Here is a 144,179-nt window from a genome sequence, read left to right on the forward strand (position 1 = left end):
ATGGAAGTGAGGGCTCTTCTCACAGCGCTCCCTCTTCTCCCCCATTGCCTCCCCCTCAGTCAGAGCCCCACATGTTGCCTCGGATCCCGATGGCCGAGTTTGCCCTGCACAGTTGCAAGAGGAGCAGTCTTTGGTGGGGCCTTCACAGGCTCCAAAACCCAAAGGACATCCGCCAAAAGTGTCTAATCAGTCACAGCACGGAAGTAAGCAGCCTCCTGCTAACTCTGCTGAAGCTACAAGTGTTGCACTTCAGAGAAGTACTCGGAAAAAAAAGACACAATTGCAGATGCACAAAGGTCTGCACATGGGTGTATGAAAATGTTTTAATATTAAGTTTCAGTTTTATGCCGCATATAAATTTATTTCTTTGAACAACTTTTCCGTCTTGTCCATTTTTGCCTGCTACCTGGGAAGTGGCGTTATCACTTGGAGCATCTGGTGAGACCTTCAGCAGTGGGGGTTTGGGTGAGAGGAATGGTTTGGTCATTGTAGGGCTGCTTTGTGATGTTAAGAACATAAGAACATAAGAAATAGGAGCAGAGGTAGGCCATTCGGCCCTTCGAGCCTGCTCCGCCATTCAATAAGATCATGGCTGATCTTCTACCTCACTTCCACTTTCCCGCACTATCCCCATATCTCTTGATTCTTTTAATATCCAAAAATCTATCGGTCTCTGCCTTGAATATACTCAACAACTGAGCATCTACATGGGCCAATTTCCTGCGGGCCAATTTTCCATATGGGCAGAAAGCGGTCGCCGCCGGTCGGTGGGGGGTCGGTGCGTGCCCAATGGGGGGGTGGGGGTAACACAGGCGGCGCAGTGATGAGCACCGCTGGAAAAAAATTGGAGGGCAATTTATGAAATGTCGGCAACTCCGCGCCGACTCAGTGGTGAGTCCATACTGACCCGTGTCCACCTCTTTGTGATGGTCATGACTCTTACAGATAGGGGCAATTTTGGCTCAGATGATTCTGGAGACCATGGCTGGTGCGTACCGAAGGGCTCCTTCAGATCTGTCAAGGCATCTGAAGCACATCGTCATCATGCTGATTGCTTGCCCTATAACACATCTGGTAGACCTGTGGCTGTCATTATAACGCTCCTCAGCCTTATTACTTGGTCTCTTCAAGGGTGTCATGAGCCACGTCTTCAGCGGATAGCCCTTGTCCCCAAGCAGCCAGCCGGTAAGTCTGTTTGGTGGTGTGAAGAACTGAGAGAAGGTGGACCGGCGCAGCACTGGAGTGCAAGCCCTCGCGGTTCACAATCACTCCTGGGTGATGTGGGGATGCCTTGATGGTCATATGTGTTGATGCCCTGCACCTGTGGGAAGCTAGCCAGAGCCACAAAGCTGAGCACCCACTCAATAACACTGGCTTCATCAGTGGCAAAGTTCACATAAGTGGCTGATTTGACAAACGTGGCATCGGTCCCCGGAGTGAAGCAGTTTGGGCACCCAACTGTGAGATCCTGCAAATGTCTGCTGCAGATCCCTGTAAGGAGCCTGAAGTAAAGAAATTGGCTGCCATTGGTAAGGAGTGTCCACCAGGACATCTGGGCAGCAGGTCTTGTTCCAGCAAGTTACAAATGTCTGCAACGACCTGGCGCGATAGCCTGAGTCTCCTGAAGCACTGCTACTCAGTCATGTTGAGGAAACTCATCCTCTGCCTGTATGCCCTGTGTTGGGGGTGTCGCCTCTGGCACACTGCAGCCCTGTGCTGACCCCCTCTCTCCTCTGGAGCATCAAGCCCTTGAGGAGAAGGCTGCTGGTGGGGCTGCTGTTGGTGATGGTGGGGCTCATCTTGGTCTGATTCTGAGGACCAAGGTGAGACAGCTTAAGTGGCACCCATGCTGATGTAGTAGATGGCAGTGGAGATCAGAGGGTCAATCCTTCAATGTTGTGATAGTGAGTAGCAATGTGGTGAGAGTGGCTTCTGCTGTTTCAGAAATGACCTGAAAACTGCTGACACCCAAATCTGTGGACAAAATGGAGTGAGCAAGAGCCTTTCCATGAGTCAAGTAATGAGGTGTGATGTTGCAGTATTTATCTCCCAGCTCTCAATGAATGAACATGCCAATGACCACTGAGCTTCCGCTTCCCCTTCACAGGTAAGGTTCCTGAGCTGCCTGAGTCACATGCTCCTGTAGTAAAAGTCAACAGCTGGCATCAAAGGATCTCTCAACAAGCAATTATTGACTTGAATGAGGTCACCAGCCTCTGCTGACCGTGTATGTGTCGCGCCTTCAAAGCTGCCCGAGTTAAATGCGCGAGGTGGCGGGATAATGGCGGGTTCCCGACAGGCTGGCAATCTCTGTCATTTTTACTGTCGACCTGCCCCCAAAACTGCATGCTTGGCAACGGAAAAATTCCAGCCTACAACTCTTCTGGAATTGATAAATTGTTACATCTCTTATTTTTCAATGAGATTCAAAATCCGGTAGTAGGTTAAAGTAACTTTATTTCAGCAGCAGCTTCTTGGCGGAGTTCCAGCTCTTTGTTACACTGGAGCACATGTTTTAAAATGGCTGAATTTATACCGGATCGGTTTATAACAATGAACTCGCTCCCTTTGATACTATTGGCTCAATTGACTCAACAGTGTGAGTTTTTAACCCATGGTTGGCTCTCAGCCCAAAGTCCTGAGATGTCAAGTGTGATTGATGGCTTAATGCATCGTGCCATTTCACACGTATGCAATCTAACTGCTGTCTGTGTTTTCTCCCAACTTTGCAGCTTGCTTGTATTCTCTATAAATCCCCCCTTTGATTCTTTCAAAAACTGAATCATAAAACATCAGGTATCACTGGTTAAACATTCTACAAAATAATTTCATACAATTCTAATAGAGTTTCCTTCTAAAATTTGTTGATGTGTTTCGCCACATGTCCGGACTAGTAGCTTCCATACAAATTTACACCAACCCGAATTCCATCGTGGCCACAATGAAAGTCTGGTTTTAGTAGGTTAATTAACCTCATTCCAATTTAATCCAAATCAATATCTTAATTCAACCAGTAAACAACCTTCCCTTAAACATAACTTACCCCTGTGCCATGTACAAACGGTCTGCTAGGACCTGCTAGGCATCTCACCTGCGGGACAGCAGCTACAGCCGCCTGGTCGCAACAGCATTTAATCAACATAAACAAACAATATAAAAGTAAAATAATTACAATGAATGGAATTAAACCTTCCACCAATGAAGTTCCTATTGAACCTAGCCATTCAGTGGCCCCACTCCACAAAATGAATGATGGGGGTTGCTTAAGTTTTCCTACCTCCTTTTTTTATATGCTCCGCTAAATGGATAATTTCTTCAGAGCTATCTGGGATATATGTGCAACGCTCAGTTCAGATTAGGACGCAAGTACCTCCCTTTTTAGCCAGGATGTAGTCAAGAGCCATTCTATTCTGTAGCCCACTGTGCGGATTGCTACCATTTCTGCATTGATTTTAACTCGGGCCTCTGAGATATCATTGGCTACCTGTTCCACAACAGATGCCATGTTAATGGATTCCCTTGCCAGTTTGGCAGTCCAATACCAAGGGACCAGAATGGCAAAGAACCTCTCTGTTTCTGGTGATAGCTCTCTTAGGACGGCGTAGATATTCCGACAGGGACTTTATATGATACATATATGGTACAATGTAGGCTAAATAGCAGGATCCCGTCCAATTCTGGGGCAGCCAAGAGTAGGTCTTGTGGCCACACACCCAATAGCTGCCATTATAGGCAATGAATGTTAGCTGTTTCTTTGTCATCAATACTCCGGGGCCTGTCCAGGCCTTTCCATCTGTTTTATTCGGAATACCCTTTACATTAAGAACTCCCACATCGGCCCAGTTTGGACGGTTCCGTGGCTTGATTACATTATAATTCTGGGAGCAGTTACTATACCCCATATTTTGGCTGCCCATCATGTTTCTAATCAGACAGACCGATTCCCCCAGTCTTCCTACCCCCGTTGTATTAGTGATAACAAAAAATGGGGGCCGTTTGGAATTATTGTAGCACGGTTGGTACCCCCTTTCAAAGGTAGTCAGATTGTAACCTGCTGACTTCCATTTAGGTGTCCAGTCTTCTGTATCCTGAAACACATTGCCTGTTTTGTTTTGATTAATTATCCACTCAGCCATTTCTGAGATATTCAAGGGAATTGGCCTCAAGGGAATCCCTCCCTTTGAGTGAATAGGAATATGCGCACACACCCAACAACTGGAAATGTTACCTTGTTTGGCATAAACGCATGACATATGTAAAAAGGTATTTACATGTAATTCCCTGGGTACTCTACTATTTCCCTTTGGTGCAGAGGGTCAGCTAGTAAGAAGTAGGCAAATGCCTAGAATACCTACAGTCAGTAGTACAGTAAATTTATACATTTTGGCAAAAAGTAATTGTCCTTATCAGATTTCAGCTTAACAGCTGCCTGGGTGGTCAATAACACTTGATAAGGTCCCTACCACTTGGCACCCAAAGGTTCTTTATGCAACTTTTTCACAGAAACCCAGACTCCCGGGATGATGTCGTGTCCTCCTTCGGGTGGATTACCCCGAGCTGCCGATACCTGTCGGGAAACAGAACTGATAGCATTGGTTAGATTCTGACAGTATGATAACAAAGTGTCATTCATTAAGTGAACATCAGCTTTCCGTAAATCGATAGTTCCTGGCAGCGACATGGGTCTTCCTGTTATAATTTCAAATGGGCTTAGATCTGTAGTTTTGTTTGGGGTTGTCTTAATGCTACATAGCACTATTGGTAGTGCCTGGGTCCATGGTGTTCCTTCTTGGTGATATTTGGCAAGCCGTTGTTTCAGAGTTCGATTCATTCGCTCTACTTGTCCTGATGATTGTGGGTGATAAGGACAGTGTAAATCCCACGTAATGTTCAGTAACCTACAGACTTCTTGGCAGACAGCACCTGTGAAGTGGGTTCCCTGATCTGAGTCAATACTACTCGGGACTCCCCATCGGGGAATGTAATATTTACACAAGACCTTTGCAGTGTGATTGGCTGTGGCTCTTTTAGTTGGGACAGCTTCTACCCATCGAGAGAATCTGTCGACCATGACAAGAATGTTAGTGTATCCTTGGCATGGAGGGAGAGATATATAATCAACCTGCAGATGCTGGAATGGTCCGACAGGGGCAGGGGGCCTCAGTTGGCGCATTACCGTGATGGGTCCAGAATTATTTTTCTGGAAGACCACACAGCGGTCTACTACCAGCTGGGCGTGTTTTTTAAATCCCCGATCCCACCAGCTTTTCTGGAACTGTGCTGTCATCTGTTGTGAGGTCAAGTGTCCCCATGAGTGGATCTGTTGGGCTAAAAAAGGCATAAGCACTTGTGGTGCGACTGGCTTGTCGGTAACTCTTTGTCTCCAGACACCATCTTCGCATAACTTAATTCCTACCCCGATCCATGTCCATTTTTCCTCTCGGGAGCACTCGCCTTGCATTGTTTGAAGGTCTCGTGTCAGAGTCCTAAGTGCTTTCAATCTGCACATCTGTGTTGGTTCTTCTGGGGGAACACCCTGTGAGGCGGCATCTTTAGCTGCCTGGTCGGCTAGGGCATTTCCCTGTGCTTCCGTGGTATTTTCCTTGGTATGGGCTTTACACTTCAGGATGGACACTTCCTGAGGTAATTGTATGGCCTCTAGTAAGTCTTGGACTTCTTTTCCATTTCGGATAGGTGTACCAGCAGCAGTGAGGAATCCTCTTTTCTGCCATAACAGACCAAAGTCACGAGCGACTCCAAAAGCATAACGCAAATCTGTGTAGACATTAGCTGTCTGTCCTTCTGCTATTCGACATGCTTCTGACAGGGCCCATAACTCGGCCTGTGTGCTGATGTTCCTGAGGGTAAACATCCTTTTGCCACTACCTCATATAAGGTTGTAACTGCCCAACCTGCTTTTCCGGTACAATTGTCAACAAAGGAGGAACCATCTGTAAACAGGATGAGGTCTGGGTTGTGCAGAGGCTCCTCTGCTGCTAAGGCTGCTTCTTCTGTTTCTTTTAAAATCTCCTCGCAGTCATGCTCTTCACATTCTCCCCCCTCTTGCTCCCTCGATTCTGACATCGGGAGCATAGTTGCGGGATTAACCGGGCTGGCCCGGACGATATGTAGATTAGGAGCTTCCAAAACTGCTGTCCAGTGGGTCCATCTAGCTGCCGTCACCTGAGACATTCTATTCATAGACAGCAAAGCATATACGGTGTGGGGACACTTGACACTCAGCTTTTGGTCGAGGACTAGACCCGCAGTGATCATTACCGCTCGACATGTAGCTTCCATGGCCCTTAGGCAACTTCCCCATCCGAGAGCTACCGCATCCAGTTTTGCCGAATAATAGCCAATAGGTCTTTGCCGATTCCCATGTTCTTGTGTCAGTATAGCTGTCATGTATCCTTCTTTCTCATGGACAAACAGGGTAAATGGCTTACCACTGTCGGTTATTCCCAGAGCCGGTGCCGAACACAAGGCCTTTTTTCAAACTCAGGAAGGCCTCTTGCTGTTCCTTAGTGAGGGTGATGGCTTCTTTAGAGGCACGTTTCCCCTTTAATATATCATTCAATGGCTGAGCAAGCTGTGTGAAGGAGTCAATGCAATTTCTGTTAAAGTTACACAATTCCAAAAATGACCTTAGTTCCTGAATAGTGGTGGGTTTTTTAGCAGCCCGAATGGCTTCTGTTCCATCCTGGGTAAGTTCTCTCTTTCCTTGTGAAATCTTTTGTCCCAGATGTACAACCTCTTCTTGCGATATTTGTGCTTTGTCGATGCTGGCTTAATGTCCTTTCAGCCGAAGGTGGCCCAGCAAAGCTCGTAAATCTTGTTCATGCTGTTTTTCCGTGTTTGAAGCTAGCAGGATATCGTCTACATATTGGATGACTGTGGATGACAGGGGAGGTAATTCTTGCAAATGGCTTTGTAAAGCCATGTGGAATACCGTAGGGCTGTTGTGGAAACCCTGCAGTAACCGGGTCCAAGTGTACTGTTCTCCTTGGATAGTGAAAGCAAACCACTGTCGAACCTCCGGTGCTAGAAGCACTGACCAAAATCCGTTGGCCATATCTATAACCGAAAAATATTTATGTTCCGGTTTGAGGGCATTAAAAATGGCAGAGGGATCTGCGACCAAAGGAGCTTTTTGATCAATACACTGGTTAGCTTTCCTATAATCGACGGTCAAATGCCAAGTCTCATTATATTTCTGTACCGGCCACATGGGGCTATTGGAGGAGCTATGCGTTTTAATAAGCACCCCTTGTTTCTCCAATTGCTGAATAACAGGTAGGATTCCCACGATGGCAGTTGGACTGATGGGATACTGTTTAGTGAATGGAGGCTTGGTCCCGGTAAATGATGCAGGCTCCATCTGGAGTAGGCCACAATCGTTCTTATCTTTAGACCATATCGGGTGTTCCTTCAATTCTTCTTTCTTCAGAGTTCTAATTGACCATGTCACCCGACCATCCTCGAAATGCAACGATAAATCCACTTGGATTGGAACGTCCATTCCCAAAAGGGGTTGATCTACTGGACCTATCCAGACCAGCGTGGTTAGTTCATGTGGACCCAGCCCTATAAGTACCGGTGTTGTCCTTTTAAATTCCATTTTATGGCCCCCAACTCCATAGGCTGTACGTGCCCTACCATCCAACAGCAAAGAGTCTCCATATTGTAGGGGTAAGCATGTTAATTCCGCCCCTGTGTCTAAAAGACAGTCCACATCCTTATCGCCCACCCTTACAGTTATATATAGCCCATCTCCCCTTTGTTGTATTAGTGTGAGGAGGGGGGCCAGGGCGGGCTCTAATTGTTTTTTGCTATCCCAAGTAACTCTTTCTGTTGTTGTATTGCCAGTCGCTTAAATGCCTCCATGAGGTCGTTATCTTGTGACAAGCCTGGTTTGTTGGCTGAGTTGTATCCCTGACCATGTCCTCTTCCCCGGCCGCGACCTTGCTGTTTCGTTCTGCACGTCTTGGCCCAGTGACCTTCTTTCCCACAATAATGACATTTTCCGGGTAATTTTTCTAATGACTGTTTATCGGAATCTTGGGATTTCCATCCCATAGCCTGCAGGGCTCGGACTTTAGCTCCCATATCCCTGTCTAATTGGTTACATCGATCCACTAACGCTGTAAAGGTAGTTCCTCTACCTTCCCAGTCTGGTAACACTACCTTAAGCATTTTGGACAGTTCTGGCTTTAGACCTGCCACGAAAGTTGCTTTCAGGGGTCCAAACACTTGTTCATCCATTTCCTCATCTGTATGATTCATACCCGAATGTTCTAGCCACGTGCATCTAAACCGCTCGTCATACTCCAGGACCTCCTCTGTTCCTTTCTGTTGGCAGGCCGCAATTTTTCCCCAGTCTGTCTTAGCTGGACTGAAGGTTTGCAGCCAGTGTTTAATCGCATCCCATCCTGCGTTTAATTCTTGCTCATCCTGCCCCAAAGCTTCTTCTACCTTGGCGTGCAATTTTCATCCCTGTGTTTTTGGCACCATTATGGTCAAAATTTGCACTCCGTCCCAGGGATGAAGTTGATATATATTTCTTAGGCGGTCCAATTGTTCCCACGTTTTCACTCCCCCTTTCTTTGGATTGGGCAACTCTTTGGACCATTTATCAATTTTTTCTGGGTCTGCCGGATCATGAACTAAGTATTCTGCATACTCCCTTTTCTTCGTTCTTTTGTTTCCGTCCTCAGCCGCAGTCTCTTCTGATTTGACTACAATTCATTTTTTTTTTAAACGGGGCAAAACGCACCCCTATTTCTTCATCCTCCGACCCTGTATCATCAGAGGACTCAGAATCCGTATCTATTCCTTGGTCGTGTCTTCGGGTTTGAGCTTTTAATTTATCCAAACATGGGTACCCTGGGAATTGACCGATACATTTTCCTTTTCCTATTACTGTCTCTTGACCTAATGATTTTTTCCATTCGTTAATTTCATCTTTAAGATCTTTAACTTCCGCTTCCGACTTTTCAAGTTCAAGTTTTTTCTTAGTTGTTCACAAGCCGCTTGCAATTGGTCCTTTGTACTGGTCAGGTCCCTATCATGTTGGGACCGCGTCATGATTTCATTCCGCTGTTGGATCTGTCCCATAACGGCTAGGGACCATCTGGTTCATTCTTTATTTTTCATACAGGTCGTTTTTCCCCAGACGCTTTTGATCGTGTCCAAGGACCATTGTCCTTTGGAGGTACCATACTTTTGTTCAATCTTGATACAGGTTTTAGATTAGTCGAATTGTTGCTCTATGTATTCTTTCAACTGTTGGAGGATTTCGTCTATCGAAACCTCAGGTGGGGCCCGCCCACCTTTAACAGTTGTAGGCAATTCTTTGCTCTTATCTTCTGCTGCCATAGTACTGATTTCTTTACTGGGGTCTCGAATCATAGGCTTTCCAGCCGGGTCAGTGGGTCGGTGATTAATTAACTAACACACTGCCAAAGTTAGACATCTATATGGGACCTCGAGCCGACTACCAACCGGAGGGTTCGCAAACCGGAGGCTTTTGGAATCGCATAGAGGGGGGATGAATTTAAACAATTGACCGAGGACTTTTATAAAGAGGAGTCCTTACCTCAGTATGTAGGTCCGATGTCCAAAATTCAGTTTCTTCCCTCAGCGACCCTGTTCGTGACGCCAAAAATTGTTAGATCTCTTAATTTTCAATGAGATTCAAAATCCGGTAGTAGGTTAAAGTAACTTTATTTCAGCAGCACCTTCTTGACAGAGTTCCAGCTCTTTGTTACACTGGAGCACATGTTTTAAAATGGCTGAATTTATACCGGATCAGCTTATAACAATGAACTTGCTTCCTTTGATACTATTGGCTCAATTGACTAAACAGTATGAGTTGTTAACCCATGGTTGGCTCTCAGCCCAAAGTCCTGAGATGTCAAGTGTGATTGATGGCTTAATGCATCGTGCCATTTCACACGTATGCAATTTAACTGCTGTCTGTGTTTTCTCCCAACTTTGCAGCTTGCTTGTATTCTCTATCAATAATAAATCACTAGTGACAATTGTTGAATGGCATATTTTACTTAACCTTTTCATGGTTGGTATTTTGGTCCCTGTGTAGTATTGCATCACTGTTATATTAATTCACTGTGAAGAGTGGAAAATGGTAATTGTGGAAATAGTAGGGATAACATCAGAATAACCAAACTGTGAAAAGCAGTAACTGCAACTAGCATTACCACATATAGCATCGTAATAAAATCAGACTGACAATTAACTTTTAAAAAATCAACTCAATGGCTGATTTAGGCAAGAAAACTTTATGATGAACATTATCATCACGCTACCAAATTAAATGGTGAAATCCAGTAGCCTGCTTCTGACATTAACATTTCTATAAGGCAAACAGTTATAATATTTTTTAAATGGCACCAAGAATAACATTAAAGGGACATGTATGAGGGAAAGTGCTCAATTCCTAGTTCCTTCTCCTGTATGAAACAGGAATGTGACAGGGAGATTGATGGTTTCAAGGTAGTTCATTAGGACAAAGGCAAAAGAAGCATGTATTACTGTGACAAGACCCTGCATGTTGCACTACATCATGATCATCAATAGAAAGGCTGACAATGATCAGTATCTGCATTATAATCAACACAAATACTGAGGGTCAGAGGGCAAAATAATCCCCAACTACATGCTGCAGGATTGATCATGTAGCCAACTGTTTAGCTGAGAAGTTTTTCAATAAATGGAAGAGGTAATTACATAGAATATACAGCAAAGAATAGGCCATTCGGCCCAATTGATCTATGTTGGTGTTTATACTCTGCACAAGCCTCCTCCAACTCTAATTACCTGTTCCTACCCTACCCAATATTCCTCTATTCCCTTCTCCCTCATGTTTGCATCAAGCCTGCCCGTAAATGCACCAATGCTATCTGCTTCACCCATTCCATGTGACAGCAAGTTCCACATTTGCAGCACTGTCTGGGAGCAGAAATGCCTCTGAAATTCTTTATTTGATATTTTAGTGACTCCCTTATATTTATGTCCTCTTCGTAATCATTTGTAACAAAGCAAAGAAAATGGCTGCTCCTTGACAAAAATTGCAATTTTGATATTAATAATTTTCCTGTTTGTTCCAGGTCCGAAAGCAAAAGTGCATTGTCCCAACAATGAAAATGCATCAGTCTGTGACCCGACTGGCTGTGCTTGGTCTAGTCCTTTTACATTTTGTGACTGAAACGCAACAAGGTAAGGACGCAAAGTCACTCAAAATAAAGTCATGAGCAACTATCTGTGCTTATCAATGGTATTTAAAAAAAATGTATCCATGGGATGTGGGGCATCACTGGAAAGACTTTATTGCCCATCCCTAATTGCCCTTGAGAAGGTGATGGTGAGCCATCTTTTTGAACCGTAGTTAAGAGTCAAACATATTACTGTGAGTCTGGAGTCACATATAGGCCAGACCAAGTAAGGACGGCAGATTTCCTTCCCTAGAGGACATCAGTGAACCAGATAAGTTTTTACAACAATCCAGTAGCTTCATGGTCACCATTACTGATACTTGCTTTTTGTTCCAAATGTATTTAATTAACTGAATTTTAAACTCCCCAGCTGTTATGGTGGGATTTGAGCTCATGTCTCTGGATCATTAGTCCAGGCTTCTGGATTACTAGTCCATAAGAACATAAGAAACAGGAGCATGAATAGGCCACCTGGCCCCTTGAGACTGCTCCGTCCTTTAATAAGATCATGGCTGATCTGATCATGGACTTGGCTCCACTTCCCCGCCCGCTCCCCATAACCCTTTATTCCTTTTTCACTCAAAAATCTGTCCATCTCCGCTTTAAATACATTCGATGACCAAACCTCCACAGCTCTCTGGGGCAGAGAATTCCACAGATTTACAACCCTCTGAGAGAAGAAATTCCTCCTCATCTCAGTTTTAAATGTGCAGCCCCTTATTCTGAGACCATGGGATAGAACCTCCACTTCTTTTGTCTGCTTAACTCTAAGTTAATGCCTATTTTACCACTGAAATGACGTAGACCACCCAGATTTCACCCATTTTGGCACAAAATAGAAACTGACAGACTTTTTTAGAAGACTTATCGCTGAGCGTTATTTTCCCAATGGGCTTAACACCAAGAAAAAATATTACCGCCCGCTCACTTTTTTTGGGCGGTATCAGCAGAATGGACGAATTCAACGCCCATATTATCACCCAGCGTTACTTTCCTCATAGAATTAACACCGAGATTCAATATTAACGCCCGGTGACTGTTTTTTGTCGTAAAGAGCATATTTACCCAAACTAGTGGCAATGTCGATCGCCCAACGTCAATTTCACCACCACGCACACAAATCGCCCACAATATCGCTCGCTCAAAAATCCGCCTACAAAACGGAATGAATCACAGCATTATTCTACTGGCTGAACAACATCTGATAGGGTATACTGCAGAATAATTTCCATTATCGTTACTTCCCTCAATGGCTTTTTTGATGCCATTTAGTTGTTATTGATGGGATTGAAGGCCGATAAATCCCCAGGGCCTGATGGGCTGCATCCCAGAGTACTTAAGGAGGTGGCCTTGGAAATAGCGGAGGCATTGGCAGTCATTTTCCAACATTCTATAGACTCTGGATCAGTTCCTATGGAGTGGAGGGTAGCCAATGTAACCCCACTTTTTAACAAAGGAGGGAGAGAGAAAACAGGGAATTATAGACTGGTCAGCCTGACATCGGTAGTGGGTAAAATGATGGAATCAATTATTAAGGATGTCATAGCAGCGCATTTGGAAAGAGGTGACATGATAGGTCCAAGTCAACATGGATTTGTGAAAGGGAAATCATGCTTGACAAATCTTCTGAATTCTTTGAGGATGTTTCCAGTGGAGTGGACAAGGGAGAACCAGTTGATGTGGTGTATTTGGACTTTCAGAAGGCTTTTGACAAGGTCCCACACAAGAGATTAATGTGCAAAGTTAAAGCACATGGGATTGGGGGTAGTGTGCTGACGTGGATTGAGAACTGGTTGTCAGACAGGAAGCAAAGAGTAGGAGTAAATGGGTACTTTTCAGAATGGCAGGTACCGCAAGGTTCTGTGCTGGGGCCCCAGCAGTTTACATTGTACATTAATGATTTAGACAAAGGGATTAAATGTAGTATCTCCAAATTTGCGGATGACACTAAGTTGGGTGGCAGTGTGAGCTGCGAGGAGGATGCTATGAAGCTGCAGAGTGACTTGGATAGGTTAGGTGAGTGGGCAAATGCATGGCAGATGAAGTATAATGTGGATAAATGTGAAGCTATCCATTTTGGTCGTAAAAACAGAGAGACAGACTATTATCTGAATGGTGACAGATTAGGAAAAGGGGAGGTGCAACGAGACCTGGGTGTCATGGTACATCAGTCATTGAAGGTTGGCATGCAGGTACAGCAGACGGTTAAGAAAGTAAATGGCATGTTGGCCTTCATAGCGAGGGTATTTGAGTACAGGGGCAGGGAGGTGTTGCTACAGTTGTACAGGGCCTTGGCGAGACCACACCTGGAGTATTGTGTACAGCTTTGGTCTCCTAACTTGAGGAAGGACATTCTTGCTATTAAGGGAGTGCAGCGAAGGTTCACCAGACTGATTCCCGGGATGGCGGGACTGACATATCAAGAAAGACTGGATCAACTGGGCTTGTATTCACTGGAGTTCAGAAGAATGAGAGGGAATCTCATAGAAACGTTTAAAATTCTGATGGGTTTAGACAGGTTAGATGCAGGAAAAATGTTCCCAATGTTGGGGAAGTCCAGAACCAGGGGTCACAGTCTAAGGATAAGGGGTAAGCCATTTAGGACCGAGATGAGGAGAAACTTCTTCACCCAGAGAGTGGTGATCCTGTGAAATTCTCTGCCACAGAAAGTTGTTGAGGCCAATTCACTAAATATATTCAAAAAGGAGTTAGATGAAGTCCTTACTACTAGGGGGATCAAGGGGTATGGTGAGAAAGCAGGAACAGGGTACTGAAGTTGCATGTTCAGCCATGAACTCATTGAATGGCGGTGCGGGCTCGAAGGTCCGAATGGCCTACTCCTGCACCTATTTTCTATGTTTCTATGTTTCTATGGACGCCATGTTTAGATCACATGTCGCATCCTTTAAAAATCTGCTGTGCTTCAAACTCGGCGAAGTTAGGATGTACTCTGCAAGTCTTTGGAGTTGATGTGAATATCTCTGAAAACATCTTAACTACACTCTGACCAATTGGAATTGAAGAGGTGTGCTCGTCAGGACATTCCTTGTTTGTGTGCAATCGGTGGCGGACAGAGAGCTACTGCAATGGGGCCTGTCCTTTCTCACACTCTCTTGGTGACCAAATACATGCAGCAGACTCGACATTGCCGAAGGAACGCTGCACTGCATTATGTGTCCAATGTACGAAGTGACAGACTGATGAGAAGGACCAGATGTTACACCCCCCGCAAGTACAAGGAGAAGCATTCTTACCTTGACTTGCCCGACACCACCTGCCTTCCGAGACTGCGCTTCCACAAAGAGGTTATCACTGAGGTATGCCAGCTGAAAAGGGAAGACCTGCAGCCTGCCAACACCATCAGAACTGCACTGTCCGTCGAAGTTAAAGTTACTGCAGCACTGTCGTTCTATGCCTCGGGTTCTTTTCAGGCCACAGCTGGCGACTTTCTCAGCATGCCACACATCGCTGCATTAGACTGGTCACTGAAGCCCTTTACACACGCAGGAGGGACTTGATCAGCTTCCCTATGACCAGGGAGGCATAGAGTGAGAGGGCTCTAGGTTTCTCCAGAATTGCAAACTTCTCCAAGGTGCAAGGAGTAAAGACTGTATGCACATTGCGATGCAGGCACCTGTTCAGGTTGCTGAGGCTTTCAGGAACCGCAAGGGATTCCACTCCCTGAATGTCCAACTGGTTGTCGACCACCAGCAAATTATACTGGCAGTGAATGCTCAATTTCTGGGCAGCATCCATGATGTGCACATCCTGCATGAGAGCACTGTATCAGACTTGTTTAACAATGAGCCACAAGGTCAATGCTGAATGCTTGGGGACAAAGGATATGGCCTCACCACCTGGCTGATGACCACCCTGCGTGACACCCACACCGAGGCCGAGAGGCGATACAATGAGAGCTACAGAGCAACTTACAATATCGTGGAGAAAACCATTGGAGTGCTGAAGCAGTGCTTTAGATGCCTGGGCCACTCAGGAGGCGAGTTCCAATATCACCCTGAGCAGGTAGCTCAATTCATGATGGTCTGCTCCATGCTACACAACTTGGCTCTCAGGGGGGGACAAGAATTGCCTGATGAGTCTGACAGTCCACCTCACCAGAGAGAGGAAGAGGAGGACGAGGAGGTGGACGCTTACATCGGGCCAGACAATCAGGCTGACTTTGAAGCCATGCCCCCGCCCCCCCTGTAGACTGCATGAAAGAGCCCATGGTGGCATGATAGCTGCAAGAGCCTTACATCAGCAGCTCATCAATGATCGCTTTGCCTGAAAGAACATTGGTGTTATTTCAATGGCTGACACACTGCTGGGTGTGCAGGTGATACATCAATGGTGGGCATCACCTTTGATGTTAAGGAATCACAAGCGTGTAATGGTACAGCTATCTGAGCAAATGTGCTACAAGGTTTTGTTACATAAAAAACATTTAAACCGAACATTAGTCTGAAATCATCAGTATTTCTGTACAAACCAACCCTCCCCCGCCACCGCCCCCACCACCGCCCCCCTCCCCCCCCCGTGCTTCTCCTCCCCACCTCTTCCCCTTACCCTCCTGACTCCAAGCCGCCTGGCCGGGCAGGTCCTCAGGCGATGCTTCATTGGGGAGGACGCTGATGGCTGAAGCGCTGCTTGGACGGATACAGGACAGTCCCGAGGTGGGAACATGCTCCAAGCCAGAAGCAAGATGTTGCTACTGGCTCTCGTGTGGTTGGCAATGTGGGTGCATCACCTTGGGGTGCAGTGTGGCGATCCGGGGGACCACTGGGAGCCCTCTGCCACCAGTGTTCCAGGCTACCAGCTCCAGGGCCTCCTCCATCCCTTCCATGTTATATCTTATTTGTTGGACAAAAACGCGGTGCCTATTATGTTCTTGGTGCTTAGTGGGCTTTTTGCTGCTGGTGAATCTCCCTCGTGCCTCCCACAGCAACCAAACAAGCACACAGCACAGCCAGACATGCTTTCAGTGCCTCTGAGCTCCCTCTCTCTCTGTTTCCTCTTCTGCTCATGTCATGGTGACCCTTGACCTCCAGAATTGCGGGAATCAAGTGTTGCCATGCCACTGCTAAGGATGGCCACACTTTACGCCAGAAGGTCAGAAAAATTTAACGCTACCGCCCATTTGATATCGCTCGCGGTAACGCCCATTTTCAAAAATGTAAACTAGGAGCTTTGAGAATGGGTGAGAAGCCAATGATCTGAAAAACCTTTTTTAACGTCCACGTCAGAAATAACGCCCATTTTTGGGTGCTAAGCTCAAAAGTGGAAGTTCTAGCCCCATATCCCCTAGTTTTAGTTTCCCCTATGAGTGGAAATACCTCTCTGTGTCCACCTTGTCGAGCCCCCTCATTATCTTATATGTTTCGATAAGATCACCTCTCATTCTTCTGAACTCCAACGTGTATAGGCCTAACCTACTCAACCTATCTTCATAAGTCAACTCCCTCATCTCTGGAATCAACCTAGTGAACTGTCTCTGAACAGCCTTCAATGCAAGTATATCCTTCCTTAAATACAGAGGCCAAAACTGTATGGAGTTCTCTAGGTATGACCTCACCAATACGTTGTACAGTTGTAGCAAGACTGCTCTGCTTTTATACTCTATCCCCCTTGCAATAAAGGCCAACATTCCATTTGCCTTTCTGATTACTTGCTGTACCTGCATACTAATGTTTTGTGTTTCATGCACAAGGATCCCCAGGTCCCTCTGTACTGCAGCACTTTGCAATTTTTCACCATTTAAATTATAATTTGTTTTTCTATTTTTTCTGCCTAAGTGAATAACCTCACATTTTCCCACATTATACTCCATCTGCCAAATTTTTGCCCACTCATTTAGCCTGTCTATATCTCTTTGCAGATTTTTTGTGTCCTCCTCACAATTTGCTTTCCCACCCAGCTTTGTATCATCAGCAAACTTGGCTACATTACACTCGGTCCCTTCATCCAAGTCATTAATATAAATTGTAAATAGTTGAGGACCCAGCACCGATACGTGCGGTACCCCACAAGTCACTGTTTGCCAACTGGAAAAAGACCTATTTATCCCGACTCTCTGTTTTCTGTTAGTTAGCCAATCCTCTATCCATGCTCATATATTACCCCCAACCCCATGAACTTTTATCTTGTGCAGTACCTTTTATGTGACACCTTATTGAATGCCTTCTGGAAATCCAAATACACCACATCCACTGGTTCCCCCCTAAACACCCTGCTCCTAACATCCTCAAAGGACTCCAGCAAATTTGTCAAACATGATTTCCCTTTCATAAAACCATGCTGACTCTGCTTGATTCAATTATGCTTTTCCAAATATCCCACTACTGCTTCTTTAATAATGAGCTCCAGCATTTTCCCAATGACACATGTTAGGCTAACTGTTCTATAATTTCCTGCTTTTTGTCTGCCTCCTTTTTTAAATAGGGGCGTTACATTTGCGGTTTTCCAATCCGCTGGAACCGCCCCGGAATCCAAGGAATTTTGGTAGATTATAACCAATACATCCACTTTCTCTGCAGCCACGTCTTTTAACAGCCTTGGATGTAAGCCATCAGGTTCCGGGGTCTTGTCCATCTTTATTCCCATTATTTTACTGAGTACTACTTCTTTAGTGATAGTGATTGTATTAAATTCCTCCGTCCCTTGATTATCCACTATTGGAATTTTTTTAGTGTCTTCTATCGTGAAGACTGATACAAAATATTTGTTAAACGTCTCTGCCATTTCCCTCTTCTCCATTCATAATTCCCCAGTCTCATCCTCTAGAGGACCAACATTTACTTTAACCACTCTTTTCCTTTCCTATACCCTCCCTAAAATAATAGGGTCGAGGGTCTAGCGAGAAGGAGGAACTGAAGGAAATTGCTATTAGTCAGGAAATTGTGAAGGCCAATTAATCCCAGGGCCTGGTAGTCTGCATCCCAGAGTACTTAAGGAAGCAGCCCTAGAAATAATGGATGCATTGGTGGTCATTTTCCAACATTCTATACGCTCTGGATTAGTTCCTATGGATTAAAGGGTAGCTAACGTAATACCACTTTTTAAAAAAGGAGGGAGAGAGAAAACAGGGAATTATAGACCGGTTAGCCTAACATCGGTAGTGGGGAAAATGTTGGAATCAATTATTAAAGATGTAATAGCAGTGCATTTGGAAAGCAGTGACAGGATCGGTCCAAGTCAGCATGGATTTATGAAAGGGAAATCATGCTTGACGAATCTTCTAGAATTTTTTGAGGATGTAACGAGTAGAGTGGACAAGAGAGAACCAGTGGATGTGGTGTATTTGGACTTTCAAAAGGCTTCTGACAAGTTCCCACACAAGAGATTAGTGTGCAAGATTAAAGCACATGGTATTGGGGGTAATGTATTGACATGGATAGAGAACTGGGTGGCAAAGAGTAGGAATAAGCGGGTCCTTTTCAGAATGGCAGACAGTGACTCGTGGGGTACTGCAAGGTTCAGTGCTGGGACCCCAGCTATTTACAATATACTTTAATGATTTGGACAAAGGAATTGAATGTAATATCTCCAAGTTTGCAGATGACACTCAGCTGGGTGGCAATGTGAGCTGTGAGGAGGATGCTAAGAGGCTACAAGGTGACTTGGACAGGTTAGGTGAGTGGGAAAATGCATGGCAGATGCAGTATAATGTGGATAAATGTGAGGTTATCCATTTTGGGGGCAAAAACAGGAAGGCAGAATATTATTTGAATGGTGACAGATTAGGAAAAGAGGAGGTACAATGCGACCTGGGTGTCATGTACATCAGTCATTGAAAGTTGACATGCAGGTACAGAAGGCGGTGAAGAAGGCAAATGATATGTTGGCCTTCATAGCGAGAGGATTTGAGTATAGGAGCAGGGAGGTGTTACTGTAGTTGTACAGGGCCTTGGTGAGGCCATACCATGAATACTGTGTACAGTTTTGGTCTCCTAATCTGTGGAAGGACATTCTTGCTATTGAGGGAGTACAGCGAAGGTTCACCAGATTGATTCCCGGGATGGCAGGACTGACATATGAAGAAAGGTTGGATCGACTCGGCTTATATTCACTGGAATTTTGAAGAATGAGAGGGGATCTCATAGAAACATATAAAATTCTGACGGGATTGGACAGGTTAGATGCAGGAAGAATGTTCCCGATGTTGGGGAAGTCCAGAACCAGGGGTCACAGTCTAAGGATAAGGGGTAAGCCATTTAGAACCGAGATGAGGAGAAACTTCTGCACTCCAAGAATTGTGAACCTGTGGAATTCTCTACCACAGAAAGTTGTTGAGGCCAGTTTGTTAGATATATTCAAAAGGAAGTTAGATGTGACCCTAACGTCTAAAGGGATCTAGGGGTATGTAATAGAAAGCAGGAATGGGGTACTGAAGTTGCATGATCAGCCATGATCATATTGACTGGTGGTATAGGCTCGAACGGCCGAATGCCCTACTCCTGCACCTATTTTCTATGTTTCTATATTTCTATGTACCTGTAGAAACTCTTACTCCCTATCCAGTAACATAACCACTTTGCTACCATACCCCTTATCAATGGTATTGGCACGTGAAGAGCAAACATGAGGGAAGATTATGCAATATGCTTTCAGAAGTTTATTGCTGTCTGGTAGATATTACGAGATTGAAATAAACTGAGCAAAAATGTTAATGCAAAATATAGGGATCAATATTGCAAGACTTGTACATTGATGATGGAGATGCTGCAGAGAAAGGTGGTCCTTTTTTAAGCTGAGTAGCACTATGACAAAATTAATTTTTGTCTGTATTCAATTACTGATTTGAAACCCTTATTTCTAATATCAGCATGTTAAGCCCACACAGAAAGGCTTTTTCAGTTCATGACAGCAGACCAGTTGTTTGCTTGAGCTACAGAAATATAAATTGGTAATTCTATAGATAGTTCCTGATGGACAATATAATGTTTAATATATAAAATGTTTAAATGATCCAAGCTATTGTTTCATTAAATCACAAATAAGAACAACAACTTGCATTTCTAAAGCATCTTTAATGTAGGAAAGCATCCCAATGCATCCCACAGAGGCATGAGGAGAAATAGACGACAAGTCAAAGAAGGAGTTAGTCGAAGGGCTGGCCAAAAGCTTGGCAAAGGAGGTGACCACCGATGGAGTGAAGTTGGGGCGTGTTAGGGCTTGAGCAGGTTACAGAAATAGGGTGGGTGAGGCCATGGAGGGATTTAAACACAACAATGATCATTTTATATCTGAGGTATTGGGGAACCAGGATCCAATGCAGGTCAGTTGGGACAAGTATGATGGGCGAGCATGACTAAATAGGATTGGTAACGGGCAGTTTTGAATGAGCTAAAACAAGTTTCTGGAAGTTTGTGGAAAGTGGGGGCTGGAGGCCAGTCAGAAGACCATTGGGATAATCAAATCTAGAAGTGACAAAGGCTTGAGTGGGGGTTTCAGTGGCAGATAAACTGAAGTAGAGGCAAAGGCAGGCAATGTTGCAGAGTTGGATGTAGTCTCTGTGATGAAGTTGGATATTAGGGTTAAACAAGATGCAGAGGCTGCTAACAGTTTAGCCCAGCCTGCAACAGTGGCCTGAGAAGGGGATGGTGTTGGAAACGAGGGGGTAGAGTTTGTGGCAGAGGCTGAAGTTGAAGATGTGATATCTTTACAGAGACCACTAACAGCACACACTACAAGATGGCTCTTTCACAGATCTTGCCACATGACTGTTTATTGTTATTACATCAATAATTGCATTACATCAGTAGTTCGCTAGGTGGAGCTCTATGACAGAAGATATTTGGAAATGTTGGCTAGCTGGAGAAAATATAATACATTATAGATGTCAATTAACATTAAGAATTGGTTTTAGGCAGCACTTCCAGATGACTTGATTAATTGATTAGGCATGCAAGCCATTCAAGCAGTTAAGTGGATGTGATCATTTGGTGGGCTTGCGAGTGTTGCTAAACAGTTGCATAAGTCGGATGCTCCATGCCATCCAACGGGGGAGGCGCTCATCAAGCCTGCTATTCAGCCCATGCACTATGAGCCTGTGTCAGTACAGCTCAGCAGCACTCAGGCAGGTGAGGACAGAGAGATTAGGACTGGATTTAATTCCGGGGTGGATCCACCATCAGAGGTGATCAGGGTAAGACTTCCGCCTGCCGCCCTGATCCTGACATGTCTGTAACCCATTTTCTTGGGTTGATGCTCATTTAATATGCAGGGCGGTGGGATCCTCGCCATGCAGCGAGAGCTCATCCACTGCAACGCCTCAAGAAGGAAGATGTCTTAAAGAGGGCAGAAGTACTCTGAAGATTTTTCTTCCAATTTAAAAAAAAATGCTCTTACAGAGCTGTGGACCACCAACTGCAGGGATGCCCAGCACAAACCCCTCTCCCACCAACATTGACAATAGAGGGTGTGCTGCTCCTGACACAGGCTGTACCTCTACCCATCTCTTGGTGTTCCTGGGATCAGCAGTAGTTATAGAATCATAGACATTTACAGCACAGAAGGTGGCCATTTGGCCCATCGTGTCTGTGCCGGATTGAGGCAGGAAAATCAACTTGTTTATGGGCCCCGTCCCCACCTTCATTTAATTGCAATGGGTTATCAAAGGTAAGCAGCTATATTCCTTGCTGGGTAGAGCGGAGGGAGGGGATGAGGATGGTGATGGGAAAACATCTCGCATCAGGAATCTGGTTGTGGTCTCCCTATCCCATGTCATTCCATTTTCTCTGTCATATCCGAGCAGTACAGGAATAAAACAGCCATGGGTGTTTAAACAGTGCCGAAGTGGATCACAAAGCCAAAGTTGATAGTCTGTTTGAGGATCTGTGATAGTTGGGGAGATTGTGTGCAGTGATCACGGACTTAGACTAGGGCCTAGATTGTCCTCCGTAGCAGATTTACTGCCAGAGGTGCATTGGGGCATAAATTCCATTCACTGATGAGACCTTGCTGTGATCCCATTCTATTTTGTTTCCTCAAGTTCATTATCAAAACGGTACATTTTTCTGGCCTCATGCTGCATATGAAGTGGAAAGTATGGAAATCTTGGGCATATAGGAGAAGCAAAGTAGGAGGGGAAATGGCAACCTAACATTCATTGTGTCAAGTCTCTTCAGCTCCTGCAGGGCACATATAATCATGATACATTGTTAATTCTTTAGGTTATACCTTGTACTGAAAGTACTGTAGCCATTATGCTGCTCATCTACCCCTGCGTATTTCTTTTCTTGAGTGGTAGAATGGAGCAGGCTATCTCTCCTGCCTTCCTAGCGACTGGAGCTGGAATACAGTCAAGTATTGCTCAGGGCTTCACTGATCTGATTGGTGCCATTGGGCAGTTTTCTTGCTGCTCAAGACCCAGTATTAGTGACCTGGCATATGTCTTTTGCCATACTTGATGCTGCATTTCAGGGGAGCATGGGGTGAATTTCCACTGGTCTGGCTGTAACTTCTTATTTTCTACACCTTACCACACTGAATGTGAGGGAGACAAAGGGAGTGAATTTCCTGTTCTGCCACTGTGAGTTTGGACACATTGGCCCAAGCTTTCCTCCATTTTACCACTGGAGTAGTTGGAAGGGGAAATTGGGTTAATGAGGCATTCCACCAAATCCTATCCCCGAGTAACACTCATAAACATTGTTCTCCGAAAGTTATGTCAGCAGCCAGAAACACACACCCAAATATTGTCCACGCTAGGTAAACAACATTTAAACGCTGCTGCGACATCAGCTGCCCTTTCCCGCCATTTGTGCTAATGGTTTGCCCATTGCCAAGTTCAGTGGTGTATAAGAGGGGTTCAGCATTGCTAGGCAGCCACCAGCAGGTAGAACTGGATCTTTAAGTTGCAGGATGAGGTAGCTGTCATGTATTCAACTGTCATTGTAACCCATGTATAAACTTACCTAAGTTGTACACCATAAATACATTGACCACTAGGTGGTGAACTTGTGGGAGACACTCCTAACTTGGACTTTCAGGTATAAAAGGGGAAGCCCCACCCACCTCCATCACTTCAGTGCTGGAATAAAGGTTACTGGTCACAGAGTGACCTTCTCTCAAGTATGGGCCTAGTGTGCATTTGTACTGTATAGTAAGGACATATTGGCGACGAGAAACTGGGATTTAAACGACGTGAGCATGGCCACTATCAGCACAGATGAGAGGTACTGTGTTGGTGATGATTGGGACGATTTTATTGAGAGACTACAGCAAAGTTTCATTACTAAGGAATGGTTGGGACAGGATTCGGCCGACAAACACAGGGTTCATCTCCTGACGGTTTGTGGATCCAGGACGTACTCCCTGATTGAAGGACCTTCTAGTGCCAGAGAAGCCAGTGGACAAGGTTTTTGAAGAGCTCAGTAAGTTGATCGGGGAACACTTTAAACCGGCGAGCAGCATGCACATGGTGAGACACCGGTTTTACACGCACCGGCGGCGAGAAGGGCAAAGCGTTCCAGACTTCGTGGCAGACCTCCGGCGACTGGTGAGCCTATGCAAGATCCCAGATGCATGCAGAGTGGAGATGCTGTGAGACGTTTTTATTGAGGGCATCGAGCACGCTGGGGTTTTCAGGAAACTGATTGAGACCAAAGACTTGATCCTGAAAATGGCGGCTTTGCTGGCCCAGACATTTATCTCAGGGGAGGAAGAGACCAGAATGATGTTTGACAAAAATTTTGGTTTAAATGCAGCAAATGGACAGGGAGTCAACATTGTTAACGCGGGACTCGGTTCTCCAGGCAGGCAGGAGCAATCGGATATGCCCGAGCATGTAGTCGAACTCAAAGGGGGAATTCAACAGAGACAATGCTAGCTGAACAGCGAATCATGCCATCGCAATGGACAATGCGGCCAGTAATGGGGCCACCAACACCTGTCAATGGTGCACTTAAGGACAATTACAGATGCAGTCAGAGACGATCGACTAGTAATGGACCTTTAGTTTCCAACAACGGCTCATGTTGGAGGTGTGGAGGCAAACACCCAGCCTGAGCTTGCAGGTATCAGCAATACACCTGCAGAATCTGCAACGTCAGCGGTCACTTGGGGCGTATGTGCAGGAAGCCTGCAGCCAGGTTGATGTACGAGGAGGACGGACCCGATGTAAGCCCTACGAGGCCAAAAGAAAACTGGGGGAAATCGCTGGAAGCTGAAGTTCAGCGAGTTCATGTGGAGCACATATACAGTTCATACACCAGGACGCCACCAATAATGATGAAAGTGCTTCTCAATGGCATCCCAGTATCAATGGAGCTAGACATAGGGGCCAGCCAGTCCCTGATGAGTATCAAACAGTTCGACAAGTTGTGGGCATCCAAGGCCAGGAGGCCAAAATTACTGCCAATTGATGCATAGCTATGGACATATACAAAGGAGATCATTCCGGTGCTAGGCAGTGCCACGGTAGTTGTGACACACAAAGATTCGGAGAACAGATTGCCACACTGGATTGTCCCGCGGGACGGTCCCGCACTACTGGGGAGGAGTTGGTTTGCTGTCATGAACTGGAAATGGGGCGATGTCAATGCAATTTCTTCGGTGGAGCGAATACCTTGTTCACAGGTCCTGGACAAATTTGACTCATTATTTCAACCCGGCATTGGCACATTCATGGGGGCCAAGGTAGTGATTCACATAAACTCGGACGCCAGGCCAGTACACCACAAGGCCAGAGCGGTGCCATACGTGATGCGGGAAAAGATAAAAGGCGAATTGGACTGCCTGCTGAGGGAAGGCATCATCTCGCCAGTCGAATTCAGTGGCTGGGCGAGCCCGATTGTGCTCAAGGCGGGTGGGTCGGTCAGGATATGTGGTGATTACAAGGCCACCATCAATCGGGTGTCACTCCAAGACTAGTACCCGCTACCGAGAGCGGAGGACCTCTTTGCGACGCTATCCAAAATTTTTTCAAAATTGGACCTGACCTCAGCTTACATGACCCAGGAACTGGCAAGTGAGTCGAAGAAGCTGACCACCATCATGACACACACGGGGTTGTTTGAGTACAACAGATGTCCGTTCGGGATTTGCTCGGCCGCCGCTTTTCAACGGAGGCTTTCCATTTTCAACGAAAAATGGAAAGTCTCCTCAAGTCGATTCCAAGGACGGTAGTTTTTCAAGACGACATCCTCATCACGGGTTGCGATACTGAAGAACACATCCACAACCTGGAGGAGGTGCTACGCCGACTGGACCAGGTAGGGCTGTGACTGAAAAAGGCAAAGTGCGTCTTCTTAGCTCCAAAGGTAGAATTTCTGGGGATGAGGGTAGCAGCAGACGGGATCAGACGTATTGCGTCCAAAAGGGAAGCGATCCAGAGAGCACGCAGACCCCATAACACGACAGAGCTGCGTTCGTTCCTGGGGCTCCTGCACTATTTTGGTAACTTTCTTCCCAAATTGAGTACGCTGTTACACGTGCTCCTACGCAAAGGTCGCGATTGGGTCTGGGGGGACAGCCAGGAAAGGGCTTTTGATAGAGCACGCAATTTGTTATGCTCTAACAATCTGTTAACACTATATGACCCATGTAAGAAACTTTTTTTAACGTGCGATGCATCATCCTATGGGGTCGGGTGTGTGTTGCAGCATGTTAATGCCAAGGGTCAGTTACAGCCGGTAGCTTATGCCTCCAAAAGTCTGTCCCAGGCAGAAAGGGGCTACGGGATGGTAGAAAAGGAAGCGCTTGCATGTGTATATGCAGTAAAAAAAATGCACCAGTACCTGTTTGGCAGGAAATTTGAGCTGGAGACAGATCACAAACCCCTAACGTCCCTTTTGGCCGACAACAAGGCCATAAATGCAAATGCATTGGCCCGCATACAGGAGTGGGCACTCACGTTAGCCGCCTATGACTATACAATTTAGCACAGACCGGGCACTGAAAACTACGCTGATGCACTCAGCAGGCTCCCACTAGCCACTACCGAGGCAGCAACTGAGCATGCTGCTGAGATGGTCGTGGCTGTTGAAGCTTTCAAAAGCGAAGGCTTACCCGTGACAGCCCATCAGATCAAAGTCTGGATAAATAGAGACCCGCTACTATCTTTAGTCAAGAAATGTGTCCTGAATGCGGACTGGGCAGCCACGTATAGGGCATGCCCTGAGGAATTTAAACCATTTCACAGGCGCAAGGATGAACTCTCGATTCAGGCCGATTGCCTACTATGAGGAAACCGCATAGTCATGCCCCAGATGGGCAGAGAGGTGTTCATCAGAGAACTCCACAATGAGCACCCGGGCATTATCATGATGAAGGCAATTGCCAGGTCACACGTTTAGTGGCCAGGGATAGATGCAGACCTGGAACTTTGTGTTCGCAGGTGCAACACGTGTGCCAAGCTGGGTAATGCGCCCAGGGAAGTCCCCCTTAGCCCCTGGTCCTGGCCCGCCAAGCCTTGGTCACGCATCCATGTGGACTACGCAGGTCCTTTCATGGGAAAAATGTTTTTGGTTGTAGTAGACGCCTACTCCAAAAGGATCGAGTGTGACATTCTCAATTCAAGCACATTCTCTGCCACGGTAGAAAGTCTACGGCCAATGTTCGCCGCCCAAGGACTATCGGACATCTTGGTTAGCGACAATGGCCCGTGCTTTACAAGCATTGAATTCCAGGACTTCATGGCAAGAAATGGTATCAACCATGTCAGAACGGCACCGTTCAAGCCGGCCTCAAACGGCCAGGCGGAACGAGCAGTGCAGATAATAAAACAGTGGACGCTCAGAATCCAAGGGGGTTCCCTTCAAAGCCACTTATCACGCCTCCTGTTGGCCAATAAATCCCAACCACACTCGCTCACAGGGGTTCCACCCGCAGAGCTGCTAATGAAAAGGATGCTCAAAACCAGGTTATCCCTTATATACCCCACCATGAAAGAAATTGTTGAGAGCAGGTGCCAGTCACAATATGACTACCATGACAGGAATGCGAGGGCGCGATGTATTGATGTCAATGACCCTGTCTTTGTCCTCAACTATGCTGCAGGGCCCAAATGGCTCGCAGGCACTGTGATTGCCAAAGAGGGGAATAGGATTCTGGTAGTTAAACTTACCAATGGACAAATCTGCCGCAAACACGTGGATCAAACAAAAAGAAGGTTCAGCAACCCCATAGAAGAAGCAGAGGAAGAACACGATGTTGAGTTCACTCCTCCACAGGTGACCAAACACAGGAACCAAGTGGAGGAGAGCCCAGTCATTGTGGGCAGTCCGGACAGGCCTGAGGCATCGCAAACAGCAGACATTCAGGCCAGCGCCCAACAACCGGAGCCCCAACTCAGATGCTCTACAAGAGATCGTAAACCACCAGAGAGACTCAACCTGTGATCCCAATAAGGCTTTGTGGGAAGGTGATGTTATGTATTCAACTGTCATTGTAACCCATGTATATGCTGACCTAAGTTGTACACCGTGAGTACATTGACCACTAGGTGGTGAACTTGTGGGAGACACTCCTAAGCTGGACTTTTAGGTATAAAAGGGGAAGCTCCACCCACCTTCATCACTTCAGTGCTGGAATAAAGGCTACTGGTCACAGAGTGACCTTCTCTCAAGCATGGACCTCGTGTGCATTTGTACTGTATAGTACGGACATATCAGCAGCTTTATGTGTGCTATCCATTGAAGAGGAAGATATGGAAAGGGGATGTGGAAAAAAACACCCCATTGAGGGCAGAGTGAACTTTTCACTGGGCGCTTCAACTAGGTGGCAGATAAACCAATGCAACAGCCGTGGTGGCGTGATTAGCTCAGTTTGCACAGTCCTCACAAGTGAGCCGATAGATTGACATGTGAGGGGCCTTTTTAAAAGAGGGAAGTGGTGCGACAAAAATCTACTCTTTTATCTCTTCACTTATTGATTTGAATGCCTTATTTGTAAGGTCAGCACGTAAGTTGTTAAAACCTCGGCACATACAGTAATAATGAGGCTCTTTCAGTACACCAGCTGTCTGTATGGACTGCACGCGTGTAAACTGATACTTTGATAGCTAAACCCTAACGGACAACAGGAAGTTGAATATGTTCATTATTTAAATGTCCTGAGCTATCATATAAATTCACAAGCATCTTGACTGCAAATGTGTATGCCATTTTCAGCATGTTTTTCTATGCCAAATTGGCACATATTTTGTTTTTGGAAATGGGGCGTAGGATGTTGACATCAGTTTGCGCCCCAGAAGTCATGTTCCTTCAGGAGAGAAAATCTGAGTGGAATAGAATTATAGAATGGAATATAGATAAAATCTGCAGTGCTAAGACGTTAAGAAGGTAATTGCGGAGTGCTACTGCATGGTGACTGTAGGTTCTGCCAATATTGTGATGCAGAAAGAGGGAGCACGCACAGATGGACAGAGCCAGAAAAATGACATTAATATCATATCACAATTCAAGCAACTGCTTTCTGGCACATCTTATCAATGTTTGATAATACTACTAATGTTTTATCTTTGAAAAGAAAATTGAAAAATACACTACTGAGCCTTCATCAGAAAAATGTCTCTTTTGGAAAATACTATGCTTACAGTTATTACATTAGCATCTCTGGGAATTTCTGTTCTGGTTTTAATTCAGGAACGTGGAACTTCCACCTTTGGCATTCCCTCCTGTTAGCGTCAGGCAATCCTAGGCCTGGCACAACACAAGTCAGATGTGAATTCTCTCTACTCTTTTCTGATCAAATATTCCCAGGTCATCATCATAGGCAGTCCCTCAAAATTGAGGAAGACTTGTTTTCACTCCAAAAGTGAGTTTTCAGATGACTGAACAGTCCAATATGGGAATTACAGTCTCTGTCACAGGTGGGACAGAAAGTCGTTGGAGGAAAGGGTGGGTGGGGAGTCTGGTTTGCCGCACGCTCCTTCTGCTGCCTGTGCTTGTTTTCTGCATGCTCTCGGTGATGAGACTCGAGGTGCTCAGCGCCCTCCCAGATGCTCTTCCTCCACTTAGGGCGGTCTTTGGCCAAGGTCCCCCAGGTGTCACTGGGGATATTGCACTTTATCAAGGAGGCTTTGAGGGTGTCCTTGAAACGTTTCCTCTGGCCACCTGGGGCTCGCTTATCTTGTAGGAGTTCCGAGTAGAGCGCTTGCTTTGGGAGTCTTGTGTCGGGCATGCGAACAATGTGGCCCGCCCAACAAAGCTGGTCGAGCGTGGTCAGTGCTTCGATGCTGGGGATGTTGGCCTAATTGAGAACACTGACATTGGTGCACCTGTCTTTCCAGGGGATTTGCAGGATCTTGCAGAGACATCGTTGGTGGTACTTCTCCAGTGATTTGAGGTGTCTACTGTATATGGTTCACGTCTCTGAGCCATACACGAGGACTAGTATTACTACAGCCCTGTAGACCATAAGCTTCATGCCAGAGTATTAACATCAGACTAAAGTTTCCACCAGCTTGCTCAACAATGTACCTAAACCACAGAAGGGCACGCTACTGTAGCAGTGTGACTTTTCCACTTCTCATGCCGCCCATAATTAAGATATCTCAGAATAGCAATTTATTACTGAATTATGCACAGTGCCACTGAAAACTTCTGACTCATTTCACGTAGAACCCTTACACCTGACAGTCTTGGTTAGAATTGAATCCCAGACCCTGAAATGAAAGAGTCACCCAGCTGCATCATCCAGGCTGTTTTCCAGGCGAGATCCTCTGTCACAGTACAATGAATATTTAAATTTAGATATGATTGATATTTCTAAGAAATCTCTTTCAAGTTCATCATACTTACCGTAGCACTGTGACCAAAGCTTTCCACACTCAGGAGCCAACATCACTAATCCTATTTTCAGTATTTGAAAACTGGATGGCATTTGGACCTGTCAGAACATTCAAAATAACGAGAATGTTGCACTTTTTAAACACATGATTCCTGACTGGTAACAGATGTTTGAAGCAGCATGTTGCAGTAAACTGGAAATACTGTACATTTTGTTGGTTCTTTTAGGCGAAACTATGATTTATAATTTTTTATTGGATACAATGTTCAGCGTGAAATAAAATAATTTAGAAAAGTCAGTCACATTTCCTGCTCCTGCTCGCTCTCCAGTTGGGTCAGAGCAAGATAACTATTAGTTGCAACAACCCTGAAAGTGAATAGCCCACTGACGTTCAGGCCGGAATCTTCCCAGCCCTGCGAGTGCGGGTTTGAAGGCGGGCCTGCTGTCAAAATGGCCCTGATTGACAGCTGGGTGGAAGTCCGCTTTGAACCCGCCTCCATGTCAGTTTCTCAACTGTCGGGTCTGCCTGTGGATCGCAGACCCGACACCAAGCGACAGGCTAGTCAATTAAGATGCTTAAGAGGTAAGTTAAAGGTACTTAAAAGGATTTTACCCAGACACTTACCATTTTACCCAAGTTTTCAATAACTTTGCCATCCTTCAGGTTTCACGCCAGGTAAGTGTGTCAGGTTCTCAGTGACTCTCCATTGCTTTGGCCAGTTGACAGCTGCAGAAGTGGTATAAAAGCTACCATTTCATAGCTGTTCACTTTCCAATGTCAGCCTTCAGGATTTGGAAGAAACTTTTGAGCTGTATGCAGTTTGGAAGTGTTTGCAGTGAACTCTCTATTCACTGTCACCTCCTTGGAGCAACCTGTCTCAACATTGACAGATCACTTCTGTCATCTCAACCTCACCTGCCATCTACTCCAGCAGCATCAGTGACCTTGAGAACATCTCACCTTGGTATTCAGAATCCCACCACGATCAGCTCCAACACCAACATCACTAAACATACCAGCATCACCAACAACAACACTAACCTTCTCCACAATCACCAGATGCTGCACAGGACAGGGGGCATCAGCACCCAGCCAAATTGCTGCCCAGGAAGCCAGCTATGGCCTCACCATTGCCACATTTACTTCACTTGACACTGTACATCCTGGCTGCCACATGATGCACCAGGATGGCACCATACCACATCAGCACCATAAAGCATCCCTGCGGTGCCCAAGCCATTCCTTTCACACTCATCACCATTATGCAGGGTACCCTTATGTCTGATCATTCACTGCAACTGGCTAAGCCACATCCAAAGGTGCACACAAATCTGTCCAAGAACACTCAGTGTTCAAAATAAAAATGTCAGTGTTTGACAACACACTAGCAGAAACCTTACATGAACATTGGCTAAAATACCCAAGTGCCTACCTTTGTGTGTTATTCATAGAATCATAGAAATTTACAGCATGGAAGGAGGCCATTGTGTCTGTGCCGGCCAACAAAGAGCTATCCATCCTAATCCCACTTTCCAGCTCTTGGTTTATAGTCCTGTAGGTTACAGCACTTCAAGTGCACATCCAAGTACTTTTTAAATGTGGTGAGGGTTTCTGCCTCTACCACACTTTCAGGTAGTGAGTTCCAGACACCCACCACCCTCTGGCTGAAGAAATTTCCCCTCAAATCCCCTCTACACCTTCTACCAATTACTTTAAATCTATGCCCCCTGGTTGTTGATCCCTCAGCTAAGGGAAATAGATCTGTCCTATCTACTCTATCTAGGCCCCTCATAATTTTATACAACTCAATAAGGTCTCCCCTCAGCCTCCTCTGTTCCAAAAAAATAACCCCAGCCTATCCAATCTTTCCTCATAGTTAAAATTCTCCAGTCCAGGCAACATCTTCGTAAATCTCCTCTGTAACCTCTCTAGTGCTATCACATAGTTCCTGTAATGTGGTGACCAGAACTGCATGCAGTACTCTTGCTGTGGCCTAACTAGTGTTTTATACAGTTCAAGCATAACCTCCCTGCTCTTGTATTCTATGCCTTGGCTAATAAAGGCAAGTATTTCGTATGCCTTCTTAACTACCTTATCTACTGGTCTGCTACCTTCAGGGATCTGTGGACATGCATTCCAAGGTTCCATTGTTCCTCTACATTTCTCAATGTTATACCATTTAATGTGTATTCCCTTGCCTTGTTAGCCCTCCCTAAATGCATTACCTCACACTTCTCTGAAATAAATTCCATTTGCCACTGTTCTGCCCATCTGACCAGTTCATTGATATCTTCCTGCAGTCTACAGCTTTCTTCTTCATTATCAACCACACAGCTGATTTTAATATCATCTGCAAATTCTTAATCATAGCCCCCACATTCAAGTCTGAATCATTGATATTTACCATAAAAAGCAAAGGACCTAGTACTGAGCCCTGAGGAACCCCACTGGAAACAGCCTTCCAGTCACAAAAACGTCCATCAACCATTGAATGATAAGGGAGTCAAGAGTTATGAGAATGGGCAAAGTAGTGGAGTTAAGGCCAAGATCAGATCAACCATGATCTTACTGAATGGTGGAGCAGGCTCGAGGGGCCAAATGGCCTACTCCTGCTCTTATTTCTTATGTTCTTATGTTCTTATTACCCTTTGCTTCCTGACTCTGAGCCAATTTTGGATCCACTTTGCCACTTTGCCCTAGATCCCATGAGCTTTTACTTTCGTGACCAGTCTTCCATGTGGGACCTTATCAAAAACCTTGCTAACTTCCAAATACACTACATTAAACGCACTACCCTCATCAATCCTCTTTGTTAACTCCTCAAAAAATTCAGTCAAGTTAGTCAGACTGACTTGCCTTAACAAATCCATGCTGACTGTCCTTGATTAATCTATGTCTTTCTAAATGAAGATTTATCCTGTTCGTCAGAAATGTTTTCAATAATTTTCCTACCACCGAGGTTAGGCTGACTAGCCTATAATTACTCAGTCTATCCCTTTCTCCCTTTTTAAACAAAGGTACTACGTTAGCAGTCCTCCAGTCCTCTGGCACCACACCTGTAGCCAGTGAGAATTGGAAAATAATGGCCAGAGCCTCTACTATTTCCTCTTTTGCTTCTTTTAACAGCCTAGGACACATTTCATCTGGGCCTGGGGGTTTATCCACTTTCAACTTGTTAGTCGGTATGATTGGACAAGAATGAGGGTGAGTGTGAGTGGTGGTTAAGAGTGGTGGTTAGTGAGATGGGGAAGTGATAATGTAGATTGAGAGAGCGAGGGATGGGTGGAGGTACAAGGTCAGTTGGTGTAAGGACATGTAGGAGTAGGGTAGGAAATGCAGAGTGATGGGGATGGGATGAGTGGCACAGCAGGATGAGGTTGAGTGTGACTTTACAATAAGGTTTTGTGATCTACTGAAATCATTGAAAGGTTTGCGGCACTGCAGCCAGGTCCTTCTGATGACATCCCTGCTTGTGCCTTCCTGCGCAATGTGCAACCAGACTGCATTGGTGTTCTGGGGAGGTCTCTTTCGTCCATTGGAACGTAAGAAAACCTCTTTGTAAGCATCTGGAGGGAATCATGGGAGAGCCTGGGTGCAGCCGTGCACCCCTGTGCAGTACTTGTCAGTGTTTGCAGCACCTCAATGCTGTAGACCACTGACAGAACAACCGTCAAAGAAAAGTTGGCCATGGTCCCTTTAAGGAACAGACTGATGATACGTCATCAGATGATGTCATCAGATGATGTCATCAGACCTGCTTCCTATTAATTGGCTGGGAACATCGCAGGGCAGGTTTAACAAGCCCTATCAAGGGAAGATTGTGTTGAGAAGGCGGAATGGAGCCAGGAGCGCGTTCCCCACATACCACCAATGCTGGCCGCACCGGTCTGCCACTGTTGGCGAAATCGCGGTCTCATTGTCTGGTCTAGCACATGGAGAACAAGATACCAGATGATCGTCTTCACCTCAGGAGAAATACCCAAACTGCCTTCAATAGAAGAAGGAGAAGAGTTTTCAAAAAGTCATTTGGAATTCCTGCAAACTTTGCAGAAATCCAGACTATTTGACATTTACTAATTCGCTAAAATGCTTCAACAAGTATTTCAAACTGCAGTGGAACCTCTATTATTCCCTACTTCAAGTATCAGTCTTCTAAATTAATTCCTGAATTTTTATTGGAAAGCCTTGTGCAAGACTTCACCTTATTGCACAGACTATTAACAGCTACCTCATTTTGTCTGACATTAAGTAATGCCAAAGCTTTACTTAGCCTTACTCCCATACTTAGCGTATTGATAGTAAGATATGTGCAAGTCTGGTTTTCTAAACCAGAGAAGGGCACCTGCTACTGTAACATGGTTATTTATCAATTTCCATTACACAAAAGGCATCTTCTTCATTATGCCACTTAAAGGAGGAACAATTGTGCTCATTTTCCTTGCATTCTCTGAGTGGCCCTATATACACTAGTTCAGTGTTGCACGTGTTGTCAAGATCAGTTCCACATACACACAGATCCATCGGTCACCTTCATAACTCCAATGTATTAAATATATCTAATTTTCTTTTGCTTTTAAAACACAGTAGCTGAGCTGCTGCTCATAGCTGCCATCCTTGCAATATTTCTGAGGCTGCCATATGCACATGTTATTTACTATCCATTTACATCTGTTTCTTCAATTTACTAACGTGGCCTTTCGATGGCGGTGCATTTACCCAGCCATTGCAGATTGCAGTGTGGGCAGGCACAGCAGGAGGGGCGAAGGGGCGGCAAGAGTTTGTAGAAGGAAGTGACCGGGGCCCAGGAGAGGCGTGAGTCTGAGGCCCAGAACAGGCGAGGGCAGCACGAGCCAGCCCATTCTCCAGTCGTCTTGGGTGATCCATGCCACTGGACGAAGACCTAGCTCTGTCAAGCCCGTTTGGTAGCTGGTGTGCAACGGCCACCACACATTAAAAAAATCCAAGCACAGGCATCTTCTACCCTTTACGATGTAGTTTGGGATCTGAAATATTAGATCCTTCATTGAAACACCTGTGAACTCATTCCTTTTTGGCGTGGAGGGGTTTCGAGTGACTGCCTATACTGATGATGACATCTGTCTTCATCTATAGTGACATTCTTGATCCCTCTATCTCCCCTGATTTCAAATTCTAGATCTCGTTATCTCCTCTGATTTAAAACTTCTGACTCCACCATTACTTTGGATTTCAAATTCTTGACCCCACTATTGCCTTTGATTTCAAATTCTTCAGCGTATACTCCTCCATTGGTCAAGTTGCCTCTAAAAATCTAGATTTCCTTTTACACGTTAAATATTTCTTTTTGATATGTATGGCACTTGCATATTACTAATTGAATGCGAGATGGCACCCTGATGGGAATAAACATATTGTAGCAATTACACTTCTGATGTATCACTTTGTTATTCTTTGACAAAAGATTCCAGATGGTCTCGGAAATAAAAACAGCATGTTATTATTGTTATGTCTTGGATAAAGAGTCAGACTAGATACTGCAAGCTCAAAATAAGGTGGGACCATAGTCCTTTATTACAGATCTCAGAGTGCCTCGCCAGCCTGTGAGGCCTCCTTATATACAGGTGCTCCCAAGGGATTGTGGGATCCCTTGGGATTCCAGGGGATAAGCCCTCTGGTGGTTAGACAGAGTATTTACAGGTTTATATACATAACAACACTCCCCCCAAAGTCAATAGTGTAACTATTCACAATGTGAGTCAATCTAGGGCCTTCCTTTCCCTGGTTGATCGTTTCGATGCAAATGCTGGTTTTGGTGAGTCGTTTGTTGGGCCTTCGCTGGGCTGCTGTGCAGCTGGCCTTGCTGGGCTGCTGGGAGTGGTGAGTCCTACTGGGCTGCTGTGGGTGATGGTTCTGCTTCATGGTAAACCGCTGTGTTGGTTGCCACTTGTGTATGTGTTAGAGGATCGAAAAAGGTGGAGTCTATTGTGGGTTGTTCTGGATAGTCCGTAAATCTGAGTTTGGTTTGGTCCAAGTGTTTCCTGCAGTGACCACAAACACCCTACTCCCCTCTTTGGCCAACACAGTGCTAGGAAGCCACTTGGGACCTTGTCCATAGTTCAACACAAATACAGGATCATTTATCTCAATTTCGCGTGATACATTTGCACGATCATGATATGTATTCTGTTGAAGCCGCCTGCTCTCTACCTGTTCGTGTAGATCAGAGTGTACTAACCTTGTCTTTAGTGCCCTTTTCATGAGCAGTTCAGCGGGAGGGACCTCAGTTAGCGAGTGGGGTCTTGTGCGGTAACTGAGCAGGACTCGGGATAAGCGAATCTGCAGTGAGCCTTCAGTTACCCTTTTCAAGCTCTGCTTGATTGCTTGAACTGCTCTTTCTGCCTGACCATTGGATGCTGGTTTAAACGGAGCAGATGTGACATGTTTGATCCCATTTTGGGTCATGAACTCCTTGAACTCACTGGTAAAGCATGGCCCATTGTCACTTACAGGGACATCAGGCAGGCCGTGTGTGGCAAACATGGCCCTTGGCCTTTCAATGATGGCAGCAGACGTGCTTGCCGATATTATCACACATTCAATCCATTTGGAGTATGCATCTACAACCACTAAGAAAATTTTTCCCAAGAATGGGCCAGCATGGACCATGGACCATGGACCACGGTTTGGAGGGCCAGGACCATAAACTTAGTGGCGCCTCCCTGGGTACATTGCTTAACTGTGAACATGTATTACATTTGTGCACACAGGAGTCTAAGTCTGCATCGATACCGGGCCACCATACGTGGGATCTGGCTATCGCTTTCATCATTACAATACCTGGGTGGGTGCTGTGGAGATCACTGATGAAAGTATCCCTGCCCTTTTTTGGCACCATTACCCGATTACCCCATAGGAGGCAGTCTGCCTGTATAGACATTTCATCTTTGCGCTACTGGTACAGCTTTGTATCCTCCTGCATCTCTAACGGGATACTCGACCAACTCCCGTGGAGCACACAGTTTTTTACTAAGGACAGTAAGGGGTCCTGGCTCATCCAGGTTCTAACCTGTCGGGCGGTAACAGATGATTGCTCACTCTCGAATGCTTCCAGTACCATGATTAAATCTCCACCCCTGTGTTGGACAATGGTAGCCTACTGAGAGCATCGGCCATGGTTTTCTGTGCCTGGCCTGTGGCGGATGGCGTAGTTGTATGCGGATAACGTGAGAGCCCATCTCTGCATCTTATTTTCAGAAAAGAGGGATATAAACGGCTTATGGTCGGTTTCCAATTCAAATTTGAGCCCGAGCAGATATTGATGCATTTTCTTTACCCCGTAAACACACGCTAACGCTTCTTTTCCGATCATACTGCAGGCCCTCTCAGCCTTAGACAGACTTCTGGATGTATAAGCAACCGGTTGCAATTTCCCAAATTGATTAGCTTGTTGCAATACACATCTGACCCCATACGACGACGCATCACATGCTAGTACCAAACGTTTAAATGGATCGTACAACACAAGCAATTTGTTTGAACATATCATCTTCCTAGCTTTCTCAAAGGCATTTTCTTGGCTTTTACCCCATACTCATTCATCTCCTTTATGCAGTAAGGAGTGCAGGAGTTCTAACAATGTGCTAAGACCCGGTAACATGTTACCAAAATAGTACAGGAGTCCTGGAAACGACCACAGCTCCATCACGTTCTGTGATCTCGGTGCATTCTTGATTGCCTCTGTCTTTGACTCGGTGGGCCTTATGCCATCCACCATGATTCTTCTCCCCAGGAACTCCACTTCAGGCACCAGGAAAATGCAGGAAACGAGCGTTTTAGCCTGAGCCCCACACGATTAAGCTGACTAAGAAACTCCTCCAGGTTCTGCAGGTGCTCGACAATGCCCCGACCTGTAACCAAGATGTCGTCCTGGAAGACCATGGTGCATGGGACCGACTTCAACAAGCTTTCCATGTTCCTCTGGAATATCGCCGCGGCTGATCGAATCCCAAACGGGCATCTGTTGTAAATGAAGAGACCTTTGTGCGTGTTGATGCAGGTGAGGCCTTTCGATGATTCCTTCAGCTCCTGCATCATGTAGGCCGAGGTCAAGTCCAGTTTTGTGAACGTTTTCCCTCCCGTCAGTGTCACAAATAGGTATTCTGCCTTCAGTAGCTGGTATTGATCCTGCAGTGAGAAACGATTGATAATTACTTTATAATCAGCACAGATTCTGACGGTGCCGTCTCCCTTGAGGACTGGAACAATTGGACTGGCCCACTGATTGAATTTGATTGGTGAAATGATGCCTTCTCGTTGCAGCCTGTCCAGCTCGATCTCCAACCTCTCTCTCATCATGTAAGGTACCGCTCTTGTCTTGTGATGGATGGGTCGTGCCCCCGGAATCAAATGGATCTGCACTTTTGCTCCTTGGAACTTCCTGATGCCTGGTTTGAACAGCGAGGGGAACTTGTTTAGGACCTGGGCACATGAGGTGTCGTCGACGGACGAAAGCGCTTAGATGTCGCCCCAGTTCCAGTGTATCTTTCCCAGCCAGCTGCTGCCGAACAGCGTGGGGCCATCACCCAGTACCACCCAGAGTGGTAACTCGAGCACCGCTCCATCGTAGGAGACCTTTACGGTAGCACTGCCGATTATGGGAATCAGTTCCTTTGTGTACGTTCTCAATTTAGTGCAAATGGGAGTCAGGACTGGCCTTGAGGCCTTGCTGCACCACAATTTATCAAAAGTCTTTTTGCTCATTATGGACTGGCTTGCGCCTGTGTCCAGCTCCATGGACACCGGGAGTCCATTTAATTCAACCTTCAGCATTATCGGGGGACACTTTGTGGTAAATGTGTGCACTCCATATACCACTGCCTCCTCGATCTGAGGCTCTGGTTCGTCATGATCCACCGTGGATCTGTCCTCCTCTATAACATGGTGGTTTGCAGGGTTAGCAGGATTTGCAGCTCGCCTGCACATACGTTGGAGGTGTCCCAATGTTCCACAGCCCTTGCAAACGTATCCTTTGAAGCGGCATGAATGGAAACGATGATCATCCCCGCAGCGCCAACAAGGTGTTAATGGCCTTGTATTCACCACCCTTGATGGTGGACTCTGAGTCATCTGCGGACGTGCAGCTGCAGGCATGTAAGTCCTGCCCTGTACACTTCGAATCGAAAACAACATTACTTTGTTCACAGTACTAGCAACAGCACTCGTGTGCTGAGAAATTTGTTTGGTATTGTTGCTGGTGGCGATAAACGCTTGGGCTATCACTATGCCTTCACTCAAGGTTGGGGTCTCTACATTCAAAAGTTTGCGAAGTATTACTTCATGACTAATGTCAAATATAAGGAAGTCCCTGAGCATATGCTCCAAGTGTCCTTCAAATTCACAATGTTCTGCAAGGCACCTTAGCTCGGTGATGTAGCTCGCCACTTCCTGGCCTTCAGACCTCTTGTGCGTGTAGAACCGATACCTCGTCATCTGATCGCTTTCCTTCGGGTTTAGATGCTCCTGGACCAGTGTGCACAACTCATCATATGACTTGTCTGTGGGTTTCGCTGGAGCAAACAGATTTTTCATGAGGCCATACATTGGTGCCCCGCAAATGATGAGGAGGATCGCCCTTCGTTTGGCAGCGTTCGCTTCTCCTTCCAGCTCGTTGGCCATGAAGTATTGGTCTAGTCGTTCCACAAAGGTTCCCCAATTATCTCCCTCCGAGAATTTCTCCAGGATTCCCACGATTCTCTGCATTGTTGTGGTGAGGTTTGTCATTTGCATCTCATCAGTTGTTATGTCTTGAATAAAGAGTCAGACTAGACACTGCAAGCTCAATGTAAGGTGTGACCATAGTCCTTTATTACAGATCTCAGAGTGCATATCCAGTCTGTGAGGCCTCCTTATATACAGGTGCTCCCAAGAGATTGTGGGATCCCTTGGGACTCCAGGCGATAAGCCCTCTGGTGGTTAGACATGGTATTTACAAGTTTACATACATAACAATTACCTCACCAATTTGAGTGCTTATTTGGAGAGAACACTTTTGATCTCAACACTCTTAACTCCATAAAACTACTTCTGTGCAAGACTTGAATACTACATCCCTGTCAGGGAAGTTCTTCTAGAATATCACTCAGATTTCTAAATGCAATACAAAAAAAGCCTGACATCTCTTGCCTCTATCTTCGAAGCTTGCTCCATCCCAATCTTTCTTGTCTCTCTCACACTGTTTTCTCAACAATACTATAGTATTTGTTCCCTTAAATCTGTTTTCCTCCGTCCTCCCAAACTCATTGTTCTACATACAAATTATTTTTCATTTATCTTCAGTGTGTTGAAATCCAGCCTAATTGCACCACCCCCTTCCCTAAATTATTCTTTCCTAGGGTTTGGACACAGTTGAACTCCTTAGTGTCTCAATCGTCCCTTCCTCTTACAATTTATAAACTGATTTATTCAGTTTTCTTTCCTACTCTTTTCGATCTTGGTTCTGTGTATTACGATAGACCTTGGCTTACCTGGGTTCCTCAGTAATGTCTGCCACGTTTCCCTACATTACAACACTGATTACACTTCAAAGGCACATTATTGTCTGTGAAGTGCTTTGGAACAACCTGAGGACATGAAATACATTATATCAATGCAAGTCGTTTCCTTTTTAAAGTATTGTTTTGAGTTACCTGTTTTAACAAATTCATCTTTTACATTTGTCTTTCTCGTTCCAGCGCAAGAATCAGCTGACCTAATTTTCCTAATTGACGGATCAAGTAATTTGGGAAGTGCTGAATTTCAATTCATACATTCTTTCATCGTAAATTTCATTGAAGATCTTGATATTGGCCCTGACGCCATTCAAACTGGCATGGTGCAATACAGCACCACCCCCAGAACTCAGTTCTATTTAAACACGTACCCCACAAAAATAGAGGTCCTCAATGCCGTGAAAAATCTTCGACAGAAAGGTGGAGATGAAGCCAACACTGGAACGGCCCTCCAGTTTCTGATTGACAATCACTTTATTCCATCGGCCGGGAGCAGGGCAGCGGAGGGGGTTCCTCAGGTAATGGTCCTCATGACTTCAAGAAAGTCAAGTGATGATGTCAGACAGGGAGTGTTTTCAATAAAAAAGCAAGGCACATTCACGTTTGTTGTCGGGGTGGGAGACGCCGATGCAGCTGAAGCTAAACTGATAGCTACCGACCCTTCGTTTTCGATGCTCAATCCTGATTTCCAACAGATGGCTACCATACGACAAAAATTGATGTCACTGTTTTCATTGGTGGCCAAGAAACTTTTGGTTATAGAGGTGCAAGAATCTAAGTTTGAAGGTGCGTAGCTTCCAACATTTTTAAATACCTTTTGTTGTAGATTTAATAATTCTACCAATGACATTCAACAAAATGAATGACTTTCTCCCTAATCAAACAGCTTTGCTTGAACACAGAATTTCACTTTTGAGAGATGTTGGCCTTTTCAAAGATAAAGATCGGAGTGATCAGAAAGTTTGGGCTTGTCTACTCAGGGCTTTGAGCCTCGAGTTACCACCTGACCAGTTTTGGACAAGGCAGTTGGGTTTTTCAGTGAACTGTCAAGAAATTAAAAACATGTAAACTAGGTACCAAAAGCCTGTTTAATTTTTACAACTTCAATGGTTCCCACTAATATAAACAGAAAATGCTGGAAGTACTCAGTAGGCTAGACAGCATCTGTAGAGAGAGAAACAAAGTTATAGGCCCTGAAATTCTGACCTCCCCGGGTCCGTACAGAGTGAGTAAGGACCCGGAAAGGCATCGGAAAAGCCGGTTTTTGGCGCGCAATGCGCATGGACTGAAAACCAGCTTTTCCGATCTGTCAAGTTTCTGGCTTAACAGATGGCTGCATCTCAGGAACGAGGACATTCCCATGGCAGAGATTGAGCGATTTACCCATCACTCGCCCTCCGAATGTCCTTAAAACTCTTGCGCCTGGTAAAAGCAGGCACATAGTCTACTTTTATCAGTGTAAGAGTTTAAAAACATATCAAAAATATATTAAAATAAAATTTTAAAATACATATTTATGTTAAAAACCCTGCCCACTCAGGTAATTTTATTTTAAACCATAATTAAAACTTTTTATAAAAACCGGCCAAGTATTTTTTTTTCAAAAACATTTCTATCAACTTTAATTTCTATAATGAGTTTATGTGAGGTGTTTTTAATAAATGTGTTATGTAGTGTATGGGTGTTTGGGGGTGTTTCTCATTCATAGTGATAGGAGTTTCCAGGCCCACGTGACTCCTACGGACATCCCAAAGTGAACACGCTCCGTTGCGCAAGAAGAGGAGGCCTCGAGTCTGAGGTCTCTGGCAAGTGTCCGACCAAAAGGTAAGTGCGCATCTTTTGTCCTATTTTTAGTCGAATGCCCCCGGGAAGAAGAAACCGGGATTTCAAATATTTCAGGACGGTCTGTGATTCTCTCTCCACAGATGCTGCCTGGCCTGTTCAATATTTCCAGCATTTTCTGTTTATATTTCAGATTTCCAGCTTACCACTATTAGGCACACTGTCTGCTTGCCAAAAAGAGATAACCTTATTTGGGCCCAGTCAGCGATAATTCAGTAACAGGCCTCTTCTCTAACTGACAGCTGATGACAGCTATTCTTTTGATATGCTTGATGCCCTCACCTATACCTCAAACCTACGGCTGAGGTCCTGTTGAATTCCTTTCCCTTTTATTATTTAGTTAACAAAGAGATAGATGTATTGATGAACACAGATATTGCTTCTGGTTTGTATATTAATCTTGTCATGATGATTCTAGTATTAGGAGCTGTACCTTTATCTCTCTTTGGTAGACTATTAAAACATTTTTGCTGAAGATTGTATATTTTGGTGTTTAATGTGTGCTTATTTATTCAATAAATAACATAATCTACTTAAGCATTGAAGATAAATCGTAAATATACATTTTTAAATGCCTTGATATGTATTATTGTCAAGATTCATTTTAAATTTCAGCAGATTACACTCCATCCTTTTTCAACCGTTTATTGGAAAATCCTTTTGGGTATGTGCCCAAATTCCAGATATTTTCTCCCAGGTGTGAACCTCTATGCTGGGAGTGCAAATCTGTAAAATCCCTTGTTATGTGTCATGATTAGCTCTGCTTCAATGGCTACTGGTGGTAATCAATTCAAAATTCTCATATCCCTTTGCATGAAAAGAATCATTCTAACTCCCTTTATTCTGCTAGTCCAAAACCTGTTCATTTTTTAGGATTAAGAAATGAGTTAAAGCAAATGTTTCCATTATTCAACCAACTTGAAATTATTTTGCAGCGCAAGTCAGCAAGAGGGACATCATATTCCTGATCGATGGCAGCTCCAGTGTGGGAAACGCTAACTTTTTGCAAATCTGCGAATTTATCTTAAATATAATTAACAAATTTGTCATTGGACCAGATTCTGTGCAAGTTGCAGTGGTACAGTACAGTGGTGTTGCAACGACTGAATTTCACTTAAATACCCACACAACACAATCCGCTTTACAAACTGCTCTGAAAAGACTCAGACCGAGAGGTGGTTGGGCACTTAACACTGGCGCAGCTCTAGACTACGTCTTTAGAAACCACTTTACCAGAGCAGCAGGAAGTAGGAAAGAAGATGATGTTCCCCAGCTTTTGGTGCTCATCACTGGAGAAAGGTCTAGGGATGATGTCAAGCAACCTGCAGAAATCTTGAAGCGAGCTGCTGTAATGACCTTTGCCATAGGAGACAGGAATGCAGATCCAGCACAGCTAAAAGAGATTGCAATTGACCCCAGTTTAGTCTTCAATGTTGATGAATTCCAGTATCTGCCAGAGGTACAAGAACAAGTGATGACACCACTGTCAACTTTGGCTGGTGTAACCATAGTTTATGAGCACCCAACTGTTCCAGTTAAAAAAGGTATCTGAAGTATAAGCGACTACTCTGGTTGTGTTTGGATGTCTTAAACAACTATTATTGAATACAGTGGTAAGAAATTCTATAATTGTTATGCAGGAACTTTTTGGGTTAGATTTTCAGTCTGTTGCCGCCTCTGTTTTCACACCAGAGGGGCGGTAATGGTGGCGGAGAGCATTTCCGGGCGGGCGGCCCGCCGGGACATTCAATGCCGGGTTTGCGGTGGCGTGGAGCAGTCCCGCCCGGGAGAGGCGAGCCGGTGTGTAACGCCCCTGGTTGCGACATCGGATCGAAATTTGAAAGTCGCCCTATCCGTAGCACCCCACAGCGCACCTTAGTGGGACCGCCTGTGAAAGCTGGTGGTCCGAGCTGTAGCGGCCGCAGTGAGGGGAGGAATGTCTACCTAAGGTAAGTGTGATTGTTTTTAATATTTTTATTTTTATGATTCATACAGATGTGGCGTGAGCAAAGTATTGGAATGTTTCTGGTGCACTTTTTTCATTGTTTCCCCCCAGGGAAGTCTCTCTTAGGGCGCTCCGAGGCCGGCTGCTTACCTTGCGATTTTTGCCTGCCGCCCTAAAAGAGGTGTGGAACGCCTCCCTTAGCACTCCGCTCCACACTCAGGGCCCAGCTGGTGAATTTTGCGTCTGGAGACGCAAACCATTTCCCGGCGCAAAATTTACCACTCCGCCTGGGACAACATTGCAATGGAGGCGCAACTGAATTTCCACCCCATAATGTGTTAAAGCATTCAAGTACTATAGGGGAAAGTGCATTAAATATAAAGTGATTACTTATTTTTGCTTTGGTTTCCCACATTGGTTGGAATTCTCATTACCTGGGCGAGTCGGGTGCGGGCGGTCAGCGTGGCAGCTCAGAACCTCATTCTTCTTTTCATCTGGTCCTCAGAGCGACTTTCCATCCGTTAATGGCGCCTATTAAGGCAGGCCTGCATGTTACCCAGTCAAATGTGCTTCAAGGATCTCATGAGATCAGGAAAGGTGAGTGCAAAGCCACACTCAACCTCATCCTGCTGTACCTGTCACCACATTCACATCACTCTGCCTTCCCAAGCCTACTCCTGCACATCATTACTCACACCAACATACCTTGCTTGCTCACTCATCCCTCACTCTCCACCTACATACTCACATCCCCATCTGAATAGCCACCCCTCACACTCACCCTCATCCTAACGCAATCATACCAACTAACACCACACAAGGAGGCCATTTGGCATTGGCACTTTTGCACTCCCTCATAGTCACCCTCTAAAATGTAAACTACACGTTCCTTAAACTCATTCATCACTCTCACTCAAACTTCTCTTCTTTCCCTCCTTGCAGGAAAAAAGAGCCCATAATAACAGGGAGAGGGAGAGAACCGGAGGTGGCCTTCCATCCTTTGCCACTTTGACAGCAGCAGAGGAGGTCACCCTGCAGGTCTCAGGGAAGAGCAGCCGGCGGTGGGAAACAGAGAGATGGGGACATCTCAGCAACCGGTGACAGAATTACATCTCATACAGCCACATGGCATACAGCAGTCACTCATAAGAGGACTGATGTCAGAAGCCATTGAATGTTCATCATGTGCATAATGGTATCTGTACCCATTCTTGACATGACATTTCTAAATCATCTCTTTACTCGCCCACAGGTCCATCAAGTGCCCCCTCCCTAAACCCCCGCCCCCACTGTCCAGCTGGAGGAGAAAGACGATGCCTCAGAGGAACCTCCAGCCTCTGAGGGTGCACCGTCACCAGACATAAGCACTCCCAGCACCAGTGCAGATACGCACACCTCATTGGGGACTAAGCAAGATAGAGGAGTGTTATCACCTGGTGTCTCACAAGTTATAGGTGAGCAAGAGAATATGGTGGAGACAGGGACAGCAGTGAAGACTCCTCGTTGGAGGGTGCAAGACGCTCCCAGCTCTACTCAGCTGTACGCAGATGCTCAGCTTTGGGGGCCATTGAGAAAGAGGGCGATCCTGGAGGTGCAACAAGAAATGCAGGAAGCTCTGACAGGTTTTCCGCCGCAATGTCTGCAAATGCGCAGAGAATGGAGGAGTCCATCTTGAACATCAGCACCACCGTGTTGCAGGCAATGGCGATGGTAGGTTCTTCCATGGAAAGGATGGCCACCTGCATGGAGCAGCTAATGTAACACCACTTCTTAAAAACGGAGGGAGAGAGAAAACAGGGAATTATAGACTGGTTAGCTTGACATCGGTGGTGGGGAAAATGTTGGAATCAATTATTAAAGATGAAATAGCAGTGCATTTGGAAAGCAGTGACAGGATTGGTCCAAGTCAGCATGGATTTATGAAAGAGAAATCATGCTTGACAAATCTTCTAGAATTTTTTGAGGATGTAACTAGTAGAGTGGACAAGGGAGAACCAGTGGATGTGGTGTATTTGGACTTTCAAAAGGCTTTTGACAAGGTCCCACACAAGAGATTGGTGTGCAAAATTAAAGCACATGGTATTGGGGGTAATGTATTGACATGGATAGAGAACTGGTTGGCAGACAGGAAGCAGAGAGTCGGGATAAACGGGTCCTTCTCAGAATGGCAGGCAGTGACTAGTGGAGTGCCGCAGTGCTGGGACTCCAGCTATTTACAATATACATCAATGATTTAGTTGAAGGAATTGAATGTAATATCTCCAAGTTTGCAGATGACACTAAGCTGGGTGGCGGTGTGAGCTGTGAGGAGGATGCTAAGAGGCTGCAGGGTGACTTGGACAGGTTAGGTGAGTGGGCAAATGCATGGCACCTGCAGTATAATGTGGATAAATGTGACGTTATTCACTTTGGTGGCAAAAACAGGAAGACAGAATATTATCTGAATGGTGACAGATTAGGAAAAAGGGAGGTGCAATGGGACCTGGGGGTTCATGGTGCATCAGTCATTGAAGTTTGGCATGCAGGTATAGCAGGTGCTGAAGAAGGCAAATGGCATGTTGGCCTTCATTGCTAGAGGATTTCAGTATCGGAACTGGGAGGTCTTACTGCAGCTGTACAGGGCCTTGGTGAGGCCTCACCTGGAATATTGTGTTCAGTTTTGGTCTCCTAATCTGAAGAAGGATGTTCTTGCCATTGAGGGAGTACAGCGAAGGTTCACCAGACTGATTCCCGGGATGGCAGGACTGACATATGAGGAGAGACTGGGTCAACTGGGCTTGTAGCCACTGGAGTTTAGAAGAATGAGAGGGGATCTCAATAGAAACATATAAAATTCTGACGGGATTGGACAGGTTAGAGGCAGGAAGAATGTTCCTGTTGCTGGGGAGTTCCAGAACCAGGGGTCAGAGTCTAAGGATAAGGGGTAAGCCATTTAGGACCGAGATGAGGAGAAACTTATTCACTCAGAGAGTTGTTAACCTGTGGAATTCTCTACCGCAGAAAGTTGTTGAGGCCAGTTCATTAGATGGCGAGAAAGCAGGAATGGGGTACTAAAGTTGCATGTTCAGCCATGAACTCATTGACTGGCGGTGCAGGCTCGAAGGGCCGAATGGCCTACTCCTGCACCTATTTTCTATGTTTCTATGTTTCTATATTCAAAAGGGAGTTAGATATGGCCTTTACGGCCAAAGGGATCAAGGGGTATGGAGAGAAAGCAGGAAAGGGGTACTGATGTGAATGATCAGCCATGGCCTCATTGAATGGCAGTGCAGGCTCGAGGGGCCGAATGGCCTACTCCTGCACCTATTTTCTATGTTTCTATGTTTCTAATGCACCTCTCGCTTGAGCATATGCTATCTATGGAGAACAGATGGCAGAGGTTGATAGAACTTCTCTCTAGGAGCGATGTCAACATAGACCTAGGTCCTCATGGCCCCACTGCTGTGCAGCAAGGTGCTCTCCAGTTCTTTGCTAGCAGCAAAGTGCGGGTGGCTCACACTTCTCCCGAGTTGCCGTCCCCTCAGTCAGAGCCCCAGCTGCCTCCTCGGATCACGATGGCCGAGTCTTCCCCCGTTGCAGGAGGAGCAGACTTTGCCAAAAGCAAGAGGATGTCCACCAAAAGTGTCTACGCAGTCGCATAAGGGAAGTGAGCAGGCTGCCTCTACCTTGTAGAAGTACGCGTAAATAAAAAATTGCACAGAAGTAGATGCACACGGGTGTTTAAATAAGTGTTTTTGTTCAGGTTCCGTCACTGTTATGTCACACATAAAACTTATTCATCCGTTAATAACACATTAAACCATGCACCCACTCAGTAACACTGGCATCATCAGTGGCAAAGTTGATATAATTGGCTGACTTGGCATAGGTAACCTGTGTGATGCATCTGTGGGCGGCCGACTGTGAGATGTCGCAAATATCTGCTGCAGAACCCTAGAAGGAGCCTGAAATTAAGAAGTCAAGGGCGGTGGTGACTTTGACAAGCCACTGGTAAGGAGTGTCCACCAGGGCCTCTGGGCATCAAGTCTTGCTCCAGCAAGCTGCAAATGTCTGCGATTACCTGGCGTGATAGCCTGAGCCTCCTTTTGCACTGCTGCTCAGTCATGTTGAGGAAGCTCATTCGCTGCCTGTCTACAGTGCTGGGAGTATCGCCTCCAGCACAGTGCAGCCCTGCGCTGATGCCCTCAGTCATGTGGAGCATCAGGTGGTTGAGGAGAAGATTGCTGTTGCTGCTGCTGGTGCTGGGCCTCATCCTGCTTTGATGCTGAGGATCAAAGTGAGGCAATATAAATGGCACCAATGCTGATATAATAGATGGCATGTCAAGTAGACACCAGAGGAGTAATCTGTCAATGTTGTGATAGTTAGTAGCAATCAGGTGAGAGTGGCTTCCAAATTTGCAGAAAAGACTTGCAAACTGTAGACACCTAAATCAGTGGACAAAGTGCACTCAGCAAGAGCCTTTCCCTGTGGCAAGTAAGCAGGTGTCAGTATTTATTGTACTTTTCATGCTCTGCAGTAATGACCTCGATCAATGGCCATTGAACTTCCGCCTCAGCTTGACAGTTGTGCTTCCCGAGCTGCATCATTCCCGTGGTCATGCAGTTAAATTCAAAAGGCCTGGTTAAAAACACTGTTAATGGTCTGACAACAAGGTATTAATGAGCGAAATTAGGTTGCCCACCTCTGTCGTTCGGGTCTGTGCTGCATTGGCAAACAAGCCCGAGTTAAAGGCGCGAGGAGGTGCGATGATGGCGGGTTCCTGATGCACTCCCATTTATTGCAAATTGTACTCCTGACCCGCCTCCAATCCCATACGCATGGCAGCATGAAAATTCTAGCCATTGTGTTTAAGTGAATGTCAACTGCAGGCTTCCTCTCTTGAGCCCCAGAGATTGATGTTTCATTCACATCAGACTCATTAGACATTGCACTTGAAAGATAATAACAAATTGCTGCGTGACAATTATCACCAATGAATCTGCAAGTTCTGTATGGATCGTCCTGTCTGACATCAGTGGACAGGTCTGATTTCCATCTTATTCAAGAAATATCTCTCAGCACTCCAACTTCATTCTGTGTAAGTCTATTTAAAAAGAAGGAAATTCTCAGGTGTTAATTTACTGGCTCAGAGGTATCATTGCCTAGAAAATAATTTGTGCCAGTTTTCAAGCACCAAGGATTGCGAGAAATTGGCCTTTGGGTCTCATCTACAAGTGGCGAGCTGTTGGCACCTGTTGCACCTCCACAGTCATCTCACTCAACTGAAGTATCACCAACAGGATCCTCAGGTCAGTTCCCGGGAGGGAGGGGGTGGGACGAGGACAGTGGCAGCAGGGCCAATTGCAGCTAGCAGCAGCTGCCGGGGCCTCTACTGAGTGCAACATTGATCCCATGAGTTTACCTCATATCAACTTTGTTAGTTTATGTATCCTTCAGTCTCAATGTCAAGAGCTACTGCTTGCTCTAATGTTCATATCACCTTTGCTTTGTGAAACTGAGTGTGTCCTCTGCCTGGCTAAAAAAAAGGGTGTTGAATTACCCTCAGGTATAGATGAGGTCCTGGAACTTCCAATCTCTGTCATATAGTTTGTGATCTTGCTCAAGGCTTGTCTTTTTCTGTTCTGGCTCGACATGTTAGCCAACAATTCCCTTTCTATTAATCAAAGCATCAAAAAGAGATATGGGGCTAGAACCTCCACTTTTGTGCTTATCGCTAAAAATTGGGTGATATTTCCGGCGTGGACAGTAAAAAAGGGTTTTCAGATCGCTGGCTTCTCGCCCATTCTCAAAGCACCTCGTCGCCACTTTTGAAAATGGACGTTACCGCGAGCGATCTGAAATGGGCGTTAGCGTTAAATTTCTTTAACCTTCTGCCGTAAAGTGTCGCTGTTCTTAGCAATGGCATGGCAACGCTCGATTCCCGCAATTCAGGAGGTCAAGGGTCATCATGACATGCGCAGAAGAGGAGACAGAGAGAGAGGGAGCTAAGAGGTACTGAGGCATGGTGTGTGCTTGTCTGGCTATTGTGGGAGGCATGAGGGAGATTCACCAGCAGCAAAAAGCCTACTAAGCACCAAGAATATAGTTGGCACTGAGTTTTTGTCCAACAGATAAGATATAACATGGAAAGGATGGAGGAGGCCCTGGAGCTGGTAGCCAGGAACACTGGTGGCAGAGGGCTCCCAGTGGTCCCAGAGCACCGCACTGCACCCCAAGGTGCCGCACCCCCATTGCCAACCACACATGAGAGCCAGCAGCAACATCTTGCTTCTGGCTCGGAGCACATTCCCACCTCGGGACCGTCCTCTCCCATATCCATCCAAGCAGCATTTCAGCTGTCAACCCCCCGCAATGAAGCATCGCCTGCGGAGCTCCTTGTCCAGGTGGCTTGGAGTCAGGAGGGGAAGGGGAAGGGGTAGAAATGGGGAGGAGAAGCAGGGGGCGGGATGGGGGGAGAGAGGTTGATTTGTACAGAAATACTGATGATTTCAGACTAATGTTCGGTTTAAATGTTTTTTATTTAACAAAACCTTGTAGCGCATTGGCTTAGATAGCTGTACCGTTACATGCTGGCGATTCCTTAACATCAAAGGGTATAATTACACTTAACTTCAATCAACTTAAACTTTAACTGACACCAAGATGATGCCCACCATTGATGTATGACCTGCACACCCAGCAATGTGCCAGCCTTGTAAATAACACCAACGTTCTTTCAGGCAAAGTGATCATTGATGAGCTCCTGACGTAAGGCTCTTGCAACTATCATGCCACCACAGGACCTTTCATGCGGTCTACAGGGGGGCAGAGGCATGGCTTCAATGTCAGCCTGATTGTCTGGGCCGATGTCAGCATCCGCCTCCTTATCCTCTTCCTCTCTCTGGTGAGGTGGACTGTCAGACTCATCAGGCAATTCTTGTCCCCTCCTGATAGCCAAATTGTGCAGCATGGAGCACACCACCATGAATTGAGCTACCTGCTCAGGGTGGTATTGGAGCTCACCTCCTGAATGGTCCAGGCATCTAAAGCGTTGCTTCGGCACTCCAATGGTTTTCTCAATGATATTGCGAGTTGCTCTGTGGCTCTCGTTGTATCGCCTCTCAGTTTCGGTGTGGGTGTCACGCAGGGGGGTCATCAGCCAGGTGACGAGGCCATATCCTTTGTCCCTAAGCATCCAGCATTGACCTTGTGGCTAATTGTTAAACAAGTCAGATACAGTGCTCTCACGCAGGATGTGAGCATCATGGATGCTGCCCGGAAATTGAGCATTCACTGCCAGTATAATTTGCTGGTGGTCGACAACCAGTTGGATATTCAGGGAGCGGAATCCCTTGCGCTTCCTGAAAATCTCAGCTTCCTGAAAAGATGCCCGCATCGCGATGTGCGTACAGTCTATTGCTCCCTGCACCTTGGGGAAGTTTGCAATTCTGGAGAATCCTAGAGCCCTCTCGCACTGTGCCTCCCTGGTCATAGGGAAGCTGATGAAGTCTCTCCTGCTTGTGTGCAGGGCTTCAGTGAGGTGTCTAATGCAGCGATGTGTGGCATGCTGAGAAATTCCACAAATGTCTCCAGCTATGGCCTGAAAAGAACCCGAGGCATAGAATGACAGTGCCGCGGTGACTTTGACCTCGATGGACAGTGCAGTACTGATGGTGCTGGCAGGCTGCAGATCTGCCCTTATCAGCTGGCATACCTCAATGATAACCTCTTTGTGGAAGCACAGTCTCCGAAGGCAGGTGGTGGCAGGCAAGTCGAGGTAAGAATGCTTCTCCTTGTACTTGCGGGGATGTAACATCTGGTCCTCCTCATCAGTCTGTCACGTCTTACATTGGACACATAATGCAGTGGAGCATACCTTTGGTGATCTCTAGTGTGCTGCATGTAATTGGTCACCAAGAGAGGGTGAGAAAGGACAGGCCTCATTGCAGTAGCTCTCTGTTTTCCACCGATTCAAGGAAAGTCCCGACCAAGACACCTATTCAATTTGAATCGTTCACAGTATGGCCAAGATGTTCACATCTTGTAGAGATGTTCACATCAACTGCAACGACCTGCAGAGTACATACGAACTCCGACAAGATTGAAGCACAGCAGCCTTTTGAAGGATGCGACATGTGATCTAGAACATGGCGTCCATAATGCTGTGATTAGTTCCGGTTAGTTCCACTTTTTCTGGATGTTTTTTTGGGGAGCAATATTGTGGGCGATATATGTGCGAGGTGGTGAAATTAACGCTGGCCGATCTCATGGCCGCTAGTTTCGGTAAAAATGCTTTTTGCGACAAAAAAAAGTGGGTGGGCGGCATTATTGAATCTCGGCGTTAAATCAGTGTGAAATTTAACGCTGGGCAATTATTATGAGCATTGATTTCGCCCATTCTGCTGATTCCACCCCAAAAAAGTGGGCGGGCGCTATTCTATTTTCCCGGCGTTAAGCACATGGGGCAAGAAACGCTCAGTGATAAGTTTCCGAAAAATGCCCATCAGTTTCCTTCTTTGCCAAAATGGGCGATATATGGGCGTTATACATCATTTCAGAGGTAAACTGGGCATTAAGTGGGCATTAAGCATGCAAAAAAAGTGGAGGTTCTAGCCCATGGTCCCCATACCAAAACCACAATAGGACAGGAACATTTAGAAGAATGAAAATTGGGAAAGTGTTGCATTTCTGAAAGATGTCCATTTCTTCATAACTAGGAGAACAGCCATGGCACCTAGGAACAGCACAGTACTTTCTGGCTCTTGAGGCCCGATTTTAACCTGGAGTGGGAATCAGGCAGGTGAGGGAATGAGGTAAATGTTAAATCCCCCGATCTCAGCTGCATGAGGCCCGGGCCATTTTAACTCCCAGGCTTCATCTGCCTGCTCCACAAAGGGGCAGAAAGCGACAGGTGGTTGCCAGGCAAGTGTGTAATTTGGGTCGGAAGCGGGCTTTTGCCTGGACCGAAAGGATAGTTGCCAGCACTCAGGTAAGCCATTGGTTTTGGGAAGATCTTGCATTTGGGAATGGTGGTGGGGGCGATGGGCAGGGGAGGCCTAATCTTTCTTCCTGCTCTTGTCAGCACCACATGACCTCAGCTCCTCTTCCTGCTACCTTTACCTGACGGGAAAGCCACATTGTCATTAGACCCTCAGTGGCATGTTTAAAGAAGGACCCCACTGGCTTCAGGCATGTTTACTGCTCAGAAGTGCAGGTTAAAATTGAAAGTGTGGAAACGGAGCAGGACGTAGGTGGGTAAGTCTTCTGGTTGATTTTAATGGCCCTGATTCCATCAGGTGGATAGGGATAGAAATAGGCCCTAAGTTAGGAGTCAGTCCAGAACCACTGCCAGAATGCAAACTTGCCAAATACAAACTGCATGAGGTTGGGAGAATGAGAAGGTCTTTCTGAAACACCAACATACTTTAAGTCATAGCATAGCTGAACAAATTGTTTCATTGGCAATGGGTATGTAGAACAATACAAGTGGCACATGTCTACCTGACAGGAGTCTTAAGTGTTCAGAGTTTAAGAATTATCTCTGTATCTTCAGAAATAAATCCAATCAGAAATAAATCTAATATTAAGAGAACATTATGCATTTATTTTATAGAACTTACAAATATTTGACATTATGTTACAGTAACTGTGCATTTTGTTTGATACTAGTAATCAAAATGGACAAGAGAGACATTGTGTTCCTTATTGATGGTTCATATAACGTTGGAAGAAGAAATTTAGATGCTATCCGTGACTTCATCACAGGAATAATTGAGGCCTTTGACATTGGAAGTGATGGGGTGCGAGTAGGCCTGGTACAGTACAGCGATGTTGCAGAAGTCGAGTTCTTTCTAAACACCTACTCATCGAAAGACGAACTTCTCTCTCATCTAAGAAGACTCAGACTGAGAGGTGGCACAGTTCTCAAAACTGGAGAAGCACTGAACTATGTCCTTAGATACCTTTTTACCAAATATTCAGGAAGTAGGCAAGAGGAAGGTGTTCCCCAGTTTCTTGTACTTGTTACTGGTGGAAAATCGAGAGATGAAATGAAACAGCCATTAGATGCCCTGTTACAAGCTGGTGTTACAACTTTAGCCATTGGAACTGAGAATGCGATAAAACAACAGCTACAAGAGGTTAGCATGAACCCCAGTTTGGTTTTTGGTGTGAAAGAGTTCCGTTCCCTTCCAGAGATACAGCAGGAAGTGTTAATACCATTATCAACTCTGACTGGTGAGAGGAAAAATTCTGAACTGCCGACAACTCCAATTACCAAAGGTAACTGAGTTTTGAACTACTGCGCTTTGGTCAAACTGTCTTGCATTGCAATAAATTAATAGGAAAGTCTTGGCTCTAAACAATCTCCACTCCTCTCTGAACACTCCACCATCATTCAGTTCCCAACAACAATTTATTGTTATTGTTTTATCCACAGAAAAAAAGTAGTGTTAGTTATTTTGGAGAGAGTGTAAGATGGTTTTCAGCAGATCGTGGTATCACAGGATGGTGCTGACTGCAATACAGGAAGAAGCACGTTACAAAATGTTCTTATATTGGGGTATTTATATAGTAGCAGGCAGATGAAGGAGGCCATTTTGATCTTGTGTGATAGTGTAAAACAGGTGATAGTGAATTGGCCGCTCATTTTATGTCTCTCCCAATTTGTATTTCTGTTGAAGACAGTATATTCTCTATCTATTTGCTATCTCCATTTTATAATATCACACAAAGTCAAAATTACCCTTGAAGCGTCTTGCTGAGGTTCTGTCAGTCCTTTGATACATTGCCATGTGCCATTCTTCATGTGCAAGGCTGGATAGTCACTGCTGCTAGGCTACATGACTGTTGAAAGCTTCAAAGCACCTGCCCTCAACTGATGTCCACATACATAAATGTTCTACTTTGAGTCACTAGATAGTGAGCAGGAGTTTTGGCTGCTTTTTCTCAACTCTAACCCAGCATTGAGCCATCACTGTACTGGCTAAAATCAGCTAACACAGCACAGATCAGATATCGAATCTTGGACCTTCCTGGACAGTGTGGTTCAATACCATTCCATGTGGTGCATTTCCTCAATGAGCTATTGGAGTGGAAAACCAGATCTTTGCCAGTGATTAAATGGAGGGACAGTTTCTATGCCCTGGTAATCAACTAGATTAATGGCTTCTTCTGTGGTAGTGGAGGGTGTCCTAAGGTTCCTCACATGGTCCACTGAGTGTCTCCCCTTTATAAATCTGGTCGAGTCCATATGAAACAGATGGGTTCGCAGATTCTCTATATAGAAACTAAAGAACACTCAACTGATCTCTTCACATCACCATTGGTTGGTATCTTCAGACAGCATTCTTGTTGCTACTTCTGGAGTTGGTATGGTGGGAATTTGTCCTCCTGATTAATAGGCCTGTGTTTTGTAGCTGCAATCTTTGATGCTCTAAATGCCGATCTGTAAAATATAAAATATGTCAATGCTAGAATAGAACGGGTGAGATTGGATGCAGGAGGGGTACTTCCTCAGACAACTTAGCTCAAATTTAGCCTAAACTGGTCATGTAATTTCACTGCCAATAGCAGTGCAGAACAATTGAAGGGGTTGTCTACCTATCAGTTGGGTATGTGTTCAGATTTGAATGTAACATGTCTACTTGAAAAATTAATACAACTTAGCCTAATCAAGTCACTTCAAATTCAGCACAAATTCGTTTAATTTATAGAACTTATAAATATTTGTGTATTTCTTGTTTTTAGTTGTAACAGAAGCAGACAAGAGAGATATTGTATTCTTGATTGATGGATCATTTCATGTTGGAAGCACAAATTTACCTGCTATCCGTGACTTCATCATAAGAATAATTGAGACCCTTGATATTGGAAGTGACAAAGTGCGAGTAGGTCTGGTACAGTACAGCGATGTTGCAGAACCTGAGTTCTTTCTAAACACCTACTCATCGAAAGATGAACTTATCTCTGAAGTAAACAGACTCAGACTGAGAGGTGGCACCATGCTCAAGACTGGGGCAGCACTGGATTACGTCCATAAGTACATTTTTACCAAATATTCAGGAAGTAGGAAAGAGGAAGGTGTTCCCCAGTTTCTGGTACTTGTTACTGGTGGAAGATCAAGAGATGATATCAAACCGCCATCTGATGCCCTGCTACGATCTGGTGTGATGACTTTAGCCATTGGAGCTGAGAATGCAATAAAGAAACAGCTACAAGAGGCTGCTTTGGACCCCAGTTTGGTTTACAGTGTGAAGGAGTTTAATTCTCTTCCAGAGATACAAAAGGATGTGCTGTTAACATTATCGACTCTGACTGGTGTAAAGATAATTTCTGAACTGCCGACAATGAAGAATACCAAAGGTACCTGAATTTTAAACTTTGTAGTCTGATGAAAATGTTTTGCCTTGCTATAAATTAATCGGAATTGCTCGGCTGCTAACAATTTCTACTCTCTGAACATTTCTTAGTTATTCAGTTATCAAAAACAAGATTATATTACTCTTCCATCCACAAAATGTGTATTATTTTTGGAGAGATTGTAAGATTGTTTTGTCAGATCATGGTATCACACCATGGTCCTTACTAAAATGCATGCAAAAGGCAGGTTACAAATGTTACATTGGGGATTTTATATAACAGCTGTTTTTAAATGTGTTCAATTTTCTCCTCTTCAGTCCTGTTGATTGCAGAGCAGATTCAGTGATCTCAGTTAAATTGATCAATGCTTTACGGTGAGATTATGCACTGCTGAGTTGAATGAGGTCAGCTCATGAATACATCTTGAACATGCTTTGTGCCTGCTTTTCACATGCATAGGGGCTGCTATGATTATCATAGAATATCCCGAGAGCAGTAGCTCTTAAAGTGCTACTGCTCTCACTTCAAGGCAGCTATTTTTCTGGCTCCAGAAAATCTATTAAATCAGCAATGGAACACGGGTATGGAAAAATGGCCAGCAAGCTTTAATATTTTGAAGCTTTAATATTCTGATGCAACAGATATAACAGAGGAAAGTAGCCAGACTTGGGTTTGAGGGAACTGTTCGTTGCAATACAGATGCAACAAGCAGTGCAGGAGGTGTACCAGCCAGTCAGTGCTGCTCCATATTTGCTGACATGTGGGCAGATGAAGAACATTTTCTCCAGGCTGAGGAAAAGTGCCAAGATAAGTCTGGCCACAATCTGCCAGTCAAGCACTGCGCTGCACTCCAAACATGATGGAGCATCGGCAAATGAGCATGGGACGCAATGACACAATCTTTCAGATATTTTACACCTAGAATCATAGAATCACACTACACAGAAGAAAGGGCATTTGTGCCTGTGCCAGCTCTTTAAACGATCTATCCAATTAATCCCACTCACCTGCTCTTTCCTCACAGCCTTGCAATTTTTTCCTTTGCAAATATATATCCAATTTCCCTTTTGAAAGTTACTATTGAATCTGCTTCCATCATCCTTTCAGGTAAATTGTAACAACTCGTTGTGTAAAAAAAAATCTCCTCATCTCCCCTCTGGTTTTTTTGCCAATTACCTTAAACCTGTGTTCTCTGGTTACTGACCCTCCTGTCAGTGGAAACAGTTTCTTTGTATTTACTCTATCAAAATTCTTCATAATTTTGAACACCTCTATTTAATCTCCCCTTGACCTTCTCTGCTCTAAGGAAAACAATTCCAGCTTCTCCAATCTCTCCACATAACTGAATTCCCTCATCTCGAGTACCATTCTAGTAAATCTCTGCACCCTCCCCAAGGCCTTGCCATCTTTCCTAGAGTGTGGAGCCCAGCATTGGACACAATACTCCAGCTGATACCGGACCAGTGATTTATAAAGCTTTAGCCTAACTTCATTTCTTTTTTATGCTATGCCTCGATTTATAAAGCCCAGGATGCCATTTGCAATTTTAACAACATTATCAACTTGTGCTGCCACCTTCAATGTATATATGAACCTCCAGGACTCTCTGCCCCTGCATCCCCTTTAAAATTGTACCTGTACCTCCATGTTGATAACACAAACAGTACTTTAGGACTGAAACTTACAAATGCTTCAAATAACATAAAACCTTTGCATGTTGTGGCACAAAATCAAAGTGGTAACTGGAACTACTTGCATGCTGCTTTGTCTCACAAGGTGGGATGGAGGATGGGCACTGGGAGGCATATCTCTGCCCTTGTGAGTTCAAGTCCCATTCCAGAGACTTGGGGCTAGAACCTCCACTTTTTTTGCCTGCTTAATGCCCACTTAACGCCCATTTTACCGCTGAAATGACGTATAACGCCCATATAGAGCCCATTTTGGCACAAAATGGAAACCGACGAGCATATTTAGGAAACTTATCACTAAGTGTTACTTCCCCCATGTGCTTAACGCCGGGAAAAAATATTACCGCCCGCCCACTTTTTTGGGCGGAATCATCAGATTGGGCGAAATCAACACCTATAATATCGCCCAGCATTACTTTCCACACGGAATTAACGCCGAGATTCAATAATACTGCCCGCCCACTTTTTTTTGTCGTAAAGAGCACATTTGGCAAAACTAACACCCAGGAGATCGCCCACCGTCACTTTCACCACCTCACACACATATCACCCACAATATCGCTCGCCCAAAAAACACCCAGAAAAAGTGGAACTGTTCTGAATGAACGCCAGCGGTATGGCTGGCATTTTTTAAATCGTAGGTCGCTTCATTCAAAAGGCTGCTTCAACTTCGGGGGATTTTGCATTGACTCTGGAGTTCTTCTCAGGTGAAGTTACCATCTCAACAGACATATTTTCAGATTCTGGACTATTGGGGGTTTACTCTAGGTGTATTTTAGTGAGGAAATCATTGCTTCTGATCAATCGCTATTATACTTTCATTGCAATGGGGCCAGCCATTTCTCAGCCTGCATCAATTAACACGCAGATGCTACAGAGTGCAGATGGCTCAATGTGTGATGCCCATTATGTCCCCAATTTAAGACGTGCAAAAATGAGGAAGAGGGCCAGACCATACACACCCCGCACGTATAGGGAAAAGAGGTCTTACCTCGATGTCTCTGACCACACCTCCCTTCGGAGACTGCGCTTCCTCAAGATGGTGATCAATGAAATATGTGAGCTCATCAGGCCACATATGCAGCCTGCCATCAGGACATCAGTGTCGGTTGAGGTCAAGGTCACCACAGCACTGTCTTTCTATGTGTCCGGTTCCTTTCGGGCCTCCGCGGTCAAGATTTTCCCTCTGTCTCACCATGCAACCCATTGCTGCATTAGACAGGTCACGGAGGCCCTGTACGCGAGAAGGATGGACTTTATCAGCTTCCCCATGACCACGGAGGCTCAGACTGACAGGGCTGGAGCATTCTACCGCATTGCTAAGTTCCCCAGGGTGCAGGGAGCTATACAGTGCACTCACATCACCATGCGGCCACCTTCTCAGGACCCGGAGCATTTTCGTAACAGAAAAAGATTTCACTCCCTGAAGGTCCAACTAGTTGTCGACCACAAAGAGATCATACTGACAGTGAATGCCAAATGTCCGGGCAGCTTTGATGAGGCTCACATCCTACGTGAGAGCGCTGTCTCTGACATGCTTAACAGTCAGCCACAAGGGCAATGCTGGATGCTTGGTGATAACCGATCTGGCCTAGCCACCTGGCTGATGACCCCCCTGCGTGACACCCACACCGAGACCGAGAAGTGATACAACCGAAGCCACAGAGACACACGCGATTTGGTACAGAAAACAATAACTATGCTTAAGCAGCGCTTCAGATATTTGGACCATTCAGGAGGGGAGCTACAATACAACCCAGAGCAAGTAGGTAAATTCGTGATTGTGTGCTCGATGCTGCACAACCTGGCTATCAGGAGGGGCCTAGAATTGCCAGAAGGCACTGATGCTCCACCTCACGAAAGCGAGGACGAGGAGGACGAGGGACTGGATGCTGACCTAGGGCCAGTCAATCAGGCTGGCTATGCAACCATTCCCATGACCCCTTCCAGACTGCAGGAAAGGGCCTGTAGTGGCTACATAGCTGTAAGACTCTTGCGTGAGCAGCTGATATCTGAATGATTTGCCTGAAAGAACGTTGATGTGAGTGACAACACTGACACACTACTGTGTGTGTGCAGCTCAGACATCAATGGTGCCCATCACCTTGGTTCCAGTTAAAGTTTACGTTGATTGAACTTAAGTTGTATTTAACCCTTTCATGTTAAGGAATCACCAGTGTGTAATGGTCCAGCTATCTGAGACAATGCACAACAAGGTTATGTTCAATAAAAAAATTTTTATACCAACTTTGATCTGAAATCATAAGTATCACAGGCAATAACATCCAACCCCCACCCACACCCCACTTTTTCGTCCAGCAACACAGAATACAAAGGCAAAGCAGGAAGGTGGTCCCCTCCCCCCCTACATTACAACAAATTGCATACACCCACATGGAGATATAACATAGCCATCGCCTGCAGACATGCACCTCACTTTCTTTCCCCCCTCCCCTTCTTCTCCCTATCTCTACCTCTTCGACTCCTCGCTCCACGGCGACTGGCTGAGAAGAGCTCCTCAGGTGGTGCCTCACTGGGGAAGATGAAGGCAGATGGTTGCACAGGTACGGGAGCAGGGGGTGCTGAGGGGGGCAACATTCTCTGATGTAGAAGCAGGAGCTTGGTCCTTGCTCTCATCTGTCGATCGCAGTGGTGGTGTGCCATGCTCTGTGACCACTGGGAGGCCTGTGCCAGCAGTATTCCTGGCTATCACATCCAGAGCCTCCGCCATCCATGGAATGTAGTCAGTCATGGTGGCCAGCTGTCAGGATATGCCCCTCAATGCTTCGATGAACTGGTCACCAATGTCCACAGTCCTCTTGGACAACTGTACCATCTCTCCGCTCCGATGTGGCACTCGTGGAACAGACTTGCCGCGTCCACAACGCCTCCGCGGGGTCGGCGCTGTCCTGGGGACAAATGGGGTGCCCTGTGGCGCGAGGTGCTTGGGTCCGGTACCTCCAGAGTGGAGGCGGGAATGATTGAAGGACCACTAGATGGCCTTGGGGTAGAATGGCTTCTGGAACGTGGTAATCACATTCCTCAAAGTCCATGCTCTCATCCGTGGAGAACAGACCCAGCGGATTGACGGGCGAGAATCGGAGTTCCTCAGCACCAGATGTAGATATGTCTGGAGAGTCGGGCCCCGTGCCCCCACCTTCTGGCCTCTGTGGTCTTGCCTGGGGCCTCACTGCTGGCTGAGCTGCAAAACACAAATTAGGTTATTAGAGGAGAATGGGGTGCTGGGGTCACAAGGTGAGTCCAGTGCTACACACAGCATAAACACGACAAAAGCACCACCACTCTCAAAATCATCACAGGCATCACATTTCATGACCATCAATACATTAGCATTGCAATGATTTTCATTAGGCCAGCATTATTTCTATGACAATTTTAGAAATCATCTATTATATGACTGGTTGGATATGAGTGGGTGTGGCACCTATTGACTTTACATCACGCAATGGTGTAAGCTTTACTCACGTGGCATCACTTCAGGGGCTGCAGATGCCTCAGTGACTGTCCGGGGGTGCTTCCCCACGAGTGTGAGCACCCGCTCCTCCATCTCTGTGATGTCGCTGGGGACTGGTGGCCCCCCACCCGTTCGCCTCTGCACGGACCTCATCGTCAATAGCTTCTTCTGTAAAAGGTGACAGGATGACATGGCATGAGATCATTGCGTGATATCATTGCTAAGTACTGTCACAGAGACTGTTATACATAACCGACAGATGTAATCATGATTATTATGATAATTATCATTCTTTACCTCAAGATGTGCACCATGACCACAGGCTTTGTGTACAACATTCCCGGTAAAAGTGAAAGACTTCACATCTGCTGATAGTCACTCATGACTGTTACAAATCAAATTATATAAATACGTAAGTACATGTAAATCAATGTAATACTTACTCTAGCAGATCCCACAAGGTCGTTCCATCGTTTGCGGCATTGGTTGCCCCCACGAACCTCTTTGGTCGCCGAAGAGACCACCTCTGCTATCTCAGTCCATATCTTCTGGTAGGCCTTTTGGGGTGGGCTTCCCACGCCTTCCCTGTATCAAATCACCCCAGCGTGACTCGACCTGCTCGTCCGAGAACCTCCTGGCTCTTTTGCGCCCCTCTCCCACCTCACTGCTCGCTCCAGCATCAGTCTCCACAGTGTGCTGTGTTGCCTCCTCCTCTCCCTCCATTATGGGCCAAATTCAGGCAAATATGTGGCTGGTAACAGCTCATTTTTCTTTCCCTACTTGCTGTGAAGCTCTAAACTCTCCCTCCTTCCTCCCAAAGCAGCCACACCACACCCAGCCACGCCTTCAGTCCCTCTGAGCTCCCTCTCTCTCTGTCTCCTCTTCTGCGCATGTCATGATGAGCCTTGACCTCTTGAATCGTGGGAATCGACCGTCGCCATGCCATTGCTAAGGTCCGCGACACTTTACAGCAGAAGGTCAGCGGGATTTAACGCTACCGTCCATTTCATATCACTCGCGATAACGCCCATTTAAAAAAATGGAGACTATGTGCTTTGAGAATGGGCGAGAAGCTGGTGATCTGAAAACCCATTTTTACTGCCCACACCGGAAATAACGCCCATTTTTGGGCGATAAGTACAGAAGTGGAAAATCTAGCCCCAAAGCACAAGATCCAGGCTGTCACTCCAGTGCAATGTTGAAGGTGTCTGCACTGTCAGAGGTGTCGTCTTTCAGATGAGAAGTTAAACCGAGGCCTTGTCTGCCTTCTCAGGTGGACGTAAAAGATCCCATGGCACTATTCAAAGAAGAGCAGGGGTGTTATCCCAGGTGCCCTGGCCTACATTTATCCCTAAACATCACAATCAACATCACTAAACATTATCTCGTCATTATCACATTGCTGTTTTTGGGAGCTTGCTGTGCGCAAATTGGCTGCTGCATTTCCTACGTTACTCCAGTGACTACACTTCAAAATGTACGTCATTGTTGTAAAGTGCTTTGGGACGTCCTGAGGTTGTGAAAGGTGCGAGATAAATACAATCTTTCTTTCCTTACAACAGCTATATCGTTGGTCTGGATTTAAAGAAGTTTCCTCACAATCTTAGGGAGACAACAGGAACTGGTGGTGACTCTGCCCATTGACATGAAGAAGCATTTAGTGGAGGCCATCGAGGGAAAAGGAGAGTTTGGTGGTTTCATGGCAGCCCAACAAGTGTCCTTTTTTACTTCATATTGCTCCACTTTCAATCTCACTCACTAAGATCCAGGCCCATTCTGCACAGCATTGCACTCACTGGAACAGCTTTCGAGCTCTGTGCCCAGCCATGATAAAGCAGGTTCCATTCCTCTTTTTAATGTGATTTCCGAAGATGTCTGAGACAAATCAGGAAACTGATACATCGCTGGAGCAGCTGTCTCAAAGTCCTGTTTGCACAAACATCATCCTAAATATGTGTATGTCACTGAATTCATTTAGTCAGGATCAGGAGAAAGCACCCAATAAAATATCCAGCACATGAGGAGCAAGAAATGGTGGTGGCAACAGAGGAGCAGAACCAGCAGAATGGCAGCCTATGCATAAAGCTTTCCCTGCTGCAGGGGCCCTTTACTCTTACCATAATGGGGATGCCTTTACAGGGGAGCTCATGAATGAGCAAAAGTGCATTATGCAGTATATTGAGAAGCACATTGCATGATATGTAGAAGACTCCATAGAATGTGGCTTCAGCATTCCTGCAACAATGTGTGTGGGATCCATAAAGCAGGAGTCCACCACAGAGTGGGTGGGAACTCCACAACCATCTGTGGAGGAGCCCCCCATGGATAGAGAATCAAGGTACTGATGTGACTTCCCTTGTGAATGCTGTGCTCATGTCTATTGGGGCTTCAATTTACAGGAGGCTTTCACTTCTGGATTGTGCCATGCTTGAGAGAACCTTGATGGTGGATGTTATGTATGTAAACACTGTAACTGTGTAAGACTTGCCAACAGAGGGCGCAACTGTTGGAGGCCCAAGGGTCACCTGAGCACCTCGTGCAAGGGAGTATAAAAGGTTGTCTGCCATGCTGCTTAGGCACTCTGGAGTTGTATTAAAGAGACTAAGGTCACATCAGTTTTAGCTGACAGTACTCAGTCTTGAGGAGTTCTTCCATACTTAACAATTGGCGACGAGTAATAATTACGAACCTTCATGGGGTCATGGCTGCCGTTGGTATTTTAGAGAGATTTGTAGAGGGTGATGATTAGGAAGCCTTTGTTGAGTGTCTCGACCAGTACTTTATGGCCAACGAGCTGGATGGGGACAATAAAGCGATCAAGCGCAGGGCGATTCTCCTCACCGTGTGTGGGTCCACAATATACAGCCTCATCAAGAATCTGCTAGCACCGGAGAAACCAGCAGAGAAGACATATACAGATTTGCTTACGCTGGTTCGGAACCACCTCAAGCCGAAGGAGAGTGTCTTAATGGCCAGGTATCGCTTCTTCACGCTCCGAGGGCCAGGACGTGGCGAGTTATGTCGTCGACCTGAGACGCCTTGCGGGAACTTGCGAATTTTCTGGATTTTTGGGGGAAATGCTGTGGGACTTTTTTGTGCTTGGCATCGGCCACAAGGTCATTCTTCACAAGCTGCTGTCTACCGAATCCCTAGACCCGAGCAAGGCCATCACGATAGCCCAGGAACTCATACCCACGAGAGATAATACCAGACAGATATCTTCCCAGCATCGAAGCTCACCGGCAAGTACTGTGCATAAGGTAATGTCGCTACCAGGCAGAACTGCATATGGCAGGGCCTACACGTCTGCAGCTGCAAGACCTAGATGACTCAGAGACCGCCATCGGGCGTGAATGCAAATCCATTAGCACCATGTTGGTGCTGCAGGGGTAATCATCGAGCCCATCAATGTTGATTCAAGCACTATGTGTGCAAAGGTTGCGAAACAATGGGGCACCTCCAGCGAATGTGCAAGAGTGTTGCAACTCACCACGTGGCAGAGTCGGCAGAAAATGATCGATTCGGCACGGATCACGCAGAACAAACAAGAGAGGCAACTCAACCCGAGGAAGAAGTGTATGGGGTACACACCTTCACCACCAAGAGCCCTCCTATCATGCTGAAAGTCAAATTGAATGGTATTCCGGTATCAATGGTGTTAGACACGGGGGTGAGTCATTCAATTATGAGCCAGAAGGCTTTTGAGAAACTGTAGGGCAACAAGGCATAAAGGCCAAAACTGAGCCTGATTCAGACAAAGCTGCGCACCTACAACAAAGAGCTCATACCAGTCATTGGCAGTGCGGCAGTTAAGGTATCATACGATGGAGCTGTGCATGATTTATCACAGTGGATTGTACCAGGCGATGGCGCAACGCTATTTGGCAGAAGCTGGCTGGGAAAGATTCGATCGAATTGGGACGACATCAGAGCACTATCTTCAGTGGATGATGCCTCGTGCGCCCAAGTGCTGAGCAAGTTTCCGTCGCTATTTGAACCAGGCATCGGCAACTTCACAGGCGCCAAGGTGCAGACCCATCTAGTCCTCGATGCAAGGCCCATTCATCACAAGGCTCGAGCGGTTCCATATATGATGAGGGAGAAAGTCAAGATCGAACTGGACAGACTTCAATGAGAGGGAATCATATTGACAGTCGAGTTCAACGAGTGGGCCAGTCCGATTATTCCGGTGTTGAAAAGTGATGGCACGGTAAGAATCTGCGGTGACGACAAGGTAACGATCAACCGAGTCTTGTTACAAGATCAGTACTCGCTACCCAAGGAGGATGACCTGTTTGCAACGTTAGCGGGGGGGGGGGGGGGGGGGCGGGGAGAGAGGGAAGTCGTTCACCAAGTTGGACCTAACTTCCGCCTACATGACACAGGAGCTGGCTGAATCTTTGAAAAGATTGACGTGCATCACCATGCACAAAGTACTGTTTATATACGATAGGTGCCCTTTTGGGATTCGCTCGGCTGCTGCCATCTTCCAGAGGAACATGGAGAGTCTGCTGAAATCGGTTCCGCGCACCGTTGTGTTTCAAGGCAACATCCTGATCACCGGTCGTGACACCACCGAACACCTGCACAACCTAGAAGAGGTTCTAAGTTGACTAGACAGAGTGGGACTCAGGCTGAAACGCTCCTAGTGTGTTTTCCTGGTGTCATTTTGGGGAGAAAGATTGCGGCAGACGGCATCAGACCCACGGACTCAGACAGAGGCCATCAAGAATGCACCCAGACCACAGAATGTGATGGAGCTGCGTTCATTCTGGGACTCCTCAACTATTTTGGTAACTTTCTACCCGGGTTAAGCACTTTGCTGGAACCGTTGCACATGTTGCTGCGTAAGGGTTTGGGGTAAATCTCAAGAGACAGCCTTTGAGAAGGCCAGAAACCTACTGTGTTCTAATAAGTTACTTTTACTGTATCCGTTTAAATTATTAGTGCTAGTTTGTAATGCATCTTCGTACGGGGTCGGCTGTGTGTTACAGCAAACCAATATATCAGGCAAACTTCAACGGGTTGCATACGCGTCTAGAAGTCTGTCCACGGTTGAAAGAGCCTACAGTATGGTCGAGAAAGAGGTATTAGCATGTGTATATGGGGTTAAGAAAATGCATCAATACCTATTTGGACTTCGGTTTGAGCTTGAAACTGACCACAAACTGTTCATTTCGCTGTTTTCAGAAAGCAAAGGTATAAACACCAATGCTTCATCCTGCATCCAAAGATGGGCACTAACATTGTCTGCCTATGACTATGTTATCCGCCACAGACCAGGCAGGGAGAACTGTGCTGATGCCCTCAGTCAGCTACCATGGCCCACCACCAGGGTGGAAATGGTGTAACCCGCAGACTTGCTTCTGGTCATGGATGCTTTTGAGAGCGAGGGATCACCCGTCACTGCTTGCCAGATCAGGACCTGGACCAATCAGGATCCTGTGCTATCACTTGTAAAAAGTTGAGTCCTCAATGGGAGCTGGTCGACCGTTCCCGGGGAAATGCAAGATGAAATTAAGCCGTTTCACCGATGCAAAGATGAAATGTCCATCCAGTCGGATTGTCTCTTATGGGGTAATCACGTGGTTTTGCCAAAAAAGGCAGGGAAAGTTTATACACGACCTACACAATACCCACCCAGGTATAGTCATGATGAAGGCTATAGCCAGGTCGCATGTTTGGTGGCCCGGCATTGACTCGGACTTAGAGTCATGCGTACACCAGTGCAACACGTGCTCACAACTGAGCAATGCACCAAGGGAGGCTCCATTGAGTCGGTGGTCATGGTCCTCCAAACCGTGGTCCAGGATCCACATAGATTTTGCTAGCCCCTTTCTCGGAAAGATGTTTTTAGTTTTAGTGGACGCTTACTCTAAATGGATTGAATGCGTAATCATGTCATCCAGCACATCCACTGCCACCATTGAAAGCCTCCGGGCTATGTTCGCCACCCATGGCTTGCCCGACGTCCTTGTCAGTGACAATGGACCGTGTTTCACCAGCTCGGAATTCAACGTGTTTATGACCCACAATGGCATCAAGCATGTCAGGTCTGCCCCGTTTAAGCTCGCATCCAACGGTCAAGTGGAACGGGTAGTCCAAACTATCAAGCAGAGCTTGAAACGCGTGATGGAAGGCTCCTTGCAGACCCGTTATCTTGGGTTCTGCTCAGCTACCGGACACGACTATACTCGCTCACTGGGGTTCCCCCTGTAGAATTGTTAATGAAGAGAGCATTCAAAACCAGGCTCTCCCTAGTCCACCCGGATCTAAATGATCATGTAGGAACCTGGAGTCACCGGCAAAACATGTACCACGATCGCATGGCTTTATCGCGTGACATTGATGTTAACAACCCTGTGTTTGTCCTTAATTATGGTCATGGTCCTAAATGGGTTGTTGGCACTGTCTGCCAAGGAGGGGAATAAAGTGTTTATTGTCAAACTATTGAATGAACAAACGTGCAGAAAGCATTTGGATCAGACTAAACTGCGGTTCACCAACAACCAGGAACAACCTGAAGAGGACATCACCATCATCGATCCACCAACATACACCTAACCAGCAATCGACCTTGCTGCCAATCAAGAGGATGAACCCACCATTCCCAACAGTCAAACCGGCCTCACCGCAGTGGAGCAATGGTCCGACCAACTCATCCATGCCAGAGTTTGAACTCAGACGATCAACCAGGCCACGTAGGGCCCCGGATCATCTCAACTTTTAAATAATTTGTGTCAAAGACTTTGGGGGGGTGGTGGGGCGGGGGGGAGTGATGTTATGTATGTAAACATTGTAACTGTGTAAGACTTGCCACCAGAGGGAGCAACTGTTGGAAGCCCAAGGGTCACCTGCACACCTCATACAAGGGAGTATAAAAGGTCGAGTGCCATGCTGCTTAGGCATTCTGGAGTTGTATTAAAGAGACTAAGGTTGCATCAGTTTTAGTTCACAGTACTCAGTCTTGTGGAGTTCTTCCATACTTAACAATGGGCTTCACACTTCTTAGTAGTGGTCAACAGCCTGGACCCATGCAGATTCCTGGCCATCCAAAAGGAATACCCATCAGCTAGAGTATGGTAAGAAGAGGCTTGGTTGAGCCAACTACCTCTTGGGTGCAGCCACACCCTTTGAGCCTAGTTGGCTCCCTCAAAGGACTGATGAAGTGTCATAGAAATACACAGTAGTTACAACCTGGAAAAAGGCCATTCAGGTAGCAGGCAGGCACTGATGACAAGCATGGGGTTGGCATGTGCTGACAATGGTTGCACCTTTTAACCCAGCACAAGGAGGTAAATGGCCACAATAATCTCATAAGACCACTATTGATAAGCAACAATCTGCATAGACATTTATAAGGGCTAGAAACGGGGTGTTAAATTTTGAAAAGCTGAAAAAGTAGTGGCAGGCGCTAATTATTCTCTCCTCCAGCGATATTCGGAAGTGGAGCTCCAAATCAAGTACTAACACTTCTGTTAGAACGCTAAAGTCTGAGAGCAGGGCGGTAGTGGCAGAGCGCTGAACAATTTTGAGCGCACTTGTAACAGGCACCAGAATGGTGCAAATAATAAAGGTGGCGCTAGCTGAAAACCATTCCCTTTAATCACCGCTTCCTAAGCGGCCAGCCGAGTTCACAATGCCTCCTCTTGCTGGCGTTGTCGGCATGAGGCGATACAGCAGGAAGCACGTGTCAATTTTATATCTAGGGCAAAAACGGGGTGCTGCGCACATTATGGCGTCACGATCTGCGAGGCGCTAGAGGCCCAGGCACTATGAGTTAGCACCAGCGCTAAACTGGCACTGAAGTTTGCGAGAGTTGCTGCATTCGCAACGCCTGGTCACTAACCCCTTAGCGCCCCGTTGCGCCGCCCCCAGGCGCTAACGAGAAGCGCTAACCTACCAAATTTGATCTCAATGTAGTTCTGAATCGACAAGTGAAGGGTTGATGACAGTGTGGAATAATTGAGGTAGATTTGTTTCTAATGGAGGGAATGTGTTCATCAGGCCACAGTATTGTGCTCAATACAGTAGGACTGCTCATACATAGGCCACCAGAGTTCCTTGGATATCCACATCTGTTAATGGAGTTCTCAAGTTGTTGTGGATGTAGTGGGCATTCTTGCTCCCCTAGCAGTGACCCATCCATTCTGCCCACTCCATCAAATAATGGTGCCATAGCGGTCCCTCACAAAATGGACACACTGTGGCTTCTCCCAGGATATTGCACATTCACTTGCATGATTATGCTTTTGTGGTCCAAGGCCACCTGCATACTAATGCAATCGAAGGATTTTCTATTAATATAAGTCATGGGGTATGGCCAGCTACGAGGTTCTGCACCTTGGGAAAAACTTTCAGCAGGTAAAAGTGCTGTGTTCTCTCATTCTACTTTCAATAGGAAAAGCAAGAAGATTTTTCCCTTGGCAAACAATTTAACATTCACTTGTTTAATGCATGTGCAGAGGACTGACTGATCTGAGTAAGGTCTCTGATGGTTGCTTGAAAGGCACTGGAAATGTAGAAATTTAACACTGTGGTCATTTTCAAAGCCAAGGACAGAGCTGCCTTTGCGGTGGAAATAGTCTGGATCTTACTTGAAGAGATGACATAACTCAATGAGAGCATCCCTTGTGAAGCCGAGGTGACAAAGGCAGGTCTCTTCAGACTTACCCAGGTAGGTATGTCTAGACTTAAACACGTGGTTCCTAGGACAAGGATGCACATGGCTCCTGGGAGAAGGAGGCATAGGTGCCACGTATCTTGGTGCAATCACACTTGCCTTTCTTCCCTTCACAGAAACATCTGTTTCTCCTTCAAATCTAGAACACCCATTGGAATGTACAAAAGGATCCCTATGATGAACAATTTGTTTGCTGCAAGGAAAGTGGTGGTGTTTAGCAAAACTCTTGTGGAAAAAAGATGGTGGAAAAACAGTCCTGCAATGCAAAAAAAAAACAGAGCACCAAACATTAGCAGGAGATTTTGCACCAAGAATTTTGAAAATACAGAAATTCACAAACCAAACAAACACAGCTTCAGATGCAATAATAAACAATTAAACATTCCTTTTAGAGGGAAACTCTGAAAGGACAGAGCAGAAAATCCCAGAAAGTTCCTGCTTAATTGGTGAGCAGGTTAAAGAGAAGTCAGTGAATTAAGCACGGGACCAAATAACATAAGATTTATTGTGTATGGAGAAAGAATCAGACTGAACACTCTGAGCTCAAAGTAAAATGTGACCTTAAGTCTTTTATTGCAGGTCTCCAGAGTGCCTCTCCAACCTGTGAGGCCTCCTTAAATACCTGCGCTCCCAAGGGATTATGGGATCCCTCTGGTGGCTGTACAGAGTAAATACAAGTCCACATATATAACAACATTCCCCCCCCAAAGTCAATGATGTAACTATTTACAATGTAAGTCGATCTGGGTCCCTTCTTGCCCTGGTTGATCGTCTCGGTGTGAAAGCTGGTGTTGTTGAATCATGTGTTGGGCCTTCGCTGGGCTGCTGTGCAGCTGGCCTTGCTGGGCTGCCTGGTGTGTTGGGCCCTGCAGGGCTGCTATGGATGATGGGTTCTGCTTCGTGGTCAACCTTGGTGTCGGTTGCCACTGATTTATATGTTGGGGGATCAAAAAAGGTAGGGTCCATGGTGGGTTGCTCAGAGTAGTCCGTAAATCTGAGTTTGATTTGGTCCAAGTGGTTCTGGTGAATGAGTCCATTTGAAAGTTTGACCCAAAACACTCTGCTCCCCTCTTTGGCCACGCCAGTGCCGGGAAGCCACTTAGGACCTTGTCCATAATTTAATACAAATACAGGATCATTGACTTCAATCTCGCATGACACATTTCCGCTATCATGGTATGCACTTTGTTGAAGCCGCCTGCTCTCTACCTGTTCATGTAGATCAAGGTGAACTAACGAGAGTCTTGTCTTAAGTGCTCTTTTCATGAGCCGTTCAGCAGGTGGGATCCCAGTGAATGAGCGTGGTCTTGTGCGGTAGCTAAGCAGGACTCGGGATAGGCGAGTCTGTAGTGAGCCTTCAGTTACCCTCTTCAAGCCTTCCTTGATGGTTTGCACTGCTCTCTCTGCCTGACCATTGGATGCTGGTTTAAACGGGCACATGTGACATGTTTGATCCCGTTTCGGGTCATAAATTCTTTGAACTCAGCACTGGTAAAACATGGCCCGTTGTCGTTCACCAGGACATCGGGTAAGCCGTGTGTGGCAAACATGGCCCGCAGGCTTTCAGAGGTGGCAGCGGACGTGCTAGCTGATATTATCTCACATTCAATCCACTTGGAGTACGTGTCTACAACCACAAGGAACATTTTACCCAAGAACGGGCCTGCATAGTCGATGTGTACCCTAGACCATGGTTTGGAGGGCCAAGACCATAAACTTAGCGGCGCCTCCCTGGGTACATTGCTTAACTGCAAGCATGTATTACATCTGTGAGCGCAGGATTCCAAGTCCACATCGATACCGGGCCACCACACGTGGGATCTGGCTATCGTTTTCATCATTACGATGCCTGGGTGGGTACTGTGGAGGTCATTGATGAAGGTGTCTCTGCCTTTCTTGGGGACCACTACGCGATTGCTGCACAGAAGGCAGTCTGCCTGTATAGACATTTCATCTTTGCGCCGCTGGAATGGCTTTATCTCTTCCTGCATTTCCACTGGGACAAATGGACCAGCTCCCGTGAAGCACACAGCTTTTGACTAGAGATAATAAAGGGTCCTGGCTTGTCCAGGTTTTGATCTGCTGGGCAGTGACGGGTGATTGCTCACTCTCAAATGCTTCCATAACCATGGCTAGATCTGTGGGCTGTGCCATTTCCACCCCCGTGGTGGGCAATGGCAGCCTACTAAGAGCATCGGTGCAGTTTTCTGTGCCTGGCCTGTGGCGGATGGCATAGTTGTATGCGAACAACATGAGCGCCCATCTCTGGATGTGGGCCGATGCATTGGTATTTATCTCTTTACTTTCGGAAAACAGGGGTATAAGTGGCTTATGGTCAGTTTCCAATTCGAATTTTAGCCCAAACAGGTATTGATGCATTTTCTTTACCCCATAGACACATGCTAACGTTTCTTTTTCAATCATGCTGTAGGCTCTCTCAGCCTCAGACAGACTCCTGGATGCATAAGCAACCGGTTACAGTTTCCCGAAATCATTAGCTTGTTGCAATACCCACCCGACGCCATATGACGACGCATCACATGCTAGTACCAAACACTTACATTGATCATACAACACAAGAAATTTGTTAGAGCACAACAATTTACTCGCTTTTACAAAGGCATTTTCTTGGCTTTTGCCCCAAACCCATTCGCCCCCTTTTCGTAGTAAGACATGTAATGGTTCTAGCAGGGTGCTGAGACCCAGTAAAAAGTTACCAAAGTAGTTCAAGAGTCCTAGAAACGACCGCAGTTCCGTCACGTTCTGTGGCCTTGGTGCATTCTCGATTGCCTCTGTCTTCGTGTTGGTGGGCCTGATACCGTCCGCCGCAATCCCCCTTCCCAGGAACTCCACTTCAGCCGCCAGGAAAATGCACGAGCATTTTAACCTGAGCCCCATGTGTTGAGTCGACTAAGATCCTCCTCCAGGTTCTGCAGGTGCTCGACTGTGTTCCAACCTGTGACCAAAATGTCGTCCTGGAAGACCACGATGTGCGGGACTGACTTCAGTAAACTTTCCATGTTTCTCTGGAATATCGCCGCCGCTGATCGGATTCCAAACGGGCATCTGTTCTAAACAAAAAGACCTTTGTGCGTGTTGATGCAGGTGAGGGCCTTCGATGATTCCTCCAGTTCCTGCGTCATGTCGGCTGAAGTCAGATCCAGCTTCATGAACGTCTTTCCTTCCGCCAGCATTGCAAAGAGGTCGTCGGCTTTTGCTAGTGGGTATTGGTCCTGCAGTGAGAAATGATTGATAGTTACTTTGTAATCGCCACAGATTCTCACGATGCCGTCTCTCTTGAGGACTGGGACAATAGGACTGGCCCACTCGCTGAACTCGATTGGTGAAATGATGCCCTCTCGTTGCAGCCGGTCTAGCTCGATCTCTACCCTTTCTCTCATCATGTCTGGTACTGCTCTCGCCGTGTGATGGTTGGGATGCGCCCCCGTAATTAGGTGGATCTGCACTTTTGCTCCTTGGAATTTCCCGATGCCTGGTTCAAACAGCAAAGGAAATTTGTTGAAGACCTGGGCACACGAAGTGTCGTCAGCGGACGATAGCGTTCGGATGTCGTCCCAGTTCCAGCGTATCTTTCCCAGCCAGCTCCTGCCGAGCAGCATGGGACCATTGCCCAGTACCACCCAGAGTGGTAGCTTGTGCACTGCTCCATCGTAGGAGACCTTTACGGTAGCACTGCTGATTACAGGAATCAGTTCTTTAGTGTAAGTTCTTAGTCTCGTGCGAACTGGAGTTAAGACTGGCCTTGAAGCCTTGTTGCACCCCAACTTTCGAAAGTCTTTTTGCCAATGATGGACTGGCTCGCGCCCGTATCCAGCTCCATTGACACCGGGGGTCCATTTAGTTCAACATTCAGCATTATCGGGGGACAATTCGTGGTGATTGTGTGCACCCCATGTACCTCTGCCTCCTCTATCTGAGGCTCTGGTTCGTGATGATCCTCTGTGGATCTGTCCTCCTCTGCAACGTGGTGGTTTTCAGGTTTAACAGGCTTAGCAGCTCGCCTGCACATTCATTGGAGGTGTCCCATTGTTCCACAGCCCTTGCAAACATATCCTTTGGATCAGCATGAATGGAAACGATGATCACCCCCGCAGCGCCAACAAGGTGTTAATGGCCTAGCATTCATCACCCTTGATGGTGGACTCTGAGACATCTGCGGACATGTAGCTGCAGGTATGTGTGACCTGCCCTGTAGGTTATGATTCGAAAACAACATCACTTTGTTCACTTGTAGCAGCACTTGTGTGCTGAGAGATTTGCTTAGTATTGTCAATGGTGGCAATGAACGTCTGGGCTATCGCTATGGCCTTACTCAAGGTTGGGGTCTCTACAGTGAAAAGCTGGCGAAGTATGGTTTCGTGACCAATGCCAAATACGAAAAAGTCTTTGAGCATGTGTTCCAAAGGCCCTTCAAATTCACAATATCCTACAAGGCGTCTCAGCTCGGTGACATAACTCGCCTTCAGACCTTTTGTAGGTGTAGAACACTGGGTACCTTGCCATCAGAATGCTTTCCTTCGTGTTCAAATGCTCTCAGACCAGTGTGCACAAATCGTTGCATGATTTCTCCATGGGTTTCGCTGGAGTGAGCAGATTCTTCATGAGGCCATACATTGGTGCCCCACAGACGGTGAGGAAGATTGCTGTACATTTGGCAGCACTCTATTCCCCATCTAGCTCGTTGGCCACGAAGTATTGGTCGAGTCGCTCCACAAAAGTTTCCCAATCATCTCCCTCCCAAAATTTCTCCAGGATGCCCACTGTTCTCTGCATCTTTGGGTTCGCTATCTGTATCTCGTCGCCAGTTGTAGTGTATGGAGTAAGAGTGGGACTGAACACTGTGAGCTCAAAGTAAAGTGTGACCTTAGTCTTTTATTGCAAGTCTCCAGAGTACCTTTCCAACCTGTGAAGCCTTCTTAAATACCTGTGCTCCCAAGGGATTATGGGATCCCTTGGGACTCCGGGGAATGAGCCCTCTGGTGGCTGTACAGAATAAATACAAGTCCACATATATAACAAGATTGAATTAAGAGGTGTACTAAGACTCTTGCTGGTCCTTGCAAGGCCTTCAAAAACTAAAGATTGTTTTACAGTTCTTTGGGGCACACAGGCCTACTTAGCCGGATTTGGTGAGGTGCACGTTTTGAATCTGTGGGTGTACTCACAGAGTGCACCTTCACTGAATTGGCCATTGCTGAAGTATGGCCTTATGGTGCTGATAACAATATACTTTTTATATAGGATATTCGACACAGAAACAGGCCATTTGGCCCAACCAGTCCATGCCAGCTTTGCTCAGTTGGTCATTTTACATGTATGAGAATAGATAGCCAGTCCGCTCGCTGTATGATGGTAGGGGGGCATCATAACCCAGCCGAAACCTGTCATCATGCAGTTATAGTGCCACTGGATAGCAATCAGGAGTAGCAGAATTTTGCCCGATTTCTCTCCTCCCTAGCCCAGTGACACTGAGATGTCTCATTGCCCCCATCTTCTGGTGAACATTTTACCAACTGGGGAAGACTTGATGGGATTGCCTGCTTTTTTCAACCAGCAGAAATCATATGGAGGTATGGGGGTGGGGTGGGGGGAGGGAGGCATCCTGTTTTAAAAATATATAATTTTATAAATCCTGGTTTGAGGCAGTGACACTGCCTGGTTGCTAAATTTAGCACCGGTTGATGTTTACCGCCTCCAACCAGAATATTGACTTTTAGCACCCCAAGACAGGAGTGGCGTGCTGAGGGGTGCTACACCTGATTCCTGGGGCGATATTGCGGGAGCGCTGCTGAAGTTCTGGTGCTAGGAAACCGGAATCATAGTGCCTAAAGGGGAGGTCAGCTGGGCCACCCGAAAAGTTAAAGGAATGCCAAGGCAGCTAAACAACAGTGTCCAGCATCTAGGAAAGATGCATTAATGGAAAATAAAATGATTTTAACTGAACACCTGCTTCTCCTCAGATATATCGCCCTAGCAGCTTCACTGTGATGCCTGCTTTCCCTGTCGGATCTAGCACCAGGCGCTTTGGCAGGTGATAGCTGTCAAGTTAGTGACCGCGGCACTACAGGGGCATTGCACACTGATTGACGTCAGCAAGTGTGTGGTGCTAGAGTGCGCAGCTCTAACTCTTAGCGCCGCTGATAGACCTCCACTGAAGGTCGCGGGAGGTGCAGCCAGCGCAGCGCTCAATCGGTAAAAGCTTAGCGGCCTGTTAGCGTCCCTCTCGGGCGCTAACAGGTGGCGTTAAGCAATCAAAATTTTAGCCCATATATATCTATTACCATGAATTGAATATAATGCCAAATTTGTCTAGGGCAAAGTAATATTGGCTGCCACTCATAGTACTACACTGAACTTTTGGTGCAATATACTGGAAATCGTAAGATAACATTGTTGTCAAAGTTACATAGAAACATAGAAAATAGGTGCAGGAGTAGGCCATTCGGCCCTTCTAGCCTGCACCGCCATTCAATGAGTTCATGGCTGAACATGCAACTTCAGTACCCCATTCCTGCTATAGAAACATAGAATAACAACACTGTTTGATTATAGACTGTGAAGAACTGTAGGTCATAATTATTCTCATGTTCTGAGGGAAGTTAAAATATATCTATACTATGATCTTTGCTGCTCTAAAACTTCCTCTTTTGTTCCAGCAACTGTGCCACCCTACATGTTCTTTCTTTATCCTACATCCTCAGGATGTTAGAATTAAAATTTAGCATATATCTATTCTAACTGGTGCTTCCTCAAAACTTCCTTGTCTCCTTCTGTCTTCTCTTATTCCTACAGTCTACTGGATATGAAAATCCAAGTTTGGCATCATCTACTCACTATTATTTAATTTACTTTTTATTTTATCCAAGCTTTTTCAATGAAGTCCCACAGTGTGTGTCTTTGCCCATCACTGAAGCTTTTCACACACAAACTGAAGGAATATGCATTAATAAGGCATGAATCCAAAATTGGGAGAGGGAGGGCAACAGTAGAAAAAATGAACATTAGAAAAGTTACTTCAAGTTTTGTTAGTTTCAACAATGCATTTTAAAACATATACTTTATCTACAAAATTAATAACTGTTGTCTTGGTAGATATTATTGACACCCAGGAGCGAGACATTGTGTTCTTGATTGATGGCTCAACAAAGGCTGGTTCTTCATTTCATTTCGTACGTGAATTTCTCTCCGGCGTAATTCAACAGCTTAATGTCGGGTTGAATCGTATCGCAGTGGTACAGTACAGCAAGAATGCAAAAGTCGAATTTCTTTTGAACACCTACTCAAGTAAAGATGACACTTTGAATGCAGTGGAAAAGCTGAGACCTAAAGGTGGAAGTGTGCTGAATACTGGGGCTGCATTGAACTACGTCATCAGGAATGTCTTCACTACAGCTGCTGGAAGTAGGCGAGATGTTGGTGTGCCGCAGCTGTTGGTGCTTCTCATTTCTGGAAAGTCAAGAGATAATGTTAAGGAGGCAGCAGAGGCATTGAAAAGAGCCGCCATAGTGACATTTGTAATCGGGGCCATGGATGCAGATGGCAAAGAATTACAAGAGATTGCATATTCTTCCAATTTGCTGTTTGCTGTCCAAGATTTCCAGTCTCTTCCAGATATCCAGGATCAGCTGCTACAACCCCTGAAAACGCTGATTGTTGAAATTATTAAAATGCCATCCAGTGTCACTGAAGGTATTTATATTTGAATAATTTTCAGTTTGTATTTTTGTGACTTTCAATGTTAAATATATGATGACTCAGCCTGTAAGTGTATTGCCTCGTGTAGACTAAAATATACAGGGGAAGATATTGGCCTGGTTTGCGCCTCCCATTAGTGCCTCTGTGGGGGGGTGGTAATGGGGTACTAAGGGGGTACCGACCGGGCACGACAAATTCACTGCTGCCTGCAAACTTCCCTGGCGGTTTTGCGCTGGCGCTCTGTAGCGCCCCATAGATCATGACATCCTCTGGTGCACAGCGCCCCGTTACCGCTCAGGATGCAATATTCGCTCCGGCCCCCTGCAGCATCGCTGGATGTCAACAATGGCAACAGCAGGAGGTGTTGCTGGGGAGTGCTATTTAAAGGCAATGGTTGTCAGATAGGGTAAAATTGATTAATTTCTCCAGTCTGGTGTCTTTTGGGTTTTTTGGACTCTGTGATTTGTCAGCTCGGCACTCTCCTAGAGTGCTTGGGGCTGTTATGCACAGGTCCCATGGCCCTATAGAGATATGATGCAGATTGAATGAAACCAACATCGGCCCTTTTCTTTAAGGGAGGGTAGGAGCTTCCAAAAACTTCAGTGCTGCACGGATCATTGCTCAGCGCTCTGCTGCTACCGCCCCCTCGCTCCCTTTAGTGCTCTGAGGAAAGTGATAGTGCTTGATTTAGCACTCCACTTCCCTCGTGGAGCATTAAAGCGAAAATTCCCGTCAGCTACAAATCTTTTTCACCCGGTGATACTTTTGCGCTCTCGCAAAAGTTGCCGCCCCAAATGGGGCACTACACAATGTCTAGCCCACAGCTCAGGAAGGCTGCAGGTTGAGTTGCTCGCCCTCAGCTAAGGAAGGATAAAAATCATGAGTGTTCACACTCTAATTGTTGTCTGTAACCCCTTGCTGAAAAGTACACCTTGGCGCCATCTGATGAGAACAGAATTTCATGGTTAAATAGTCTGCCAACAACCACGGTCCAGGCTGACATATGAAGAATGGCCACTTGAATGATGTACTGGAGGCTCAGCACGAGTGCCAAATGTGTCAGTCTTCAGTCTCTCATTAAGTTCCTTGGACAGTGTGGTGTGTCCGAGCCAACACTGATGAGAAATGCGGCCGACTTCTCTTCTTCTTAGTCAGTCCCTCGGAGTCGAGGATGACTTGCTTCCACACTAAAAATAAGTTCTCAGATGACTGATGAGTCCAATGTGGGACCTACAGTCTCTATCACAGGTGGGGCAGCCGGTGGTTGAAGGGGTGGACGGGTGGGTGAGATGCTTGGGTTGTCGTGCGCTCCTTCCATTGTTTGCGCTTGGCTTCTGCTTGCTCTTGGCGAAGAGACCCGAGGTGTTCGGCTCCTTCCCAGATGCTTCTCCCCCAGTTTGAGCAGTCTTGGTCTAGGGATTCCCAGGTGCTGGTGGGGATGTTGCACTTTACCAAAGAGGCTTTGGGGACGTTCTTGAAACGCTTTCTCTGCCCACCTGGGGCTCTCTTGCTATGTAGGAGCTCCGCGTAGAGCGCTTGTTTTGGGAGTCTCCTATTGGGCATGCGGACAATGTGGCCCGTCCATCGGAGTTAATAGAGTGGTCAATGCTTTGATGCTGGGGATGTTAGCCTGAGCGAGAACACTGACGTTGGTGTGCCTGTCCTGCCAATGGATTTGCAGTAAGAGTGGGAACAAGCTCTCAGCACTGTCTCCCCAGAGAGTGAAGAAACTGCAGTACTCATCAAGATAAATCGTGGGAGAGAGCAGAAAATACTGCGAACAAAAGAGAATGAAATAACATGAGAGAGGAGAGAAATAATCAATGGAAGTACCAAGGAGCAAAAGAGTAAATATAATGGGGAGGGAAGTCCAAAGAAAGTTAAATGCTCAGAAAGAGGCAAAAATAAACAGAGAGAAAGAAAGTTAAATATCACAAGAGAGGAAAAGAAACAGAGGACATTTTTTTTGAAAAGAATCACAAAGAGAGTTAAATACCATGAGAGAGACAAAAAAGACAATGAGAAAGAGAACAATAAAGTAAATTAATAATGGAGAAATAAAGGAGGGAGAGTGAATAAGAGCAAAATAGAAATGAAGGCGGGGAGAGAGAGACAGAAGAAATGTTCTTGCAATCTTCCAGGTACTAGTATGTCTAGCTAGATGGCTGTGAAGACTTTAAGAATATGTTGGTGGGATAGGGCTTGAAAGTGTTTCAGAACCATTAAAATTAAAAACAATAGCTCCAATGAGCACATGTGCAAGGGTAATTATTTTAACAGTGCTGCGGCCTGGGGAAGAGGGAGAAAAGAGAGTCACAAATGTTATTGGGGAAGAAGGAATAGAGACCCTCTTGTGTGGGGGGTGGTGGCTGGGTGGAGAAGGGCGATGAAGAGAGATCCTTTTGAGAGGGAATGGAGAAAGACAGCAAGCTACCCCTGGATTGGCAGAGAGTTGTTTGTGAGACACACTATTCTGGGAAGGAGAAAGAGATTTAAAAAATGAAAGAAAGAAAAAAGCAGTTGCTTCAGCAATCTCTGGGCCTGTTGGGAGCTGCTAGAGCAATTACTACGGAGCTTTGCAGATCAATGTTATAAAACACTATGATTAGCATCACAGGAAATGCACTAGTCTTTATAATATTCACTGGCTAAGCTTGACGATAATTATTCTTTCTTGCTTTTTGCAGGCAACAAGAGAGATGTTGTGTTCCTAATTGATAGTTCTTCCAACGTGGGAACATTTTTTTATTTAATTCGTGATCTTATTATTAACTTAATCCCTAACTTTGATATTGCAAAGGACAAAGATCAGATTGCAGTTGTACAATACAGTGACGATGCAAGAATTGAATTTCCATTAAATGCTCACACAAGTAAAGAACAGGTCTTGGCTGCAGCCAGAAAGCTTCGGCTTAAAGGTGGAAAAAGGCTCAAGACTGGGGCAGCACTGGATTTTGTCAGGAGAAACGTCTTCAGCAGATCTGGAGGGGGCAGGCGACATTTGGGGATCTCACAAATTCTGATGCTCATTACTTCTGGAAAGTCACAGGACGATGTGAGGCAGCCATCAGAAGAACTGAAGCAGGCTGGTGTTGTGTCATTCGCTGTCGGCATCGGGGATGTGGACAGAAGTGAACTGCATCAAGTTGCATATTCACCAAAACTGAGTTTTCAGGTCGATGACTACTGGGGTCTTTCCGATCTGGACCTGCATCTGCTCAGCATTTCACAGAATGTAGAGAATGTCCCGATACCATCTATACCCAGCTCAGGTAACCAACCACTTGTGAAAATTAAGAACAGTTTTGCTCTATTGGGTAATAGAACAAGTGTTATGAACTGTTCATCCTCAGTTTGGGAGTTAAATGTTGTATCGGAGCAAGGTGTTGAACCGTCTTTAATTTTGCTAATTTTATTACACAAAAGGAGAGTCAGACTCAATCTATATTGCCTCCAGAGGTAGTACTGTCTTTGAAGGGAGCACTGCAATATTAACGAGGCAGTGCACATGGCTCTGGAGACACAGAACACTATCTCCTGAGGTAGTATCCATTCCTACCTCCAGGAGCCACTGGTGGAAAATATAACTGGGTGCAGCCATTTTGTTCTGGCTGTGAGTGAGCTGGCCCCTCAGTTTCTCTCTAGAAGCCAGCAATGCAGTTTTCATAGCACTGGCTAAATTGTGATTTACAACAATTGCACATGCACTGATATCCCAGTGTTGTGTTAATTTCTCCTCCCTACTATATAAATGGCATATTCAAAACATGGGCAGTGCTCCCATATTGCAGAAATGGGGCAATACTTTTCAGTAAAGTTTCTCTTTTTTTGGCATCAGTAAACAAGGATAGAGGAAAGGCTGCTGCAAAAACCATTGGTAACACTTGAAATAGAAAATTAATTAATAGAAGAAAAAAAATCAACACTTATATACATGATTAAATAATAAGAGTAACCCAGATTACTACATAATTACATAGAATTTACAGTAGAGGTCATTTGGCCCAACAGGTCTTTGACATAGGAACATAGGAACAGGAGTAGGCCATTCAGCCACTCGAGCCTGTCCCGCCATTCCATAAGATCACGGCCGATCTGTGACCTAACTCCATATACAGGTTGGACCTTTCTGGTCTGGCACCCTCGGGGCCTGACCGATGCCGGAACAGAGAATTTTCCGAACCACGGGAGGTCACGACGAGCCTAGGCTTAAGAGGAGTGTCAGGCGCCGAAATCTCGCCTTTCATGAGAAACTGGGGTTACTGGCCCCGAAAGGAAATGGAATGCAAAATAAAGTGCTCCACTTCCTTTCTGGGGCGGATGCGTAACGCTACCATGTAGGAGGGGCTCTTCCCTTAACTAAAGGGAAGGGCCCAGGCTGCAAACTCTGCATTATAAAAAGGGTCCTATCTGGGCCACCAGGGAGTGGGGGGTCTGTGCCAACAGCCCGGCACTCAAACAGAGTGCCAGGCTGACCGATCACGGCTCAGACCCCACGTTCAAAATGCCAACGGGCTGTAAGGGGGTGGTGTCAGTGGGGTCAGTTTGCCTTCCCTGACCCAGAGCGGTTGCGAGTCACTCCCACTCCCTGGTTCTCGAGCCTGGATTTATTAATCAGGGTGTGATAAAGTACAGCAGACAACTGCTTTGTACAAAGAAATGTATGGTTTTTATTCAAGAAGAATGAATACACCTTTTATTAAAACTGAGAAAATTTATCACTTTAAATGAGAGAAAACGTATCACTCTAATGGGGAATGCTTTACTCAAACACAAATGAAGACACAGCAGTACAACACCTCCCACCTCCCAATTCCCCTATCTAACTAAGTTAGTCTCTGGGACTTCAGGGACTATGCTCACCAATCCGTCCTTGACAGTCGGTAATGGGTCACGGTTTCGGAGTGCGTTGGATTTTGTTGATTCTGCTAGCCGTACCCCGAACGTAGGAGAGGACTTCTTGCTGCATGTTCCTCAGTTGGGTAGTGTCCGTTGATGCAGTTGGGTGTGTATTGGATTTATGGGGTAAGTACCCACTTTCTTCCTTCATCAGTAGGTTTTAAAGTTCTTTTAGGTAATGTTTTATCCGTTGGTAGCTCAGGGATAGCTTGCAGTGTGGAAACAGCTTGCGAATCTTCGGGTTTTCGTCAAGTTGACTTCGGTTTGGAAATCGTTGGTCGCAGTGGCTCAATATTACCAATTTGGTTGCCGGTAATATCTTGGTGGTTGCTTCGTGAGCCTCTTGATGCCGCGACGTGCTTGGTGTCCTGGTCATTTGCAATGCTATCTTGGTTAATGTTCTGAAGAACCAGGTTAACAAAGCTGGTGTGAAGTCTGCCAGGTCTTAAGCATACGAAGCTGGTGTAGAAGCCAAGTGCAGTCCTGGCTGTAAAAACAGGCCTTAATTATACTTTGAGAGACTTCCTTATCTGTCCCCAAATCAACCTGGTTCTTTGTTTAGGTTTTGCAGTCCAGCTAACTGAAACTTGATTAAGTTTTAATCTGGCATTGATAGCCTTTTCTGAGTTGATGAGCTCTTGTCCATTGTGATAGAGCTGTTTTTTGCTTCTGGAAGTCTGGCCTGAGCCAGATATTTCTATGCCTGTATATGTGACATTTGGTTCCTCTGGGTGGGTGGATAATGTTTCTTCCGTGGTCGATTGTTTAAATGCTAATATTTTCTAGGGGCAGGTTTCGGGGGTAAGCAGTTCTCAGACAATTTGATTAGCTCCAATGTCCAAACTGGCCTTTTAGAGATTGACCCCACCCCTTTTCTTGCAGATCCAACATTCACCTTTTAAAAATCCCAAACTTGGTTAAAACTCATAGATTTCTTCCATAAGCATTTTAGGATCCCAAACTTTCTGGTAGACAGTTCCAAATTAAATTTCCTTTCCAATGAGTCCAAACACTGGGGGGTTCTCCCATGAATTTTGCAACTCTACAGTCCCCCTGTGACACTCTACATACTTGAGTGTCATGCTAGGTGAGCAAAATTCCTGATTCCCGAGAGTCAACCTTCCCCTGTAATTTACCTAGCTAAACCCAAACTTACATATCCCTTAGAAATGTATTACTGTTTACAGGTAAATTCAGTCATAAGTTACATTACAGCAATAGAGAGGGTCCAACGCCCGCCCCTCCATTACTCCAGTTTCAAAAAAAATACGCAGTAAAACACACATAGTAAAAACCTTTTAACACTTGACCTCTGCATTTTCTTTACAGCAGGTGGAATCTAAACCAGACCTCACCTGGTGACTGCGAATTTTCTGCAGTGTCCTATCATGTTTTGTGTTTTCCTCCCTGATATAACCCTTAAGTTCAGCTAGGGCTCGTCCAGCACCCTCTGGTGCTGGGACCGACAACCTCTGCCTCTCACCCTGCAGGTAGTACGCCATAGATAAAGAATAGTCGCGAGCTGGCAGATAACTAAACTGTGGGAAGCTATTCTGATCCTGGCAGGGACCTCTATATTTCTGAAAATATCCCACTAGGGTGGAACTGTGATCTCTGAAATCTCGACCCTTATCTCAATTGTTTTTTATTCTAAAGTATAGAAAAGTTTCTGTGATACTTCTACAGCTTTCAGTAGGATGGTAAGATGTTCGGGTCGAGGGGGGATTTCATAGCCAAAATGTGTAACATAATCTTGCAGGTTTGTAATGTTTTCCTTCACATTGAGGTGAACAGTGGAAGGTTCAGGAATGGGGATAATCTGTTCCTGGGCCATTTGAATTTCTGCTTCGGGTTTAAAACAGGAACTGCTGTCACTCACCAGACACCAGAAGTGTCCATGCTGGTAGTGGGGTGCACTGGTGGTGACACAATATGTCCCACCTCCTATATATACTACCTGTGGAGGAACATGTCTTCTTGTGCCATCATCCCATGGTGCAATTGATAGGATCCGCGCCTGCAGAAGCAAACCCACATTCTGATCGAGCAAAACCATCATCCATGCTATTAACAATACCCATTCCATACTGAACACTGTGGCTACATTGTTCCAGGTCGCTCTTCTCTGCCTCCCGGACCCCACACTATTCCCAATATTCAGATCACAAAGCTGTTCTTTATCTATATGTCCATAGTCCAGTTCATAAAATTCCTGAAACATCACTTTTAACAGAGCTTCATAAAGCTTCTATGTCTTCTTCGGGTACCACATAGGCAGGTGGACATCATCAGGTTCAGCATCACGGATGCCATGCAGTAGTGCCCATTCTGAAACAAAACTTTGTCAGTAGGGATTAACACCAACCCATTCCCTGGACTCCTGGTGGTGGTGGGACACCTATCTACAGTCGTCTGTACCATCGGGGCTCTGGGCGGAGGCTTCCTTGTATATGAGATGAGCTCTGTGGCGTTGATGGAGTCCGGCGGATTTGGGATCACAGACAGTGGGCTTCAAACCCACACAGACAAGACAGACAAGACATGACATGGATCCCTTCCATCACCTTTCTCAACACAATCTCGTATCTTTGGCTCGATTTATTGCTATTAAGACAAAAAATGAAAAAAATCTTTTGCTCTGTTGGGGCCGCCCCCTCACAGATCCTTCTCCAGTTATTCACATTTTTTCACGTTAAATCAATTTAGCTAAGTCAAATGACCAGCCTTTGTGATCTAAATTACTGGAGTTCACACAGCACTGCCCCATACAGGTTCAAGTTCATCTACACCTTGAGGTTATTTCCCTATAAATCAATTACACCTCTCCGGTAATTGCCTGCTTGAAAGAAAAAGAAAAGAACATCCATTGTGGCTTTTCTGTCCGCCCAATGGGTTAATTCATCAAGCTGGTTTTCCCTTACTGTTACTGAGGGAAAACATCCACTCAAATATAACTTAAAATACAACTTCAAAATTTTACAAATGCTCGGAATAATTATTTCACTCTAGGTAAGGTGTTGCTTTCTGCTTGTGCAGAGTGTTACCTTTTTTTCGACAAATACACAGACTAATGCATGGTACCACGCATACCAATAGCTTACACATTACAATGGTTCTCTCCTTCATGCAAATTAGCAGCACACAGCCTTTTCCCCACTGGTCACATTCTTGAATTGGTCAGAACATTTTTATTTTAAAATACCAAGTATATGTAATTGCCTCATGTCCGGAACTAGAGGTTTCTCCACACAATTTAAATCAAATAAAATTCCACCATGGCCATAATGAAAGTTTGGTTTTCCCAGGTTAATTAACCTCAATTCCAAATTAATTCAAACCAATTTCAAACTAACCAGTGCCAGTTGAAAAAATAACTATACAGACACACACACACACTTAAAGACAAGTTACAAACCATCCACATGCTTTTGATTCACACTGAAACATCAGAGATTTTTAGTCCAGCATTTCTCCACCCGTGCCCATAACCTGCTGTAATGCGGCCACTAAAATCTGTCCTGGGTCGTCGGTTGCCTTCCTGTGGCTCTGGTTTGCCTCAGCACCCTCGTAAACTGGCTTCCCTCCTTTCGGGAGCCTACAATTCCGGCTCCAGTGTCCCAAATTCCCACAGTTATAACACTCTTGGGATTAACCCGCATTACCTCCCTCTTGTCTCCCTGTGCCCATAGTGTTCCGAGCGTGTAGGGTGTATAAATCTGCTTTGTCTACGTTACCAAAATCTAACTCGTAAAATTTCTTGAACATTTCTCTGAGTAAGGCCAAGTATAGCTGCTCTGTTTTCTTCGGGCACCATACAAGTAAGTGTACTTCAGTAAGTTTTAAGGTGACTGAAGCTACTGCATAATGTACCCCCCCGGTATTCCTCGATGTCACCTCTGTGACCCATACTCGCCCCGTTAGGGCGAGCAGGAGCAAAGCCCCCCTTCACCATTCGGTTCCTTCCCTGTAGGGACACAAAATAGATAGCTATGCCCTTGAGACCAACAGTTCTCTGGCTTGGCAAAGGTGATCCAGTTCTACAATCCAACTTGAACTTTAAAATGTTAAAATTTCTAAAATCTTAACTTAACTCCCCAAAATATTTAAAACACCCTTAAAATCGTCCAGTAACGCTATGTACATTTGCCACCCATCTCCAGGTGGCCAGGCTAAATACTGTTCTGCTCCTTTCTTTTGCGGCCTCTGGGCAGCTTGTATGGCTGGATGTAAGGTGGTCTGTACCGCAGGACCCGGAGAACTGGGGGTTTTCCTGAGTCCCAGATGATCGGGGCAATGGCCCTTCCGGTACTACAGCACACTACCTCCTTCTGTGTAGCTGCTGGGTCCATGTCGTTCCGTGTGTGTTCTGCGCAGCCTGAGGCTGCAGGCTGGGGACTCTCAGTTGGTGGCTGGTCCACCACTACCGCTCCCGTGAGTCCCTCACCGCCGAAGGATGCTGGCTGGGGGTCCCTGTCCGTAGAACGGTTCACTGTTCCCAATGGTAGCGTGATGGAGAGCGATCCAGTCTGTTCGTTCCCTGTGAAACCCATTAGACTGTATGGGACCCCGTTAGATAGAGCGGAGGCGGCTGGGTTATCTGCATATACAATGGTGCTTGAGGCTCCAGTATCTAGCTGATAGGTCCCTGTCACCTTCTCCATCTCCATCTTAATGCACGGTCCCTTATGTGCATCGTATTCTAGGGGACACAAGTAAACAGGCGGTGCTGGTTTTAGTCATGGGTTGGAATTTGGCGGGGCGGATGGGGTTTCCCTCTCGATGGCCGTAGCTACCTTCCCTGGGCCGTCCAATATGAACTGGAGCGGGGCCAAGAACTCCTCGAAGGAAGAGGGAGAGTTCTGCGCTCTGGGTCTGGGTCTGGCCTTTTGGGATGGGGGTTCCTTAGCTACGTTATCCTTCCAAGGGTTCCTACAATCCTTTCTCCACTGTCCACTTTTCCCACACCCAAAGCAGTTCCGCTTGGTGTCGGAAGAGATACCCCCTTCCTGGTGCCATTCCCTCTTTGCTTGGTGGGGCCTTAACTCATGTACCGTCCCCTTGGGTGGGTTCTCCCCCATCCATCAGGTTAGTTGCCTAATCACTGACTCCTCGGTGGCGTTGGGATCCCTAGGATCGAACCACAGCTCGGTTTTGGCCTTCACCCATGGCAAATTGTTTGCCACCAGGCTCCAGAACCAGTGGGCCCTCTCATCTTGGGTCAAGTGATCCCGGTTGAGGGTCCCACTGCAGGCGCTCTCGTAGATGGGCCACAGCCTGTGAAAGCTTGTGGGGTTTCCCCTGCCTGTTGCATTGTCTTCTCCACTCGGGAGAAGGGATTCCCATCATTGAGGCCCATAGCCTCCAGGATTTCTTCCTGGATGGTCGCAGATGTACTTTGCCCCCTCTTGGTATTTGTGGAGAGAGACTGGTACAATCTTCTGTCTAGGGAAATTAGGAGCATTTTTGCCATTTCAGAGTCGTCGCATGCTTTGATGCCTGCCGCTTGGTCTACTTCCATAAAGTGAACCGAAGGGTCCCCTTTATGGGTGAGCTTGTCCAGGTGGGCTACCATGGTTCTAAGCTGCTGGGTGCTGTGGGGGACCATGAAGTTACTTTCGAGGGGCCTTGCTGCCCCACCAAGAGTGGGCGCACTGTACTTCTGCTGCCGTAGCGGGCACATCGGCCCCAGTCCCGGCCCTTGTCGTACTGGTGTCGCTCCCACCTCCCTGCTGCCAAGCCGAGTCACAACCTGACGCCACAGGTGGTGGTGCACCGTCCCGGTCTGCCCCACAAACGGTTCACCCCTCTTGCTGTCAGACCGGGCTAAGCCCCGGGGCCACTGGTACTGGTCGAACGGTCCCTCCTGCTCTTCCAGGTCTGCCTGAGCCGTACTCGGGTTTATTAGGTAGAACATGCCTTTGGCCCGGGAAAGAGCAAGGTTCAGACTCTCAATTTGCTTTTGGCAGGGACCGTCCGTGGTCTTCAGTCTTGAACCCTCTGCTGCTTGCTACCTTATAAGCAGCCTGTACATCCCTTAACTTCTCCTCCTGCTCTTTAATTATCCTGGTGAGGCGGGTGTTTTCCTCCTGCAACACCAGTTCTTGACCCTTCGCTTCGGTGACCTGGCACTGAAGGTAATCCTGGTGGTTTCTATGTGTTTCCACTAACCGTACTTTCCCTTGCTTTTGCTTGCCTAACTCCTCAAATAATCTCTCCCCCATAATAGCTCTGGCACTCGAGTGTTTGTCGGACTCCCTGAGGTCTGCCTCCAATGACTCGACTTTCTTGTCCACTTGCTGGACCTGTCGGTGTAGATAGACTAACCATATTGCTTTCTCCATAGAGCGCTTATGGTCCTTACTCTCAGTCCATTTGGCTGCAGCGTCCACAGCGCGCAATAGGTTCAATACCCATTTCTTTGTTATATTGACTTTCTTGAATATGTAAGAGGAAATCCTCTCTTCCATTTTGCTTCTTTCCTCAAAAATGGTGTCTACTGCATCACACCCTTTTGACCAAGCTCCTACTTGACTCGCCATTCTGTAGGGAGTGGTGTGTGGGGTCAGTTTGCCTTCCCTAAGCAGAGCGGTTGCGAGTCGCTCCCACTCCTTGGTTCTCGAGCCTGGATTTATTAATCAGGGTGTGATAAAGTACAGCAGACAACTGTTTTGTACAAAGAAATGTATGGTTGTTATTCAAGAAGAATGAATGCACCTTTTATTAAAACTGAGAAAACTTATCATTTTAAATGAGAGAAAACGTATCACTCTAATGGGGAATCCTTTACTCAAACACAAGAGAATACACAGCAGTACAACACCTCCCACCTCCCAATTCCCCTATCTAACTAGGTTAGTCTCTGGGGCTTCAGGGACTATGCTCACCAATCCGTCCTTGACAGTCAGTAATGGGTCACGGTTTCAGGGTGCGTTGGATTTTGTCGATTCTGCTAGCCGTATCCCGAACGTAGGAGAGGACTTCTTGCTGTGTGTTCCTCAGTTGGGTGGTGCCCGCTGATGCAGTTGGGCGCGTATTGGATTTATGGGGCAAGTACCCACTTTCTTCCTTCAGCAGTAAGTTTTAAAGTTCTTTTAGGTAATGTTTTATCCGTTGGTAGCTCAGGGATAGCTTGTAGAGTGGAAACAACTTGCGAATCTTCGGGTTTTTGTCGAGTTGACTTTGGTTTGGAAATCGTTGGTCGCAGTGGCTCAATATTACCAATTTGGTTGCTGGTAATATCTTGATGGTTGCTTCGTGAGCCTCTTGCTGCCGCGACGTGCTTGGTGTCATGGTCGTTTGTGATGCTGTCTTGGTTGATGTTCTGAAGAACCAGGTTAACGAAGCTGGTGTGCTGGTCTTGAAGTCTGCCAGGTCTGAAGCATACGGAATTGGTGTAGAAGCCAAGTGCAGTCCTGGCTGTAAAAACAGGCCTTAATTATACTTTGAGAGACTTCCTTATCTGTCCTCAAATCAACCTGGTTCTTTGTTTAGGTTTTGCAGCCCAGCTAACTGAAACTTGATTAAGTTTTAATCTGCATTGATGGACTTTTCTGAGTTGATGAGCTCTTGTCCATTGTGATAGCGCTGTTTTTTGCTTCTGGAAGTCTGGCCTGAGCCAGATATTTCTATGCCTGTTGAAAAGGTGTTGGAATATGTATGTGACATTTTGTTTCTCTGGGGGGGGTGGATAATGTTTCTTCCGTGGTCGATTGTTTAAATGCTAATGTTTTCTAGGGGCAGGTTTTGGGGTTAAACAGTTCCCACACAATTTGATTAGCTCCACTATCCAAACTGGCCTTTTAGAGATTGACCCCACCCCTTTTCTTGCAGATCCAACATTCCCCTTTTAAAAATCCCAAACTTGGTTAAAACTCATAGATTTCTTCCATAAGCATTTTAGGATCCCAAACTTTCTGGTAGACAGTTCCAAATTAAATTTCCTTTCCAATGAGTCCAAACACTGGGGGGGTTCTCCCATGAATTTTGCAACTTTACAGGGCTGCACCAAAAATAAAATCGGCGCTTTCTTTTAAAAGCACCACACCTCTCCTTTATTGCCCCACAAGTGGCCGACTGCCCGGTAGGCATCCCCTGAAGCTTTCGCTGACATCGCCCGGCGCAGCTTCAGTGGGTGCTGCGCATGATGATGACATAATCATCCCCGACGCAGCGGAGCGGGGTGTTACGGGTTACATCTGCCGCGAAGCTCCCACCGAATTTAGTGGGAGTTGTTGGGGTGCCACGCCCAGTCACAAATTCGTTTGTACCCCATAGGCAGCCCCCAGGAGCAGTAATGGAAGGTGCAAACCACCTGAATTTCTAGGTCTTATTTTCCAAGGAGTATTTTCCTCCGACCAAAATGCGCTACTTCACACTTAACTATATTAAAATTAATTTGCCACTTACACGCCCATTCTGTCAGTTTATTAACATCTTCTTGTATTTTCTTGCATTCTTCCTTAGTATTGACTATACCCCCTCAATCTGGTGTCATCTGCAAATTTTTATATTGTACTTCCAATTCCCACATGGAAAACATTTATGTAAATGGTGAACAACAGTGGTTCCAGCACCGATCCCTGTTGAACACTATTTGTCACCTTCTGCCAGTGTGAGTAACTACCCTTAATCCCTACACTCTGCTTTTTGTTTTGTATTCATTCGCAACATCATCTGAAAACAGGTCAGGTTCCTTATGTACACTGATGACACCCAGCTCTATTCATCACCACTTCTTGTGACTCCTCCACTGTATCTAAATTGTCTAACATCCAGTATTGGATGAGCAGAAATTTCCAAGATAAATATTGGGAAGACCTTCGGTCCCCACCACTCCGTTCCCTAGCCACTAACACCATCCCTCTCCCTGGCAACTGTCTGAGGCTGAACCAGACTCTTCACAACCTTGGTGTCGTACTTGAGCCTGAGATGAGCTTCCAGCCACATATGCACGCCATCACTGAGACTGCCTATTTGCACCTCTGTAGCATCGCCCGAATCCGCCCCTGCCCCAGCTCATCTGCTGCTGAAACCCTCGTCCATGCCTTTGTTACCTCTAGACTTGACTATTCCAATGCAGTCTTGGCCGGCCTGCTATCTTCCACCCTCCATTAACTTGCGGTCATCCAAAACGCTGCTGCCGCTCACCCATCACCACAGTGCTCGCTGACCCTACCTATATTGGCTCTCGGTTAAGCAAGGCATCGATTTTAAACTGATTATTCTTGTTTTCAAATCCCTCAATGGCCCCGTCCCTCCCCATCAGTAACCTCCTCCAGAGCTACAACCACCCGACATATCTGTGCTCCTCCAATTCTGGCCTCTTGCGCATCCCCAATTTGAATTGCTCCACCATTGGCAGCCATGCCTTCAACTGCTGAGGCCCTAGCTCTGGGTATCCCTCCTTAAAACCCTACGCTTTTTTTGCTCCTTAAAACCTTTGACCAAGCATCTGCCCTAATATCCACTTAGCTCAGTGTCAAATATTGTTTCATAACGCTCTTGTGAAGTGCTTTGGGATATTTCACTATGTTAAAGGCACTATATAAATGCAAGATGTTGTTGTTCAATCAGTGCGTGTAGGACTAGAGTAGAGAAAAGAGGCAAAATAACTAGCTTCTCCAGCAATTGCTATAAGTGGTCCAATTTGTTTTGCAATCAGTCCACGAAAAGCTTTAAAGGGTGACTACTTTCATTTGTTACAGGTGTTGATCGAAGAGATGTTGTCTTCCTCATCGATGGTTCTGCTAAAATTGGAAAAGGATTTCCAGTAATTCGTCAGTTTATGGCTAAAATGGTTGAAAATTTTGATGTTGGAAAGGAGAAAGTTCAATTTGGTGTGGTACAGTTCAGTGAGAATCCAAGAATTGAATTTTTTCTAAATACTCACTCAACCAAGAAGGCAGTCCTGTCTGCAATCAAGAAACTCAAACTGAAGCGTGGCAAAAAAATCCACATTGGCCAGGCACTGGACCATGTCATCAGGAATGTGTTTGTCAGCTCGGCAGGCAGCAGGATGGAGGATGCCGTGCCCCAGATTTTGCTGCTTCTCACTTCCGGGAAGTCAAACGATGATATTTCACAGCAGGCGGATAAATTGAGAAAACTTGGAATCGTGCTGTTTGGGATTGGCCTGAGGGCTGCTGATCGAACAGTCCTGGAGCCGATGACATATTCCGCCAGCTTGGCTTTTCCCGTGAAGAGCTTCCAGGGATTGCTCGACATTCAGAATCGACTCCAGCAGATAATGAAAACGGTGTCAGTTGAAGTTTTGGAGACAACTGCTGAAGGTATTTGTCCAACATTTTTTTCTATTTTAAAACCTGGGTGGAATTATTTAATTGTCCAAAAGGCAAAATAATGGAAAAAATGTTTGCATTGGCCTGCGTGATGCCCAAGTTGTTTTGCATACAGTCCAGCAATAGGACCAAGGTGGCCCAACTTCTAGCTACGATCTCAACTGGACTGCTACAATTAGCTTTGGGATCTGTGGGCTCGGCAACTGGAAAAAAATTACCAATAATTTCCCAGATCGCTATCCAGTGACTAAACTCGAAATTAAAAGAGAGTTTTTAACCCTCCTCTCGTTTATATACCCTGAATTTGCTCTGGTAATATATCATTTTTTTCCCTGCATCTTCTTGACTTTGTAAGTCTTTGGTCATATTGTACAGTTTATTATATTAATTTATATATGCCCTGATCTCAAACCTGTATATTTATTTATTTATATGGTTTGTGTGCTCAATTAAATATTAAACTTATTTAAAAAGAACCAACAAAGAAGATGAAGCAATGAATCATATAGATTCCTAAAAACAAACTTAAAAGTAAAAGGTTATGAAAATGAATGTGGTTAAAAGGAGGCATTTCTTGTCACTGCACTTCGTTGTTTGTAACCTCAGCCACATTGCAATCCAATGAATATGACACCCAGATGGAAACAGTGAAAATAAAAGTTTGACAAAGAACTGGAATGCAATTAATGCCAATCATCATCATCATAGGCGGTCCCTCGAATGAGGATGATTTGCTTCTACGAGTTCACAGATGTTTCAATGAAGGACCCGATGTTCCAGTCCTGAACTCCAATTGAGGGGGTGGAAAATGCCTGTGTGTGAATTTTTTTAACATGTGGTGGCCGTTGCACACCAGCCACCACACGGGCTTGACAGAGCTAGGTCTTGGTCCAGTAGCAAGGTTTAACCAAGACGACTGGAGACCTACTCTGCTGCACAGACCTAGCGTGCACACATATCGCAGTGTAGGCTGGCCCGTGTTGCCCCGGGCCCTCGGCTTTTCTGGGTCCCGTACCCTCATCTGTCGCACCTCCACCACGATCTCTCGCTGCTCCTCCGCCATAAATATTCACTGCATCTCGCCACATGATGTTTTGAGTGTGTACCCTTCATCAGATCTTTGAGTTTTGAGCAAAGGTCTTGCACTCAAAACATCAGAATCTGTTTTTTTTTTGTTACAGATGCGGATGAGCTGCTGTGTTTTCCCAGCACTTTCTGTTTTCCTGTCAGATTTCCAGCATTTGTAGTTTTTTTTAATGTGCACTCAACCCCCGCCTCCCACCACTTCACATATTGGGAAATGTGCTGTGAGCTGAGCCCTGGCTGGGCAGTAACATTTCTACCATTTCAAACATATGTCCCAGCACTGATAATTAGTACCTCTTAAGTGACCCAATTCTTTTTCTTTCTTCCAGAGACTATTAAATAACTTTCCAGATGGCTGAGCCTGCGATTTATTGCTTTATAATTTGCAACCTCCAAGCTCCTCTCCGTATCTCCAGACCTGCAAAGCGATCAGTGAGTAAGGAATTGGTTCTTAAGCAGGAAGTCTTCCAACTTAAGCAGGAAGTCAACCAACAGGATTATCTTTTTTTTAGCTGCCACTTTAATAAAAATTTCCTGTCTCTCCTAGTGATCGTCGCAGTTATCAGTGTAAAATGCTGTCTATACTCCCATTTACAGTTAATAGAAATATTGGTGTGCATGACTTGTGTTGCATGAGATCAATTGGCTTCAATATGAATACAATGTAAGGAACTCATATACTGTGTTACAGTTAATCCCATTCGATTTGATTAGGTGCACTGCTATAGAAGTTCATGTATACCAGTTAATGAGTATTACTCTTAATTGTAACTTATATTTCACCTTTTGTATTTAAGCAGTGAATGTCACCAAAAGAACATCTTAAAAATATATAAAGAATAAAAAAAATGTGTTTTACTTCTTTCCCTGCTGCATTTTTCAACTGAAATATTTTTGTTTGAACCATGAGTGTTGGCATTGTTTAGAAGGAATTGGCTTACTGGAAGTCTGAGGCTAAGTGTCAAGAAGCAGAGTTGACATAAATAATTGTGTCAGCACCATTTGCCTACAGTCCCTGTGTTTGAATCCAGCTCAGAAAGACAGTGGCCTAGAAACTGGAGATCGCTAAAAAGCTGCCAGTGCCACTGCAAGCCAGAGTTAACGGCTGCCAAAATTGATGGCCCTGGTAGGACTGGTAAATTGACTGTGGTTGCTAATTAACATTATCTGTGTGCTAAACTTACCATGTATGGTCGTTTTCGTGGCATTAGTCCCGGCATGAGGCACAATGTAGCGTGGCCGTAGTGTCATTGCAGCAAAAATAGCCTTCTCTGCTGTCATTTCAGGATAACTGCCTTCTAAAATGAAACAAATAAAATCATTAACAATGGGGAGGTTTTTAGCCCTTGCAGCTCAACTGTCTTCTGAAAAAAAATTAACATTAAAAAAAATTCCCAAATGGGAGTCCTGAGCTCTTGAAGTTGAATTGCCTTCCGCACCTACAAAAAGGGGCAAAGTGCTTCAGCTCAAACATATATAGCTTAGCAAGCCAGGGAAGGGACACCCAGGGTCTCGCATGCAGCACTCCAGCTTTGCAGGGGGGTCAACACTGGAAGAGAAGTCCTCTACCCACAGAGGCTAGGAGGTCCTCCAGAAACAAGGATGTGGGACCAGATCACCGAGGCTGTCACTGCCAGCAGTGTCGCCCATGTGACTTGGTTCCAATGTCCAAAGAAGATTCATGACCTCAGACCAGTGGTCAAGGCCAATTAATGCACCTTCAAAAGCCATCTTCTACCAACTGCAACACTAGCCTCACACAGTTCTCAATGCTTGATGCCCCAACCCCAATCACACACCTACCAACAATCTGTATCAAACTGTATCAAACACGAGGCATACTTCCCATTCCTATCTTCACCTCACCCACTTGGAGGAGTCAGTACTGGCCATTCTTGGCAGCGGCATGGCTGAGTCCTTGGCTAGTAGTGGGGCTGAAAGGATGCTGGCATTCTCAAACATTATCCTCCTTCTGGCATGCACCTCTTGCTTTCCCACCCTCTGCTCACCACAACTCCACTCTTGTGCCTTCCTCATTTCACACAACTAAGAAATGCAGCCTGCCCAGCCAGTGGTTGACCTAAATGAGGGAGAGGAAAGTGAAGAAGAAGAAGAAACACCCACAGTCACCAGCTCCTCAAAGTCAACCAACAAGGTCATTTGCATTGTCCCCCACTGACAATCAGCAGCCTTCCACCAGCCATGCTGCAGCCATTGGGGTAGCACTGCGTGACAACAGTAGGATTGATGTCATATTGGATGGATAGATGTATAAAATTGGATTGGAAAGTTTGCTTTGTGGTGTCTTTTATTTCAGCATTGTGACTAAGTGGATGTGTCATGGTGAATGACACAGAGAAGGGAAGGTGTTGGACAAATGTTGAAAGAGGTATTGGGATTGTGGTCACTGGTACTGTAGGTGGATGATTCCATCCTGGATATCTTAACCAGAAAGGGACTGGGTTGCATCCTTCCTTCTGCTTCCTCCTCTTCTGTTTCTTCCTCTTCTGTATCTTCCTCTTCCTTCTGTGAGCAGATGCTGTAAATCTGAAATAAAAGCATAGAATACTGGAAATACAGAGTATGTCAGGCAGCATCTCGACCTGAGACGTGAACTCTGTTTATCTCTCCATGATGCTGCCTTACCTGCTGAATATATGCAGCACTTTCTGTCTTCTCAGAGGTCTTCCTTTACTATCTGATGCCTTGCAAGCATCCAGCAACACTCTATGTTATGTATGTTAACTGGGTTTTACCTGCTACTGGAGGGCACGACTGTCGGAGTCCTAATGGTCACTGGCAGATACGTGCAAGCCGTGTATATAATGTTGCCAACCATGTTGAATCCTCACTTTGAGAATAAATAAACTGGAGTAGGTTATGCCTGAATTAACTCACCGTACTTAACCTCGTGGAGTTATTTGATACTTAACAATTGGCGACGAGTTAAAAATACGAACTTGAACACAACCATGTCTGTTGGAATTTTGGATAGATTTGTGGAAGGGGAAGACTGGGAGGATTTCACTGATCGCCTCGACCAGTACTTCGTAGTCAATGGATTGGAAGGAATCGATAACGCAATTAATCGCAGGGCGGTTCTCCTCGCTGTTTGTGGGTCAAAAATTTATGGCTTTATCAAGAATCTACTCTCACTGACTCGACCAATGGATAAGATTTACAATGAATTGTGTACGCTGGTTCAGAACCACTTTATACCGAAGGAAAGCATCATCATGGCGAGGTATTGTTTCTATACGCACAATCGCTCCGAGGGCCAGGTCGTGGCATAATTTGTCGCCAACCTGAGACGTCTCACTGGGCCGTGCAACTTCAGAGCTGCATTGCAGGAAATGCTGCAGGACTTTTTCGTGCTTCGCATTGGCCACGAGGTCCTCCTTCGAAAGCTGCTGACTGCTGAATCTCTAGACCTGAGCAGGGCCATCACGATCTCCCAGGCATGCATGTCCATGGACGAAAACACCAAAGATATTTTCCCAGCATTGAAACTCACCGGCAAGTACTGTGCTTCAAATATCATCGGCAGGCAGAGCTGCACATGGCAGGGCTTACTTGCTGCGTTCGTACGACCTATAACTGCTCAAAGTTCGCTATCAGTGGTGAATCAAATCTTGCCTTGCTGGCATTGTGGGGGCTATCATCGGGCCCAGCAATGCTGATTCAAGCAATACGTGTGCAAAGGCTGTGCAACAATGGGGCACCTTCAGCGAATATGTCCACAACCAAACTGCGATTCACAGACAACCCAGAACAAATTGAAGATGACATCATCATCGACCAACCAACACACATCCAACCATCAGTTGACGCTTGTTTTATTCACAAAGACGAACCTACCATCCCCTACAGTCCTGTCAGACCGACTGCTCCACAATGCAGCAATGATCCTACTAACTCACCCAAGCTTGGGTTCGAACTGAGATCAATCAGGAAGCAGAAGGCCCCGGACCGTCTCAACTTATAAATACAACCTGTACCAAGGACTTTGGGAGAATGATGTTATATATGTTAACTGGGTTTTACCTGCCACCGGACGATGCGACTGTCGGAGTTCTAATGGTCACTGGCAGACACGTGCAAGCCATTTATATAATGTTGGCAGCCATGTTGAATCCTCACTTTAAGAATAAATAAATTGGAGTAAGGTTATACATGAACTAGCTCAACGTACTTAGCCTCATGGAGTTATTCGATACTTAACATCCTACACATTTAAAAAACTTTTACCATGTATTGCACCAAGGCACTACCTCAATAAAATATTACAAATCCAGTCCAAAGGCTTAAATGCAAAAGTTACCTGAAAGATATCTGTGTCTCTTTTAGAAGTGCTGACAGTGTCTGTCAGTCTGCTGTACGCTCACTTTACAGAGCAAGCTTAGGACCCGGTGCTAACCTCAACGCAGAACGTGATGTTAAGTCGCTGATATCACGTTTCCATATTTGCATATCCAGGACCAAGTTCCTCGTCAGAGAAGGGTGTTAGCATGGCAGCCGCCAGTTTTGGCCAGGATTGCGGCGGTAACTCGTGGCGGTAAGTAGCCCAATTTCTGGGCCAGTATATAAATCTCCTCCCTATGCTGCCTGTAAAGTTTAATTGCCAAAGGAATTTGGGCAGGCTCAACTATTGCCAGGTAAGTGTGGGCCCACAGCACGAAACAACCACCAAGTTTAATGTTAATGGGAACTTAAGAGTCAATCTCCTCTGCGAGAGACCAACGGTGACTGGAGTGAGAAATGGAATGTCACACTAGTGCAGTGGCAGTGGTTCCCCTGAAACTGGTGTAAATTCACATTGACAGGGCAGAATAGAGGATTCTTAACTCTGTAGCTGCCTTTGCTACACCTGATCGTGATGCTGTCACTGGATGCATGAAATAATAAAGCGTTCCTTTTCCTAGAGTTAACAACCCGAGAAACAGTAAAGATAAATAAAGCACCAAAATAGGTTCATTGCAATGTTAGTAATCCTCCTGTTGAATCAAATGCCATGTATTCAGAGGCTTCTCATGCAGTTCCCTCAATGATATCATAAGCACTCACTGTTGAAAACTAAAGTAAAACAAATAGGAAAAAAAAACAATATGAAAGTAAACAAAATCTTTGGCCGCTATTTCATTTCTCTGATTTGAGCGTAAGTATTTCTTGAACTTAATGCCTTCCGAGTCCTATCCTCAGTCACTGTGTGTGGAGGATTCTGCTGGAACTCCACTGCCAATGTTGCACCAAGCACTGCTCTGGACTTTCCTGACTAACCCTCTCCACTTCACCCTTCTCCCAGGTAATTAATTGGTGTTCATTCGAGCTATTGAGCTCCTTGGAAATAGACCAATTAGATGATTCCTGACTCGTCCAATTAAGTAGGGAGGGAATGTTACAATTGCATGGAAGGTGAGGCTATTAGACAGTGTCTGACATTGGTGGCTATTTCTGCTGGGCACTGATGAGTCTGAGTGATAGTGATAAATGATGGCAAAAGGCAGAAAGAAAGAAAGTAGGACCTCAAAAGTAGTAATCTCAGGATTGCTACCAGTGCCACGTGATAGTCAGAGTAGGAATCGCAGGATAGCGCAGATGAATACATGGCTTGAGCAGTGGTGCAGCAGGGAGGGATTCAAATTCCTGGGGCATTGGGACCGGTTCTGGGGGAGGTGGGACCAGTACAAACCGGACGGTCTGCACCTGGGCAGGACCGGAACCAATGTCCTAGGGGGAGTGTTTGCTAGTGCTGTTGGGGAGGATTTAAACTAATATGGCAGGGGGATGGGAACCAATGCAGGGAGACAGAGGGAAACAAAAAGGAGACAAAAGCAAAAGACAGAAAGGAGATGAGGAAAAGTGGAGGGCAGAGAAACCCAAGGCAAAGAACAAAAAGGGCCACTGTACAGCAAAATTCTAAAAGGACAAAGGGTGTTAATAAAACAAGCCTGAAGGCTTTGTGTCTTAATGCAAGGAGTATCCGCAATAAGGTGGATGAATTAATTGTGCAAATAGATGTTAACAAATATGATGTGATTGGGATTACGGAGACATGGCTCCAGGATGATCAGGGCTGGGAACTCAACATTCAGGGGTATTCAACATTCAGGAAGGATAGAATAAAAGGAAAAGGAGGTGGGGTAGCATTGCTGGTTAAAGAGGAGATTAATGCAATAGTTAGGAAAGACATTAGCTTGGATGATGTGGAATCTATATGGGTAGAGCTGCAGAACACCAAAGGGCAAAAAACGTTAGTAGGAGTTGTGTACAGACCTCCAAACAGTAATAGGGATGTTGGGGAGGGCATCAAACAGGAAATTAGGGGTGCATGCAATAAAGGTGTAGCAGTTATAATGGGTGACTTTAATATGCACATAGATTGGGCTAGCCAAACTGGAAGCAATACGGTGGAGGAGGATTTCCTGGAGTGCATAAGGGATGGTTTTCTAGACCAATATGTTGAGGAACCAACTAGGGGGGAGGCCATCTTAGACTGGGTGTTGTGTAATGAGAGAGGATTAATTAGCAATCTCATTGTGCGAGGCCCCTTGGGGAAGAGTGACCATAATATGGTGGAATTCTGCATTAGGATGGAGAATGAAACAGTAATTTCAGAGACCATGGTCCAGAACTTAAAGAAGGGTAACTTTGAAGGTATGAGGCGTGAATTGGCTAGGATAGATTGGCGAATGATACTTAGGGGGTTGACTGTGGATGGGCAATGGCAGACATTTAGAGACCGCATGGATGAATTACAACAATTGTACATTCCTGTCTGGCGTAAAAATAAAAAAGGGAAGGTGGCTCAACCGTGGCTATCTAGGGAAATCAGGGATAGTATTAAAGCCAAGGAAGTGGCATACAAATTGGCCAGAAATAGCAGCAAACCTGGGGACTGGGAGAAATTTAGAACTCAGCAGAGGAGGACAAAGGGTTTGATTAGGGCAGGGAAAATGGAGTACGAGAAGAAGCTTGCAGGGAACATTTAGGCGATTGCAAAAGTTTCTATAGGTATGTAAAGAGAAAAAGGTTGGTGAAGACAAACGTAGGTCCCCTGCAGTCAGAATCAGGGGAAGTCATAACGGGGAACAAAGAAATGGCAGACCAATTGAACAAGTACTTTGGTTCGGTATTCACTAAGGAGGATACAAACAACTTTCCGGATTTAAAAGGGGTCAGAGGGTCTAGTAAGGAGGGGGAACTGAGGGAAATCTTTATTAGTCGGGAAATTGTGTTGGGGAAATTGATGGGATTGAAGGCCGATAAATCCCCAGGGCCTGATGGACTGCATCCTAGAGTACTTAAGGAGGTGGCCTTGGAAATAGCGGATGCATTGACAGTCATTTTCCAACATTCCATTGACTCTGGATCAGTTCCTATCGAGTGGAGGGTAGCCAATGTAACCCCACTTTTTAAAAAAGGAGGGAGAGAGAAAACAGGGAATTATAGACCGGTCAGCCTGACCTCAGTAGTGGGTAAAATGATGGAATCAATTATTAAGGATGTCATAGCAGTGCATCTGGAAAATGGTGACATGATAGGTCCAAGTCAGCATGGATTTGTGAAAGGGAAATCATGCTTGACAAATCTTCTGGAATTTTTTGAGGATGTTTCCAGTAAAGTGGACAAAGGAGAACCAGTTGATGTGATATATTTGGACTTTCAGAAGGCTTTCGACAAGGTCCCACACAAGAGATTAATGTGCAAAGTTAAAGCACATGGGATTGGGGGTAGTGTGCTGACGTGGATTGAGAACTGGTTGTCAGACAGGAAGCAAAGAGTAGGAGTAAACGGGTACTTTTCAGAATGGCAGGCAGTGACTAGTGGAGTGCCGCAAGGTTCTGTGCTGGGGCCCCAGCTGTTTACATTGTACATTAATGATTTAGACGAGGGGATTAAATGCAGTATCTCCAAATTTGCGGACGATACTAAGTTGGGTGGCAGTGTGAGCTGCGAGGAGGATGCTATTAGGCTGCAGAGTGACTTGGATAGGTTAGGTGAGTGGGCAAATGCATGGCAGATGAAGTATAATGTGGATAAATGTGAGGTTATCCACTTTGGTGGTAAAAACAGAGAGACAGACTATTATCTGAATGGTGACAGATTAGGAAAAGGGAAGGTGCAACGAGACCTGGGTGTCATGGTACATCAGTCATTGAAGGTTAGCATGCAGGTACAGCAGGCGGTTAAGAAAGCAAATGGCATGTTGGCCTTCATAGCGAGGGGATTTGAATACAGGGGCAGGGAGGTGTTGCTACAGTTGTACAGGGCCTTGGTGAGGCCACACCTGGAGTATTGTGTACAGTTTTGGTCTCCTAACTTGAGGAAGGACATTCTTGCTATTGAGGGAGTGCAGCGAAGGTTCACCAGACTGATTCCCGGGATGGCGGGACTGACCTATCAAGAAAGATTGGATCAACTGGGCTTGTATTCACTGGAGTTCAGAAGAATGAGAGGGGACCTCATAGAAACGTTTAAAATTCTGACGGGTTTCGACAGGTTAGATGCAGAAAGAATGTTCCCAATGTTGGGGAAGTCCAGAACCAGGGGTCACAGTCTGAGGATAAGGGGTAAGCCATTTAGGACCGAGATAAGGAGAAACTTCTTCACCCAGAGAGTGGTGAACCTGTGGAATTCTCTACCACAGAAAGTAGTTGAGGCCAATTCACTAAATATATTCAAAAGGGAGTTAGATGAAGTCCTTACTACTCGGGGGATCAAGGGTTATGGCGAGAAAGCAGGAATGGGGTACTGAAGTTTCATGTTCAGCCATGAACTCATTGAATGGCGGTGCAGACTAGAAGGGCTGAATGGCCTGCTCCTGCACCTATTTTCTATGTTTCTATGTTTCTATGTTTCTAATATGTGAATGAAAGGAAGCCAGAGATGGGGACAACTCTTCACTTGGAAGTAACTGCAAATAGTTCAAATAAGTAAAACCAGAACTGCAGTTAAATGCAGTCTGATTCTAAATATCACGATATCAATTCTTACTGTTATTTTCAAATGGCAGAGGATGGCAATTAATTAAAATGACCCTGGCTGAACAATTTCAGGTGTGGGTCTGAGCATGAACTGATTGCTGCATCCTTTTTGCAATTGGCCCAGAATTTGTTGGTGCGTTCTCCATTAGTTAGTCTTTTCCCCCTCACCCTTCAGCCTGAAATTTGCTGCGCTGCAAGTTGCTGGAACTGCGAGCTGATAAAAGCGCGGTGAAGGTCTGGGACCTTAGCGGGACCAACAGGCTATCTCCTTTACCAATCAGAATTAAAAATTAAGAAAGAAACAGAGGAACGATGGAGAAGGAAAAAGGGTGATTTAGAGTCAAATCAGATGCAAAAAGAGAAATGAAGAGGGCAAGACTGGATTAAGAGAGAAAAATGGAAAGAAAAGAAAAGTAAGAAAAATTTAATTAAAAAAAATGTCTAAGAACCATGAGACTCCATAGTTTCAATTGCCAAAGAGAATGAGCAGCATTGCAGGAACATAAATCTCATATTAAAAAAAAGTACTTACGCTGTTAGGTACCAGCTCTAACTTTCTGTGGCGAAGTTAATCGATAATTAATGTGCAAATACAGCAATTTCATTAAACTCATTCGGGAGGTTGATGGCAAGCTTTGATTTACAGGAAGCTAACAGCAGATCAGTGCAATTCATCCAGCAATTTGTGGTGATTCGCACCTCATGGGGTATATCTTCCTCACCACAAATTGCTGGACAGTAAACACATTAGTAACGATGTGTGCATTAATTTATCAGCAATTTATGGCCATTGGGCTCGATTTTGCATGTTTTTTGCATGCATAACGCCTACTTAACCACTGAAATGAGGTATAATGCCCAGATATCGCCCAGTTAGCCACAAAATGGAAACTGACGGCCATTTTTCGGACATTTATCGGCGAGCGTTACTTGCTCCATGTGCGTACTGCCGGGAAAAAATAATACTGCCCACCCACTTTTTTGGGGCGGAATCATCAGAATGGGCGAAACCAACACCTATAATACCATCCAGCGTTACTTTCCGCACTTAACTAATGCTGAGATTCAATAATACCGCCCGCCCACTTTTTTTTGTCGTAAATATAACATTTGCCGAAACTAACAGCCAGGAGATCGCCCAGCATCACTTTCATCATCTCGCCCACAATATTGCTCGCCCGAAACACCGCTCAGAAAACGTGGAACTGTTCTGAATGAATCACAGCGGTGTGGGCGGCATCTTTAAAATGGCAGGTTGCTTCATTCAAAAGGCTGCTTCAACTTCAGGGGAGTTTGGATTGACTCTGGAGTCTTCTCAGGTGAAGTGACCATCTCAACAGACGTATTTTCAGACTCTGGAAAATTGGAGTTTATTGTAGGTGTATTTTAGTGAGGTTGTCTGTCGCCATGGGAGGTCCAGCCATCGTCGAGGAGGCCCAGACTCTGTTGTGGAGGAGAGGCCCATCTGCCGCCGCTGGGGGTGTTCCAATCGCCGCTGAGGGGGTGGGTGGAGGCCCAACAGCCAGGTCCAGCCTGTCCTCACCGCACAGCACTGCTCCCCATTCATCAAGATCCACGGCGCGGCCCTGGACACCGTGGACCACTTCCCATATCTCGGGAGCCTCCTATCAACAAAAGCAGGCATCGACGACGAGCTCCAACACTGCCTCCAGTGCGCCAGTGCAGCCTTCGGCCGTCTGAGGAAAAGAGTGTTTGAAGACCAGGCCCTCAAAACTGCCACCAAGCTCATGGTCTACATGGCTGTAGTAATACCTACCCTCCTGTATTGCTCAGTCATGGACCATATACAGCAGACACCTCAAGTTGCTGGAGAAATATCACCAATGATGTCTCCGCAAGATCCTACATATCGCCTGGGAGGACAGGCGCACCAACATCAGCGTCCTCATTCAGGCTAACATCCCCAGCATTGAAGCACTGACCAAACTCGATCAGCTCTGCTGGGCAGGCCACATAGTCCGCATTGCCAGACAGGAGACTCCCAAAGAAGTGCTATACTCGTAGCTCCTTCATGGCAAATGAGTCAAAGGTGGGCAGCGGAAACGCTACAAGGACACCCTCAAAGCCTCCCTGATAAAGTGCAACATCCCCACTGACACGTGGGAGTCCCTAAGTGCATACGAGAGGGCGCTAGCACCTCGAGTCTCAACGCCGAGAGCATGCAGAAATCAAGCGTAGCCAGCGGAAAGAGCGCGCGGCAAACCAGTCCCACCCACCCCTTCCCTCAACAACTATCTGTCTCACCTGTGACAGGGTCTGTGGCTCTCGTATTGGACTGTTCAGCCACCAAAGAACTCACTTCAGGAGTGGAAGCATGTCTCGCTCGATTCCGAGGGACTGCCTATGATGATGATGATGATTTTAGTGAGGAAATTATTGCTTCTGATCAATCGCTATTATACTTTCATTGCAATGGGGCCAGCCATTTCTCAGCCTGCATCGATTAATATGCAGATGCTGCAGAGTGCAAATGACTTAATGTCTAATGCACATCATTATGTGCCCAATTTAAGACGTGCCAGAATGAGGAGGAGGTCCAGACCATACACACCCCGCACTTACAAGGAGAAGAGACCGTACCTCGACATGTCCGAGCACACCTGCCTTCGGAGACTGTGCTTTCACAAGGTGAAATATGCGCGCTCATCAGGCCAGATATGCAGCCTGCCATCAAGACATCACTGTCGGTCGAGGTTAAGGTCACCGCGGCACTGTCTTTTTACGCGTCCAGTTCCTTGCAGGCCTCCACGGTCGAGAATTCCCCTCTGTCTCATCATGCCACACATCGCTGCGTTAGACAGGTCACAGAGGCCCTGTATGCGCATAGGTTGGACTTTATCAGCTTCCCCATGACCACGGAGGCTCAGACTGACAGGGCTGGAGCATTCTACCGCATTGCTAAGTTCCCCATGGTGCAGCGAGCAATACAGTGCACTCACATGACCATGTGGGCACCTTATCAGGACCCGGAGCTTTTTCGTAACAGAAAAGGATTTCGCTCCCTAAAGGTCCAACTAGTTGTCGACCTCAACCAGATCATAATAGCAGTGAATGCCAAATTTCCGGGCAGCTTCGATGAGGCTCACATCCTGTGTGAGAGCGCTGTCTCTGACACGTTTGAGTCAGCCACAAGGACAATGCTGGATGCTTGGTGGCAACCGATATGGCCTAGCCACCTGGCTGATGACCTCCCTGCGTGACACCCACACCGAGGCCGAGAAGCGATACAACCAGAGCCACAGAGACACACACAATGTGGTCCAGAAAACAATAACTGTGCTTAAGCAGCGCTTTAGATGCCTGGAGCACTCAGGAGGGGAGCTACAATACAACCCTGATCAGGTAGCACAATTCGTGATTGTGTGCTCCATGCTGCACAATTTGGCTATCAGGAGGGGCCAAGAATTGCCAGAAGGGACTGATGGTCCAACCCAGGAGAGAGAGGAAGAGGAGAGCGAGGGGCTGGATGCTGACCTAGGGCCAGACAATCAGGTTGACTATGCAACCATGCCCACGCCCCCCTCCAAACCGCAGGAAAGGGCCCGTGGTGGCTACATAGCTGCAAGACTCTTATGTCAGGAGCTCATAACTGAACGATTTGCCTGAAAGAACGTTGATGTCAGTGACAACGCTGACACAGTGCTGTGTGTGTGCGGCTCAGAGATCAATGGTGGCCATTACCTTGGTGCCAGTTAAAGTTTAAGTTGATTGAAGTTAAGTTTTATTTAACCCTTTCATGTTAAGGAATCACCAGTGTGTAACGGTCCAGCTATCTGAGACAATGCGCAACAAGGCTATGTTGATTAAATAATTTTTTATACGAACATTGGTCTGAAATCATAAGTATCACAGCCAAAAACAGCCCACCCCCGCCCACTTTTTTGACCATTGACATCAATCAAATGGTCAACATGTCCAACAACATAGACTACAAAGGCAAAGCAGGAGGGTGGTCCCCTTCCCCGATACATTACAACAAATTGCATACACACAGATGGAGATATAACACAGCCATCACCTGTGGACATACACCTCACTTTCCTTCCCCCCCGCCCCTTCTCCCCACCTCAACCCTTTCCCCTCCTCACTCCACACTGCCTGGCCAAAGAGCTCCTCAGGCGGTGCCTTATTGAGGGGGATGAAGGCAGAGGCGGGGGTTGTACGGGTACGGGAGCAGGGGGTGCCGAGGGGGGAACATTCTCGGATCCAGAAGCAGGATCTTGGTCCTGCCTCTCATCTGTCGTTCACAGTGGTGGTGCGGAACCTAACGGTGGAGTGCCATGCTCCGGGACCACTGGGAGGCCTGAGCCAGCAGTGAGTCTGGCTATCACCTGCAGGGCCTCCGCTATCTATGGAACGTACTCGGTCATGGTGGCCAGCTGGTGGGATATGCCCCCCAATGAATCAAGGATCAGGTCACCAATGTCTACAGTCCTCCTGGACAACTGTACCATCTCTCTGCTCTCATGTGGCGCTCGTGCACCAGACCTGCCACGTCTACGAAAGCTCCGTGGGGTCGGCGCAGTCCTGGGGACAAATGGGGTGCCCTGTGGCAAGGTGCTTGAGGCCGGTACCTCCAGAGTGGAGGTGGGAATGACCGGAGGACCACTAGATGGCCTTGGGGTGGAATGGCTTCTGGAGCGTGGCGATGCAGGTTCCTCGAAGTCCGTGCTCTCATCCGTAGAGAACAGACCCAGCGGATTGACGGGCGAGAATTGGAGCTTCTCAGCACCAGGTGCGAGTCCGGCCCCGTGCCCCCACCTTCTGGCCTCTGTGGTCTTGCCTTGGGACCACGCTGCTGGCTGAGCTGCAAAACACAAATGAGGTTATTAGAGAAGAAGTGGGTGCTCGGGTCACAAGGTGATTCCAGCGCTACACACAGCATATGCACGACAAAAGCACCACCGCTATCAAAATCGTCACAGACATCACATTTCATGACCATCAACACATTCTGCAATGCAATGATTTTCATTTGGCCAGCATTATTTATAGGACAATTTTAGAAATCATCTATCATATATGATTGTATATCTATTGACTTTACATCACGCAATGGTGTAAACTTTACTCACGTGGCATCACTTCAGGATTTGCAGATGCTTGTGTGGCCATCTGGGGGTGCTTCCCCATGAATGTGAGCACCCGCTCCTCCAGCTCAGTGATGTCGCTAGGGACTGGTGGCCCTCCACCCGTTCTCCTCTGCACAGACCTCATCATCGATAGCTTCTTCTGTGAAAGGTAACAGGACGACATGGCATGAGATCATTGCGTGATATCATTGCTAGGTACTGTCACAGACACTGATACAACACACAGATGTAATCATGATTATTATGATAATTATCATTCTTTACCTAAAGACGTACACCGTGACCGCAGGCTTTGACTACAACATCCCCAGTAAAAGTGAAAGACCTCACATCTGATTATAGTCACTCATGACTCTTACAAATCAAATTATATAAATACATAAGTATATGTAAATCAATGTAATACTTTCTCTTACGGATCCGACAAGTTCGTTCCATCGTTTGCAGCATTTGTTGCCCTCACGCACCTCATTGGTCGCCGACGAGACCACCTCTGCTATCTTGGCCCATATCCTCTGGTAGGCCTTTGGGGTGGGCTTCCCACACCCTTCCTGGGTCAAGTCACCCCAGCGTAACTCGACCTCCTGCAGGAAGGATGTATTTGCCTCATCCGAGAACCTCCTTGCACTTTTGCGCCCTCCAATGTGCTCCTCTCTCAGCTCACTGCTCTCGCCAGTGTCAGTCTCCACAGCGTGCTGTGTCACCTACTTCTCTCCCTCCATTATAGGCACCAAATTCGGGCAAATATCTGGCTGGTAACAGCTACTTTTTTTCCCAATTTGCTTAAAGCTCTAAACTCTCCCTCCTTTCTCCCAAAGCAGCCACACCACACCCACACACGCCTTCAGTCCCTCTCAGCTCCCTTTCTGTCTGTCTCCTCTTCTGCGCATGTCATGATGACCCTTGACCTCCTGAAATGCGGGAATCGAGCGTCGCCATGCCATTGCTAAGGACGGCGACACTTTACGACAGAAGGTCAGAGAGATTTAGCGCTACCGCCCATTTCATATCGCTCGTGGTAATGTCCAATTTCAAAAATGGAGACTAGGAGCTTTGAGAATTGGTGACAAGACGGCTATCTGAAAACCCATTTTTACCACCCACGCCAGAAATACCGCCCATTTTTAGGCGATCTAGCCCATTATGTCCAAAGTGCTCTGCTCTGTGTCGCGAGCGTTACTAGCAACACTGGCAGTGAGACACCCCATCACCCTGCCACCATAGGAAGTGTCTGATTTTTAAATGGGATTCTGATAATGACACTCCCAGTTTGCATCTATCGCCATTAATGAATGAATGACTGATCGTAGAGAACTGATGCTTCACAAATTACTATAGAACTTCAAAATCTAAATGAGATAAATTGATGACATGTAGAAAACACTAATATGACGGTCAACTTTATGTTAAAATAACAAATTATGCTTTAATATTCAAATATGCATTTGTCATTTCTGAGATAAGTATGCAACATTACAAACATGATAAAGATGGGCAGCTAAATTCCTCGGGCCTTCTGGCTTAATCAGCCTACACCTCCAGTGGGAGTGCAACAGAATAGGCTCAAAATTAAATCAAGACCTAACTTAATGTTGGATATCTCATGGGGCTTGTATGGGACAGAGCCTCTGCTCACACCCTACCAGGCCAGCACTGTCAGAGCGCGTGGAGACTCCCTATTACAAGCGTGCCCATGACCTTCTCCTTCAAAGGGACCAGATATATCCATTGCAGTGACAGAACAGGTGTTCCGGGACACCAAATGGTTTAATTGGGGGCCACTTGGGGGTTTAGACTATGATTCAGATCCAGATTCCTGAAGAGAAGAAGCTATTGACAAGGTTTAGTGCTTCTTATATATAGGCAGCCACTGGAAGCAGGCCAGCACTCTTTCTGGATGGGACCCCAGCACCCCCTGGAACTGGCATCAGTTCCTGGATTTCCTGGAGGCTTGAGTAGGAGTATGGCTGAGATGCACTGCTAATGGGAGGCGATGATCAGCTAGTAGGATGACCTACCCCTGAACCTGTATACTCCATATGTAAGGTTACTAATCTTCAGAAAAGCACAGAAGGAGATCATGAACTAAAAATTGATTATATAAGCTTTTGGAATTAAGCTGGACAATTAAGGACATTCTGTGGTCAGGAACCAAAACTGACTTCATGCATAACAACAATGGAATTGTTACATGAGGCCCTGAACTTGATTGACCAGGGTGGGAAAAACAAGCCCACTGGAGACACCAAGGGCTAGAACCTCCACTTTTGTGATCATCGCCAAAAATGGGCGTTATTTCCGGCCATGGCGGTCAAAAAGGGTTTTTAGATCGTCGGCTTCTCGCCCATTCTCTAAAAACCTAGTTTACATTTTTGAAAATGGGTGTTACCGTGAGCAATATCAAATGAGCGGTAGCGTTAAATTTTTTTGACCTTCTGCTGTAAAGTGTGGCCATCCTTAGCGACAGCATGGCAACGCTCGATTCCCGTGATTCTGGAGGTCAAGGGTCACCATGATATGCACAGAAGAGGAGACAGAGAGAGAGGCAGCCCAGAGGGACTGAAGGCGTGGCTGGGTGTGGTGTGGCTGCTTTGGGAGGAAGGAGGGAGACTTTAGAGCTTCACAGCAAGTAGGCAAACAAAAATTAGCTATTATGAGCCAGATATTGGTCCAAATTTGCCCTATAATAGAGGGAGAGGAGAAGGCAAGACAGCATGCTGTGGAGACTGACGCTGGAGAGAGCAGTGAGGTGGGAGAGGAGCACATTGGAGGCAGCAAAAGAGACAGGAGGTTTTCAGATGAGGCAAATCCTCCCTCCTGCAGGCGGTCAAGTCACGCTGGGGTGATTTGACACAGGGAGGGTGTGGGAAGCTCACCCCAAAGGCCTACCAGAGGATATGGACCGAGATAGCAGAGCTGCTCTCGTCAGGAACCAACAAGGTACATGAGGGCAACCAATTCTGCAAACGAAGGAACAACCTTGTAGGATAGAAAGATAGAAACATAGAAACATAAAAAATTGGTGCAGGAGTAGGCCATTCGGCCCTTCGAGCCTGCACCACCATTCAATAAGATCATGGTTGATCATTCACCTCAGTACCACTTTCCTGCTTTCTTTCCATACCCTTTGATCCCTTTAGCCGTCAGGGCCATATCTAACTCCCTCTTGAATATATTTAATAAACTGGCATCAACAACTCTATGTGGTAGAGAATTACAGAGGTTAACAACTCTCTGAGTGAAGAAGTTTCTCCTCATCTTGGTCATAAATGGCTTACCCCTTACCCTTAGACTATGTCCTCTGGTTCTGGACTTCCCCGACATCGGAAACATTCTTCCTGCATCTAACCTGTCCAATCCCGTCAGAATTTTATATGTTTCTATGAGATCCCCTCTCATTCTTCTAAACTCCAGTGAATACAGGCCCAGTCGACCCAATCTCTCCTCATACGTCATTCTCGACATCCCGGGAATCAGTCTGGTGAACCTTCGATGCATTCCCTCAATAGCAAGAACATCCTTCCTCAGATTAGGAGACCAAAACTGAACACAATATTCCAGGTGAGGCCTCACCAAGGCCTTGTACAACTGCATCAAGACCTCCCTGCTCCTATACTCAAATCCCCTAGCTATGAAGGCCAACATGCCATTTCCCTTCTTCACTGCCTGCTGTACCTGCATGCCAACTTTCAATGACTGATGTACCATGACACCCAGGTCTCGTTGCACCTCCCCTTTTCCTAATCTGCCGCCATTCAAATAATATTCAGCCTTCATGTTTTTGCCACCAAAGTGGATAACCTCACATTATACTGCATCTGCCAAGCATTTGCACACTCACCTAACCTGTCTAAGTCACCCTGCAGCTTCCTACCATCCTCCTCACAGCTCACACCACCACCCAGCTTAGTGTCATCTGCAAACTTGGAGATATTCCTTCATCTAAATCATTAATGTATATTGTAAATAGCTGGGGTTCCAGCACTGAGCCTTGCAGCACCCAACTAATCACTGTCTGCCATTCTGAGAAGGACCCGTTTATCCCTACTCTCTGCTTCCTGTCTGCCAACCAGTTCTCTATCCACGTCAATACATTACCCCTAATATCATGTGCCTTAATTTTGCACACTAATCTTCTGTGTGGGACCTAGTCAAAAGCCTTTTGAAAGTCCAAATACCCCACATCCACTGGTTGTTCTCCCTTGTCCACTCTGCTAGTTACATCCTCAAAAAATTCCAGAAGATTTGTCAAGCATGATTTCCCTTTCATAAATCCATGCTGACTTGGATCGATCCTGTCACTGCTTTCCAAATGCGCTGCTATTTCATCTTTAATAACTGATTCCAACATTTTCCCCACTACTGACGTCAGGCTAACCGGTCTATAATTCCCCGTTTTCTCTCTGCCTCCTTTTTTAAAAAGTGGTGTTACATTAGCTACCGTCCCAGTCCATAGGAACTGATCCAGAGTCGATAGACTGTTGGAAAATGATCACCAATGCATCCACTATTTCGAGGGCCACTTCCTAAAGTACTCTGGGATGCAGACTATCAGGCCCTGAGGATTTATCAGCCTTCGATCCCATCAATTTCCCTAACAGAATTTCCTGACTAATAAGGATTTCCTTCAATTCCTCCTTCTCGCTAGACCCTCGGTCCCCTAGTATTTCCAGAATGTTATTTGTGTCTTCCTTCGTGAAGACAGAACCAAAGTATTTGTTCAATTGGTCTGCCATTTCTTTGTTCCCCATTATAAATTCACCTGATTCTGACTGCAAGGGACCTATGTTTGTCTTCACTAATCTTTTTCTCTTCACATATCTATAGAAGCTTTTGCAGTCAGTTTTTATGTTCCCAGCAAGCTTCCTCTCATATTCTATTTTCCCCCTCCTAATTAAACTCTTTGTCCTCCTCTGCTGGATTCTAAATTTCTCCCAGTCCTCAGGTATGCTGCTTTTTCTGGCCAATTTATATGCCTCTTCCTTGGATTTAACACTATTCCTAATTTCCCTTGTTCACCACAGTTGAGCCACCTTCCCTATTTTGTTTTTACTCCAGGCAGGGATGTACAATTGTTGAAGTTCATCCATGTGATCTTTCAATGTTTGCCATTGCCTATCCACCGTCAACCCTTTAAGTATCATTTGCCAGTCTATTCCAGCCAATTCACGTCTCATACCATCAAAGTTACCTTTCCTTAAGTTCAGGACCCTAGTCTCTGAATTAACTGTGTCACTCTCCATCTTAATAAAGAATTCTACCATATTATGGTCACTCTTCCCCAAGGGGCCTCGCACAACAAGATTTCTAATTAGTCCTTTCTCATTACACATCACCCAGTCTAGGATGGCCAGCCTTTTAGTTGGTTCCTCGACATATTCATCTAGAAAACCATCCCTAATACACTCCAGGAAATCCTCCTCCACCGTATTGCTACTAATTTGGTTCACCCAATCTATATGTAGATTAAAGTCGCCCATGATAACTGCTGTACCTTTAATGCACGCATTTCTTGTTTGATGCTGTCCCCAACCTCACTACTACTGTTTGGTGGTCTGTACACAACTCACACTAGCGTTTTCTGCCCGTTGGTATTCCGCAGCTCTAACCATAAAGATTCAACATCATCCAGGCTAATGTCCTTCCTTACTATTGCGTTAATTTCCTCTTTAACCAGCAATGCTACCCCACCTCCTTCTCCTTTCTGTCTATCCTTCCTGAATGTTGAATACCTCGGATGTTGAGTTCCCAGCCTTGGTCACCCTGGAGCCATGTCTCCGTAATCCCAATTATATCATATTCGTTATTAGCTGTCTGCGCAGTTAATTCGTTCACCTTATTACGGATACTCCTCGCATTGAGGCACAGAACCTTCAGGCTTGTCTTTTTAACACACTTTGTCCCTTTAGAATTTTGCTATAATGTGATCCTTTTTGATTTATGCTTTTACTTTTCTTCTTTCTATCTTTTGCTTCTGCCCCCATTTTACTTCCCTCTGTCTCCCTGCATAGGTTCCCGTTTCCCTGCCATATTAGTTTAACCCCTCCCCAACAGCACTAGCAAACACTCCCCCTTGGACATTGGTTCCGGTCCTGCCCAGGTGCAGACCGTCCGGTTTGTTCTGGTCCCACTTCCCCCAGAACCGATTCCAATGTCCCAGGAATTTGAATCCCTCCCTCCTGCACCACGCCTCAAGCCACGTATTCATCTTAGCTATCTTTGCTATCTGCAAGAGTAAGTATTACATTGATTTACATGTACTTATGTACTTGTGTACTTATATAATTTGATTTGTAAAAGTCATGAGTGACTATCAGCAGATGTGAGGTCTTGCACTTTTACCGGGAATGGTTTATTCAAAGCCTGCGGTCATGGTGTACGTCTTTAGGTAAAGAATGATAATAATCATAATAATCATGATTACATCTGTCGGTTATGTGTTGTATCAGTCACTGTGACAGTACCTAGCAATGATATCACGCAATGGTCTTATGCCTTGTCGTCCTGTCACCTTTTACTGAAGAAGCTATCGACGATGAGGTCCATGCAGAGGCGAACAGATGGTGGGGCCACCAGTCCCCAGCAACATCACAGAGACGGAGGAGCGGGTGCTAGCACTCGTGGGGTAGCAACCCGGACAGCCATGGACGCACCTGCAGACCCTGAAGTGATGCCACTTGAGTAAAGCTTACACCATTGCGTGATGTAACGTCAATAGATGCCACACCAACTCATATCCGACTAATCATATATGATAGATGATTTCTAAAAGTGTCATAGTAATAATGCTGGCCCAATGAAAATCATTGCAATCCACAATGTGTTGATGGTCATGAAATGTGATGTGTGCAATGATTTTGAGAGCAGTGGTACTTTTATAGTGCATATGCTGTGTGTAGCGCTGGACTCACCTTGTCACCCTAACATCCCCTTCTCTTCTAACAACCTAATTTGTGTCTTGCAGCTCAGCCAGCAGCGCGGCCCCAGGCAAGGCCACAGAGGCCAGAAGGTGGGGGCGGGGGGCAGGAGTCGGCGGACAATCCTACTACATCTGGTGCTGAGGAGCCCATTTGTCACCCATCAATCCACTGGGTCTGTTCTCGATGGATGAGGCTGCAGACTTCGAAGAACCTGCATCACCACGCTCCAGCACCCATTCCACCCCAAGGCCATCGATTGGTCCTCCGGTCATTCCTGCCTCCACTCTGGAGGTACTGGCCCCAAGCACCTCTCCACAGGGCACCCCATTTTTCCATAGGACGGCGCCGACCCCGCAGAGGCCTCATGGACGTATCAGGTCTGTTCCACGAGTGCAACATGACAGCGGAGAGATGGTTCAGTTGTCCAGGAGGATTGTAAACATTGGTGACCAGCTCATCGAAGCTTTGTTGGGCATAACCCAACACCTGGCCACCATGACCGAGTACATTCCACGCATGGCGGAGTCCCTGGATGCGATAGCCAGGAACACTGCTGCCACAGGCCTCCCAGGGGTCCCAGAGCGTGGCACTCCACCCCTAGGTTCTGCACCACCACTGCGAATGATAGATGAGAGCAAGGACCAAGATCCTGCTTCTGCTTCAGAGAATGTTTCCCCCTCAGCACCCCCTGCTCCCGTACCCGTCCAACCAACGCATCTGCCTTCATTCCCCCCCAATGAGGCACCGCCTGAGGAGCTCCTCGGCCAAGCGCCGTGGAGTGAGGAGGGGAAGGGATAGAGATGGGGAGAAGAAAGAGAGGGGGGAAGGAAAGTGCAGTGCATGTGCGCAGGTGATGGCTGTGTTATATCTCCATCTGGGTGTGTGCAATTTGTTGCAATGTATGGAGGCTGGGGACCACGCTCCTGCTTTGCCTTTGTATTCTGTGTTGCTGGACATGTTGAACATGTGATTTATGTCAATGGTGGAAAAAGTGGGATGTGGGCGGGGGTGGGGTGTTATTGGCTGTGATACTTATGATTTCAGATCAATGTTGGTGTTAAACTTTTGTTATTGAACATAACCTTGTTGCGCATTGTCGCAGATAGCTGGACTGTTGCACACTGGTGATTCCTTACCGTGAAAGGGTTCAGTACAACTTAACATCAATCAACGTCAACTTTAACTGGCACCAAGATGATGGGCACCATTGATGTCTGAGCTGCATACACACAGCAGTGTGTCAGCGTTGTCACTCACATCAGCGCTCTTTCAGGCAAATCTTTCCGATATCAGCTCCTCATGTAAGAGTGGGATTTAACAAATGCCAGCCACACCGCTGGCGTCCGTCCCGGTTAGTTCCACTTTTTTGGTGTGTTTTTTTTTTGAGCGGGCGATATTCTGGGCGTTATGTGTGCAAGGTGGTGAAATTTATAATGGGCAATCTCCATGGCCGTTAGTTTCGGTAAATATGCTCTTTATGACAAAAAACAGTTGCCGGGCATTATTATTGAATCTCGGTGTTAAGTCCGTGAGGAAAGTAATGCTGGGCGATAATATGGGTGTTGAAATCACCCATTCTGCTGATTCCGCCCCAAAAAATGGGCGGGCAGTAATATTTTTTCTCGGTGTTAACCCCATTAGGAAAATAATGCTCGGCAATAAGTCTCCTGAAAAAGCCTGCCAGTTTCCATTTTGTGCCAAAATTGGCGATATCTGGGCGTTATATGTCATTTCAACGGTAAAATGGGCGTTAAGTGGGCATTAAGCAGGCAAAAAAAGTGGAGGTTCTAGCCCAGTGTCTGTAAAAAGACCGGACACCAAAGAAACCACACCAGGTGCACATTTTTTGGGAACGAGGTGTTAAGATGAGAAATCAGCTTGAGCCTTACAGACTCAGTGTGCAAATTGGAAAACAGACAAGTCCATTATTGCAGTTAATCAACCAAGGGGACCACAAAACAATGTATCAATGCAAACACCTTATCAAAACCGCAGTGGTGGGAGATCAGTCATAACGTAGATATAAATATGCAAGCTAGAAGCAGCTCAGGAGTCCATGAGGAGACCACGAGGAGACCACGAGGAGACCACGAGATGACCACGAGGAGACCACGAGGAGACCACGAGAAGACCACAAGGAGACCACGAGGAGACCACGAGGGGACCACAAGGAGACCACGAGGAGACCACGGGGGGACCACAAGGAGACCACGAGGAGACCACGAGGAGACCACGAGGAGACCACGAGATGACCACGAGAAGACCACGAGAAGACCACGAGGAGACCACGAGGGGACCACGAGGAGACCACGAGGGGACCACGAGATGACCACAAGGAGACCACGAGGAGACCACGAGGAGACCACGAGGAGACCACTAGGGGACCCCGAGGAGACCACGAGGGGACCACGAGGAGACCACGAGGAGACCACGGGGGGACCACGAGGAGACCACGGGGGGACCACGGGGAGACCACGAGGGGACCACGAGGGGACCACGAAATGACCACGAGGAGACCACAAAATGTCCACGAGGAGACCACGAGGAGACCACGAGGAGACCACGAGATGACCACGAGAAGACCACGAGAAGACCACGAGGAGACCACGAGGGGACCACGAGGAGACCACGAGGGGACCACGAGATGACCACAAGGAGACCACGAGGAGACCACGAGGAGACCACGAGGAGACCACTAGGGGACCCCGAGGAGACCACGAGGGGACCACGAGGAGACCACGAGGAGACCACGGGGGGACCACGAGAAGACCACGAGAAGACCACGAGGAGACCACGAGGGGACCACGAGGAGACCACGAGGGGACCACGAGATGACCACAAGGAGACCACGAGGAGACCACGAGGAGACCACGAGGAGACCACTAGGGGACCCCGAGGAGACCACGAGGGGACCACGAGGAGACCACGAGGAGACCACGAGATGACCACGAGGAGACCACGAGAAGACCACGGGGGGACCACGAGGAGACCACGAGGGGACCACGAGATGACCACAAGGAGACCACGAGGAGACCACGAGGAGACCACGAGGAGACCACTAGGGGACCACGAGGAGACCACGAGGGGACCACGAGGAGACCACGAGGAGACCACGGGGGGACCACGAGGAGACCACGGGGGGACCACGGGGAGACCACGAGGGGACCACGAGGGGACCACGAAATGACCACGAGGAGACCACAAAATGTCCACGAGGAGACCACGAGAAGACCACGAGGAGACCACGATAGACCACGAGATGACCACGAGGAGACCACGAGATGACCACGAGGAGACCACGAGATGACCACGAGGGGACCATGAGGAGACCGCGAGGAGACCACAAAGAAGCCACGAGGAGGCCACGAGATGACCACGAGGAGACCACGAGGGGACCACGAGGAGACCACGAGGAGACCACGAGATGACCACGAGGGGACCACAAGGAGACCACGAGGAGACCACGAGGAGACCACTAGGGGACCCCGAGGAGACCACGAGGGGACCACGAGGAGACCACGAGGAGACCACGGGGGGACCACGAGGAGACCACGGGGGGACCACGGGGAGACCACGAGGAGACCACGAGAAGACCACGAGGGGACCACGAGGAGACCACGAGATGACCACGAGGAGACCACGAGAAGACCACGGGGGGACCACGAGGAGACCACGAGGGGACCACGAGGAGACCACGAGGAGACCACGAGGCGACCACGAGGGGACCACGAGGAGACCACGAGGGGACCACGAGGAGACCACGAGGAGACCACGAGGAGACCACGGGGGGACCACGAGGAGACCACGAGGAGACCACGAGGGGACCATGAGGAGACCACGAGGAGACCACGAGGGGACCACGAGGGGACCACGAAATGACCACGAGGAGACCACAAAATGTCCACGAGGAGACCACGAGAAGACCACGAGGAGACCACGATAGACCACGAGATGACCACGAGGAGACCACGAGATGACCACGAGGAGACCACGAGATGACCACGAGGGGACCATGAGGAGACCGCGAGGAGACCACAAGGAAGCCACGAGGAGGCCACGAGATGACCACGAGGAGACCACGAGGGGACCACGAGGAGACCACGAGGAGACCACGAGATGACCACGAGGGGACCACAAGGAGACCACGAGGAGACCACAAGGAGACCACAAGGAGACCACGAGATGACCACAAAGAGACCACGAGATGACCATGAGGGGACCACGAGGAGACCACGAGATGACCACGAGGGGACCACGAGGAGACCACGAGGAGACCACGAGGGGACCCCGAAAGGGACCACGAGGAGACCACGAGGAGACCACGAGGAGACCACGAGATGACCACGAGATGACCACGAGGGGACCACGAGGAGACCACAAGGAGACCATGAGATGACCACAAAGAGACCATGAGGAGACCACGAGGAGACCACGAGATGACCACAAAGAGACCACGAGGAGACCACGAGGAGACCACGAGGGGACCACGAGGAGACCACGAGGAGACCACGAGATGACCACGAGATGACCACGAGGGGACCACGAGGAGACCACAAGGAGACCACGAGATGACCACAAAGAGACCACAAGGAGACCACGAGGAGACCACGGGGGGACCACAAGGAGACCACGAGGAGACCACGAGGAGACCACGAGGAGACCACGAGATGACCACGAGAAGACCACGAGAAGACCACGAGGAGACCACGAGGGGACCACGAGGAGACCACGAGGGGACCACGAGATGACCACAAGGAGACCACGAGGAGACCACGAGGAGACCACGAGGAGACCACTAGGGGACCCCGAGGAGACCACGAGGGGACCACGAGGAGACCACGAGGAGACCACGGGGGGACCACGAGGAGACCACGGGGGGACCACGGGGAGACCACGAGGAGACCACGAGAAGACCACGAGGGGACCACGAGGAGACCACGAGATGACCACGAGGAGACCACGAGAAGACCACGGGGGGACCACGAGGAGACCACGAGGGGACCACGAGGAGACCACGAGGAGACCACGAGGGGACCACGAGGAGACCACGAGGAGACCACGAGGCGCCCCACGAGGGGACCACGAGGAGACCACGAGGGGACCACGAGGAGACCACGAGGAGACCACGGGGGGACCACGAGGAGACCACGAGGAGACCACGAGGGGACCATGAGGAGACCACGAGGAGACCACGAGGGGACCACGAGGGGACCACGAAATGACCACGAGGAGACCACAAAATGTCCACGAGGAGACCACGAGAAGACCACGAGGAGACCACGATAGACCACGAGATGACCATGAGGAGACCACGAGATGACCACGAGGAGACCACGAGATGACCACGAGGGGACCATGAGGAGACCGCGAGGAGACCACAAGGAAGCCACGAGGAGGCCACGAGATGACCACGAGGAGACCACGAGGGGACCACGAGGAGACCACGAGGAGACCACAAGGAGACCACAAGGAGACCACGAGATGACCACAAAGAGACCACGAGATGACCATGAGGGGACCACGAGGAGACCACGAGATGACCACGAGGAGACCACGAGGAGACCACGAGGGGACCCCGAAAGGGACCACGAGGAGACCACGAGGAGACCACGAGGAGACCACGAGATGACCACGAGATGACCACGAGGGGACCACGAGGAGACCACAAGGAGACCATGAGATGACCACAAAGAGACCATGAGGAGACCACGAGGAGACCACGAGATGACCACAAAGAGACCACGAGGAGACCACGAGGAGACCACGAGGGGACCACGAGGAGACCACGAGGAGACCACGAGATGACCACGAGATGACCACGAGGGGACCACGAGGAGACCACAAGGAGACCACGAGATGACCACAAAGAGACCACGAGGAGACCACGAGGAGACCACGAGATGACCACAAAGAGACCACGAGGAGACCACAAGGAGACCACGAGATGACCACGAGATGACCACGAGATGACCACGAGGGGACCACGAGGAGACCACAAGGAGACCACGAGATGACCACAAAGAGACCACGAGGAGACCACAAGGAGACCACGAGATGACCACAAAGAGACCACGAGGGGACCACGAGGAGACCACGAGATGACCACGAGATGACCACAAAGAGACCACGAGGAGACCATGAGATGACCACGAGTGGACTACGAGGAGACCACGAGATGACCAGTTCCATCAGTCGAGCCAGAAGTAGCTCAGAGGTTACTCCACCAGTCGTCCAGCATCGTTTGGCGGGAAACGGAAGAGGGGTACCAAAGCGAAGTGAGGTACGGAACGTACACGGAAGGAACAGTACTGCAGAGAACGGCCAGAAGAAGAACCAACCGGTCACGGAACCAATGACCATAAACCTACAATAGCTACAATGTAAGGATCGAACCCCCAAGGATCTGGACATTGTGTTTTAATCCCCAAGGATTTGCGTTTTAATATTTTTCTCACCGCAGAATAAGTTGGAAGCTGTTTGAGGGAGGGGCCCGGGTGCTGTTCCATGTTGGACTTAGAATGATGGGCAGGGGTTCTGGGAAGACAATGGCCAAGATAAGGCAACTCATTGCAGGTGATGAGCAAATGGACTGTGTTTTGTTAAGCAATGTGAACTCGTCAAGTGAACTGATCAGTGATCGAGCCATTACCTGGATGAGATACCAGAACAATAGAAAGCCATTAAGCCCAGACTGCTCGGAAGCGAAACCCATCACTGGAAAAACAGGAAACCTTGAAACAAAGGAAGAAACTTTATTGAGCTAAAAGCAGAAGGCACACCCACAGGAAGCTCTTAAAACAAACGTTATTCAGCCTGAAAAGGCAAAGGAACTTGGGATATAAAAGAGGCCGTGTGGGTCACAGCTCTCTCTCTTGCCTCACTGCTTCGCCCCAACAAGAATCCAACCTTCCAAATGGGATGGAGAGAAGAAACCAGAAGAGACACCTTTTCATCGGAAGCAGCAACTAGTAGGTTTTAAGGTATGCCTTAAAGGAGGAGAGAAAGAAAGAGGCGGAGAAGTTTATGGAGGGAATTACAGATCTTAGGGCCTAGGCAGCAGAAGGCACAGCCACCAATGGTGGGACGATTAAAATCGGCGATTCGTAAGACACCAGAACGTAAGTGATAGGAGCAGGAGAAGGCCATACGGTTCATCGATACTGCTACACCATTCAATAAGATCATGGCTGAACTTTTACATCAACTCCACTTTCCCACCCTATCCCCATATCACTGGATTCCCTTAGTCCCAAAATCTATCGATTTCAGTCTTGAATATACTCAACGTCTGAACATCCGCAGTTCCCTGCGGTAGAGAATTTCAAAGATTCACAATCCTCTGAGTGAAGAAATTTCTCCTCATCTCAGTCCTAAAATGCAGACATCTTATTCTTAAACTGTAATCCCCTAGGTATAGATTTTCTAGCCAGGGGAAATAACCTCTCAGCATCTACCCTATCAAGCCCTCTGAGAATTTTATATGTTTTAATAAAATCACCTCTCATTCTTCTAAATTTCAGAGAATATAGGCCCATTCGACTCAGTCACTCCTCATAGGACAGCCCTCTCATTCCAGGAATCAATCCAGTAAACCTTCATTGCACCCACTCTAAGGAAAGTATATCCTACTGTTATAGAGGAGCACCATCGAGTGGACTTCTGTGGTAATGCAATTAATGATGTAGATAATAAAAGTATCATGTGAAAAGGCCACATGACGAGTTTCCAGTAAGAGCCATCTTGTGTAATGTGTGTGTTAGTGATGTCATAAAGAAGATATCACATTGACGATATAGGATAGGATTTCTGGATTCTCTCGCTGAAATTTTTCTTGGTGGATCATCCAACCAAACAACAGAGAGACTTTGAGGGGTCCTTTGTTTTACAGCAGAGCTAAAAATCCAAGGTAAATTTCTAGCATACTTAACTGAACTGTCAGAGTCCAAATGGCCATGCCTATGGGAATAATAGGGCGCTTGGGTGAGTTCCATCGTGACTGAGAGACTTTCAGAGCATATGTCGAGTGACTAGAACTGTTCTTCATCGCAAATAGTATCGTCGAAGTCCCTGATGATCGGGTGCTGTTAGAAAGAAAACAGGCTATTTTCCTGACTGCAGCAGGCCCCGAGGTGTATGAAACCCTGAAAAATATGCTTGTTCCCGTCAAGCCGAAGAACACGCCACTGACGGAGATTCAAACGGTTAGAACAGCATTATAGTTCTGAGCCCCTGGAAGTTGCTGAAAGTTATCATTTTTGAACACGAAATCAGTTGAATGATGAGAGTATCAGTGAGTACTTTGTAGTTTTAAAAAAGCAATCCATTCACTGTTATTTCGGAAACTTTCAGGACCGAGCATTGCGTGACCGCTTTGTTTGTGGGATGAAAAATGAAGCAATCAGAAGAAAGTTGTTGATAACCCCTAACTTGACTTTTGATACAGCTATGTCGATGGATAAGGCTACCCAATACTCCCAAGAATATCGTGCCATTTCCAGTCATCAGACAACCGAGGTGAATCGCCTGAAGGTTAAAAGTAAAAAGGCTGTTGCGCCCCAAGGCCTCAGCAACTGGCCAAGGTAACAGTACATTAAAGTTGTGCTATCAGTGCCTGCGACAACACATCATTCAAAGCTGTCCATATGTGAAGGTAGAGTGCTTCTTCTGCAATAAAACTGGGCATCTTGCGAAGGCATGCCGACTAAAGAGTAAACCAATGTTCAATGCTCAAAGTAGAAATCACCAGAGACTTATTAGCATTGAAGGGAAGCAACAGGACGAGGAGTTTCTGGAGGTACACATCATCAGGAGCACGAGGGTATCTAACAGCGATTCGTGATGTATCGTCATCCAAGTAGATGTTGCAGGAACTAGGATACCATGGAAATTGACACTGGTGCACCCATGAGCGTAGTACCGGAATCGCTATAACTCGACAAGTTGTGTGATTTTCCACTGGAAAAATTGAAGATAGAGCTGAAAGGCCACTCAGGAGAGCAAATTCTTGCTGTAGGACGCATCACCATACAAGTATCACCATACCGGTGAAATACAAGGATCAGCTTCAGAACTTGCTTCTCATAATAATGGCAGGAGACAAGCCTGCCTTGATAGGTAGAAATTGGTTGGGATCACTGAAGCTGGATTGGAATGAGATTTTTCATGTGGAAACGAAATTGGCATTGGAAGATGACGCCATCAAGCAGTATCGGAAGGTGTTCCACGAAACAGGCAGTCCGATTGAAGACCTCAAGGCGAGTGTCAGAGTGCAGAACAACGCAAGACCAGTTTACTGCAAGCCACGTCCCATACCATACACACTCAAGGAGAAAAGTTGAGCAAGAACTCAAACGACTAGAGACTGAGAACATTGGCCCTGAAATTCACAGTCCCGGGAAGGACTGTTACTGTCCATTTGTGGCAGCCGTTCGTCAAAATCGAATGGCCTCCGCTTTGGGCTCAACTAGCCGCCCCGACATAGATTTGGCCAGAGAGGTCTTGCAGCTGTGTGGGCCACCGCTGAATCTCGTGGCGTTATGGGGCTTGCGGCAGTAGTGACATGCTAAAAATGCGCACCGCTGCCACTCCACCCCGTACCCATTTTCAGCGTGAAAAAGCCAGTCCTTTAGCTGACGGTTCCCCCGCCAGCTTTTAGGGCCAGTGCAGAGTGGCAGAGATCTCGGAGCCATGGGAGTGGAGAGAGACAAGAAGGTAAAATCCAAACCTGAGGATGGTCAGCACAAAATCCTTACTCAAGGGGAGAGAGAGAGAGAGGGAGAGAGGAAAAGAGAGAGGGTGAGAGGGAGGGAGAGAGAGAGGGAGAGAGCAAAAAGGGGAGGGTGAGAGGTAGCGAGAGGATGAGAGAGAATGAGAGGGAGCGAGAGAGGAAAAGAGAAAGAGAGAGGGTGAGAGGGAAGGGAGCAAAAGAGAAAGGAAGAAGAGATAGAAGTGAGAAAAAGGAATGAGAAATCGATGAGAAAATTTGATTGGGAGAGAGAGAAATAGAGAAATAAGATTAGAGAAAGAGAAAAGGGGAAGAAAAACTAGAGAGAGCGAGAGAGAAATAGAGATTGCGAGATTCACAGAGAAAAAACTGAAATCTCAATCCAGGGGCTCAGATTGGAAACGTAACCGCAGCTCAGCATTCCGAGTGGTAACAAATGGGAATCTGTTCACCTCCGCCACCTCCACGCTAGATCCAAGGTCATCCCATCCTCTGTCATCGAACGACAGTACGCGGATGACGCTTGCGTCTGCGCACACTTGGAGGCCAAACTCCAAGCAATCGTCAACACCTTCACCGAGGCTTATGAAAGCATGGGCCTTACACTAAACCTCCATAAGATAAAGGTCCTCCACAAACCTGACCCCGCCGTACTGCCCCCCCACCACCCCCCCCCCCCGCCCGCCCCCCGGTTATCAAAATCCATGGTGAGGCCTTGGACAACGTGAACCATTTTCCATACATCAGGAGCTTGTCAGCAAGGGCAGACATCGATGACGAGGTACAACACCGCCTTCAGTGTGCCAGCTCAGCCTTCTGTTGCCTGAGGAAGAGAGTTTTTGAAGACCAGGACCTCAAATCTGGCACCAAGCTTATGGTCTACAGGGCAGTAGTGATACCTGCCCTCCTATATGGCTCAGAGACGTGGATTATTTCCAGCAGACATCTCAAAGCACTGGAGAAGTACCAACACCGCTGCCTCCGCAAGATCCTGCAAATCCATTGGGAGGGCAGATGCACCAACGTCAGTGTTCTCGCTCAGGCCAAACTCCCCAGCATCGAAGCACTGACCATGCTCGATCAGCTCTGCTGGGCGGGCCACATCGTCCGCATGCCTAACACGAGACTCCCAAAGCAAGTGCTCTTCTCGGAGCCTTGGCACGGCCAGCAAGCCCCAGGTGGGCCGAGGAAATGCTTCAACACCCTCAAAGCCTCCTTGATAAAGTGCAACATCCCCACTGGCACCTGGGAATTCCTGACTCAAGACTCCCCAAAGTGGAGGAAGAGCATTCGGGAGGGCGCTGAGCACCTCGAGTCTCGTTGCCAAGAGCATGCAGAAATCAAGTGCAGACAGCGGAAGGAGCATGCGGCAACCCAGGCTCCCCACCCACCCTTTCCTTCAACCAGTGTCTGCCCCAGCTGTCACAGAGACTGTAGGTCCCACATTGGACTGTTCAGCCACCTGAGAACTCACTTTTAGAGTGAAAGCAAGTTATCCTCGACTTCGAGGGACTGCCTATGATGATCTTACGCGTGCCTAACCTGCGACTTCGCCTCAGTGTCTCCCCTGTGTCTGCCTTATGGGTCTGGGAAGGCTTTTGTGTTCCCTGTGTGGAAGCTGCCAATATCCTTATAGGATGCCCTCGAGCAGGTTGGGGCCTGGAAGGGCTGGCTGGAGACTGGTCAACACCCTCCAGGGAGGATTCAGTCTGACTTCGCTCGGGCGAGGCCATGTGTGGAGGCACTGGCGGAGTGACATAGAAACATAGAAACATAGAAAATAGATGCAGGAGTAGGCCATTCGGCCCTTCGAGCCTGCACCACCATTCAATAAGATCATCGCTGATCATTCACCTCAGTACCTCTTTCCTGCTTTCTCTCCATACCCCTTGATTCCCTTAGCCGGAAGGACCACATCTAACTCCCTCTTGAATATATCCAATGAACTGGCATCAACAACTCTGCGGTAGGGAATTCCTTAGATTAACAACTCTCTGAGTGAAGATGTTTCTCCTCATCTCAGTCCTTTGTGGCTTACCCCCTTATCCTCAGACTGTGTCCCCTGGTTCTCGACTTCCCCAACGTCGGGAACATTCTTCCTGTATCTAACCTGTACAGTCCCGTCAGAATTTTATATGTTTCTATGAGATACCCTCTCATCCTTCAAAACTCCAGTGAATACAGGCCCAGTCGATCCAGTCTCTCCTCATATGTCAGTCCTGCCCTCCCGGGAATCAGTCTGGTGAATCTTCGCTGTACTCCCTCAATAGCAAGAACGTCATTCCTCAGATTAGGAGACCAAAACTGAACACAATATTCCAGGTGAGGCCTCACTAAGGCCCTGTACAACTGCAGTAAGACCTCCCTGCTCCTATACTCAAATCCCCTAGCTATGAAGGCCAACATACCATTTGCCTTCTTCACCGCCTGTTGTGCCTGCATGCCAACTTTCAATGACTGATGACAGGTCTAGGGCCAAGAATGCTGTGAGCTGGAGGGAGCGTATCATCGTATCCTGGTCCGAAGAGCCTGGCTAAATCACCAGGGGTGGTACAATTCCACTAGCACCAATCTGAGGGAACACAGGTCGGTGCTGTGGTGCCACACCGGAAGATCCCCCGTGGCCCGTGGTGGACCCAGCTGCAAAAGCAACACTGAGGTCTCGGGGGACATCCAGCTGAGACTGCATGCGAACAGCCACAGTTTGAAAGCCACCAAAATGACAGCACTTAGACACTCCGTCGACACTCTGTCGACTCTTGCAGAGCCACGGCCATCCTCTCCAAAGCAGTACCGATACACTCGTTCCCTCATGCCTGTGCTGCAATGGCAGCTGCCACATCACCCTAATGGGGGAATTTCACGTGAGAATAATGGCCTAATTAAGACTGCAAACTTTCAGGTTTAAAGAGCTAATAAGATTGGAACACTTTTTTGTGGTCAAAAAGCTTAATTTGGATCCAATGGCCACTGCAAACTTTACAGCGCTAATCGGGGAAAAGAGGCCTTAACAGCACCTGCTTTTTGGCTGTATTGAATTTTGGCCCCATTTTCTCTAAGATAGATCTAAGTATTTGGGCTACACCCATTGTTGTTGTACCTAAGTCGGATGTTAATGCTGATGCTATGTCCAGATTGCCATCCCAATCACAAGTTACACCCAATATTGAAGAAGTGTTCTATTTTTCATAGATTGATCCTCTGCCAGTCATAGCTGAAGAGATTGATAGAGCAACCAAATGTGATCCAGTTATGTCAAAGGTGTATGATTACATAGCAAATGGCTGGCCAAACTAGAAAATGATATACATCTTACTTCATTTATAGGAATGAATTGTCAGTGGATAAAGATTGTATCTTGGGGGCTGCAAAAGTGGATATCCCAAATAAATTCAGGTCTAAATTATTAGGAGATCTGCATGGCCAACACATGGGAATGTGCTTGACCAAGAGTTTTTCATGCAGTTACTTATGGTAGCTAGGTCTAGATAAAGATATAGGGCCCAAAAATGATGAAGTTCTCCGCCCGCCCAAGTTCTGTCCAAAGGACCGCCAATGGCTACTGAGGTACCTGACGGTACTTTCGGCGGGACTTTCATCGGAGAGGTCCCTCGAAGGTCGGCGGGCGGCAAATGAGCGATGTACGCTGCCAATCTGGGCGGCAGCCAGCGGGAGCTCCCATTCTCGGCGGCAGAGGTGCTTGCCGCCCAATTGCTGCCGAGGATGGAGTCGGGCCCATGGAGGGTGGAAGACCAAAAGCAACAGCATAAAACATTTTTTAAAGACCTTCAGGGGCCCCCTCCAGGTAAGTCCCTGTAAAGAAAAAAATGACAAAAGTGTACTAACCTTTTTTTTCCCGTCTTTCTACCTACCATCGGGCACAGACTCGCCTCCAGTCAGTGGTCCACCCCCGTTCTGCCGCCGACTGCCACTGATTTCTGCCCACATCAGTATCGCAGCTCGGTGGGTGGGAGGTCAGTTGCACGATTCGCCCGTCCGCTGATGTCGGCGGGCGCTTCCCGGCGGTTCTCTCCTCCCGCCGCTCCAGCCCGCTCCAGGCCACTTCGAAAGTGGCACTAGGTGGTTTGACCAGAGGAATGTCAGCGGCAGTGGGCAGCAGTCGGCGGCAGTGGGCAATAAGTTCTTCAATTTCGGGTCCATAGAGTACATCGTTAGTCAGTGTACAACACGTCAATCAGTAAGCAAGAAACTACTATCAGTACCATTACAGCCATGTAAATGGCCTCCTAGAATGTGGAAAAGGTTACATATAGATTTTGCTGAGCTAGAAGGACAACAGTTGTTCATTGTTATTGATAGTCATTCGAAGTGGGTAGAGGTGTTTCGGATGTGGAAAATAACAACAAGTAAAACACTAGATAATTTGCGAAGATTGTTTTCTTCATATGGCCTCCCAGAAGAAATTGTGTCTGATAATGGGCTGCAATTTTGTTCAGAAGAATTTGCACAGTTCATGAGCAGAAATGACGTGAAACATCCCAAAGTTCCACAATAACACCCTCCTCAAATGGTGCAGCAGAGTGCACGGTACAAATTGTAAAACGTGCTCTCATCAAGCAAATGCTGGATCCAAATCCAAAGAAATGGCAGTTGTTGTTGGACCACAAATTAGCAATTTTTCTAATTACTTATTGTAATACTCCTCATACAACTATTGGTAGAACACCAGCAGAGTTTTTTCTCAAATGACAGCCATGAACTAGGTTCTCGTTGTTAAAGCCAAATTTGGCACAATCAGTAGAAGAGAAACAATTAAGACAGAAAGAGAATCATGATAGAGATAGATTAAGAGAGAGAAGTGTGAAATTGAATCAAAAGGTTAGAGTGAAGAACCATTACCATAAATGGTTAAGGTGGTTACCAGGAAGAGTAGTGAAGAGATGTGGCCCTCACACATATTTGGTAAAGATGTTTGATCATGGAAAGATTAGGTTTGTTCATATTGATCATATTTTACCTACAGATATGGAAGGAGTTAAAAGTTGGAATGATTTGATTATTTCTGAAGAGTCCAAATCTTTTTGTAAGTAGAGTACCAGTAGCAAATCCTACTAGCAATAACTCCAAGAGAAAGTCAGAATTTAAGTCTGAGTCCGAGTCAAGCAGACAAACAGTCTGAAGTTGTAGAGAGTCAAAATGTAGAAAAACTCTCCCCAGGCTCTGCCTAGAATGAGTCTACATTTTACAACAAATTTGGAAAGTTCTGTTCGAGAGTCAAGGTATCCGCTTCGAAACAGAAAACCAGTGGTTAAATTTGATTTGTAAATACGGCAAAATAAGTCCATATATTTTGTTGTGTATAACCATGCAAGTTATGTATGATGATTATTTTGTTATGATTACTTCTTCATTAAGTAGGGAGAAGTGTAATAGAGCAGCTCCACCAAGTGGACTACTGTGGTAATGCAACTAATGATATAGATAATAAAAGGATCATGTGACAAGGTCACATGACAAGTTTCCAGTAAGAGCCATCTTGTGTAATGTATGTGTTAGTGATGTTGTAAAGAATATATCACATTTCCTTAGTTAAGGAGACCAATACTGTACACGTCAAACCAATCAACAAAGCCAATAAATAGCCAAAACAGCAGAATACAGGGCCGAAATTGCCCCCCCCCGCCTGAAATGGGGCACACTAAAACCCTTTCAATGGTTTTTACCACAGTGGTGGTTGAGGTCGTCTCTTGAGCGACATTCCGCTCTGTTGTTTTTTTTTTATTCGGACCTGGAAGTCGCTCTTAATGGGAGCAGTTTTGCGGTGGTGGCAACACTATAGGGGCAGAAGTTGGGGCGGTGCGGAGTGGCTGCCATGGTGATGTCATCACGGTGACGCACCACCACGGCTCTCCCCTTCACTTAAAGGGGAGAGCCTCCGCGATCTTAAAACTTTGGTCTACTGGGCCACCGGGGAGGATTTTGGCCAGGCCAGCGGCCTGGCGCCCAAGATGGGGTGCCAAGCTGCCTGTTGGCGGCCTGGCCTAACCCGGGGGCATAATTGTCAGGCTGACATGGCAGTCAGACAACAATAAAAACAACATGGTGGGTGCGGCAGTACATCCTCCCCTTTAAGGTTCGCCGCACCGCCATTGCAGAAGGCCTCAGCCTCATTCGATCACCGGGAAAAAACAGGTTTTGGCACCGCAGAGCAGGCTGCAGATTTTCAAGGTGGACTTTTGCCGTCGGGGGAGGGTGGATCAGCAGTGTGCACTGTGATGACGCACTTAACATGGATCAGAGTGGTAGGGGGTTAGCGGGTCACCACCTGCATAAAGCGGGAGCGGAAAACCACACCTATAGTAGTGTGTTCAATTCTGGTCAACATAATACAGTGGAAGCATTCAATCACTGGAGGCACTGCAGAGACAGTCTTAGAACCTGATCCCTAGTGTCGGGGAGAGGGGGAGGTCTGAGTTATAAGCAAAGAGCAAAGAGACTCGGGGGCCGAAATTGCCCACTGCCCGAAATGAGTCGCACCTACCGTTTCCGATGTGTTCCGCCCGCTCCAATGCATGGGGTGGCCAATCATGAGGAATTCAGCACCGTGCTTTTTTTTGAAGCGGGGCGGAAGTGTGGGTGGGTTGGAGTAGCCGTCATTAGCGGGGGCGGAAGTGGGGGCGGGGCAGAGTGGCCAATGCTGCAAGTCATCAGTGCCGCGCTGGTGTGTCACAACGTCCCTCCCCATCAGTTAGAGGGGGGGGCTGCTGTGAGCTCTGCAGCCACATTAGTGGCAAACACTGGGCCACCATGGAGGGTTTAGGCCGGGTCAGCAGCCTGGCATCGAAGAGGGGATGCCAGGCTGCCTATTGGCGGCCCGCCTGAACCCGCAGCCATAATTGTCATGGTGTCACTGGCAACGCCACCTCCCCTTTAAAGGCAGTTGTGCCACCAAGCAACAGAGAGTGTACTGACAACAAAAGCTGGCAGTGGCACCAATCGGCGGTGGCACCACTCCCGCTGGGCAATTCCAGAAAAGGGGCAATTTCCCGTGGGGAAGGGGTCGCCGCAGATCGGTAAGGGGTCAGCACGTGCACGGCCCAGCGAGAAAATGGGCGGAGCGGTCCCTGACACCACTCCAAACCTGAGGAAGGGCAATTTCAAAAATGGTAGCTCCTCTGCAGAGACTTGGCGGCCTGTCTACACCGAACCATGGCAGCCACTTTCAGGCACCCTTGGGCCTTATAGAAAGGGGCAATTTCGGCTCCTCCATTTTTTCAGCCTGGAAAGAGGGTGTCTGAAAGGTGCATCAGAAAGAAAATGGTATGAAAAAGGTTAAGCTGAAATTCAATTTTAGATTAAACTGTGGGAGTAAAATAAGGGGACACAGGTTCAAATTAGTAAAAGGTAACCTTCGGACTGATATCAGGAAATTATTGAGAGAGTAATCAACACTTGAAATGGATCACTGGGCAGAGTTGGGTTGGATTAAATCCTGGAATAATTTAAGAAATAATTAGATGCAGCAATGGGAGGAATGTAAGGTTGCTCTGGAAAATAAATTTAGTTGGACTAAAAGGCCCTTCTCATCCTTAAGTATGTATTTGTAATCAACTTCCACATAACTTGGGTGTAATCTGCAACTCTGATAATACTGGAAGGATTCTGCTCTATATCATTTGAAAGTAGTGTAAACATGGCATATAAAACAGATTACTGCAGACATTTCCATTTAATCCCTTCAGCTAGACATCTGGACTCCTCAATGATGAAGCAATGAATAGCATCTTATACTGATTTCACAAGATCAATCCAAGGCATCTGCTAAGTCTCAGCTCCTCGTCAATATTAACTGAACACAGTTAAAAAGTCACAGCGACATCAAAAGAAAGGTCAATGGGCTAGAACCTCCACTTTTTTTGTCTGCTTAACGCCCACTTAACGCCCATTTTACCGCTGAAGTGATATATAACGGCAATATATCGCCCATTCTGGCACAAAATGGAAACTGACAGGCTTTTTTAGGAGACCTATCACCGAGCGTTAAAAAATATTACTGCCCGGCCAATTTTTTGGGGTGGAATCAGCAAGATGGGCGAATTCAACGCCCATAATATCGCCCAGTGTTACTTTCCGAACGGAAATAACGCTGAGATTCGATAATACCACCCGACGACTGTTTTTTGTCGTAAAGAGCATTTTTACCCAAACTAATGGCCATGGAGATCGGCCATTGTCAATTTCACCACCTCGCACACATATCGCCCACAATATCGCTCGCTCAAAAAACCGCACTCGAACAGTGGAACTAACCGGGACGAATCACAGCGTTATGGACGCCATGTGCAGATTACATGTCACTTCCTTTAAAAGGCTGCTGTGCTTCAACCTCAGTGGAGTTTAGATGTACTCTGCAGGTCATTGGAGTTGATGTGAACATCTGTAAAAACATCTTGACCACACTATGACCGATTGGAATTGAAGAGGTGTGTTCGTCGGGACATTCCTTGTTTGTGTGCAATCGGTGGCAAACAGAGATCTACTGCAATGGGGACTGTCCTTTCTTACGCTCTCTTGGTGACCAAATACATGCAGCAGACTCGACATCGCCAAAGGAACGCTGCACTGCATTATGTGCCCAATGAACAAAGTGACAGACAGATGAGGAGGACCAGATGTTACACCTCCCGTAAGTTCAAGGAGAAGCATTCTTATTTCTTGCCCAACACCACCTGCCCTAGGAGACTGCACTTCCACAAAGAGGTTCTCACTGAGGTATGCCAGCTGATAAGGGCAGACCTGCAGCCTGCCAGCACCATCAGAACTGCACTGTCCATCGAGGTCAAAGCCACCGTGGCACTGTCGTTCTATGCATCGGGTTCTTTTCAGGCCACAGCTGGAGACATTTGTGGAATTTCTCAGCATGCCACACATCGCTGCATTAGACAGGTCACTGAAACCCTGTACGCACGTAGGAGGGACTTGATCAGCTTCCCTATGACCAGGGAGGCATAGAGTGAGAGGGCTCTAGGTTTCTCCAGAATTGCAAACTATTCCAAGGTGCAGGGAGCAATAGACTGTACTCACATCGTGATGCGGGCACCTTTTCAGGATGCTGAGGTTTTCAGGAACCGCAAGGGATTCCACTTCCTGAATGTCCAGCTGGTTGTTGACCACCAGCAAATTATACTGGCAGTGAATGCTCAACATCCTGCGTGAGAGTATTGTATCTGACTTATTTAACAATGCTGGATGCTTGATGACAAAGGATATGGTCTTGCCACCTGGCTGATGACCCCCCTGTGTGACACCCATGCCGAGGCCGAGAGGCGATACAACGAGAGCCATAGAGCAACTCATAATATCGTGGAGAAAACCATTGGAGTGCTGAAGTAGCACCTCAGATGCTTGGACCACTCAGGAGGTGAACTCCAATACCACCCTGAGCAGGTAGCTCAATTCATGGTGGTGTGCTCCATGCTACACAAATTGGCTATCAGGAGGGGACAAGAATTGCCTGATGAGTCTGACAGTCCACCTCACCAGAGAGAGGAGGAGGAGGACAAGAATGCGGACGCTGACATCGGCCCAGTCAATCAGGCTGATGCTGAAGCCATGCCTCCGCCCCCTTGTAGACCACATGAAAGGGCCCATGGTGGCATGATAGCTGCAAGAGCCTTAAGTCAGGAGCTCATCAATGATCACTTTGCCTAAAGAAATTGGTGTTATTTACAAGGCTGACACACTGCTGGGTGTGCAGGTCATACATCAATGGTGGGCATCACCTTGGTGACAGTTAAAGTTTACGTTGATTGAAGTTAAGTGTAATTATACCTTTGATGTTGAGGAATCACCAGAGTGTAATGGTGCAGCTATCTGGGCCAATGAGCTGCAAGGTTTTGTTAAATAAAAAACATTTAAATCGAACATTAGTCTGAAATCATCAATATTTCTGTACAAACCAAGCGTTTCCCCCCCCCACCTTCTCCTCCCCATGTCTACCCCTTCCCCTTCCCCTTCTGACTCCAAGCTGCCTGGCCGTGGTGCTCCTGAGGCGATGCTTCATTGGTGGGGGGTGGGGGGGGGGGCGGCGGATGACAGCCGAAGTGCTGCTTGGATGGATACAGGAGAGGACGGTCCCGAGGTGGGAGCGCGCTCCGAGCCATAAGCAAGATGTTGCTGCTGGCTCTCATGTGTGATGGGCAATGGGGGTGCGTCACCTTGGGGTGCAGTGTGGCGCTCCATGACCACTGGGAGCCCTCTGCCACCAGTGTTCCTGGCTACCAACTCCAGGGTCTCCTCCATCCCTTCCATTTTATATGTTATTTGTTGGACAAAAACTAGGTGCCAACTATGTTCTTGGTGCTTAGTGGGCTTTTTGCTGCTGGTGAATCTCCGTCGTGCCTCCCACAACAGCCAAACAAGCACACACCACAGCCACACACGCTTTCAGTGCCTCTGAGCTCCTTCTATCTCTGTCTCCTCTTCTGCGCATATCATGATGACCCTTGACCTCCTGAATCACGGGAATTGAGCATTGCCATGCCGTTGCTAAGGATGCCGACAGTTTACGGCAGAAAGTCAGCAAAATTTAACCCTACCGCCCATTTGATATTGCTCGTGGTAACGCCCATTTTCAAAAATGTAAACGAGCTGTTTTGAGAATGGGCGAGAAGCCGGCCATCTGAAAACCCTTTTTTACCACCCACACCGGAAATAACACCCATTTTTGGGTGATAAGCACAAAAGTGGGGGTTCTAGCCCCAGATATTTGTTCACCAATGACTTGGAGCTAACTCCAAATCAAACAAAAGTTCTATCTAATGGCTCACTCTTTTAATTACTGGGAGAATTCAACTATATGTTTACTGTTCTTCGGTCATTTTCAAGGAATTCAGTGGTTCCATCCAATGAAACAACAACAATAACAATTTCAGAGGAGTGTTATCAAACAAAATTTGACAAAAGTGATATCGGCACAAGGGAAGGAGCTGATTGCTGAGTCGCTGGTGAGTGTTTTTTTTTTAGTTTTAAGTTTAAGTTAGTTTTTAGTCTATTAAAAAGTGGCATGGCAGGGCAGCTCAGTTCCATGGAGTGCACATCCTGTGCCATGTGGAAGTCCTGGATGCTTCTCTCAACCTGGACGATCAAATGTGCAGGAAGTGTCACCAGCTACGGTGGCTCAAGATCCGTGTTTCGGAACTTGAGCGGCAGCTGGAGTCACTGCATTGCATCCACGAGGCTGAGAACTTCATGGATAGCACGTTTCAGGAGGTGGTCTCCCCGCAGCTAAAGAGTGCAGGCGGAGAGGGAATGGGTGACCACCAGACAGAAGAGTGGTACCAGGCAAGTAGTGCAGGAATTCCCTGAGTGCATCTCGCTCTCCAGCTAGTATTCTCTTCTGAGTACTGGTGGGGTGATGGTTCCTCTGGGCAGTGCAGCCAGAGCCATGTCCATGGCATCACGGGTGGCTCAGCTGCACAGCGGGGCAGGGGGGGGGAAAGAAGGAAGAGTGGAAGAGCAATAGTGGTAGGGAATTCAATAGTTAGCAGGGCAGACAGGCCTTTCTGCGGCCATAGACCTGACTCCAGGATGGTATGTTGCCTCCCTGGTGCCAGGGTCAAGGATGTCACTGAGCAGCAGCAGGACTATCTGAGGGGGGAGGGTGAACAGCGAGAGGCCGTGGTCCATATCAGTACCAATGACATAGGTAGAAAGAGGGATTAGGTCCTGCAGATAGATTTTAGGGAGCTAGGAGAAAGCTTAAAAAGCAGGACCTCAAAGGTAGCATTCTCTGGATTACTCCCAGTGCCACATGCTAGTGAATACAGAAATAGGAGGAGAGAGCAGATGAATACGTAGCTGGAGAGATGGTGCAGGAGAGAGGGCTTTAGATTCATGAGGGATTGGGACCATTTCTAGGAAAGATGGGACCTGTACAAGCTGGACGGGTTACATCTCAACAGAGCCGGAAACAATATCCTCGTGGGGGAGGTGGGGGGTGGGGTGGGCATTGCTCGTGCTTTTGGGGAGGTTTTAAAATAGCTTGGCAGGGGAATGGGAAACTGAGAGTAGATGAAGGGAGAGAAGGAAAGCTGAAATTGGAAAGCAGAAAATTAGAAAGTGAATTTAGAAGGCAGATGAAACAAAGGCTAGAAAATAGACAACAAGGGAGTTTGGCAGTGCTAAATGGTATATACTTCAATGCAAGTGGTATAGGGAATAAGGCTCAGAGCACAAATAGACATTTGGGAGTATAATATTATAGCTATTACTGAGACATGGCTGAAAGAAGGGCAGGTATGGCAGCTCAACATTCCTGGTAACAGGGTTTTCAGATGGGATAGAGAGGGAGATAAAAAAGAGCGGGGGTGGGGGCGGTTCGCAGTATTAATTAAAGAAACAACTATAGCTGTGAGGAGGGATGATATGTTATAAGGATCATCAAACATATGGGTTGAATTGAAGAACAAAAAAGGGGCGATCACACTGCTGGGAGTGCCCTATAGACCCGCAAGATCCGACAAAGACCCTGGGAGGACAGGCGCACCAACATCAGCATCCTCACTCAGGCTAACATCCCCAGCATTGAAGCACTGACCACACTCGATCAGCTCCGCTGGGCAGGCCACATAGTCCGCATGCCAGACACGAGACTCCCAAAGCAAGTGCTCTACTCGGAACTCCTTCACGGCAAACGAGTCAAAGGTGGGCAGTGGAAACGCTACAAGGACATCCTCAAAGTTTCCCTGATAAAATGTGACATCCCCACTGACACCTGGGAGTCCTTGGCCCAAGATCGCCCTAAGTGGAGGAAGTGCATCCGAGAGGGTGCTGAGCACCTCGAGTCTCAACACCGAGAGTGTGCAGAAATCAAGTGCAGACAGTGGAAAGAGCATGCAGCAAACCAGTCCCACCCACCCCTTCCCTCAACGACTATCTGTCCCACCTGTGACAGAGTCTGTGGCTCTTGTATTGGACTGTTCAGCCACCAAAGAACTCACTTCAGGAGTGGAAGCAAGTCTTCCTCGATTTCGAGGGACTGCCTATGATGATGATAGACCCCCAAACAGTCAGAGGGAGATAGAAGAGCAAATATGTAGATACATTTCTGAGAAGTGCAAAAAAGATTTCAACTACCCTAATATTAACTGGGATCGAATTAGTGTAAAAGGTCTTAGAAAGTGCAGAATTCCTAAAATGCATTCAGGAGAACTTTCTTAGCCAGAATGTAGCAAGTCCAACAAGGGAGGGGACGGTTCTGGATTTAGTTTCAGGGAATGAGGCTGGGCAGATGGAAGGGGGCTCAGTGGGAGAGTAGTTTGGTGCTAGTGATCATAATTCAGTTAGATTTAGGATAGTTTTGGAAAAGGACAAAGACAGACCAGGAATATAAGTTCTAAATTGGGGAAAGCCAATTTTACTAAGCTGAGATGCAATTGAGCCAAGGTGGACTAGAAACAGCTACTAAAAGGTAAATCAGTGATAGAGCAGTGGGAGGCATTCAAGGAGGAATCCTGAGGGTTCAGAATATTGTGTATGCAAGCACTCTGTTAATGACTCCACGAGGCAGGGGTATGGCACTTGAACTGTACAGACTGTAGTCCTTTATTACAGCTCCAAGAGGTGAGCTCCCTTTTATACTTGTTTGCCTGCAGTGTACAGGTGACCCTTAGGTCTCCAGCAGCAGCACCCTCTGGTGTACAGGTATGGTATATACAGAGTGAAGGTACATTCAGACCTAGTGTTACAGTACATCATTGACATGCATACATAACAATACTCCCCCCTAAGCCTTTCCCACGTCCTTATTGCCATGACATGGGGAGGTGATCAGTGGTGGGCTGTGGGAGGTTGTGGTGAGGGTTGTGTGGGTGCCAGGTGTGATCCCTGTGCTCGTGGCTGCACTCATCCATTTCCCCCCCTCATACAAAGTCCATGTGGTGGAGCCAGTGCAATGGGTAAGGTACATACATTGTATAATGGGTAGGTGGTGTCGTTTGGTGGTGGGCAGGGCCACAGGGTTGGGTGGGCTGCTTGTTGGTGAAAATCTGGGGGTGGTGAAAATCTGGTTATCCCAGGTTCCGCCGGGAAAGCTGGAGGGTACTGGCCTTTTGCTCCCGGTGCTGGCCCTGGTGGCCAGTGGGCGTAGGGCCGATCTGGGGCAGGCTGCCAGTGGTGGTGACTGTGCTGCCCATTGACCACTGTCCCTGCAGTGGGTCTGCTCCCACTGGGTGTGTGTGAGCCCTTCCTGGGGCATCACATTGGTCCTGAGAGCACAGGCTACATGGTCAGGTAGCCCGCTGGGCGTGGGGATCTCTTACGGGGGGTTTCCTCTGGCATTGATATTATACCTGTAGAACCCGTTGTCATTTATCATTCTACCTTTTACATGCATAACACATTGGCTCCGATCGCAACTAGTCGACTCGACATTGTTATCTTCTTCACATTTTCACATTTTGCATTTACTACACTTTCTTATGTATTGGTATCTCTATACAGGGTCACATTTATCACATTAGCATTTCTGGCATCACTATTCAATGGTACAAACTTGTTACTTACATCACTTTTAGAAGCATTCATTACATTTTTCCCATTAGCTTTTCCGGCATCACCATTTAACATTATATTTGTATACCTGTATTCATTTACTGCATTCTTAACTTTAATATCACTGGCATCGCTGTGCCTAGAGTGGAACAGTCCCTTTAATTGTCTTGGGTTGCCGGTCTCCTGTAAGAGGGCCTTGCAATCTTTACCCCAATCCGGTTCACCGCTCGGTACCATATGTTGCTCCTCCAACGCTGTCCCTCGTGGTCTGGTCGTGGCCATTTTGATTCCAGGTGCTTCGCCTTGTGTTGCGGCCGCCATCTTCTCTCTCTCCTCGAGGTAGGCTCCTTTTCTCCCCAAGTTCTGCCATGGACACCGGGAATCTTCTTCACTCAGAGTCCTGTCACAGCCCGAAGATGAGGTCTGGTCGTTTGGGTTGGATCATCTCGCCGCGGTGTTGTGCAGTCTGTGTTGTCGCCACGCAGTCGAGCTGGACGGTAGGATTCCTAGATGCTGCGATGGATCCGAGTTTGGGACCGCGTAGGATGTCGATCGCTGAGGCCCAGAGGCCATCGTCGCTCCGACCGATTTGGACTTGCTTCATCCAACTTCTTCCCAGCAGCGTTGGACCACCACCAGCAACGATCCACAAGGAGAGCTTGTACATCGTGTCGCCATGAGACACCTGGACATCCACGCTGCCAACGACTGGGATGGTGCCTTTTGTGTAGGTGAGCAGCTTTGTGTGGATTGGGGACAGTTTTGGTCGTTCAGCAGGATTGTTCCAGAGTTTCTCAAAGGCCGTCTGATTGATCAATGACTGGCTCGCCCCTGTGTCGATCTCCATCGAAACTGGAACCCCGTTGATTTCCACTTCCATTTTCCACAAGGAACTCTCGGTGGAGCAGGTATACATTCCGTATTCCTCTTCCAGTGGCTGAGCAGCTTCGTCTTCACAGTGTCGGAGCCCAGGTGATCGGCCAACTCTTCAGCGACTTGGGGAGTAAAACTTTTTCTACACATTCTCTGAAGATGACCTTTTGCATTGCAGCCTTTGCAGGTATAGTCTTTGTATCAGCACTGGTGGGCCCTGTGGTTTCCTCCACATTGCCAGCACGGAGCTAGCTGGTCGGCCCCATGTGGCGGACTCAGGGTTGCGGGACTTGGGACAGCATTCTTGCCTCTGAAAGTCGCCATTCTGTTCACTGTGCCCGTCAGTTTAGGGTCCTGGGTGTGGGTCATCATTCGTTTGGAGTCGCAGACCGAAATCATGAATGCCTGGCTCATTTTGATTGCCTTCTGCAGCGTGACTGTAGTGTCCACAGAGAGCAGTTTATGGAGGAGGCCCTTGTGGCTGATTCCAATAACAAAGATGTCCCTTAGTGCTTCGGTGAGATGGTTGCCAATATCACACGGTGCAGCCAATCTTCTCAGGTCTGCAGCATATTTCGCAATTTCTTGGCCTTAGGGCCACCAGTTAGTATAAAACCGGTGCCTGGCTGTGAGGATGTTCTCTTTGGGTTTACATTGCTCTTGTATTAAGTTACGAGTTCTGCATTGCTCTTGGTTGTCGTCTTTGCTGGGGCTAGCAGGTCCCTGATGAGGCCATAGATAATGGGCCCACAACTGCTGAGCAGGATGGCCCTGCGCTTGTTCGCCAGCGAGATCGGTGAGTCCCGAGCCAGGTCGTTCGCGATGAAGAAGTGTTCTAACCTTTCCACAAAGGCATCCCAATCTTCCCCAACAGCGAATTGTTAGAAGTTGCTTAGATTAGACATGTTGTGTATGGTGATTCATAACCTCGTCGCCAGTTATTGTGTAAGCAAGCACTCTGTTAATGACTCCACGAAGCAGGGGTATGGCACTTGATCTGTACAGACTGTAGTCCTTTATTGCAGCTCCTAGAGTGAGGACATCAAGAAGTGAGCTCCCTGTTATACTTGGTTGCCTGCAGTGTACAGGCGACCCTTAGGTCTCCAGCAACAGCACCCTCTGGTGTACAGGTATGGTATATACAGGGTGAAGGTACATTCAGGTCTAGTGTTACAGTACATCATTGACATGCATACATAACACAGAGTAAGTATGTTCCCTGAAAGAAAAAGGGTGGGACTAAGAAATCTAGAGCCCCCTGGATATCAAGGAGCATACAGGGTAGGATAAAGGACAAAGGGAAGGCTTATAACAGATACCGAGGGCTCAATACTGCAGAAACCCTAGTGGAATATATAAAGTGCAGGGGTGAAATAAAAAAGGAAATTGGGAAAGCAAACAGAGAGCATGAAGACATTTTGGCAAGTAAAATCAAGGAAAACTCAAAGATGTTTATAAATACATTAGGAGCAAGAGGATAACTAAAGAAAAATTAGAGCCTATTTGAGACCTTAAAAGTAATCTATATGTAGAGGCGGCAAAAGTGGGTATGGTGCTTAATGCATACTTTGCATCTGTTTTCTCAAAAGAGTGGGGCAATGCAGACATTACAATCAAGGAGGAGGAGTGTGAAATATTAGATGAAATAAACATAGTGAGAGGAAGTATTAAGGGGTTACCAGCTTTGAAAGTGGATAATTCCCCAGACCCAGATGAAATGTATCCCAGGCTGTCAAGAGAAGCAAAAGAGGAAATAGCAGAGGCTCTGTCCATCATTTTACAATCCTCTCTGGCTACAGGTGTGGTGCCTGAGGAAAAGAGTGTTCGAAGACCAGGCCCTCAAATCTACCACCAAGCTCATGATCTACAGAGCTGTAGACAGGTTAGATGCAGGAAGAATGTTCCCAATGTTGGGGAAGTCTAGAATCAGGGGTCACAGTCTGAGGATAAGGGGTAAGCCATTTAGGACCGAGATGAGGAGAAACTTCTTCACCCAGAGAGTGGTGAACCTGTGGAATTCTCTACCACAGAAAGTAGTTGAGGCCAATTCACTAAATATATTCAAAAGGGAGTTAGATGAAGTCCTTACTACTCGGGGGATCAAGGGTTATGGCGAGAAAGCAGGAAGGGGGTACTGAAGTTTCATGTTCAGCCATGAACTCATTGAATGGCGGTGCAGGCTAGAAAGGCTGAATGGCCTGCTCCTGCACCTATTTTCTATGTTTCTATGTTTCTAATACCCGCCCTCCTGTATGGCTCAGAGGCATGGACGATGTACAGAAGACACCTCAAGTCGCTGGAGATATATCACCAACGATGTCTGCGCAAGATCCTACAAATCCCCTGGGAGGAACAGGCTCACCAACATCAGTGTCCTTGCCCAGCCTAACATCTCCAGCATTGAAGCACTGACCACACGCAATCAGCTTCACTGGGCAGGCCACATAGTTCACATGCCAGACATGAGATTCCCAAAGCAAGTGCTCTATGCGGAGCTCCTTCACAGCAAATGAGCCAAAGATGGGCAGCGGAAACATTACATAGGACACCCTCAAAGCCTCCCTGATAAAGTGCGACATCACGACTAACATCTGGGAGTTCCTGGCCAAAAACCGCCCTAAGTGGAGAAAGAGTATCTGGGAAGGCGTTGAGCACTTCGAGTCTCAACGCCGAGCGCGTGCAGAAATCAAGCGTAGGCAGTGAAAAGAGCATGCGGCAAACCAGTCCCACCCATCCCTTCCCTCAACGACTATCTGTCCCACCTGTGACAGAGTCTGTGGCTCTCATATTGGACTGTTCAGTCACCAAAGAACTCACTTCTGGAGTGGAAGCAAGTCTTCCTCGATTCCAAGGGACTGTCTATGATAATGATGATGATGGTGCCGAAGGACTGGAGGACTGCTAATGTTCTATCTTTGTTTAAAAATGGAGAAAGGGATAGACCGAATAATTACAAGCCAGTAGCCTAACCTCGGTGGTGGAACAATTATTGGAGGAAATTCTGAGGGATAGAATAAATCTTCATTTAGAAAGACACGGATTAATCAAGGACAGTCAGCATGGATTTGTTAAGAAAAGATCATATCTGACTAACTTGATTGAATTTTTTGAGGAGGTAACAAGGAGAACCGCTGAAGATAATGCGTATGATATAGTGTATATGGACTGGTCATGAAAGTAAAAGCCCATGAGATCCAGTGCAAAATGGCAAGTTAAATCCAAAATTGGCTCAGAGGCAGGAAGCAGAGAGTAATGGTTGCTGGTTGTTTTTGTGACTGGAAGGCTGTTTCCAGTGGAGTTCCGCAGGGCTCAGTACTGGGTCCCTTACTTTTTGTGGTATATATCAATGATTTAGACTTGAATGTAAGGTGTATGATTAAGAAGTTTGCAGATGATACTAAAATCGACTGTGTGGTTGGTAATCAAGAAGAAAGCTGCGGACTGCAGGAAGATATTAATCAACAGGTCAGGTGGGCAGAACAGTGGCAAGTGGAATTCAATCCAGAGAAGTGTGAGGTAATGCATTTGGGGAGGGCTAACAAGGCAAGGGAATACACATTAAATGGTAGGACACTGAGAAGAG

The 144,179-nt window shown here is 46.7% G+C and overlaps 2 protein-coding genes across 2 annotated transcripts; both read left to right on the plus strand.

Moving 5' to 3' along the window:
- Positions 1–30,416: 30,416 nt before the first annotated feature.
- On the plus strand, positions 30,417–81,320 carry LOC139254662 (collagen alpha-3(VI) chain-like; the record flags this gene model as incomplete). Its single annotated transcript, XM_070873787.1, has 8 exons — positions 30,417–30,549; positions 30,631–30,642; positions 40,677–41,279; positions 43,271–43,879; positions 53,932–54,543; positions 56,011–56,625; positions 77,582–78,178; positions 80,872–81,320. Coding segments are annotated over exons 1-8 (3,630 nt in total), but the record flags the coding sequence as incomplete, so codon positions are not given.
- Positions 81,321–92,876: 11,556 nt separating this feature from the next.
- LOC139254677 (collagen alpha-3(VI) chain-like) lies at positions 92,877–95,178 on the plus strand. Its single transcript, XM_070873788.1, has 2 exons — positions 92,877–93,372; positions 94,797–95,178. The coding sequence occupies exons 1-2, from the start codon at positions 92,877–92,879 to the stop codon at positions 94,808–94,810; spliced, it is 510 nt and encodes a 169-aa protein (XP_070729889.1). The 3' UTR covers positions 94,811–95,178.
- Positions 95,179–144,179: the final 49,001 nt, after the last annotated feature.

This window comes from Pristiophorus japonicus, chromosome 3, assembly GCF_044704955.1.
Source record: "Pristiophorus japonicus isolate sPriJap1 chromosome 3, sPriJap1.hap1, whole genome shotgun sequence".
Taxonomy (NCBI): domain Eukaryota; kingdom Metazoa; phylum Chordata; class Chondrichthyes; family Pristiophoridae; genus Pristiophorus; species Pristiophorus japonicus.

What these genes read in the sequence shown, in the direction of transcription:
- LOC139254677 (XM_070873788.1), top strand. Translation starts at nt 92,877, where the DNA reads ATGGTTGAAAATTTTGATGTTGGAAAGGAGAAAGTTCAATTTGGTGTG.